At 33.3% G+C, this 118,576-nt stretch overlaps 1 protein-coding gene across 1 annotated transcript; it reads left to right on the top strand.

The window, feature by feature from the left end:
• The first annotated feature begins 8,468 nt into the window (after positions 1 to 8,468).
• Positions 8,469 to 105,009, top strand: LOC123249161 (solute carrier organic anion transporter family member 1B3-like). The gene is made up of 14 exons (XM_044678149.1): positions 8,469 to 8,585; positions 28,214 to 28,355; positions 29,241 to 29,373; positions 40,934 to 41,052; positions 41,307 to 41,453; positions 54,395 to 54,493; positions 66,820 to 67,065; positions 69,160 to 69,324; positions 77,656 to 77,851; positions 80,449 to 80,614; positions 91,396 to 91,580; positions 94,839 to 94,903; positions 100,416 to 100,533; positions 104,459 to 105,009. Exons 1-14 carry the CDS (start codon positions 8,469 to 8,471, stop codon positions 104,667 to 104,669), a joined length of 2,109 nt encoding a protein of 702 aa, XP_044534084.1. The 3' UTR covers positions 104,670 to 105,009.
• Positions 105,010 to 118,576: the final 13,567 nt, after the last annotated feature.

The following is a 118,576-nucleotide window of genomic DNA, read 5'->3' as shown; positions in this document are numbered from 1 at the left end:
ACTCCTGATCTTATTGGGAAGGCTTCTAATTTATCCCCATTGCATATAATGCTTGTTGATGGTTTTAGGTATATACTGTTTATTATTTTTAGGAAAGGTCCTTCTATTCCGATACTTTCCAGGGTTTTCAATAGGAATGGATGCTGTATTTTGTCAAAGGCTTTTTCAGCATCTATTGAGATAATCATGTGATTTTTGTTTGTTAGATTGTTGATATGGTCAATTATGTGGATGGTTTTCCTAATGTTGAACCAACCTTGCATTCCTGGTATAAATCCCACCTGATCATGGTGGATGATCTTTTTAATTACTTGCTGGAGTCTCTTTGCTAGTATTCTATTTAAGATTTTTGCATCTATATTCATTAGGGAGATTGGTCTGTAGTTTTCTTTCTCTGTTTTTGATCTCCCTGGCTTTGGAATCAGTACCATATTTGTGTCATAAAAAGGAATTTGGTAGGACCCCTTCTTTGCTTATTATATCAAATAATTTGTATAGTTTTGGGTTTGTTGCTCTTTGAATGTCTGATAGAATTCACTTGTTAATCCATGAGGCCCTGGCGATTTTTTCTTAGGGAGTTCTTTGATGGCTTGTTCAATTTCTTTTTCTGATATGGGATTTAGGTATTCTATTTCTTCTGCTGTTAATCTAGGCAGTTTGTATTTTTGTAAATATTCATCCATATCTCCTAGATTGCTATATTTATTGCCATATAATTGGGCACAATAGTTGTTAATGATTGCCTTAATTTCCTCTTCATTAGAGGTGAGGTCTCCCTTTTCATCTTTGATACTGTCAGTTTGGTTTTCTTCTTTCCTTTTTTATTAGATTGACCAGTACTTTGTCTATTTTATCTGTTTTTTCAAAATACCAGCTTCTAGTCTTATTTATTAAATTAATAGTTCTTTTACTTTTGATTTTATTAATTTCTCCCTCGATTTTTAGTATTTCTAAATTAGTTTTCATCTGGGGATTTTTAATTTGCTCGCTTTCTAATTTTTTACGTTGCATGCCCAATTCATTAACCTCTGCCCTCCCTAATTTGTTAATATATGCACTCAAGGATATAAATTTCTCCCTGAGTACTGCCTTGGCTACAACCCACACAGTTTGGTAGGATGTCTCATCATTGTCATTTTCTTCAGTGAAATTGTTGATTGTTTCTATGATTTCTTCTTTGACTAGCTGGTTTTGGAGAATCATATTATTTAATTTCCAATTAGTTTTTGATTTGCCTGTCTAGGTGCCCTTACTAATTATTATTTTTATTGCATTATGATCTGAGAAGGTTATGTTTATTATTTCTGCTCTTTGGCATTAGTTTTCAATGTTTCTATGCCCTATTACATGGTCAGTCTTTGTGAATGTACCATGTGCAGCTGAAAAGAAGGTATATTCTTTTTGTCCCTATTTATTTTTCTCCACATATCAATTAAATCTAATTTTTATAGGACTTTATTCACCTCTCTTATCTCTTTCTTATTTATTTTTTGGTTTGATTTATCTTGATCTGAAAGAGGAATATTTAGATCTCCCACTAGTATGGTTTTATTGTCTATTTCCTTCTTGAGCTCTGCCAGTTTCTCCTTTATGAATTTGGATGCTATGCCACTTGGCGAATACATATTGAGCACTGTTATTTCCTCATTGTCTATACTGTCTTTAATTATGATGTAATGACCTTCCCTATCTTTTTTAATTATATCTGTTTTTACTTTGGCTTTGTCAGAAATCATAATAGCCACTCCTGCATTCTTTTTCTCATTTGAAGCCCAAAAAATTTTCTCAAGCTCTTTACCTTAAACTGGTGTATGTCCTACCCGCCTCATATGTGTTTCTTGTAGACAACATATGGTAGGATTTTGGTTTCTAATCCACTCTGCTATTTGCTTCTGTTTTATGTGGGAGTTCATCCCATTCACATACAGAGTTATAATTATCAGTTGTGTAATCGCCAACATTTTGGTATCCTCTCCTAGTTCTTCTCCTTCTTCTTAAACTATTTCCTTTTAAACCAGTGCTTTGTTTTAAGCCAGTAACCCTTGTCCCCTTCCTTCATTAACTTCCCTTTCTACCCCCTCCCTTATCATTCCCCACTTTTTATTTTTAAGGCCTAATGTATTCCCTCCCTTCTTCTCCCCCTCTCTTTTTTGACCTCCCCACTCCCCCGAATCTTGTTTTTGAAAGCCAAATTTTCTATTGATTTCTGGTTTTTTTATAAGCAATGCTTGAAAGTACTCTCATTAAATATCAATTTTTTTCCTGAAGATTATACTCGGTTTTGCTGAGTGACATCCTTTGTTGCATTACTAGCTCTTTTGACTTTATAAAATTATATTCCTGGTCCTTTGCTCCCTATAAGTAGTAGTTGTTAAATCTTGGATGATGCTGGCTATGACAGTATTTGAATGATTTCTTTCTACCAGCTTGAAGTATTTTCTCTTTAATCTGGGGCCTCCAGAATTTGGCTAATATTCCTGAGAATTTTCGTTTTAGGAGGTGAGTGATAGATTGTTTCACCTTCTATTTTACCCTCTGGTCTTAGGGCATTGGGGCACTTTTTCTTTATAATTTCTTGAAATAATATCTAGGAACTTTCTTTGTTCATGACTGTCAAGCAGTCCAATAATGCTTATATTATCTCTCTGATCTATATTCCAGGCCAATTGTTTTTCTAGTAAGATATTTCACGTTTTCTTCAATTTTTCCATTCTTTTGCACTTTTTTTGTTTATTGGTACCATTAGCTTCCATAATCAGAATTTTAATTTTTAATCCATTATTTTCTTCAGTGACCTTTTAAAGCTATTTTTTCCATTTTTCCAATTCTACTTTTTAAGGAGTTATTTGGTCAACTCTATTTTGGTGTTATTTCTTTCAGAATTTTTACAACTCTTTTTAACAAGATATTCACTGCTTTATCATCATTTTCTTATATCATTCCCACTGATTTTCTCATATTTTTTTCTCTACTACTTTTATTTGATTTTAAAAATACTTTTTAGGTCCTCCAAGAATTCTTGGGGAGCTTTTTTCAATTCAAACTTTTCCTTGAAGGCCTTACTTGAGAGATCTGTTTTTTTTCATCACTTTGTTCCTTTGTCTCTTCTTTCCTGTATGACTAATCCTTGAGACAAAAACTTTTAGTAGATCTTTTGATTTACTAATATATCTACTAGAACACTAAGGTCCTTGATAGATTGTTATGTTGTTCCCAATGATTTTCACTATCCTCCTTTCAATGTCCTCCAAAGCTCTGCCCTAGGCTGTCATTTTTTTTCTCTCTCTGCTTTATTACTTGGTAACCTCTCCAGGTCCTATGTTTTCAATTATCATCTCCATACAGATAATTTCCAAATCCCTTTATTCAGTCCTCTCTTCAGTCTCTCTCTAGAACTCTCATCCTATGTGACCAATTGTATTTTGGAAATTCAATCTCAAATCTCAAACAGGGAGTCCTGAAAGCATCCCAAATTCAAGATTTTGAAAACAGAATGTATTATCACAAACTTTCTTTCCTCTGTATTTCCCTTTCATTATCAAAGATACCATCATATTTCTAGTCACCCAATTTTGAAATCTCAGTGTCATCCTTCAGTTCTTTCTCTCATTCAACCCACATATTCAACCAATTGCCCATTCTAATGACTTTTTTCTATACCTCTCCCATACAACCCCTTTTCTCTTTCTATGTAGGCATAATCCTAGTGTAATTCTTTATCACATTTCAGCCAGACTATGCCAGTAACCTTCTTTTCCCTCTCTCCACCTAAAGTTTCTTCTAACTCTACTCAGGTATGAAAAATCTTATTAAATTTTCTAAAGAGTAGATCTGACTATGTCACCGACATTGTTCAATAATCTGCTTTGGCTCCCTTTTGCCTCCAGTATTTTATTTTAATACCTTTGTTTTAAAATTTAAAGCTGAATACCACCTGCCTTCTTCATGAATTTCTATTCTTTTTTAACATACATTTTAATACTTATTTTATTTTATTTTTAATTTAATTAATTTAGAAGATTTTCCCATGGTTACATAAATGATGTTCTTTCCCTCCTTCCCCTTTCTGGAGCTAACAAGCAATTCCACTGGGTTTTACATGTATCATTGTTCAAAACCTATTTCCACATTATTAATATTTGCAGTTGAGTAATCAGTTAATCACCACATCCCTGATCATATCCACATGTAATCAATCACGTGTTATTCTTCTGTGTTTCTACTCTCATAGTTCTTTCTCTGGATGTGGATAGCTATTCTTCTTATAAGTTTCTCAGAATTATCCTGGGTCATTGCATTGCGGCTTGTAGAGAAATCCATTACATTCAATTGTGTTGCATTATATCAATCTCTGTGTACCATGTCCTTCAGTGTGGATGCAGCCAGGTCCTGTGTTATCTTAACTGTGGCTCCATGACATCTGAATGGTTTCTTTTTAACCATTGTCATTTGGAGATTTAATGCACAAGGTTATCTGTGGATTCTTTCAATCTCTACTTTACCCTCTTGTTCAAGAATATCAGGGAAGTTTTCTCGGATAATTTCCTATAGAATGATGTCCAGGTTTTTTCTTTTATTATGATTTTCTGGTATTCCAATAATTCTTAAATTGTCTCTTCTGGATCTATTTTCCAGGTCTATTGCTTTATCAATGAGGTGTTTTATATTTTTCTCAATTTTTTTTTCATTCTTTTGACTTTGTTTTATTCACTGTTGCTACCTTGTAAAGTCATTTGCTTCTAGTTGTTGGATTCTAGTTTTCTTTTTTAAACCCTTACCTTCCATCTTGGAGTCAATACTATGGCAAAAGAGTGGTAAGGGCTAAGCAATGGGGGTTAAGTAACTTGCCCAGGATCACACAACTGGGAAGTGTCTGAGGCCAGATTTGAACTTAGGACCTCCTGTCTCTGGGCCTGACTCTCAATCCACTGAGCTACCCAGCTGCCCCCTGGATTCTAAATTTTAAGGACTGAATTTCATCCCTGACTTTTTGGTCATCCCTTTCCTTTTGTTCTGTTTTTCTTTGTATGTCATCTTTCACTTTCTTTGCCTCATTTTCAAGCTAATCAATTCAACCTTTCAAGACACTATTTTCTTGTTTTGGTTCATGTGTCTCTGTTTCCAGATGACATATTTTGCTTTTTAAGATCTTTTCCCAATTTTATTCATCTTGTCTTAATTGTTTTTTGAATTGTGTTTTAAGTTCTTCTAAAGCCTGTGTCCAATTCTCTGTAGTTCTTGAGTTTTTGCTTGTTGTTTCTTGGTCCTTCTCTGTTCCATTTGTTCTTTGTTCATTATCTGAAAAGAAGTTGTTGATTATAATTTCTTTTTTCTTTTTCTATTGTTTACTCATATATTTTTCTTTCTTTCTCCTCCATCATTGACTGTATTCTTGCTCCTCTGTTTATTTGTTCATTATCTGAAAAGAAGTTGTTGATTATAATTTCTTTTTTCTTTTTCTATTGTTTACTCATATATTTTTCCTTCTTTCTCCTCCATCATTGGCTGTATTCGTGCTCCTCTGTTTGTTTGGGATTTTATGTCCTGAAGGGGCTTCTCTGCTCTGCTGATTAACTAGATTAGGCTGATGGATCTGACCTATTGTGTCAGTGAGTCCTGAGGCCAGATCTTCCCCAGTTTCCAGCAGAAGCTGAAGGTAAATATTCCTAGTCATCCAGATTCTTACCTCTGGTCTCAACACAGTAGGTGGGGGGAGGGATGTTGGAGATTGAATTTTGCTGCCCTCTGGAGACTTCTTATCTACATTATTGATAAACTATTTAAGATTAAGCAGGTTGAGCTGATCTGCAGATCTGGATATGCCCTGAGGCCAATACTTCCAGAGGCAGAGACCCAAGACTGAGGAGTGGTGGTTGAAGGCTGTGGCCTGGCTACCCCACTCCCTGTGGTCAGAGCCCTGAGCTTTGAGTAGTGGTGGTAGCAAAGCACTCCTTACAGGCTGGAACCCTTGCCTGGAGATCCCACCAACCTCTGGAGTCTCAGCTCAGTAGGTGGGGGAAGGATTCTGGGACCATCTTTCTTTCTTTTGCTTATACCAGAGAATTCAATGTTCTCTATATATCTCTTAAGCTCAATTGATCACAAGGGTTCCCTGTCTCTGTCCTGTCATTGTATTTGGTTTTCTGTCCCCCTCAAAGCACTTTGTTTTTGATTGGTGTGGAAGGGTTTTCACAGAGGACTTGACTTTTGCTGCTTCTAAGCTGCCATCTTGACCTACCCCCTTTTCTAGTCTTCTGATATTCTATCAGTTTCAAGTACCTTATGTTCTAGCCAAAGTGTCCTAATTACTTTATGTTTCATACAACACTACATTTCTCACCTGTGTCTTTACACTGTCCATCTTTAGGCCCAGAATTCATTCTTTTTGTACCTTATGCTCTTAAGAAATTGGGCCTTCCTTTAGGACTAAACTCAAGAATATTTCTTCTAGGAAGCTGTTTCTGGTCCTCCAGTTACTTATATTATCTCTTCTCTTATGGGGTGAAACTGATGCCAACACCTTGTTAGCTCAATTCAATGTTGAAACAAACTGATCATTCCCAAGTCATTCAACAGTTAACAAAAGGAATTTAACATTGGCTTTCAAGTAAAGATATTGAAGATAGAGAAACATCTATCTCAGAAAAGGTACCTCATAATTGCCTCCAAAACTAAACATTTGTGCACCAATAGTATAGGGCATTATGGTTGACTCCTACTATCTCAGAAAATCCACCAAATGGGTCAATCTATTACATGTGGGTAGGAATTTTTGAGTACCCTTAAGTGATTAGGAACAACATCAGTATAGCCAAAGGTCACAAGTGAAGATAAATCAAGTGAAACACACCTTGAATCTTTTCTTGTCCCTATTCCTATAAAATCAAATGCTAGTTTTGTTTTTTAGGAAAAATCTAGATAAATTCATTTCAGATCTGTGAAGAATCTTTGTAGATATTGTTCTTCTCACAGCTTCCAGGGTTCCTGAGAAGTTAAAAATTTTACTGACTTGATGTCTGGGGAGGGCTTCAGAGGGAAAGAGGAAGAATATTTGATTGAGGCTTTAAAGAGTAAGTAAGAATTGAAGAAAAATGAGCCTGTAGCAGGGGAACTAGGTAGCTCATTGGATGGAGTGACAGCCCTGGAGTTCGGGAGAACTAGCTTCAAATATATCTTCATATAATTCCTTGTTGTTTGACCCTTGGCAAGTCACTTAACCTTGTTTGCCTAGCCCTTGGCCTTCTGTCTTAGAGTTGTTACTAAGATAGAAATTAAGGGTTTTAAACAGTGTGAATGTATGTAGGTTGTGGCAGCATTATAGGCAACAAAGATAAAGATCCATATGATCACCATTACTACATTCAGTAAAATCTGCTGAAAGGTGGACATTTTTAGAAAATCAAGGGCATCAAGGTAACTAAAATGGATTAACATTTATTTGAACTTGAATTTGGGTTCATTATAGAGAAGACTTCTATGCACAGTCTTCCTTTCAGGAATGCTAATAGTGTCCTCCATTTTTTCTAATTATGCAAATGTTTCCCAATGAAAAGTGACCAATTGAACTTTTACCTCCCACATGAAGTCTACTTCATCCCACAGTTATTTCCCTCTTCTCTAAATTCCTCTAAGAATCATAGTTTTCATTATACAACTGAGCAAAACTATTATACATTGTTGTTCTATTCTTCTGTTGTTTCTTTTGGATGAATATTGTCTTTTCATCTGCATTATGTTCATTTTCATCTGAATAACCACAATTACTCAAGGGAAAGCACATTATTGATTACCTACTGATATCTACTGATGAATCCAAGAGCTAAAAGTCAATGTTGTTTATTAACTATTCAGCATTGGGCATAAATAAAACCCTGAATTTGTCACTAAGAAAATTATATTTTATATGGAAGTTAAATTAGGTGTAAGATATTTAATCTAAATTCATCATTTATCAGAAGAGGAAACCAGAGATCCAAAGAAATCAAGTACTATTGTTTTTGGTATAAGATCATACAGAGTAACGTATCTGGGACTAGAGCCCAATGTTCTTTTTCCAGGGTTCTTTCTCCATATTATAAGGCACCACAAAAGAACTTGAAAAGGTACTGAATATGCAGCAGGCTTTCCAGAAATTTTTGATACTTGATTACTGTGGAGATAACTACAGCAAAGAATAGCATGGAAAAATGTTCTGGGCTTCATTCCAACTCATTTATTAAGACTCTCTATGTGATCTACTCAAGCCACATTGTCCTAGTTCTTCATTTATAAAATAAAAGAGTTTAATTGGATAATGTCAAACATACTACCTTCTGCTCATATTTGTTATTCCTTTTATACAGAGCAATATTGTATAGAAAAATTGTATATGGAAACAATTTGGATTTGGGGAAATTAGTTATTTCATTTCACACCTTAAAACTAAACATTTGATCTTCTCTCCTCAGATATAAATTCAAGACAAGATAATGGAGACAAAGAAAGATATTTTAGATTCCAGAAAGGTCTCACATCAATATTCAACCAACCAAACAAATGTGGAGTCTTCAGGCAAGAAGAAAACTAAGTGCAGTAATGGCTTTAAGGTTCAATGAGATATATTTTTTCAACATGTTACCTTTTAAAATTGTTATTGTAATTTCAGTCCTGTCCTGCTCATTAGGATATCTCTCAAGTTTTTCTTGACAAAACCCTGTAGTGGTTAGCAATTTCCTTCTCCATTTAATATTACAGATGAGGAAGCTGAGGCAGAGTTAAGTAACTTGCCCAGGGTCACATAGTTAATAAATGTCAGAGGTTGGATATATACTTATGAAGATGTCTGCTTGACTCCTGGCCTGGCATTCTATCTGCTATTCAACTGATAAAATCTGTAAATTTAGATGAAAGAAAATAACATTTTCTCCAATAATATTTTATTATATTTTCTACAATTTTATGTAGAATATTTATGTACAATTTTTACCATTTATTTCCTGGCATTTTAAAATCAAAGTTCTCTCCTTCCCCTTCTGAAATAGTAATCAATTTGACATAAGCTATACATATGCTATCATCTTATACACATTTTCATATTTGTCATATGTAAAAATACTAATATCACACATACAAGAAAAAAATTCATGAAGAAATTAAAGTGAAAAATGGCATACTTCATTTTGCATACAGACACCATTAGTTCTTTCTCTAGGTAGATAGGATTTTTCCAGCATGAGCCACTATATTCCTGATAATAGCTAATTCATTCATAGTTGAATATGCAGGCTTGCAGTTACTTTGTACAATATTTTTCTGGTTCTGATCATTTCACTCTGCATCAGTTCATATAAATATTTCTATGTTTTTCAAGTTGTCCTATTCATCATTTCTAGTGGCACGGTTAGTATTCCATTACAATCATATATCATGATTCGTCCAACTATTCCCCAATTAAGAATAATCCCTTCAGTTTATAATTTTTGTTACCCAAAAGAGAATTGCTGTAAATATATTTGTACAAATAAGTCCTTTTCCCCTTTTTTGTATCTGTGGGATTCAGAGCTAGTAGTGATGCTGAGTCAAAAGTTGTTCACATTTTTGTAGCCCTTTGGGTATGCTTCCAAATTGCTATAGATAATTGTTGGGTCACTTCATAATTCTACCAAAGTGTATGAGTGCTCCAACTTTTTCACATTCCATCCAGCCTTTGTCATTTTCCTTTTCAGTAATATTAGCCAATATGATAGGTGTTAGATAATACCTCAGAATTGTTTAAATTTACATTTCTCTGATTCCTAGCAATTTGAAGCATTTTTATATGACTAAAAATAGAAAATGACTAAAAAATTTGATTTCTTCCTCTGAGAATTACCTATTTATATTTTTATGCCATTTGTTAATTGGGTTATGAATTGTATTCTTATAATTTTTAATAAGCTCCTTATATATTTGAGAAATGAGGCCTTAATCAGAGACACAATAAAAATATTTCCCCAAATTTTTATTTCCTTTATAGTCTAGGTTGCATTGGTTTTGTTTGTGCAAAATATTTTAAATTTAATTTAATCAAAATTATCTTTTTTTTTACATCTACTAATTCTCACTATCTCTTGTTTTGTCATAAATTCTTCCTTTATCCATAAATTGGACAGGTAAACTATTATATGCTCACCTAACTTGCTTATGATATTGTGGAAATCTCTTAATCGTCTCTGATAATCTGATAAGGACAGTTTAGTTGATAAGGAAATAAGGACAGAACAAGGGAGTTGTCTTTTACCTCATGCTTCTAGCTCTGGCTCCAGGAGGACAGAGTTTATTATATATGTTTCAAGACTCATTTCACACAAAAGAACCCCTCCCCCCCCCGAAACTTTGCAGATGCGTGGAAGTTACAACACAAAACATTGGCTTCAGAATAGACCAAGGCCAAGGCTGAATTTTGACTAGGTTCTTATCAGAAAGCCAAGTTGGGGAGTATCTTGGCCTTGGCTATAACAGGCAGCAGCATTCCTTGCTGTGTTAAAAGTGTTAACCCTTTAAATTCAGGTTTGATAGGAACTTAAAGCTTTTCAATAAGGTCACAGTACTTTTCAACAAGAAATCACAAGGATCACAAAAGGGGTCAAAAGAGGAGTCTCAGATTTTTATCTATTCTCTTATTGGCTTCCCACATGATATCTTTTATTTCTAAATTATACATCCATTTTGACATTATCTTGTTATACGGTGTGAGATACTTAGTTCCTGCTAAATTTTCAGTTTCCCCAGCAGTTTTTGTCAAACAGGGAGTTACTGTAGCCATTTACCATTGTGTATTGTGTACCTAATTTATTAATCTATTTATCAATTTTCTATTTCCTAGTCAGGACTAGAATGCTCTGACAACTACTTTATAATACAGTTTGCAATATGTTGGGACTAGGTCTCCTTCCTTCATGTTATTTTCATTAATTTCTTTGATAGTCTTGACTTTTTGTTCTTCCACATGAATATTGGGTTTTTTTCCCCCTAGTGCTTTGAAATAAAATTTTTGTTAGAGCACTGAATAGGTATATTAATTTAGGTAGAATTGTCACTTTAAATAGTGGTTCAGCCTACCCATGAGCAATTAATATTTTCCCAACTACTTAGATATGATGTCATTTATGTAAGAATATACTGAAATTATGTTCGTATAGTTCTTGGATTTGTTTTGGGAGGTAGTCTGTCAGGTAGTTTATATTGTCTGAGATTATCTTTTTTCCAATTTTTAAAATTTTTTTTAGTTACATGCAGAAAAAATTTTTGACAACTATTTTCTGATGTTTTGAGATTTTCTCTCTCCTTTCTCTCCTCCTCTCTGTAAGGCAGTGAAATTTTTATATAGGTTATATCCATACTTTTATATAATATATTTCCATATTGCATGTGCCATGACAGAATACACATAACACACATACAATAGAAATCACATGAAGGAAATATAGTGGAAGATGGCATGTTTAATCTGCACTGAGATTTCAACAATTACTTCTTTGGTTGTGGATAGTATTTTCATCACAAGTCCTTTGAAGAATTGCTTTTCCAATAATGGTTTAGTCCTTCATGGTTGATCGTTATTACTTCTATTACTGTATAGGTTATTCTCCTGGTTCTGTTCACTTCACTTTGCACTAGTTCATCTAAAATTTTCTATTTTTTTTCTGAACTCATTCTGTTCATCATTTCTAATGTCACAATAGTATTCCATTACATATATTTTAACTCATTCATCCATTCACCAAGTGATTCTCCTTTAGTTTCCAATTCTTTACCACAACAAAAATAGCTGCTAAAATATTTTGGGACATGTAGTTCCTTTCCCTTATCTCTGACCACTTTGGGAAATAAATTCAGTAGTGCTATTGTTGGATCAAATGATATTCATAGCTTTGTGGCCCTTTGAGACTGGTTTCATATTCCTTTCTAAAATGGTTGAATCAGTTCCACCAATGGTATTTTTGTACCCCAGTTCTTGTACAACCACTCCAATATTTATCATTTTCCTTTTTTGTCATTGGTTGTTTCTCCAAGATTCTTTAAGAACAGCATCACATAATTTGTACTGGTTTTTAGTTTCCAAGTAATTTTTAATTTTTTTTCCTGCAGCCCTTTGTTAAGTCTGATGTTATAACATTATGGACTGAAAAGAATGCATTTAATATTTCTGATTTCTGCATTTTCTTGTGATTGTTTTATATGCTATTCTCTGATCAATGTTTATGACAGTGTCATGTATTGATGAGAAAAGGTTATATTCCTTTCTATTCCCACTCATTTTTCTCCAGATGACTATCAAATTTAACTTTTCTAAAATTCTGTTAATTATATATATATTATGTTTGTATATATTTACATTATATATATGCATATATATTTATCAGAGAGTTTATATAAATAGGGAGTATATATAAACATATTTATTGTATTATATTTATATATATATTGAATATTGATGTTACTTCATTGTCTATGGCAACTTGTTTCAAGATATAATTTCCTGATGGAGCACAGATGGAGGAGTAACTAGAACAGCAGCTCTGTGTCACCATGAGAATCCTCTCCAACCAAGATAAAAATATCTCCACAAAATAAATATAGGTGTGAAAGAACCATAAGGAGATAGAGTGAAACAATTTTCAAGAAAAGAAAAAACCCAAAAGGTAGGCAGACAACATCTGGAGCACTGGTGTGAGAGGAGAACAGAGCCAGCAAGAGGCTGTAGCAAGGAGTGAATAACAAGCCAAGAGCAAACTGCATCCCCCAACACACCACACATCTGCTGTATCATGTTCTGAACTTAAGCTCAAACTAACATTCAGATCCTGAGATCCTGCCTGGGCAAATAGAGGTCCAAGTCAATCCACCCACCTTGAAATTCAAACTTGTGGAGAAGTCTGGAATCGTAGCCCAGGTGTTGGGCAGTTACCTGCTTAGAATGTAGAATGAACCAAACCTGGTAGGAGCCTGGCAGGTCCCAAGGGCAGTTTAGGCTCGGGTATAAAAGCCAGGATTTTGAACTGACAAAGATCTCAGACTTGAGATTGGTTTGGAAAGGGTGGTTTTGGGTAGGTTTTAGGTGAGCTTGTTCAACCAGCAACCAGCAACCAATTTCAAACTACTTCATCAATCCCTGATCCTGAATTTACTATCAAGAGGAAACATCAACACTTTAATCAGCAGAGTAACCTTGATTTAGGTTGGGCCTGTCTGGCCCAACTAGACAGGCATCTATCAAACCTGATTAATATTATTCCAATGATTACCAATATTGCCTTAATTAGTTAAGGACTTCCTGTTCCCTTCTTCCAAGTCATTACCCTGCTTTCCCTTCCCTAAGCCTGTTAGTAATAAATCTTCATAAACTTACATCAAACTTGGTTTCATCAAGAATCCTAAGGCAATAGTGAGTCATATCCTTGGGATAATTGGAGGGAAGAGGGTTATTACATCTTAGAGAAGCAGGGTTTAATTTGCAGTCAATCTAAACATTATGCTATAGTACAGAGGTTTAGTTAGACATAGATAACTGTACAATTCTAATTATAGATTCTTTGCCTGGCAGTAGCTCTGGGATACTGTTATACCTGGAGTTTAGGTTTAGTAGATTCATCATATTTAATAACATCTACAGCAGTGGGTGATCCTTTGAGATTCACTAATTATAACTTAGGATTTACTCTATCTTACCCTGATCCAGATCTTACTATCATCAGTTTTATTAACACAGGGCAATCTGGGTTAAAGGGGGCTGGTCCATGTGGGCCCAAAGAGAAGCCAGGAGTCCCAGACTGGGCTTGGAATGATAACATAATCCACAGTTTAGGGTGAGGACACAGTTCTAAGATGGAGCCCCCCACCCCAGATCTCTTTGCCTAAAACTAAGGGTGGAGCTCTATGACAGGGAAATCAAAGGTTTGGATCAAGTACACAATGAGAACAAAAACTTGAACCTAATCCTGGGGCTAGAATTTGATCAGCCTCTGAACTAATCAAATTCAGATTGAGACTAAAACCTTACACCCAACCCTGAGGAAAGCCTTTAAACTATCAACATCTCAAGGGTCAATTGAATCAGCAGAGAGAGAGAACTCGGAGCTTTTAACCCTCAGACCATCTGGTAAAATAGTAACAATCCAGAAAATAAAATGAGAATAATATCAACAAAGTTTAAAGGGGTACCACAACTTCCCAGAAAACAGAGCCTACCAATGATTAGATAAGAAAATGAGCAAATAACAAAAAAAAGCACCTAACTCTAAGGAATTTTTATGGAGACAAAGAGCAAGGTACAGAAACAGAAGGAGACAGTGAAAGCAAAAGAAACAACCACAAAGTCCAAAAGAAAAATATGGAGTGGACACAGCGTACAGAAGAGCTCAAAAAAGACTTCAAAAACAATTAAAAGAGGCAGAGGAAAAGTTGAGAAGAGAAATGAAAGTGATACAAAAAGAAATGGGCCAATAGAAAAAGGAGAATCAAAAACTGAAAAAGGAAAATCAGGCCGTACAAATCAGAATTGACCATCTAGAAACTAATGATTTTATGAGAAATCAAGAAATAATAAAGCAGAATCAAAGAAATGAAAAAAACAGAGGAAAACATGAAATATCTCATTGAAAAACCAACTGACCTAGAAAATAGATCTAGAAGAAATAATTTGAGAAGTCTTGGACTCCCTGAATGTCATGATCAAGAGAAAACCTTGGAGATCTTATTATAAGGAAATTATGAAAAGTAACTGCCCACAGTTCCACAAGCAAAAAAATAAAACAGAAATTGAAAGAATTCACAGATCACCTCCAGAAAGAAACCCTCAAATGGCAACTTCCAGGACTGTAATAGGTAAATTCAAGAATCAGCAAGCTAAGGAGAAAATACTTAAAGTAGCCAGAAAGAAACCATTCAAATACCATGGAGCTACAATCAGAATCACACATAACCTAGCAATCTATATTAAAGGATCAAAAGCCATGGACTATGCTATCCAGGAAGGCAAAATATTTGGGTTTGTAATCCAGAGTTACCTATCCAGCAAAACTGAGTTTTTTCTTTCAGGGAGAAAAATGAGCATTCAATAATATAGAAGATTTCTAAGCATTCCTGAGGAATAAGCCAAACCTAAACAAAAAAACAAACAAACAAAAAATTGAAGTCCAAACATGAGACACTAGAGAAATCCAGAAAGATAAATAAGAAAGAAAATTTAAGGAATTAATTAAGGTAAAATGTTTCTATGTCTACATGGAAAAAGGATTTCTGTAATTCTCAAAAATTACGCTAAGTAGTAAAAAAAATAGAAGGGATTTACTCAGAAAGAGGGTAGAAAAGTAGGCTTATGATGATATAATAAATGTGATGCTATATGATGATATGATATATATGTAAATGTGATGATATGGAAAAATATGTATGTATGATATGATATATATACATAAGAATGACATGTAAAAAATCACTCAATGGCTGAAAGAGAGGGTTGCATTGAAAGAAAAGGAAAGGGAGAGATAGAATGGGGTAAATTATATAGCAGAAAGAGGTATGTAAAATAATTACAGAGTGGGGAGGATAAGGGTGGTGATGGACAATGTTTAACTTTACTCTCATTGTAACTGACTCAGAGAGGGAAAAACGAGTATACTCGGGGGGGGGGGGGGTATAGATTTCAATCATCATGCAGAGAAGTAGAAGGAGAAAAAGAAAAGGGCAGTGGGTGGTAATTGAAGGAAGGCAGAAGTGGTGGAGTGACAAAAAGCAAAATACTGGTGCAGAGGAAGAGAGTGAAAGGGAATACAGCAGGATCTAAAGAGGATAATACTATGGAGGGCAATATACAGTTAGTAATTAGAACACTAAATGTGAATGTGATGAACTCATGCATGAAATGGAAGCAGATAGCAGAGTGGATAAAAAAAACAGAATCCTGGAGCATAATTTATTATGTCATTTAAGTAAAAAAAGCAGGAGTAGCAATCATGATACCAGACAAAGCTAAAGTAGAAATTGATATGATTAAAAGATATAAGGAAGGAAATTACATTCTGTTAAAGTGTACTATAAAAAATGAAGTAATATCATTTCTAAACACTGATGCATCTAATTGTATAGCATCAAGATTTCCAGAAGAAAAATTAAAGGAGCTCAAAAAGGAAATAGATAGTAGGACTATAGTAGTGGGAGATACCAACCATCCCCTTTCTGAACTAGATAAATCAAACTGAAAAATAAATAAAAAAGAAGTAAGGAAAGTGAGTGAAATGCTAGAAAAATTAGTTAATAGATATCTGGAGAAAAATGAACTGGGATAAAAAGGGAATATACTTTCTTCTTAGCAATAGCTCATATATATACAAAGATCAGCCATGAACAAGGGCATAGAAATATTGCAAAAAATGCAGAAAAGTAGAAATAATAAATGCAACTTTCATAGATCATAACATGATAAAAATTATAATTAACAAGGGTACATGGAAAGGCAAATGTAAAATTAATTAGAAACTAAATAATCCAATTCTTCAAAACTAGTGTGTCAAAAAAGAAATCATAGAAACATCTATGGACATCATTAAAGAGAATGTCAACAAGGAGACAACATATCAAAACCTATGGGATACAGCCAAAGCAGTTCTCAGAGGATATTTTATATCTCTGAGTGCTTATAGCAACAAAACCGAGAGGGAGGATATAAATGAATTGGACATGAACTTAAAAAATTAGAAGAAATTTAAAATCCCCAGACAAAAACTAAATTGAAAATCCTAAAAATCAAAAGAGAAATTAATAAAATTGTAAGTAAAAGAACTATTGAACTAATAAATAAGACTAGGAACAGGTACTTTGAAAAATATAAATGAAATAAATAAAGTTAATCTAATAAAAAAAGAAATAAGGGAATCAAATTAACATTATCAAAGATACAAAGGGTGATCTCACCTCTAACACAGATGAAATTAAAGTAATTATTAAGAACTATTTTACCCAATTATATGGCAATAAATATGATGGTCTAGGTGAAATGGGTGAATATTAACAAAAATATAAACTGCCTTGATTAACAGAAGAGGAAATAGAATACATAATACTTATATAATTCCATCTCCAAAAAAAAAAAAGAAATTGAACAATCCATCAAGGAACTTCCTAAGCAAAAATCCCCAGGACCAGATGGATTCACTAGTGATTTCTATCAAACATTTAAAGAACAACTGATCTGAACACTATACAAATTATTTGACAAAGTAAGCAAAGAAATAGTTTTACCATATTCTTTTTATGACACAAATATGGTATTGATTCCAAAGCCAGGAGGACCAAAAATAGAGAGAGAACTAAGACCAATCTCCTTAATGAACATAGATCCAAAAATCTTAAATAAAATTCTAGCAAAAAGACTCTAGCAAGTGATCATGAGGATTATTCTTTATGATCAGGTGGGATTTATACGAGGAATGCAAGGATGGCTTAATATTAGGAAAACCATCTACATAATTGACTATATCAATAATCAAACCAACAGAGATCACAAGATTATCTCAATAGATGCAGAAAAAGCCTTTGACAAAATACAGCAACCATTCCTATTGAAAAAACAAAAAAGTATAGGAATACAAAGGCCATTCCTCAAAATAAAAAACAGAACAGATTAAAAACCATCAGCAAATATCATCTGCCATGGGGACAAGTTAAAAGCCTTCCCAATATGATCAGGAATGAAGAAACATACCCAATATTGATTCTATTCTTTAATATTGTACTAGAAATGATAGTAATAGAAATGATAGAGAAGAAAAAGAAATCAAAGGGAGTAAAGTGGCAACGAGGAAACTAAACTATCACTCTTTGCAGATGATATAATGATATACTTAAAGAATCCTGGAAAATCAACCAAAACACTAGTGGAAATAATCAACAACTTTAGCAAAGTTGCAGAGTACAAGACAAACCCACATAAACCATTAGCATTTCTGTATATTTCCACAATATTCAGCTACAGGAATTAGAAAGAGAAGCTCCATTGAAAATCACTCTAGCAAAAATAAAATAGGAATCTATCTGCCAAGAAAAACACAGGAATTATATGAACACAACTACAACACACTTTTCACACAATTAAAACTAGATCTAAATAATTGGAAAAACATTAATTGCTCATGGGTAGGATGACCTAATATAATAAAAATGACAATCCTACCCAAATTTACCTACTTATTCAGTATCATGCCGATCAAATTACCAAAAAACTTTTTTATAGAATTAGAAAAAATTATAACAAAGTTCATCTGGAAGAACAAAAGATCAAGAATATCAAGAGAATAATGAAAAAAATTAAAGGATGTGAGCCTAGTAGTACCAGATCTTACTGTTTTGATGACCACTGCTTTATAGTAAAGTATTGCTTTATCAAGAAGAAAAAAAAATTTAAAAAGAAATGTCATTTCCTTCCTTATCAATTTTTATTAGCTTACTTTTCATTTTTTCTCTGTTTGAGATCATAACTGCTACCCCTGTTTTTTTAACTTTAGCTGAAACATAATGGATTCTGAACCAGTCCTTTACCTTTACTCTCTGTGTGTCTCCTTGCCTTAAATGTTTCTTATAGGCAGCATATTGTTAGATCCTGGCTTTTAATCCACTCTAGTATCCTCTTCCCTTTTATGTGTGAGTTCATCCCATTCACATTTATAGTTACCTTAAGAATCTAAGGTACCTAAAGTATCTCATATCATAGTTATCTTACCTATCCTAATCAACACTTTCTCAGGAAGGGCTGTAATTAGTTTAACTCTATTGAATTCCTTGAGTTTTCTCTTTTTTTGTTTACTTTTTTCCATTCCTCTTGAGTGTTGAATTTGATCATTAAATTTTCTTTTCAGCTCTGATCATTTTGATAAGAATGCTTGGAAGTCCTCTATTTCACTTAATGTATGTTTCTTCCTTTGGTATATCATGCCCAATTTCACTGATTAGGCGTTCCCCCATTTGTTCAAGAATATCAGGGTATTTCTCAATGAAAATTTCTTGCTGTATAGGTTGTTTGGTTTTATTTTATTTTAATCATGGCTTTGAGCCATGATGGCAGAATAGAGAATGCTTTACTTCCATCCAAAAGCACCTTCAAACAACCAGAAAAATTATTCAAAACAAATTTTGTAATGGCAGAACCAACAAAAGGCATATTGAAGCAGTGTTTCAGCCAAAGAAAATGTAGAGGGACCCCAGGAAGGACCCATATTGCTGGCATAAGGGAAAATAATGGTAAAACTAGAAGTGTGACAAACATCCCAGGACATTCTGATGGGCATAAGGAGTATCACATGTTGAGGAATATCAAGAGTGCTCTGGTTCAAGCACACATTGGAAACCCTCAATGAAAGGAGTGATATGGAAATTTTGACACCTGGAGGAGCTGGCAACTGAGGACTGGAATCCAGATAAATTCAGTATATTAAGCACCTGGAATAATGCATGGTTAATATTCCTTCCACATCTTGAGTGAAACTGAAGTTTATTAAATAGGCAAGATCTTTAAAAAAAAACCTGTCCCCAATGAATACAACACAAAGAAAAATCCTCACTATGGAAAACTATTTGAGTCACATGGAAGACCAAAATGCAAGTTTAGAAGAGGCCAGCAATACTAAATTTTGTTGTGTTTTCTCTTCATTATAATTCTTCTTTAATGAAATTATTTATTGTTTCTATGCTTTGTTCTTTGACATACTCATTCTTTAGAATTATATTATTTAGTTTCTAATTAATGTATAATATTTCTTTCTGTTGCCATTATCTAATGTATTTTTGCCTTGTTATCTGTAATGGATATAGTTAATATTTCTACCTATCTGCATTTGATTATGAAGTTTTTATATTCTAAAACATAGTTAATTTTTGTTTAAGTGCCATAAACCACTAAGAAAAACTATATTCCTTTCTATTCCTATTTAATTTCCTTCAAAGGTCTATCATATCTAGCTTTTCTAAAATTTTATTCATGTACTTAACTTTTTTCTTGCTCATTTTTTCTTTAAATATATTTATCTCTGAAAGGGGTGAGTCGTGGTCCCTCAATGCTTATAATTTTCCTGTCTATTTTCTCCTGTAGTTAGTCCATTTATCTTCTTTAAAAATTTGGATAGGGTTTCCAGATCAAGATGGCAGGAGAGCAAAAAGCATCTGCTTGACCTCTCCTAACTCACACATATAGGACTCCTCAAGAAGACATAAAAACAAATCCAGACAAACAAAGGGACCCCACAACAGGGCGCAGCATTGAAGGTACATGGAATCGGGGCATTTCCATGCTATAAAGAGGTGAAACAGCTCTCACTAAAATGCGAGCTGAGCAACCCCCCCCACACACACACACACACATACCACCTACAATGCCAAAGCCAGCTCAAAAGAGTCAGAGCAAATTTGGGGCACCCATTAAGTCCTTGGCAGCCACTGATGTCACCAGGCCCTGCTCCTGAGAGCAGCAAGACTTAAGACCCCAAGAGGCTAAAGAACACTTGGACTTTGAACACAGACCTTAAGTACTGGTGCGCACACTGATCATGAGCTCAGGCGCAGATGTGGATCCTTAGAGCAGGCAGATCTTGGGTGGGGACCCAGTGCAGACGGGAGCACAACTGTGGAAGCAGTGCCCTGAGACTGTTAAAGGAGCTTTGGGCAGAGGAACAAGCAAGGGGACCATCAGGAGGCTTGACCCTGAGAGCAACTAGACCTGAGACATCAGGAGTATAAAAAGCACAGACAGACCCTGGATGTGAGGATAAAACTGAGAGGGCTCTGGGCTAAAAATGGCAAGTCAGATTCAGAAACCTCAGAAGAGAAAGATCAGCAAGATGAAATCTTTAACACTCGACAACTTTTACACAGAGAAAAACCAGACAACAGAGCAAACAGCAGAAGAGAACAAACAAATAATCATATCCAAACCTTCCCAAAACAATGACCACTAGTCACGAGCTCTTGAAGAATTCAAATCTGAGATGATGAAAAAGATGGAAGAGATCTGGCAAGAAAATAACAGTTTAAAAGGCAGATTTTCACAATTGGAAAAGTAAAACCAGTCTCTAAAAGCTAGAATTGGGCAACTCGAAAAAGATGCTCCCAAATCAAAAGAATTGATAAGCAAATTGGAGACCAAAAACAAATAGCTGGAAAACAGGATAGACCAAATAGAAAAGGAAAATCAAAACATTATAGCAGAAAACCAGTATCTAAAGACAAGAATTGGGTAATTAGAAGCCAATGATCTCTCAAGACAGCAAGAACAAATAAAACAAAGTGAAAAGACTGAAAAATAGAAGGAAACATGAAATATCTCAATGAGCAAATACACAAATGATAATTATAACTCTGAATGTGAATAGGGTGAACTCACCCATAAAATGGAATCAAATAGCAGAGTGGATTAGAAACCAAAATCCTACCATATGTTGTCTACAAGAAACACATATGAGGCAGGTGGACATACACAAGTTTAAGGTAAAGGGCTTGAGCAAAATCTTTTGGGATTTGAATGAGAAAAAGAAAGCAGCAGTGGAGATCATGACAAAGCCAAAGTAAAATTACATATGATTAAAAAAGACAGGGAAAGTAATTACAACCTGATAAAAGGCAGTAAAGACAATGAGGAAATAACAGTGCTCAATATTTATGCACCAAATGGCATAGCATTCAGATTCGTAAAGGAGAAACTGGCAGAGCTCAAGAAGGAAATAGATAGTAAAACCATAATAGTGGGAGATCTAAATATTACTCTTTCAGATCTAGATAAATCAAACCAAAAATAAATAAGAAAGAGGTAAGAGAGGTGAATGAAGTCCTAGAAAAATTAGATTTAATTGATATGTGGGGAAAAATAAATAGGGACAAAAAAGAATACACCTTCTTTTCAGCTGCACATGGTACATTCACAAAGATTGACCATGTAATAGGGCATAGAAATATTGTAAACAAATGCAAAAGGGCAGAAATAATGAATGCAACCTTCTCAGATCACAATGCAATAAAAATAATAATTAGTAAGGGCACCTGGACAGGCAAATCAAAAACTAATTAGAAATTAAATAATATGATTCTCCAAAACCAGCTAGTCAAAGAAGAAATCATAGAAACAATGGACAATTTCATTGAAGAGAATGACAATGATGAGACATCCTACCAAACACTGTGGGATGCAGTCAAGGCAGTATTCAGGGGGAAATTTATATGCTTGAGTGCATATATTAACAAATTAGGGAGGGCAGAAATTAATGAATTGAGCATGCAACTTAAAAAACTAGAAAGTGAGCAAATTAAAAATCCCCAAATGAAAACTAAATTAGAAATACTAAAAATCAAGGGAGAAATTAATAAAATGGAAAGTAAAAGAACTATTGAATTAATAAATAAGACTAGAAGCTGATATTTGAAAAACAGATAAAATAGACAAATACTGGTCAATCTAATAAAAAAAAGGAAAGAAGAAAACCAAATTGACAGTATCAAAGATGAAAAGGGAGACCTCACCTCTAATGAAGGGGAAATTAAGGCAATCATTAAAAACTATTTTGCCCAATTATATGGCAATAAATATAGCAATCTAGGAGATATGGATGAATAATTACAAAAATATAAATTGCCTAGATTGACAGCAGAAGAAATAAAATACCTAAATAATCCCATATCAGAAAAAGAAATTGAACAAGCCATCAAAGAACTCCCTAAGAAAAAATTGCCAGGGCCTGATGGATTCACAAGTGAATTCTATCAAACATTCAAAGAGCAACAAACCCAATACTATACAAATGATTTGCTATAATAAGCAAAGAAGGAGTCCTACCAAATTCCTTTTATGACACAAATATGGTAGTGATTCTAAAGCGAGGTAGATCAAAAATAGAGAAAGAAAACTACAGACCAATCTGTATATAGATGCAAAAATAGAATACTAGCAAAGAGACTCCAGCAAGTGATCAAGAGAGTTATCCATCATGATCAGGTGGGATTTATACCAGGAATGCAAGGATGGTTCAGCATTAGAAAAACCATCCACATAATTGACCATATCAACAATCTAACAAACAAAAATCACATGATTATCTCGATAGATGCTGAAAAAGCCTTTGACAAAATACAGCACCCATTCCTATTGAAAACACTGGAAAGTATAGGACTAGAAGGACCCTTCCTTAAAATAATAAACATTATATACCTAAAACCATAAACAAGCATCATATGCAATGGGGATAAATTAGAAGCCTTCCCAATGAGATCAGGTGTGAAACAAGGATTCCCATTATCACTTCTATTATTTAACATACTACTAGAAACACTAGCAGTAGCAATTAGAGAAGAAAAAGAAATTGAAGGTATCAAAATAGGCAATGAGGAGACTAAGCTATCACCCTTTGCAGATGATATGATGGTCTACTTAAAAAATCCTTGAGAATCAACTAAGAAGCTTGTAGAAATAATTAACATCTTTAGCAAAGTTGCAGGATACAAAATAAATGCACATAAATCATCAGCATTTCTATATATTTCCAACACATCACAGCAACAAGAGGTAGAAAGAGAAACATCATTTAAAATCACCCTACACAATATAAAATACTTAGGAATCTATCTACCAAAACAAACACAGGAATTATATGAAAACAACTACAAAACACTTTCCAAACAAACATTTCTCCCTCTGTTGGATTATACTCAGTTTCTCCAAGAATATGATTTTTTCTTGTAATTCTCACTCCTTTGCCTTCAAGAATATTATATTCCAAGAACTCCAGTTCTTCAATGTCAAAGCTGCTAAAACCTATGAAATTCTTATTGTGGCTCCATGATATTTAAATTATTTAATTCTGGTTGCTTGCAGTGTTTTTTCCTTGGTCTGGGAGCTTTAGAATTTGATGAATATTCATGGGAGGTTTCATTCAGGGATCCCTTTCAGGAGGTGATTGATCAATTATTACAGTTTCAATTTTTCCTCTTGTTCAAGAATATCAGAATAGTTTTCCTTGTAATTTCTTTTAGTACAACATCTGGCCTTTTTTTGGCCATGTATTTTATATCTATCTATAATTCTTAAATCATATCTCCTGGTTTGCTTTTTTAGGTTATCTATTTTTTTAATGAGATATTTCAAATTTTCTTGTTTTTCATTATTTTAAATTTGTTTGTTTTTTAATGTCTCATGGAGTCATGAACTTCCATTTGTTAAATTCTAATTTAAAAATTATTTTCTTTAGTGAAACTTTGTACCTCTTTTTTCATTTGTCAAATTCTATTTTTTAAAGAAATTCTCCCTCTCCATTGGATTTCTGTGCCTCTTTTACTATTTAGTGCATTCTGCTTTTAAAGATGTCATTTTCTTTAATGTTTTTATGCCCCCTTCACCAAGGTGTTTATTCTTTCTTACATCATTTTCATCCCTTGTACCTATTTTTCCTCTATCTCTCTTATTGTATTTTTAATTTATTTGTTCATTTTCCAGTTTTTTTCTTGCCTTTTATTTTTATTTTTAAGTTGTGCTCTATTCCCAATGTGGAAAAATATTTTCTTAACTGAAATTGATTTTCTAGTTGCATATTTTAAAAAAGTTACAAAATCAAGAGAAAAAAGTATTGAAATAAAATAAATCAAAGGAAGCTCAAAAGCAGAGGATTTTTATATTAGCATGCATATGAATTTACATGTTTTAAACAAATTAGAAATAATATGGAGTTTATGTATTCACACATAATTTTATGCATTAGTTTATTTAGATGTTTCTTATTGTTTTGTGGTGGATACTAAGAATATAATAAGGAAAATTGAAAAAAGAAAAAAAAGCCATAAATTTGCTACATATGGGGGGGGGAAATACATCAAGGTCAGAGAGATTTACAGGTAAATTAAAAATTTTTTTTCTCAGCAATTAATCTCAATATCATATAAGCTATTTGAAAGTATATACAAATTTTTTTATGTTCTTCTAGGGCCTGAAAATAATTCCCATTTTTGTTTGAGTTTTTGCAATGTATTTGCTTTGATCTCATTGAATTCTTCTGAGTTTTTGCCATGCTTTCTGTCTCTATAATAATTTTCTATGGTTAGGAATTTTTTTAATTTATATACAAAGAAGAAGTTTCACCCATTTCCTTCTATTATACAAATATATTTAGATCACTAAACTATGGAGAGCAAAAACAGAGAAAATATACTCTAGGCCAATTTCCCTAATGAATATTCATGCAAAACGTTTGAATACAATGCTAACAAAGAGATTACAAATATTTCACAAAGATCATACACTGTTTCCAGGTGGAATTTGGAGCAGGAGTGCAGGGCTAATTTAATATGGGAAAAGCTTAAGCATAATTAACCATATCAGTAACAAAAATAGAAAAAAAATCATATGATTATGTCAATAGCTAAAAAATTCATATGATTATGTTAATAAATGGTAGAAGAGTATTTAGACAAAATATAATGCTCATTCTTATTAAAACATGAGATAGCAAAGGTTTAAGTAGATCTTTTCTTAAAGTAAGTAGTATCTATCTAAATATAGTAGTAAACATTATTTGTAACAGGAAATGGCTTTGCAATAAGATCATGGGAAATAAGGATATCCTTTAATACCACTTTATTCAACATTGTACTATAATTCCTAGCTATATCAGTGATAAAAAACAAAAAGAAATTATAGGAATAAAAATAGGTTGTAAAAAGAGAAAACTATCACTCTTTGCAGATAATATGATGGTGCACTTAGCCAATTCAGAAGAATTAACTAAAAAAATAGTTGAAACAATTTGCAACTTCAGCAAAGTATAGGATATAAAATAAACCCATATAAATCTTCAGAATTTCTATATATTGCTAACAAAACTCAGCAGCAAAAGATAAAAAGGGATATTTTATTTAAAAATAACTGCAGTTGGGGCAGCTGGGTAGCTCAGTGGATTGAGAGCCAGGCCTAGAGACGGGAGGTCCTGGGTTCAAATCTGGCCTCAGACACTTTCCCAGCTGTGTGACCCTGGGCAAGTCACTTGACCTCCATTGCCTACCCTTACCACTCTTCCACCAAGGAACTAATACACAAAAGTTAAGGGTTTAAAAATATATTAAAAAAAAAATTAAAAAAAAAATAACTGCAGTCAATATAAAATACTGGAGAGGCTACTTGAGAAGACATAATGAAGGACTATAGGAACAAAAGTGAAAAAAAAACAAAACTTTTCTCACAAAAATAGATCTAAACAATTTATGAAAAATATTAATTGCTCATGGATAGGCTAAACCAAAATAATCAAAATAATAATTCTACCTGAATTAATTTACATATTAAGTGTCATGCCAATCAAACTACAAAAGAATTATTTTATAGACATAGAGAAACAGTAATAACAATTCATCTGTAAGAAAGAAAGGCCAAGAATATTAAAGAAATCAGTTAAATAAAATCTGAAAAATTTGGCCTAGCAGTATCATATTTTCACATACATTACAAAGTGATAAAACCAAAGCAAAGAAATAGAGTGGTGGATTAATGAAACAGTTTAGGTATAGATTACAAATAATACATGATCATAGTAATCTGATGTTTGATAAATCCAAAGATCCAAGCTTTGGGGGCACAATTTAATATCTGACAAAAATTGTTGGGAAAACTGGAAAGCATTTTAGCAAAAACTAGACTTAGATCAGTGATGGGCCACCTTTTGAGCTTGGTGTGTTAAAATTCACCAAAAAACTGAGCATAACTCCGGTGGTATGTCACTTTGAGAAAAATCCATAATTTCATGATATTTATAGTTTAAATAACAAAAATGTATAATTTTAATATATAACTGTATTTAATAAACTAAAATAAGTAAATCATTATAAATAGAATTGTCATCTATAGAGCACAGAGTGTCTACACTACACTATAATAAATGTTTCATCCTCGACATGCGGCCTCGTACTTCTCTGCATGTGTCCGTGTGTCATTGAAAATGGCTGTGTCAGTGCTGACACGTGTGTCATAAGTTTGCCATCATCAGCTTAGATCAACATCTTACACTATATATTAAGATAAGGTCAAAATAGGTACATGATTTAAACATAAATGGTGTTATCATAAGCCAATCAAAAAACCAAGGGAAAATGTACTTTTCAAAACTATAGATAAGGGAAAAGCTTATGACAAAATGAGAGAGAGGGGATCATGAAAAGTAAGATGGATAATTTTGATCACATGAAATCAAAATTTTTACACATAAAAACCAATGAAGCTAAAAATAGAAAAAAAAGCAAAAAACTGAAAAAAATTCATGAGTTTCTCTGATTAAAGTCTCATTTTTCAAATTTATATGGAACTGAATCGAATTCATAAGAGTCATTTCCCAAGTGATAAATGGTCAAGAGATACAAAGGTTTTTAGACAAATCAAAATTATCAGTATCACATAACAAAATGTTCATAATCACTATTGATTAGAGAAACAAATTAAAACAACTCTCAGGTTCCATCTCATACCTATAAGTTTAACTAATATGACAGAAAAAGCAAATGATAAATGCTAGAACATATGGGTAAACATAGGAACAGTGATGCACTGTCAGCAGAGTTGTTATGGTAAGAGAATAATATTTTGCTATAAAATGATGATCAGGATGGTTTCAGAAAAACCTGGAAAGGCATTTTAACTAATGGAAAATCAGTGAGAACAAGGAAGTCATTGTATACAGTAATAACAATATTGTAATGATGATCAATTGTAAATGATAGCAATGATCCAAGACAATTCCAAAGGACTCATTATGAAAAATGATCTCCATCTCCAAAAAAAAATTGATGAACTCAGTGAAGATCAAAGCATACTACTTTCACTTTTTTCTTAATTTTTTGATATCTAGCTAAAAATGCAGAATTATCTAGTATATGACTACACATGTATAAGTGATATCACATTGCTCACTTTCTCAGTGTGTTGGGGAGGGACTCTAGGGAAAGAAAGAATGTGGAAATTAAAATTTTAGAAAAGGAATGTTAAAATAATTACATTATATATTTAAAAATTAAAGAAAATGAGAATGGTAAATGTAGTATGTTTGAATGAATACTTTTTCATAATAAAAAGGAATGTCATATTTTGAGAGAAGTAAAAGTATCTTAGGCTAGTGTATGCAAATACAGAAACTTTTCTGACTTTTATCTAAACATATTTTTCCTTTCTATTTCATCTCTTACACAGATGTTTATGGCTGCCCTTGCATTCAGCTTTATTTTGAAAGTATTAGCAACGATTTTCATGAAAAGTTCTATCACTCAGATAGAAAGAAGATTTGGCCTAACAACATCTAAAGCTGGGTTAATTGATGGAAGTTTTGAAATAGGTAATTTTTATTTAATTAAAATTAGTAAGTGATATTAGTGCTCAAAAAGAGAAAGAGCTTTGTATGTCTGTACTTCAACAATTTATTTATTTTCTTATTTTAAATTGCTTTCTTGACACTTTTTTTTCTTTCTCTCTCTCTTGGTTGCCATCCTTTCTTCTATTCTTTCTATAGCTTGCTATATGTGAAGAAACAACAATGGCCTCTTAATCAGATTAAATTGAAATATCTCAGAAAGTCTAATTTTTACTCTGCAGATATTTTCTAAACATTAAATAGACTCACAGCAACAAATCATCCCATTTTGGCATAAAAAACAACCCTGCATCATCCTCTGTCTTTGGTGCCTCTTATCCTGGATGTTATCTCATCACAATTTGACCAGGTGATGGTCAAACTATGGATAGTCTTTAGATGTGATCTAGATTTTGTCTTTGAATTTCTTGCTAACTTTAATAAGGTGGACTATTTGCCCACCTTAAATAAAATATATCTTGTTTTCTCATCTTTTTCATGAAATTTTATTGATGTTCTTTTCTTCATATTCTCTAAACACTACTGAAACTTTAATACTCCACTTAAGTTTTACCTCTTCCATGAATCTTTTCTTTGATTGTTCTTTTCCTTATTCAAACTCTTCTTATGCAACCTTATTTTTACTTAGTCTGTATAAAATAATTATATATTTGTTATGTTTCATCCCTGTAAGTTTTGTGTCTTTAGATCAGAAGATACTTGAAGACAGAAATAATAGTTAAAGTATTTTATGTTTCATTTATTCTCCTTTAGGGCCTACCAAAGTTATACTTCTACATTTCTATGTATTCAGGTCATGCTGTACTTTGTGAATTGTGTTATATTGAAATACAATTGTCTTTCTTCCAGGGAATTCACTGTTGATTACATTGATAAGTCATTATGGAGCCAAATCTCACATACCAAGAGTAATTGGAACTGGATGTATCGTTATGGGAATTGGAAGTATTTTAATTGCAATACCTCATTTTTTCATGGGATAGTAAGTATTAAGCAAATTTAATAATAATTGCTTGCTAATACAGGTTTAGTATTCTAAAATTTTTAGACTTACTGAAAAGGATTTTCTATTTCAGAATACTCAGACTTAGCCTTGCCTTTTCCAGACAAATGACCATAGACAATGCTACAAATCATTCCAAAGATTGAAGGTGCCTAATTTACAAATTGTCTCATATATTAACTAAAATTCACATTCTCATAATGTGCAGAATTGGGGAAGTTATCTAGGAACTGCTGTCAGAGTCCTTTGGTCCTATTCTACATATAAATCTTAGACAAGTTTCATATCTCTACAGTAAAGGCCAGCAGATCACAACATATTGCTAAAATTTTTGAGATGATATGGACATATTAATTTTAAAGATTTACTGACAACTTTGAAATGATTTGGATGTGATAATGAACTAACAACAAAGTGGTATAAAAAGTATTTAATCTGCTCCTCCACAAAAAAAAATAATTTATAAGCACTCTTCCATCTCCAACAGGTCTAGTCTGCCTAGTGCTCCCAACATCAATAAATCCACAGCTTTGTAATTGACACTTCTGCCTTTCCCTCTCACCATCCTCTTACTTTCTTTCTTTACCACTCCATCTTCTGTCCCAACACCATCTACCTTTATACTCCTTTAGTTGCTTGTCTCTGTACTTTCTGTGTTATTTGTCCTTACAACTTTTATGGTCATTAAAATGTGATTGTAGCTCCATTTCATACTGGCAGGCATGGTCTAATGGACATTTTGAGTTTGAGATACCTGGGGATAGTTTGAAATGTCCAATAAGTAGCTGACAATGGAGAAAGAATGGTATACAAATCAGTGAGTCATCAATATGAAGATAATCAAACCTATCAAAGGGACATTGACACTCTTATCTATAGCAAATTTTAGAGATTATCACACCTCTCTGAAGGTTACTTCATCTAGTAATGAACTAATCTCATATTATAACCTAAAATAATCAAAGAGTAAGTACTAGGATTTCCTTACAAATTACCAAAATATCTCTGTGACCATGATATTTACTAAATAAAGTGAAGAAATTGGACACTAAATAATAAAACCCCAAAGAATGAATGGTTCAAAGAAAAAATCATAAGCAGATTTAATAATTCCAATAAGGAGAATAACAACGAGGGGGAAAAACCTTCAAATTTTGTAGGATGCAGTGAAAGCAGCACTAAGGAGAAAATTTGTTTCTCCAAACACATGTATTGGGCATGCAACTAAAAAATACCTAGAAAAAGAATACATTAAAAATCCCTTTTAAAAATAAAAATGGGAATCCTGGAAACAAAATGATTAATAAAATTGAAAATAAAAAAAATGAATTAACACTTAAAACTAGGAGCTAGTTTTATTTTTAGAAAACAATCAAAATGGATAAATTATTGGTTAATTTAGTTTTTAAAAAGAATAAAGCAAATTACTAGTATAAAAATGAAAAAGGGTAATGCAAAATTAGTGAATATGAAATTAAAACAATCAATTGGAGTTATTTTGGCCAATTGTATGTAAGCAAAAATGACAATGTAAGTAAAACAGATTAATATTTACAAAATATAGATTGCTCACTTTAATAGACTACTTAAATAGCTCAGACTTAGAAAAAAGAAATGGAAAAAAGTGAACTCCCTAAGAAAAAAATCTACAAGACCAGATGGATTTAGAAGTATATTCTACTGAATATTTAGGGAACAATTAATCAAAATACTAGATAAACAGTTTGAAAAATAGGCAAAATGGAAATCTTACCAGCTTTTTTGTGTGTGTGATGCAAATAAGTTCACAATACCTAAACCAGAGAGAGCAAAAACAAAGAAACTGTAGATCAATTTCCCTAAGGAATATTAACATAAAATTTTAAAATAAATGCTGTCAAGATTACAACAATACATGGAAAGAGTATGCATTGTGACCCAATAGGATCTATACCAAGAATGCAGGCCAATTCAGTATTAGAAAACTTAGAAGCTTTAATTGACTTTATTAGTAACAAAAATAAGATATTATATTATATCAAGAGGCAGAAAAAATTTTTAATAAAATATAACACCCTCTCCTATTACAAGTATTAGAAATCAAGAGAATAAACAAAGCCTTTCTTAAAATGATGTGTTGTCTGTCTAAAACCAAAATCAATCTTTATATGCAACAGGGTTAAATTTAAAGTTCTTTTAATAAGATTCAGAGGTGAAGAAAGGATGCCCATCATTATGACTATTATTCAATATCATACTAGAAATGCTAGTTGTAACATTAACAAGAAAAGAAAATTAAAGGAATAATATAGGCAATGAGAAAACAAAGTTATCACTTTTTGAAGATTATGTACTTAAAGAACCTTAGAGAAGCAACTAAAATACTAACTGAAAAAATCATCAACGTTAGCAAAACTGCAGGATATAAAATAAACCCATCTAAATCATCAGGTATTTTCATATACTAAAAACAAAACCTAGCAGCAAAAGATAGAGAAATTTTTACATTTAAAGTAACTATGGGCAATATAAAATAAGTCTACCTTGTTGTAGGCAAATTTATAAATTAAGATTTTAGACATTTAGTGTAAGATAGCAGCCAGGCTTGTCAGGTAAGGTTGGAAAGTTTGAATCATGGAATAGTGAGAAGGAAGTCTTTCCTGTGTGGTACTGAGGCAGTTAGATGCTGGTTTTAACTCTCTCTAGTGGAAAGCCCAGGAAAGTAGATTTGTCTCTTACAAGAAAGATCTATCTTGTGGAAGTTCAGGTTTGAGCAGTGAATTTGGCTCTGGATGGTGGACATCCAGACTGGTTCAGCTCCCGGTTTTCATGTCTGTGGATTTTACTTGCTGTAGACCTGTGTTTCTGAAAAACCTTAGATCATTGCTGGAGCTGAGGAGGACCCAGTTGTGAGACATCCATTTTCCCTTCTAGCCGTCAAAGCTGGACCTGACAGCCTGTGTTAGCACAGAGTAGAGTTTGACCCACCTTTCCAGTTCCTTTAGTCTGTCCTTAGATACCTACTTTTTAATGTGACCTTTCCCTATATCTCCAACCCTAAAACTCATTATTAAAATGGTTTTGTTTACTTCCTGTGTCTTCCTCTACCCCAAAGAAAGAGCCCACTATTAGGTATCTTCCAAAACCTGAGTTTCCCTGGCTAGGCTAGTGACCAATAAACTGTCAACTGTTATTGCCAACCTGAGTGTGTACTTTGCCCATTACCCATTTCCCACATCCTTTATGAAGGTTATCTTGTGTGTCCTATTACTACTGGCTTTTTGGGAGCAGTCCCTTTTGTATTTAACACACTTGTGTGTACTTGTTATTCCCATTTACCTATTTCAACCTGGGAAAATTAATCCAGAATTATATGAACACAATTACAAAATATTATTCACAGAAATATTCATCTAAATAATTGGAGAAAATATTAATTTCTCACTGGCAGGCTGAGCCAGTATGATAAAATGACAATTAAATGTAATTTAAATTATTTATTCAACGTCATTTCATTCAAACTACAAAATAAGCAATTTAAAGAGGTGTGTGTGGGGGGAAACAACAAAATTATACTAGAAAAACAAAAGGTAAAAAATATCAAGGGAATCAATGAAAAGGAAATGTGAAAGAAGGTGGCTTAGCAGTACTGAATTTCAAACTGTATCACAAAGGAGTAATTATCAGCTAGGAAATGGAAGGATAGCCCAGTTGAATAGACTAGATCACAATACATTGTAGTAAAAAAAAACCATAGTAATCTAGGGTTCAATAAACCCCCAAGTCCAAGTTTTCTAAGAATTCACCATTTGGCAAAAATAACTGGGAAAACTAGAAAACAATTTGGGTAGAAACCAGACATAGACAAAATCTCATAGCACATTTGAAAATAAAGTAAAAATAGATGAATGATTTAGACATAAAGAATGATATTATACCTATGTTAACATAGCAAGGAAAATGTATCTGTCATCTCTATGGATCAGAGAATATTTTATGATTTGAAAAGGCAGTAAAATATGAATTTTCATTACATAAAAAAGCTTTTAGACTAAATAACTTATGTGACAAAAATTAAAAGAAAAACAGGAATGTGGACAAAAATTTACAACAAATTTCTCTGATAAAGACATCATTTCTTAAATACATAGGGAACTCTGACAATGTTATGAAAGTAAGAGCTGTTCCTCATTTGATAAATGGTCAAAGGATATGAGCAGGCAATTTATAGAAAAAGAAATCAAAGCTTTCAATATTCACATGAAAAATTGTGTTAAATTAGTGCAAATTAAGAAGGGAAGATAACAACTCTGACATTTCACTTAATATATTTTAGATTGGTTAAAATAACAGAAAAGGAAAAAGACAAATGCAGCAGAGGATTTGGAAAAAATGAGACCTGTTCACTTTTGGGAGAGTTTTAAACTAGTTTGATCAATCTGGAAAGCAAAATGATATTATACACAAAGGGGTACAAAGCTGTGCTTACTTTGGCCAAGGAACACCATTGCTAGTTCTCTATACCAAAGAGATCAAAGAAAGAGGGAAATTACTTGTTTGTAGAAAAATACTGATAACAGCTCTTTTTGTTATTACAAAGAATTTTAAATTGAGGGGATACCTATCTATTATATAATGGATGAGCCAGCTGTGATATAGGATTGTAATGGAATACTGTTATGCCATGAGAAAATATGAGCACATTGATTTTAGAAAGACCTGAAAAGACTGATATGATCTATTAAAAGGAAAAAGAACTGGGCAAAGATCTGAGCAAAACTGCCTTTGTTGTGAGAGCTGTAGATCAAAAATCTGGGATTTAATGAACTCCTTTATGGTCTGTGACCTGAATTCTAGAGGCCACAAATATGTATAACATAAGCACAGGTAGTGATGATTTGAGCAGGTTTAAAGCCAACCCTTCTCAGTTAAAGGAGCCACTGTGGGGACTTCCCCTTTTGAATACCAGATGGTCACTAATCCTTTGCATGAGCTCTCTATACCTTCCTTGCCCTGTGACACATTCGGAAAGTTCAGGGTCAAAAGTGCACAGAAAATTAAAATAAATCACCTCAATTAGCAAAATATGGATCCTAAAAATCAAAACTAAGATGAATTATGCAGCATAAATAAAATACAATTTGACCACTATTTTGCTCAACTATATGCTAATAAAATTGACAGTCTGAATGAAATAGATGAATATTTACAGAAATACTAAGATTTCCACATTAATAATGTGAAAAGGGAAATATAATACTTAAATAATCATATCTTAGAAAAAAGAAATTGAACAAGACAAATGAACTCTCAAAGGAGAAAAAAACTCAAGACTAAATGAATTTACATGTGAATTCTACTAAACATTTAAGGAGCATTTAATTCCAGTGTTATATAAACTGTTTGAAGAGGGACAAAGAAGTGATCATTTTACCCTTTGGATAGAAGAGTTTAAGTAAAATGATGCCCAAAGAGAGATTGAAAAAGTTTAGTGATAAATGAGAGCAAAGGGAATGAAGACATTGAATACAGACAATTTATTCTAGGATTTAATTGAGAAAAGGAAGAGAAATAGGAGTAAGGCTCGAAGGGATGTTGGGATTTTTTTGTATATGTATTTATTTTAAAATGAGTGAGATATGGGTATGTTTGAAGATAATGTAAAAGAATCTAGGAGAGGGGCAAAGTGAATATTGGCTAAAGCAGGGATGATTGACATACTATAAGTTTAGTATCATTCTTTATGTTCTATAATATGTGATAGTGCTTAAACAAAATATAGTCACCTTATTCATATAGAAAAATATATACATGTACATATGTTTACAATATATATGTCTTATTTTCAGTGAAATTTTTGTTCAAAATTTATATTACATTCAAAAGAATGGATGAGGATAAGTTGGGTAGGTAGTAAGTGCTCTGCTTAACATAAAAGATAATAAAAGGAAGACAAGCAATTTAATCTTGTTCGGGAGACAAAACCCTATCCATCGTTGATGTAACTAAGAACTAAATGATATCAGATGTTCTAGAATCATACATACAAACCATAAAAATTGGCTAGAGACATGTGTATGCCTCTACTTCTTTGCTATTTCACCTCCTCCTTTAGGTCTGATTTGGGGAATCAAAGTCAAATATGAATGGTAGATGAGAAGAATTGGTAAGTTTTGTAAGAGAGATATTTTTATACATATATTTAAATATATACAGTTTCAAGCTGCTATTGTCTCACTTCCCCATTCCTCAATTATTTTGCATATATTTTGTATATATTTATGTAATAATAATAACAATAACATAGTGCTTATTATGTGCCAGGCACTATACTAAATCCTTCATATTTATTATTTCAATTGGTTCTCATAATTCTGGTAGGGAGATGCTATTATTATCCCCATCTTATAGATAAGGAAACTGAGGCAAACAGATGTTAAATGATTTGCCCTGGGTCACACAGCTAATAAATTAGACTGAATTTGAACTCAGATCTTTCTGACTCCAGATTCAATAGAGTATGCACTGTTCAACCTGGCTGGCCCATCATGTATAGATGTTGCCTCTACTAAAAGAATATTAGACTCTTAGACAGGGATAATTTTCTCATCCCTTTAACTGCATTTTATGGCTCCTTTGGCTTTACCTGTCGGTATTACTTAGAAAAGACCATATTGAATTCCAGGCTAAAAGGGCCACAGAGTAGAAGCAAGGGGCTTTCTCTCTTCACTACATACCAATATAAAATATCTGAAAAGGACAAAAATCAAAATCAGATGAGTAAAGGGGCTCTTACATATAGTGCAGCCTTGAAGGTAGGCAAGGTTTGGGCATTTCCATGCTATAAGGGGGTAAAATTACTCCTACTAAAGTGTGAGCAAATCACCCTTTCCCCCACTCCCCCAAGGGCAGGACTAGGAGAGGAAATCAAAATGATGGGGAACACACAGGTGGTAACCATAACTCTGAATGTGAATGGGATGGACCCACCCATAAAATGGAAGCAAATAGCAGAGTGGATTAGAAACCCAAATCCTACCATATGTTAACTACAAGAAACATACATGAGGTAGGTGGACACACACAGGGTAAAGGTAAGAGGCTGGAGCAAAATCTATTGGGCATCAACTGAGAAAAAGAAGTCAGGAGTCAGAATCATGATATCTGAAAAAAACAAAGTAAAAATAGATCTGATTAAAAGAGACAGGGAAGGTAATTGCAACCTGATAAAAAGCAGTATAGACAATGAGGAAAAAGCAGTATTCAACAGGTATGCACAAAATGGCATAGCATCCAAAATTTTAAAGAAGAAATTACTGGAGCTTAAGGAAGAATAGTGAAACTATACTAGTGGAAGACCTGAACCTTTCTCTATCAGATCTAGATAAATCAAACCAAAAAATAAATAAGAAAGAGGTAAGAGATATGAATTAAATCCTAGAAAAATTAGAGTTAATAGATATATGGAGAAAAATAAATAGTGACAAAAAGGAATATACCTTCTTTTCAACAGCACATGGTATATTCACAAAGATTAACCATGTACTAGGGCATAAAAACATGGAAAACAAATGCAAAAAAGAAGAAATAATAAATGCAACCTTTTCAGATCATAATGTAATAAAAATAATAATTAATAAGGGTACATGGAGAGGCAAATCAATACTCAATTGGAAATTAAATAATATGATTCTCCAAAATTGGTTGGTTAAATAACAAATCATAGAAACAATTAATAATATCATTAAAAAGAATGAAAATGAAGAGACATCATATCAAAAGCTATGGGATGCAGCCAAAGCAGTACTCAGTGGGAAATTTATATCCCTGGGTGCATATATTAACAAATCAGACAGGAAAGAAATAAATGAATTGGGTATGCAAATTAAAAAACAAAAAAGAGAACAATTTAAAAATCCCAAGATAAAAACTAAATTAAAAATCCTAAAAATTAAAGGAGAAATTAATAAAATTGAAAGTGAAAGAACTATTAAATTAATAAATAAGACTAGAAGCTGGTACTTTAAAAAACAAATAAAATAGTTAAAGGACTGGTTAATCTAATGAAAAAAGGAAAGAAGAAAACCAAATTAATAGTATCAAAGATGAAAAGGGAGATCTCACCTCTAATGAAAAGGAAATTAAGGTAATTATTAAGAAATATTTTGCCCAGTTATATGGCAATAAATATGGCAATCTAGATCATATGGATGATTTTTTACAAAAATATTAATTGCCTAGAATAACAGAAGAAGAACTAGAATGTTTAAATAATCCCATATCAGATGAAGAAATTGAACAAGCCATCAAAGAACTCCCTAAGGAAAATTCCCAAGGGCCAGATGGATTCACAAGTGAATTGTATGAAACTTTTAAACAACTAATCCCAATACTATACAAACTATTTGACAAAATAAGCAAAAGAAGAAGTTCTATCAAATTCCCTTTATGACACAAATATGGTACTGATTCCAAAACCAGGAAGATCAAAAACAGAGAAAGAAAACTACAGACAAATCTTAATGACTATAGATGCAAAAATCTTAAATAGATGACTGGCAAAAAGACTCCAGCAAGTGATCATGAGTATTATTCACAGTGATCAGGTGGGATCTATATCAGGAATGCAAGAATGGTTTAATATTAGGAAAACCATCCACATAATTGATTATATCAACAACCAAACCAAAAGAAATCACATAATTATCTCAATATATGCAGAAAAATCCTTTGACAAAATTCAACACTCATTCCCATTTAAAACACTAGAAAGTATAAGAATAGAAGGACCTTTCCTAAAAATAATAAACAGTATATATTTAAAACCATCAGCAAGCATCATCTGCAATGGGGATAAATTAGAAACCTTCCCAATAAAATCAGAAGTGAAACAACATTATCACCTCTATTGTTTAATATTGTACTATAAACACTAGCAGTAGCAATCAGAGAAGAAAAAGAAATTGAAGATATTAAAATAGGCAATGAGGAGATTAAACTATCACTCTTTGCAAATGATATGATGGTCTACTTAAAGAATCTTAAAGAATCAACTAAAAAGCTAGTGGAAATTATAAAAACTTTAACAAAGTTGCGGGATACAAAATAAACCCTCATTAAACTATCAGAATTTCTATATATTTCCAACACATCTCAGCAACAAGAGTTAGAAAGAGAAATTCCATTTAAAATCACCCTAGATAATATAAAATATTTAGGAATCTATTTGCTAAATGTAAGCTTAAAATAATATGCAAAAACTCAAAATATTAAATTTTATAAGATTTATTAATAATCACTAGAAGTAAAGGAACAAAAAGGTAATTATTTAACAAAATAAGATGATGTGCCCAAGCTAATCTCCCTGCTCAAAAATTCCCCCTGCCAATATCTGACAGGATGGAAAAAGAGGAAGGGAGTTGGAAAAAGGGAGAATTTATATCCTGCCTATGTCAGTACATAGGGATAGGAAGAAAGTGGGGTGCTAGGAAGTGGAGTTAAAGGGTACATGATTTCTAATTACAGACAAGACAGACACAGGAACTACATGAACACAACTATAAAACTCTTTCCACACAATTAAAACTAGACCTAAACAATTGGAAAAACATTAATTGCTCATGGGTAGGATGAGCTATTATAATAAAAATGACAATCCTACCCAAATTAATGTATTTATTCAGTGCCATACCTAGAATTATAACAAAGTTCATTTGGAAGAACAAAAGATCAAGAATATAAAGGAAAATAATGGAAAAAAAAGTGAAGAATGGTGGTCTAGCAGTATCAGATCTTAAACTACCCTATAAAGGGTCATCAAAACAATATGGTACTGGCTAAAAGAGGCAGAAGAGAGGAATAGTGGAATAGACTTGGCATAAATAACCTCAGCAAGATAGTGTACATTAAACCCAAATATCCCTGCTTTGGGGACAAAAATCCACTATTTGACAAAAACTGCTTGGAAAATTATAAAACAGTATGGGAGAGATTAGGTTTAGATCAATATCTCACAGCCTACACCAAGATAAATTCGGAATGGGTGAATGACTTAAATATAAAGAAGGAAACTATAAATAAATTAGGTGAACATAGAATCATTTACCTGTCAGATCTATGGGAAAGAAAAGATTTTAAGACCAAGCAGATAGAGAATATTATAAAATGTAAAATTAATAATTTTGATTACATTAAATTAAAAATGTTTTGTACAAACGAAACCAATGCAACCATAATTAGAAGGGAAGCAGTAAATTGAGAAAAAATATAACAAAAACCTCTCACAAAGGTCTAATAACTCAAATTTATAAGGAGGTAAATCAATTGTAGAAAAAATTAAGCCATTCCCCAATTGATAAATGGGCAAGGGACATGAATAGGAAATTTTCAGATAAAGAAATCAAAACTATCAATAAACTCATGAAAAAGTGTTCTAAATCTCTTATAATCAGAGTAATGAAAATCAAAACACCTCTTAAGTACCACCTCACACCTAGAAGATTGGCTAATATGACAGCAAAGGAAAGAAATAAACGTTGGAGGGGATGTGGCAAAACTGGAATATGAATGCATTGCTGGTGGAGTTGTGAATTGATTCAACCCTTCTGGAAGGCAATTTGGAACTATGCTCAAAGGGCTTCAAAAGACTGTCTGCCCTTTGATCCATTCATACCACTGCTGGGTCTATACCCAAAGACATAATAAGGAAAAAGACTTGTACTAAAATATTTATAGCTGCACTCTTTGTGGTGGCAAAACATTGGAAAATGAGAGGATGCCCTTTGATTGGGTAATGGCTGAACAAACTGTGGTATCTGTTGAAAATGGAATAGTATTGTGCTAAAAGGAATAATGAACTGGAGGAATTCCATGTGAACTGGAACAACTTCTAGGAATTGATTCAGAGTGAAAGGATCAGAACCAGGAGAATCTTATACACAGAGATGGATACAGTGTGGCACAATCAAATATAATAAACTTCTCTACTACCAGCAATGCAATGATCCAGGACAATTCTGAGGGACTTATGAGAAAGAACGCTATCAACATTCAGAGAAAGAACTATGGAAATAGAAACAGAAGATAAACAACTGCTTGATCACATGATTCAATGGGGATATGATTGGGGATGTAGACTCTAAAGGATCTGCCCAGTGCAAATATTAATAATATGGAAATAGGTCTTGATCAATGACATATGTAATATCCAGTGGAATTGCTTGTTGGATATGGGAGGGATGTGGGAGAGGGAGAAGGAAAGAACATGATTCATGTAACCATGAAAAAAATACTCCAAACTAATTAATTAAATAAATAAAATTATAAAAAATTTTAAAAAGGCAAAGACCATATTGTTATTCTTGAAAGGGATTCTCTGTCCAACATTACCCACTAACTCTACAAAGAAATGAATAAGAAATCAGAGTTAAATCCAATTGATAAATTAATGTATTGGGAAGAAAATAGTGCAATATGAAATTGATATGCAATAGGACAGTACATAAATTTATTATTACCTCATTTTATTAATAATTTTAATATTCCAAATATGTTATCCTAGTTATAGGTATGATACATCATTAAATGTCAAGACACTTAACTCAACAGTAAGCTACATTCCTTGCAAAACTGATCAATATTCAGCTGGAAATATGACATCACAAATAATATTAGAATCAGGTAAGTATCAGTGTTCATATATTGAGAATTATTTTTTAATGTAAAAAACTTGTTTAAGAAAATGGTTTCATAATAGAAGAATTTTATTTCTTCCAAGGTAAAAGGATTAATGAACTGGAAAACAAATTTGTTGGATACCACTAAAAAAGGTCAAATTAAAGAGATAATAAATATTATATATTTGAGTAAAACAATGTCATAGCTTCATAATTAAGTAAATTCTACCAAAAAACACAAACTTTTTGTTTTCAAAGGTTGCAAAAATGAATCTAGTTCACCAATGTGGATTTATGTAATGATGGGGAACATCCTACGTGGTATTGGGGAAACTCCACTTCAACCCCTGGGAATAACATATATTGATAATTTTGCTAATGAAGGACATGCTTCTTTTTACATAGGTAATGTACCTTTGTGATCCTCAGGCACTTTTTTTTAATTTAACCCATTGTTTTTTTCCAGGAACAAATAATAAAATTGTCCTATCAGAAACCTTTACTGTGATTAGTTCACCTCAGTTTTAAAAATATCATTTATTTATTTTAACTTCTTTTATTCAATTTTGAGGTCAAATTTTCACCCTCCCTTTTGTCCCACCCCTACCCACTGAGAAGACATGCAATATCATATCAGTTATAAATGTGGAAGCATTCAGAACATTGTCATATTAGCCATATCACAAAAAAAGCAAGAAAAATAGTGAGAAAACTATACTTTGGTTTACACTCAGAGTCCAGAAATTCTTTCTTTGGAGGTGGAAAGCATTTTTCATCATAACTCCTTTGGAATTTTCTTGGATCATTGTATTGATCAGAGTAGATACACCTTTCATAGTTAATCATCCTTACAATATTGCTGTTACTGCATATAATGATCTAATTTTGCTAACTTCATTTGATGTCAGTTCATATAGGTATTCTGATATTTTTCTTTTCCCCCTGAAACCAATTCCTTCATCATTTCTCAGAGCACAATAATAGTCCATCTCAATTACCTGCCACAACTTTTTCAGCCATTTCCTGATTGGTGGTCATCCCATCAATTTTCAATTCTTTGCCACTAGAAAATAAGTTGCAATAAATATTTTTGTACACAAAGGTCCTTTTCCTTTTTCTTTGATCTCTTTGAAGTATAGACTTAGTAATGGTATTTCTGGGTGCATTCATAAGGGGAATACTTATGTTTGCAACTCCTGAATTTAGATTTACATTACACAGTATAATAAATACACTTACACTGAGCTAGGAGAATTAGTAGATTTGTTAAGAGAAATACAAGATGAGTGATAGAAATATAGAGATACATAAGAATCCAACAATCCAATACATCACCAAATCAAGAAGAACCTAAATCTGGTTTGTCTAGCTGGGGAGTCCCTTCACTTCAGCTCCAGATGTCTGTTTTGGTCCTGAGTAGAGCATCCTCTCCACAACCATAGTTCCAAATTATTCTTCTTTTCCATCATCTATTCTGGCATTTGTATTTCTGATAGTTTAGAGGTGGTTTCCCAGAATAGATTTAATTTATATTTCTTTAATATCTAATCATTATGAACATTTTTCTTGTGATTATAGTTTTTTCTTCTAAAAATAACTCTTCATATCTCTTGACAACTTATCAATTAGGGAATAGCTCTTACTTTTATAAATTTTACTGTTTCCTCTATATTTCATAAAAGATATTTGTCAGAGAAATTGTAATTTTTATATTGCTTCATTGTCTACAGTTGTTATTCATTTAGTCATATCTGATTCCTTATCACACCACTTGGGGTTTTCTTAGCAAACAGTGGTTCGTTATTTCCTTTTCCATTTCCTTTTACAGATGAAATGCAAGGGGTTAACTTACTTGATCAGAATCACACAGTTTGTAAGTGTCTGAAGCCAGAACTGAACTCAGGAAGTTGAATCTTCCTTGCTTCAGGTCTGACATTCTATCAGTATTCCACCTAGCTGCCCACAGTTATCTATGGTACTCTTTATCAAAATGTAGGTTCCCTGATTTTCTCTTTTAATTAGGTTTGATTTTGCTTTTGCTTTGTGTAAGATTGTGATTGCTATGACTGCCTTTTTTTACTTCAGTTGAAGTATAATAGGTGTGCTTTTATCTCCTTATTTTAACTCCTGTGGGTCTTTCTGCTTCAGTTATATTTCTTGAATTCAAAATATTGTTGGAATAAACTTTGTAATCCATTCTGCTGTTTTCATTTCATTAGTGAGCTCACAATTATGATTACTACCTGTGCATTTCCCTCCATACTATTTTCTGCTATTTTACTTTCTCTCTTTTGTTATCCTATCCCTCCTCTAAAGTCTGTTTTGCTTTTGACCACTATCTTCCTTAATTTTTCCTCATTTTTATCATTTCTGCTCTTTCATCTCCTTGCCTTCATATTTACTAGTTGGATAAGAGATTTCTATAAAGAACTGAGTGTGTGTGTAGACAGATAGATAGAAAGATAGAAAAATAGATAGATAGATAGATAGAAAGACAGACAGGCAGACAGACAGACAGACAGACAGACAGACAGACAGACAGACAGACAGACAGATAGATAGATAGATAGAGCTATATTTTTCTTCCTTCTTTCAACCATTTCCAGTAAGAGTGAGGTTCAAAAATAGCCTGTCATTAAACCTCCATTTTCATTCTGGAAGCTGTTCATTGTGCATCTTTTATATGAGATAACATTCCTCAGTGTACCTTCTTCCCTCTTCCAGTGTATCCCCTCTTTCTCACCCCTTCTTTTTTTTTTAGATCATCCCAATATAAATGATTCACAACAATACTCTCTGGCTATGTAGAGTGCTTCTAATTGCAATATAGAGAATTTAACGCCTATACAATCCATAGAAATCAATTGTTTTATCTTCACATATAGGAATATTAAAATTTAACTGTATTGAGTCTCATGTTGTCTTTTTCATGTTTTACTTTTTATACTTCTCCTGAGTCTTGTGATTTAATATCAAATTTTCTATTCAGTTCTGCTCTTTTTTTTTAATCAAGAATGCCTTGGAATGTTCTGTTCATTAAATATATATTTTCCTCCTAAAAAATTATACTCAGTTTTGTTGGGTATACTATTCTCAGCTCTAATCTTAGTTCCTTTGCTTTCCAGAATATATTATTAGCCCTACACTTCTCTATGGTAAAAGTTGCTAAATCTTGCATGATTCTGCTTGTGCATCAATGATATCTGAGTTGCTTCTGTCTGGCTGCTTGTAATAATTTCTCCTTAACCTGAATACTTTGAAATTTGGCTTTAATATTTCTGGGAATTCCATTCTGGGAATTCTTTTAGAAGGTGGTCAGTAGATTCTTTCAATTTCTATATTCCCCTCTAGAGCTATTTTCCTGGATTATTTCTTAAAGTATAATGTCTAAGCTATTTTTTTGATCATGATATTTAGGTAGTTTAATAATTCTTAAATTATCTTTCCTCAACTTATTTTCTAGGGTAGTTGTTTTTCTAATGAGATATTTACTTTTTTTGTCATTCTTTTGACATTGTTTTACTATTTATTTTTTAATGTCTCATGGCATAATTAGTTTCCCATTGTTCAATACTAATTTTAAAATATTTATTTTCTTCAGTGAACTTTTGTAACTCTTCTTGCATTTGACCCATTTTTTAAAAGTTCTTTTCCTTAGGGATTTTTTCTGCCTTTTATCATTAAAATGATTTTATATTTTAAGATATTCCTTTCTTATGGCTCTTTTAAACCAAGCCATTAATTCTCTTTTCATAATTTTATTGCATCACTTTTATTTCCTCTCTCAATTTTCCTCAGTCATTCATATATTCCTTTAAATCTGCTAGGAATTCTTGTCAGACAAATGCTATTTCTCTAGAAACTTCAATTGTAGGAATTTTCTCATTGAATCTTCTGAGTTGTTTTTTTATTTCCTGAAATTGTGGTAGCCTTTTATGGTCAAGGTCTTTTTTGTTGTTAACTTGCTCATTTTTGCAATCTATATCTTGACCTTGAACTTTATGTCAAAGTTAGACTCTGTTTATCTTGGTGTTGAGAGACACCATTCCAAGTTCCTTGGCTTTTTCATGTTGCTGTTTCCAGAGCTAGGCTTGGGAGAATGCAAGTTTTGGGTGCATCAAATGTGGTATGATCTGGAGAGAGGAGAGATCACTGCTTTACTGGTCTGTACTCTGTCTTTATTCAACAATGGCCCTGATTCCCTAAAACCTCAAATTCCAAAGTTCTCTTATGCCTGGAAATGTGATTAGGTCTCCTATTTTCCTTCAGCAACAAGTCCTACCTATCCTCTCTGACCAGGGTCCTTAATTCCTTGCAGCCAACCATAAGCACTCCTCTCTGCCCAGGAACTGAAACCCACAATTGCATATAGGCAATAGGGTTGTCAATAAACTCTTATTGTACTCATTACCATGAAAGGGTTTCCTGTAATCTTTTTTTTCTGATCCATTATCCAAACTCTTAGCATCCCTGGGCTGAGAATTCGAAGCTCCTGCAAGCTTTCTCCAAAGCCTGCTGCTAGTGCTGCCATTATGTGCATATTAGGCCAGATTCCACCCCAAAATCACAAACCTCTCCTGCTGACTTACTGAGTTCTCTTAGGCTGGAAAAATATCTCATCTTTATCTTTTGTTCAGTGTAGAACTCCAGTATTTTACTTTTTTCAGGTATTATTTTGAAGTTATTTAGAGGGGAAAGTTGAGAGTTTGGCTTGGTTACTACTTCTAATCTGCCATCTTGGCTTTGCCTCCACCCATCCTCAGTTCACCTTCAAAAAATATAGCTTTCTCTCTTATCCTGATCTGACACCTAGGTACTTAAAGACTTTATTATAAAGCAAGTAAAATGAAAAATGAAAGTTACAGAAATGTTAACTACCAATTTTGGTCCTTTATGCACCATTAGAAAAAGGATTGTTCTTTTGTCATTCCTCATCATCTTCCTCCATGAATAATTGTATTGATTTTTATCTGGGATTCTCAAACACAACCCTATATGGGCTGGATGTTAAATATAGTCCTAGGTGTTTAAGTAATGCAATTTCAATTTGATAAGGCTGCTAACATCTCACTTTGGGTATGAGAACACCAAGAATGAAGGAGTTGATTTTTTAAATTCTGTAACTATAGCCCAGGGAGTTCGAACTTGCTATGGGAAGTTTATTAAATTGGAGCTGAGATATTGTTTGGTAGATTCCCTAATCTTAAGAAAATCTTAATAATATAAATTAAATTTTAAAATGTTCAAGCATATATTTCCCCCCTGAGAAAAAGGTGTCCAACATTTACCAGTACACTCCTTTATTACTCTCAAAACATTTTTTCCACCAAGTAGGAGTCCAGTAGTAGGCTGGAAGAATGAAGTCATCAGACTGGAGGCCTGGTGACTACATAAAACAAAAACAGTGAAAATAATGATAATGATAATAAGCATTTAAATAACTCCTCATGATTTGCAAATTACCTATTTCCTAATGTAAGTCTCACAACACCACTGGCAGCAAACTTCCTGACCATATTTCTAATAGTCATCTACCAACAACTTCTTTCTTGAGTTGTTGGTGTCAGAGTTGCAGGCATCTCTCCATTAATCTTGATCCTGATTAGAGTAAATCCCATAACTAATTTGTCAACAGGTGCCTCTACCCAAAGAGAACAAATTACCTTTAATATTTACTTTTGTAAATAAGCACTTAAATTCTTCAGTATTTAAAACTTACTTTGCAGATGACATGCTGGTATACCTAGAGAATCCAAGAATATCAACATAAAAGTAGTATTTGATAGTAGAAACAATCAATAATTTTAGCAAAGTTGCAGGGTACAAAATAAACCCGCATAAACCATCAGGGTTCTTATGTGTTTTCAACAGAAGCCTAAACCAAGAATAACAAAGAGAAACTCCACTTAAAATCACTCTAGACAAGATAAAATACCTGAAATCTATTTACCAATACAAATTCAGGAATTATACTAACATAACTACAAAACAATCATCACACAAATAAAACTAGATATAAACAATTGGAAAAACATCAATTGCTCATGGGTAGAATGAGCTAATATAATAAAAATGTCAATCTTTTTTTTTAAGAGCTTGACATTAAACATTTATTTATTTAACATTTAATTATATTTATTTTTTAGAAAAGTTAACATGGTTACATGATTCATGCTCTTACTTTTCCCTTCACCCCCCTCCAGGCAATTTCTCCCCCCCCCCCACTCCGAATAGCTGAAGCGCATTTCCACTGGTTTTAACATGTGCCATTGATGAAGACCTATTTCCATATTATTGATAGTTGCACTGGGGTGGTCCTTAGAGTCTACATCCCCAATCATGTCTGCCTCAACCCATGCGTTCAAGCAGTTGCTTTTCTTCTGTGTTTCCACTCCTGCAGTTCTTCCTCTGAATGTGGGTAGCTTTCTTTTCCATAAATCCCTCAGAATTGTCCTGGGTCATTGAATTGCTGCCAGTACAGAAGACCATTACATTCGATTTTTATCACAGTGTATTGGTCTCTGTGTACAATGTTTTCTGGCTCTACTCCTTTCGCTCTGCATCAATTCCTGGAGGTCTGTCCATTTCACATGGAATTCTTCCAGTTTATTATTCCTTTGAGCGCAATAGTATTCCATCACCAGCATATACCACAATTTGTTCAGCCAATTCCCAATTGAAGGACATACCCTCATTTTCCAGTTTTTTGCCACCATGAAAAGCATGACAATAAATATTTTTGTTTGTCTGTTTATCTATGATCTCTTCATGGTAAAAACCCAACAATGGTATGGCTGGATCAAAGGGTAGGCATTCTTTTATAGCCCTTTGAGCATAGTTCCAAATTGCCAGCCAGAATGGTTGGATCAGTTCACAATTCCACCAGCAATGCATTAATGTCCCAATTTTGCCACATCCCCTCCAACATTCATTACTCTTCCCTTCTGTCATTTTAGCCAATCTCCTAGGCATGAGGTGATACCTCAGAGCTGTTTAGATTTACATTTCTCTATTATTAGAGATTTAGAACACTTTCTCATGTGCTTATTGATACTTTTGATTTCTTTATCTGAAAATTGCCTATTCATGTCCCTTGCTCATTTATTATTTGGGGAATAGCTTGATTTTTTTATACAATTGATTTAACTCCTTATATATTTGAGTTATTAGACCCCTGTCAGAGTTTTTTGTTATAAAGATTTTTTCCCAATCTTTTGTTTCCTTTCTAATTTTGGTTGCATTGTTTTTGTTTGTACAAAAGCTTTTTAATTTAATGTAAACAAAACCATTTATTTTACATTTTGTAATTTTCTCTAACTCTTGCTTGGTTTTAAAAATCTTTCCTTTCCCAGAGATCTGACAGGTATACTATTCTGTGTTCACTTAACTTATTTATACTTCCCTTCTTTATAGTCAAGTCATTCACCCATTCTGAATTTATCTTTCTATAGGGTGTGAGATGTTGATCTAAACCTAATCTCTCTCATATTGTTTTCCAAATTTCCCAGCAGTTTGTGTCAAATAGTAGATTTTTGTCCCAAAAGTTGGGCTCTTTGGGTTTATCATACACTTTCTTGCTGATGTCACTTACCCCAAGTCTATTCCACTGATCCTCCCTTCTGTCTCTTAGCCAGTACCATACCATTTTTATAACTGCTGCTTTATAGTATAGCTAGGCCACCTTCCTTCACATTTTTTTCATTATTTCCCTTGATATTCTTGATCTTTTGTTATTCCAAATGAACTTTGTTATAACTTTTTTCTAATTCAGTAAAAAAGTTTTTTTGGTAGTTTGATAGGTATGGCACTAAATAGGTAAATTAATTTGGGTAGAATGGTCATTTTTATTATGTTAGCTTGTCCTACCCATGAGCAGTCAATGTTTTTCCAATTGTTTAGATCTAGTTTTAATTATTTGGAAAGTATTTTGTAGTGGTTTTTTTTTCTTTTTAAACCCTTGTACTTCGGTGTATTGTCTCACAGGTGGAAGATTAGTAAGGGTGGGCAATGGGGGTCAAGTGACTTGCCCAGGGTCACACAGCTGGGAAGTGGCTGAGGCCGGGTTTGAACCTAGGACCTCCTGTCTTTAGGCCTGACTCTCACTCCACTGAGCTACCCAGCTGCCCTATAGTTGTTTTCGTATAATTCCTGTGTTTGTTTTGGTAGATAGATTCCTAAGTATTTTATATTGTCTAAGGTGATTTTAAATGGTGTTTCTCTTTCTACCTCTTGCTGCTCTGATGTGTTGGAAATATATAGAAATGCTGATGATTTATGTGCATTTATTTTGTATCCTGCAACTTTGCTAAAGTTGTTGATTATTTCTACAAGCTTTTTAGTTGATTCTCTAGGATTTTTTAAGTAGACCATCATATCATCTGCAAAGAGTGATAGCTTAGTCTCCTCATTGCCCATTTTGATACCTTCAATTACTTTTTCTTCTCTAATTGCTACTGCTAGTGTTTCTAGTACTATGTTGAATAATAGAGGTGATAATGGCCATCCTTGTTTCAATCCTGATCTTATTGGGAAGGCTTCTAATTCATCCCCATTGCATATGATGCTTGTTGATGGTTTTAGGTATATGCTATTTATTATTTTTAGGAAAGGTCCTTCTATTCCTATACTTTCCATGTTTTTCAATAGGATGGGTGCTGTATTTTGTCAAAGGCTTTTTCAGCATCTATTGAGATAATCATGTGAATTTTGTTAGATTGTTGATATGGTCAATTATGTGGATGGTTTTCCTAATGTTGAACCATCCTTGCATTCCTGGTATAAATCCCACCTGATCATGGTGGATGATCTTCTTAATTACTTGCTGGAGTCTCTTTGCTAATATTCTATTTAAGATTTTTGCATCTATGTTCATTAGGGAGATTGGTCTGTAGTTTTCTTTCTCTGTTTTTGGTCTACCTGGCTTTGGAATCAGTACCATATTTGTGTCATAAAAGGAATTTGGTAGGACTCCTTCTTTGCTTATCATGTCAAATAATTTGTATAGTATTGGGATTAGTTGTTCTTTGAATATTTGATAGAATTCACTTGTGATTCCATCAGTCCCTGACAATTTTTCCTTAGGGAGTTCTTTGATGGCTTGTTCAATTTCTTTTTCCGATATGGGATTATTTAGGTATTCTAATTCTTCTGCTGTTAATCTAGGCAGTTTGTATTTTTGTAAATATTCATCCATATCTCCTAGATTGCTATATTTATTGCCATATAATTGGACAACATAGTTGTTAATGATTGCTCTAATTTCCCCTTCATTAGAGGTGAGGTCTTCCTTTTCATCTTTGATACTGTCAATTTGGTTTTCTTCTTTTCTTCTTTTTTATTAGATTGACCAGTACTTTGTCTATTTTATCTGTTTTTTTTTCAAAATACCAGCTTCTAGTTTTATTTATTAATTCAATAGTTCTTTTACTTTGGTTTTTATTAATTTCTCTCTTCATTTTTAGTATTTCTAATTTAATTTTTATCTGGGGAGTTTTAATTTGCTCGCTTTCTAGTTTTTTAAAGTTGCATGCCCAATTCATTAATTTCTGCCCTCCCTAATTTGTTAATATATGCACTCAAGGATATAAATTTCTCCCTGAGTACTGTCCTGGCTGCATCCCACAGAGTTTAGTAGGATGTCTCATCATTGTCATTCTCTTCAATGAAATTGATAATTGTTTCTATGATTTCTTCTTTGACTAGCTGGTTTTGGAGAATCATATTATTTAATTTCCAATTAGTTTTTGATTTGCCTGTCCAGGTGCCCTTACTAATTATTATTTTATTGCATTATGATCTGAGAAGGTTACATTTATTATTTCTGCTCTTTTGCATTTGTTTGCAATGTTTCTATGCTCTATTACATGGTCAATCTTCATGAATGTACCATGTGCAGCTGAAAAGAAGGTGTATTCCTTTTTGTCCCTACTTGTTTTTCTCCACATATCTATTAAATCTAATTTTTCTAGGACTTCATTCACCTCTATTATCTCTTTCTTATTTATTTTTTGGTTTGATTTATCTAGATCTGAAAGAGGAATATTTAGATCTCCCACTAGTATGGTTTTACTATCTTTTTCCTTCTTGAGCTCTGCTAGTTTTTCCTTTATGAATTTGGATGCTATGCCATTTGCTACATACATATTGAGCACTGTTATTTCCTCATTGTCTATATTGCCTTTTATCAGGATGTAATTACCTTCCCTTTCTTTTTAAATCATATATATTTTACTTTGGCTTTGTCAGAAATCATGATCACCACTCCTGCCTTCTTTTTCTCATTGAAAGCCGAAAAGATTTTGTTCAAGCCCTTAACCTTAAACCTGGGTATGTCTACCCACCTCATATGTGTTTCTTGTAAACAACATATGGTAGGATTTTAGTTTCTAATCCACTCTTCTATTTGCTTCTGTTTTATGGGCGAGTTCATCCCATTTACATTCAAAATTATAATTATCAGTTGTGTATTCACTGATATTTTGGTATTCTCTCTTAGTTCTACCCCTTCTTCTTACACTATTTCCTTTTAAACCAGTGGCTTGCTTTAAGCCATTAATCCTTGTCCCCTCCCTTGATTTACTTCCCTTTCTACCCCCTCCCTCATTATTCCCCTCTTTTTATTTTTAAGGCCTAATGAATTCCCTCCCTCTTCTTCTCCCCTCCCTTTTTTGACCTCCCACTCCCCTGCTCCCCTTGGTTTATCCCTTCTGACTTTCTCAGTAGGGCTAGATAGAGTTTTATATCCCAATGGATATAGCTACTCTTCCCTCTCAGGGTTAATTACATTGAGGGTAAGGTTTAAATATTACCTCTTAATGCTCTCTTCCTCTCCTTCTTATAATAGTATTCATCCCCTCTCCTTCCCATGCCCTCTTTGTGTGTAATAGAATATCCTATTTTTCCTATTCATTCAAGTTTCTCTTGGTGTCCTCTACTAATCACCCCCCTCTTTCCCACACCAATATCATCTTAGACCATTTAGTACTCTAATCTCTCCCTATGAATAATTCTTCTAATTACTATAATAGTGAATACTATTATATTGAATAGAGTTCACTACAGAGAATTATACATAACATTTCTCCATATAGGAATAAAGATAATTAGATCTTATTGAAGCCCTTAAAGAGGCAAATTTTAAAAATAAGAGTTTTCTTTCTTTCCCTTCTGTTTCTTATTTACCTTTTCATGTTTCTCTTGATTTTTGTGATAGAATATCGAACTTTCCATTTAGTCCTGGTCTTTTCTGTGCAAATACTTGGAAATCTTGTTGAATGCCCAAACTTTCCCCTGGAAGTATATAGTCAATTTTGATGGATAGGTAATCCTTGGTTGTAGACCCAGTTCTCTTGCCTTTCTGAATATCATATTCCAAGCCTTGTGATCTTGTAGTGTGGAGGCTGCCAGATCCTGTGTGATCCTTTTTGGTGCTCCTTGATATTTGAATTGTCTCTTTCTGGCTTCTTGTAAAATTTTTTTCTTTTCCTTGGAAGCTCTTGAATTTGGCTATTATATTCCCAGGGTTTGTCTTTTCAGGGTCTAGTGTAGAGGGTGACCTGTGGATCCTTTCAATGTCTATATTGCCCTCTTGTTGTAGAACTTCAGGGCAGTTTTGCTGAATCATTTCTTTTAATATGGAGTCCTAATTCCTATTAATTTCTGGTTTTTCAGGAAGACCAATGATTCTCAAATTGTCTCTTCTAGACCTGTTTTCTTGATCTGTCAATTTCTCATTGCGATATTTCATGTTTCCTTCTATTTTATCAGTCTTTTGATTTTTGTTTTATTTGTTTTTGTTGTCTTGAGAGATCATTAGCTTCTACTTGCCCAATTCTTGTCTTTAGAGACTGGTTTTCTGCTAAAATCTTTTGATTTTCCTTTTTGATTTGGTCTATCTTGTTTTCCAGCTATTTGATTTTGGTCTCCGATTTGCTTGTCAATTCTTTTGATTTGGGTGCATATTTTTCTAATTGCCCAATTCTAGCCTTTAGAGACTGGTTTTCCTTTTCAATCTGGTCATTTCTGGTCTTCAATTTGCTTGCCTCAGTTTCCACTTGTGAAATTCTGCCTTTTAAACTGTTATTTTCTTGCCTGATCTCTTCCATCTTTCTTATAATCTCAGATTTGAACTCTTCAAGACCCTGTCATCAGTTTTCATTTTTTGGGGAAGGTTTGGATATTGTTACTTGTTTGCTCTTCTCTGCTGTTTGCTCTGTTCTCTGGATTTTTTCTGTGCAAAAGTTGTTGAGTGTTAAAGATTTCTTCTTGATCTTTCTCTTCTGGGGTTCCTGTTGATGGCTTGCCATTGTGAGCCATGTGCCCTTTCAGCTTTATCCTCATGCCCAGGGTCTGTTCTGTACTCTTAGTCTCCTGAGGTCTCAGGTCTAGTTGTTCTCAGGGTCAACCCTCCTGGCAGTCCCCTTGCTTGTTCTTCTTCCTGAAGCTCCTTTAACAGTCTCAGGGCACTGCTTCCACAGTCATGCACCCCTCTGCGCTGGGTCCCCACTCAAGGTCTGTGCCTGTGCTCAGGGTCTGTGTTCAAAGTCAGCGCATTCCTTAAAAGCCTCTTGGGGTCTTAAGTTTTTGTGCTCTCAGGAACAGACCCTGGTGAGCTGCCAATGACTTAATGGGTGACCCAAACTTGCTCTAACTCTTTTGCACTGACTTTGGCACTGTAGGTTGTCTTTGGGGGAGAGGGTTGCTCAGTTCGCGTTTTAGTGAGAACTGTTTCACCCCTTTATAGCATGGAATTGCCCTGATTCCATGTACTTTGTACTTTCAATTCTGTACCCTGTTGTGGGGTCCCTTTGTTCATCTTGATTTGTTTTTTATGTCTTCTTAAGGAGTCCTATGTGCGTGGGTTAGGAGAGGTCAATCAGCTGCTTTTTACTCTGCCACCATCTTCACACAGAAGCCAAAATGACAGTCTTATCTAAATTAATTTACTTATTCACTGCTATACCTCTTAAACTATCAAAATACTTTTTTATAGAATCAGTATCTAAAAGTCATGTGGTCAAAGATCATAAGGTAAATATCAGTACCTCATGATTTAAATGTCTTTTCAATATTCTTTTCCCTGCCTTATTATTATCCAATTTTTATATCATTAACCATAGAGTAAATAAAATCAACTAATAAAGTTTATGGTGTAGGATTATATTAGAATATGTAATAGTAATCATTATTTTAAATCCATATTCCATAAATGTATTATTTTATTGAAAAAGAATTCTTTGAAAAACCTATTTATTCTATAAATGATTACAATGTTGTATTAATGAAAAATGTTATATTGAAGGCAAAGAAGAAATATTTCTTTTAATTATTGAATTCTTATATTTCAGGTATTTTGCAATCATTATCAGCTTTGGGCCCAATACTAGGATCTCTACTAGGAGCTTTATGTGCAAGACTATATGTGGACATTGGATATGTAGACCTAAGTAAGTACAAAGAAGTCAATTCAATATTAAGATAATTTTATTCTTTGCTTATCATTCTTCCAAAGAATTCAGTTCTAATTTTAACTTAAATTTTGTCATATTGCACTTTTAGATGAAATCATACTTTTACTTTTTCTATTTTGTAAACCCAGAAACCATGGAGAATAGTAAATAAATTTTAGGCTCTCTGTATATAACTTTAAACCAATTGAAACTAAAACATTCAAATTATCATTTTTATATGATGTCAAATGACTAATTTGGGTAACTTTCCCACATGTAACTTGCCAGAATTTGTGGGAATAAATGGTTCTATTAGAAAATTTCAATATGAAAGTAAAAATCATTTCTGCCTTTTTCTGAAATTATCCTGCTCATAATTTCTTATAATATGTTATATTACTCCATTACCATCATATATGACAATTTGTTCAGCCATTCCCCAATTGGTGGATATCCCCAAATTTTCCAATTATTTGCCGTCACAAAAAGAGCTGATATAAATATTTTTTAATAAATAGACTCTTTCCTCGTTTTTAAAAAAAATATCTGTTTCTGATAGAGACCTAGTAGTGGTTTTGCTGGGTCGAAGGCTATGTTCAGTTTTGTAGTGTTTTGGGCATAATTTCAAATTGCCCTCCAGAATAATTAGTTTAATCCTCCACCAACAATGTATTATTGCCCTGAGTTTTTTCACAACCCCTCCAACATTTATCACCTTTCTTTATTGTCACATCAGTCAATCTTCTAGGTATGAGGTGGTACCTTAGAGTTGTTTTAATTCACATTTTTCTAATCAAGAGGGATTTAGAACATTTTTTCTCATGAAAATTTATAGCTTTGATTTCTTCATCTAAAAACTGTACTTATCCTTTGACTATTTGTTGATTGTGGAATCATTTGTATTCTTGTAAATTTGATTTAGTTCTTTATGTATTTGAAGAATAAGACCTTTATCAGAGAAATTTGTTACAAAATTTGTTTACTAGTTTGTTGTTTTCCTTCTAATCTTGGTTGCATAGGTTTTGTTTGTACAAAAATTTAAAATTTAATATAATTAAAATTATTCATTTTATATATTATAATGTTCTCTCTTTTGTTTGGTCAAAAATTCTTTCATTCTCCATAGATCTGACAGATAAACTATTCTATGTTGCCCTAATTTACTTATATCACCATTTATGTCTTAATCATCTACCCATTTTGACCTTATCTTGGTATAAGTCATGAGACTGATCAATACCTAATTTTTGATATACTATTTCCAATTTTCTCAGCAGTCTTTGTCAAATAGTGAGTTCTTACCTCAAAATCTGGGGTCTTTGGGTTTATCAAACACTAGATTGCTGATAAATTTACCCCACACTGTTTCAATGATCCACCCTTTTATTTCTCAGCTAGTACCAAATGGTTTTGATAATTACTGCTTTATACCACATATTTTTCATTAGTTACCTTGATATTCTTGATCTTTTGTTCTTCAATCTGAATTTTCTTTCTATTTCTATAAAAGTTTTTTGGTAGTTTGATAGGTATGGCACTGAATAAGTAAATTAATTTGGGGAAGATTGTAATTTTTATTATATTAGCTCAGCCTATCCATGAGCAATTCATGTTTTTCCAATTGTTTAGATCTAAATTTATTTGTGTGAAGAGGGTTTGTAACTGTGCTGATATAATTTCTGTCTATCTTAGTAAATAGATTCCCAAGTATTTCATGTGATTTATAGTGATTTAAAATGGAATTTCTCTTCTAATTCTTGCTGCTGGGCTTTTTTGGAAATATCCCAAAATGCTGATGATTTTTGTCCATTTGTTTTGTATCCTGAAAATTTCCTGAATTTATTAATTATTTCAACTAATTTTAGTTGATTTTCTAGGATCCTCGAAATATACCATCATGTCATCTGCAAAGAATGATAGTTTAGTTTCCTTACTGCCTAATTTAACTCCTTCAATTTTCTTCTCTTATTGTTAAAGCTAATATTTCTATATAATACTAAATAATAGTGGTAAGAATGAACTTCACTTGCTTCACTCATGACTCATGATCTCTTTGGGAAGGCTTCTAACCTATCCTCAGTGCAGAAAATACTTGCCGATAGTTTCAGATAAGTTACTTATTATTTTAAAGAAAGGCCCTTTTATTTCTATACTTTCTAGTGTTTTTAATACAATAGGTGTATTTTGTTGGAGGCTTATTGATATGGTGAATTATGATGATTGTTTTCCTAATATCAAATCAGGCTTGCAATCCTGGTATAAATCTCACCTGGTCATAGTGAATAATCCTTGTGATATATTGCTGTAGTCTCTTTACTTGTATTTTATTTAAGATTTTTGAATCAATATTCCTTAAGAAAATTGGTATGTACAATTGACTTAGCACCTTATAAATTTGAGAAATGAGACCTTTGTCAGATGTTTTTATTATACATTTTCCCCCAATTTGTTGTTTCTCTTTTAATTTTGGTCGCATTGGTTTTGTTACTACAGACATTTTTTTTTTAATTTGATATAATTAAAATTATTCATTTTACATTTTGTAGTGTTCTCTATCTCCTGCTTGATCTTAAATTCCTTCCTTTCCCATAGATCTGGCATGTATACTATTCTATGTTCACTTAATTTGTTTATGATTTTCCTCTTTATTTATTTATTTTTTTATATTTTTAAACCCTTTAACTTCTGTGTATTAGTTCCTTGGTGGAAGAGTGGTAAGGGTAGGCAATGGGGGTCAAGTGACTTGCCCAAGGTCACACAGCTGGGAAGTGTCTGAGGCCGGATTTGAACCTAGGACCTCCTGTCTCTAGGCCTGGCTCTCAATCCACTGAGCTACCCAGCTGCCCCCATTTTCCTCTTTATTTTTAAGTCATTTACCCATTCTGAGTTAATCTTGGAATAGGGTGAAACATGTTGATCTATGTCTAATTTCTCTCATACTATTTTCCAATTCTCTCAGCAGTTTTTGTCAAATAGTGGGTCCTTGTCCCAAAAGCTGGGATCTTTGGATTTATTAAAAACTACCTTGCTACTGTCATTTTCCCCAAGTCTATTACATTGATCCACCCTTCTTTCTCTAAGCCAGTACCAAATAGTTTTGATGATCACTGCTTTTTAGTATAATTTGAGATCTGGTAAAGCGAGGCCTCCGTCCTTCATATTTTTTTTTATTATTTCCCTTGATTTTCTTGATCTTTTGTTCTTCCAAATGAACTTTTTAATAATTTTTACTAATTCTATTTAAGAAGTGTTTTGGTAGTTTTATAGGTATAGTAGTGAATAAGTAAATTAATTTAGATAGGATTGTCATTTTTATTATATTAACTCATCCTACCCATGAGTAACTGATGTTTTTCTAATTATTTACATTGGGTTTTACTTGTGTGAAGAGCATTTTGTAGTTATGTTCATATAATTCCTAAATTTGTCTTGGTAAATAGATTTCAGGTATTTTATCTTGTCTAGAGTAATTTTAAATGGAGTTTCTCTTTCTTACTCTTGCTTGTTAGGTGTTATTTGAAACATATAGGAACACTTATGATTTATGTTTGTTTATTTTGTACCCTGCAACTTTGCTAAAGTTATTATTTCTACTAGTTTTTTAGTTGATATTCTTGGATTCTCTAGGTATACTATCATGTCATCTGCAAAGAGTTTAGTTTCCTCATTGCCTACTTTGATCCCTTTAATTTATTTTTCTTCTCTAATTGCTACTGCTGGCATTTCTAGTACAATATTAAATAGTGGTGATAAATAGGCATCCCTACTTCACTTCTGATCTTATTGGGAAGGGATCTAACTTATCCCCATTGCAGATGATACTTGCTGATGGATTTTTAAAAAAAATTTATTTTGAATATTTTCCCATAGCTACATATTTTATGTTCTTTCCCTCTCCCCCAAATTGCTGATTGTTTTAAATAAATACTGTTTATTATTTTGAGGAAAGTCCATTTTATTACTATATTTTTAGCATTTTCAATATGAATAGGTATATTTTGTATATTTAGCCTTTTAACTAGTATTTTATTTAATATTTTTGCATTTTTGCTCTATAGTTTTCTTCCTCTGTTTTTTGGTCTTCCTGGTTTGGGAATCAGTACCCTATTTTTACCATAAAAAGAATTTGGTAAGACGCCTTTGCCTATTTTGTCAAATTGTAGAGTACTGGGATTAATTAACCTTTAAAAGTTTGATAGAATTCAGTTGTGAATCCATCTGGCCATTGTGATTTTTTCTTAGGGAGTTCTTGAGTTATTTCATCCTGGTCCCATTTTCTTATTAGAAATTAATATTACACTTGTTTACTTTCTTTGTCTGATATGGAATTATTTAAGTATTCTATTTCCTCTTCTGTTAATCTAGGCAATTTCTATTTTTGTAAATATTCATCTATTTCACCTAGATTTCTGTATTTATTGCCATATAAATGGGCAAAATACTTCTTAATTACCTTAATTTCCTCTTCATTAGAGGTGAGATCACCCTTTTCATTTGTGATATTATTAATTTGGATCTCTGCATTCTTTTTCTTAATTAGATTAACCAGTACTTTATCTATTATATTTGTTTTTTTCTCTCAAAATACCAGCTTCGTCTTATTTATTAGTTCAATAGTTGTTTTACTTTCGATTTTCTTTATTTCTCCATTGATTTTTAGGATTTCTAATTTGGTCTTTATCTGTAATGATTAAAAATGATAAAGGCTGATATAATGAGGGAAATTAGTATTTTAATAAAAGCCATTGCTGATAGAGATAAATCAACCATGTGCCTGTAAAAAATTCAAATTCCCACCTCTGCCATTTTCTTCCATATCTTCCTTATTCCTCTCTGTCCCCTGGGAGCCCACTCAGGTAGCAAAAAGAGTGTATCTCCCGTATGCCCTCTGAATTTAAGCTGCGCTATACATTGGTTCCCGTTTGGGGAAAGTCCCCACGTGTCCACAGGAAGTTTGTAAGATACTTTTAAATGCATTTCCCTGAATTCCAAACACACATTTCCCCCTGATCAGACAAAAAAAAAAGGGTTGGCCCTTTTTCTTCTCTGGATCTGTAAATCCAGTCAACTTCTAAATTTCAGGAATTTGGGGGATAAAAGAAATGGGTAAAACTAGCCGCATGGACAAAAAGCCAATTTGGGGGCAGTCCACTATTGGCATAAGAGTGTACATTCAAAACAAATGCATTCAACTCATTCAAATCACCATAGTTCAAATCAACTGCATCCGAAGTTTGAATTTGATTTTTATGGTCCAGTGAAGGGTCTTCAGGCATCTTCATGGTGCCTTCACCAAACAGGTCCAATGTCTGGATTCTGGGGAGATGGCAAAATCCTTATCCTGAAATTAATCTCAAAAGAATTTAAACTTTACATTATAGATTATAAAACATACGTTTCCTCCTAAGAATTATACATTTTCCCCTGAAATTACTCCTAAAAGATTTAAATATACATATATTTTTACATTATCGATTTTTAAAAAACTTAACACACATCCCCCTGAGGAAAATTCTAAACAACACATTTCTCCCCTGAAAAGGGTACCTCAGGTCAGCTAAGGATGCATGGCTGAGTCATGGGGTTGTATGAAATCAATTGGCAAAAGAAATAATAAAAAATAAAAAGAATAAATTTCAAATAAAAGGAGAAATAAAATTAACTTGTGAAAGCACATGAGAAAGTGTTCCAAATCTCTAATAATTAGAGAAATGCAAATCAAAACAACTCTGAGGTATCACCTCACACCTAGCAGATTGGCTAAAATGAAAGAAGGGGAGAGTAATGAATGTTGGAGGGGATGTGGAAAAATTGGGACATTAATGCATTGCTGGTGGAGCTGTGAACTGACCCAGCCATTCTGGCTGGCAATTTGGAACCATGCTCAAAGGGCTATAAAAGACTGCCTGCCCTTTGATCCAGCCATACCATTGCTGGGTTTGTACCCCAAAGAGATCATAGATAAACAGACTTGTACGAAAATATTTATAGCTGGGCTTTTTGTGGTGGCAACAAATTGGAAAAGGAGGGTATGTCCTTCAATTGGGGAATGGCTGAACAAACTGTGGTATATGAGGATGGAATAATATTGTGCTAAAAGGAATAATAAACTGGAGGAGTTCCAGGCGAACTGGAGAGACCTCCAGGAACTGATGCAGAGCAAAAGGAGCAGAGCCAGAAGAACATTGTACACAGAGACTGATATACTGTGGTAAAATTGAATGTAATGGACCTCTGTACCAGCAGCAATACAATGACCCAGGACAATTCTGAGGGATTTATGGTAAAGAATGCTACCCACATTCAGAGGAAGGACTGCAGGAGAAGAAACATATAAGAAAAACAACTGCTTGAACGCATGGGTCAGGGTGGACATGATTGAGGGTGTGGACTCAAAACTGCCACACCAATGCAACTACCAACAATTTGGAAATTGGTCTTGATCAAGGACACATGACAAAACTAGTGGAAATGTGCATCGGCCATGGGTGGGGGGAGTGCGGGGGGGTGAAGGGGAAAGGAGGAGCATAAATCATGTAACCATGTTAAAAATGAATATTAATAAATGTTTGAAAATAAATTAACTTGTGAATGAAATGTAAGATGTGCAAAAAATATAGGGAAAATAAACTTATAACAGGCCTTTGAATCAAGGCCCAATTAAAGTGATTTAAGCAATTTGCAAATACCCATTCATGGCCAGTTCTACAGAAAATTGCCATTCTCTCTCTATATAAGAGAAATAAGGGGAACATCTCTCTCTCTCTGATCTGATTTGCCTTCAACTTCTCAGGGAATGAGCCAATAATAGCCAATCTTAGGTGCTTTACTAGGAATCTAAGTTAAAGGGGACCCTCATCCTCTAAAATGTTAGAAAAGACTGGAACTCAAAAAAAAAAAAAAAAACTCAAACCCCAGTTTCAAGCCCTTCAGTATTGGCATAGAGTTCCTGCAATCCATGAAGATTTTCAGTTATGTCTCCATGACCTTGTGGCTCTTGTTAGCACTTCTCCTGGAATCAGACAGAGAGGCATTAAATCACAGTTCCATGGTATTTACCAATTATTGACAGGTAACCATAGTCTCAGGCTCTTCAGGTATGCATCATTATAGCAAATATATATTTGCATTAAGCTTATGTCACTGTAAAATAAAAAAAGGATGAATAATGGTTATATATGTACTTCCAGTACAAGATGAGAAAAAATCAATTGCTCTAAATAAAAAATTTTAAAGAACAAATATTGCATTGCATATGTAAGGAAGAATAATAAAATGTCAAAAAAATAAATAGCTTAGAACTAGTGAAGGGTTTACAAAAATAGCAGATTCACAATGCACATTCAAATAGACTACCATAATTTCTAATAACACATTTTAAAACAATAAAAAATGATGTTTAAAATCATATACTTGTTATAAATTTTTAAATCTTGGCTAAGATATTTTCTCAACAAACTCTGTTACTGCCTCCATAGCAAAATCTTATATTAAAAAAACCTGCTGGTCTAAATTATCCTCAGGAATTCTAGATCCTTCTGATAGAAAAGAAGTCTAAGACATAGAGATTGACACAAGTATACAGGAGCTCTCTTAGCTTCCTGTTTAAAAAAAAATCCTGGGTAGGAAATTTTCATGCTTCTTCTACCCATTTAAGGCAACAATTTTTTATAATAAAATATATAAAAGCTTATCCTTTAAGACAACAATTCTTTAAAATAAATACATTAAAATCTTATCACATTTAACCAGAAACTCATTGGATCACAGGGAATGTAGTCTCAAAGTCCCCACAGGAAAGTGTCCCACACAAAGTGTCCACAGGAAATTTTTAAGATACTTTTAAATGGCACTTCCCTGAATTCCAAACACACATATCTGAGAGTTTTTTTCAATTAAGTATATTTATTTACTTAATTAAGACTTCTATGGGGTTTGGTGTAGATGTTTTACCAGGGCTTAATGAATTTGCCTGGCCCCCTAGAAGTTCCCTCTGGACACAGTTCCTGTCTGGGAGACAGTAATGGTGGACAGCTTCAGGTTTGACTTAACTGAAGCTTATTAGAACTTTCTCCCCGAATCTCCCCTTTCACCTTCTATTATCCCAGGTATCTTTCAAAGAAATCTTATCTGACTGTGTAGTATCTCAACAGGATGGTTTATTAACACAGGATCAAGGAAGGGTTAGGAGAGTGGGGCTAGGAATTCTATTCAAACACAAAGGAGGTATGGGGTCTCTTTGACCTAAGCCAAAACAAAGGCTTTGGCTTGACAATGTTCTTTTCCCTTTCTCTATTCTGCCTGCTAACCTAATCTAATGGCAAGTAGCAATGTCTTTCTTTTGTTGGCATGGAGAGGATTGATTGTCTTCAGGCTGGCTCAAGGTACTTTCAGGGCCAAAACCCCTCTAGCCAAGGCAGAGTGTTCAACCAGCCTCTTTTAGTTGTTATCCAGGGGAAAACAGGTATGATCTCAGATGTTCAAGGCACAAGGTAAAGTTTGGGGACCAGGGATTCAAGGATTTGAATCCTGAGGAGAAGTAATTTTCCTCCATTCACCACCGAGTCCAAGGACGAATTCCCTCTCAGTTCTCCCAGAACCTCTTGCTGTTTCTTCTAACTGCCTCTCTTGTCACTCAGCTCTCTCTCTTTGCAACATTCCAAAAATCCTTCTCTGTGCAAGGTTTTTCCTACAGCTATCTTTCCATTCTAAATCTAAATTATAAATTTTATAAAAAGTAATCAATTAAAACTGGATTTCTTTCTTCAGCTCTGATGTAACTCAAGCTGTCAGAAATTTTCACAGACACCACCACTCAGCTGCTGCTCTCCTGCCACCTATTGGTGAAACAGAGGAACTACAACACAACTCTGTCTGCTAGGATGTTTTCAAGAACTAAATGCACCAGATTTTCTCCAACTCACAGAGCAAGCTTCTTAAACAACTTTCCTTATTCAGGACAGTTCAAAGAGTGATTCTTGGCCCAACTGCCTTTCCCAAGCCCTTGGAAAAGTTCTTTTCCCATCATCCTTTTAAGATTCCACTCTGACTTCAAGAAATCCAGCTCACACAAATGTAGCTCTCCATCCACCTATTACCTAATTTAGCCATAATCTTTTATTGCTTACTTAATTAACAAATACTTGTTACACTTCCCTCCCAATGTGATTCATTGAAAAAAACATCATTTTTTCTCAAATGAATCGAATGCACCCAATTAATCTATTCTAAAGTTACTCTAAGCCAGTGATGGGCAAACTTTTTAAAGAGGGGGCCAAAGGAAAAGAAATACTCATCTCTTAGTCTGTTTCTAAGGTAGCTCTTCCGAAATTTCATTGTATTGTATACTATTCATTGTATTTGTCAGATTAGGAAGAATATCCCGGGGCCAGATAGACCATTTTAGAGGTCCTTATCTGGACCACAGGCCATAGTTTACCTGTCATTGCTCTGAGCTATTCTTCACCTAAACTGAACTAAACTATTCTAAAGACAGAAAAGAGACAGAAGAAAGAAAGGAAAATTCTGCATCACATACAATTACAAAATCCAAATGCAAAAAGTAGCAACAACAAAATAACCCTTTGTAACCTGCACTAGTGCAGAAAACAAAATTCTATCTAAAGGTAACACTTTAAAATTTAACCTACAAATACTATGGAAATAGAAACAAAGCAAATTTTCCTATTCTAATACAAAAACAATTTCTGCCTAAGGATAAAACATTCCTAATCATCTTACAAAACTATAGAAAGAAAAATTCCAAACTTTACCAAACTCTTTACAGAACAAAATCCTATCTAAAAAGACTAATTCAAACGCAACTCACAACACTATACAAACAAAAAAACTTTGCAATAAACTTATTTTTCAATAATTTACATATCTATACATTTATATATTTACATTATATTTATATGCCTTATTGTAGTTACCTATTAGGAAGATTTTTTTTAAAAATCCTCCCCTCTGTGGTGGATAAAAAAAATAAAAAATTCCTTTGAATTATCTTTCATACAGTTATGCATTGAGTATTACATGTGTTATCTAGTTAAAACTTTTAATTTATTTGACATGCTGTGTATTAATTATAGTAATAACTATTCCTAAACCCTAAGGTTTAATACTTACCAACTTACCATATTTCTCCTGATACAGTGTCTTTAGAAACTCTGCTTGCAAAAGTTTTTGTGGCCAGTCTCTCTTGTTGATTGTAGCAATGTCTATGCAATGTTTATGTAATGTGTTCTTACAAACAGGTCGTTGTCCTTTTGAAATCTTGTCTGTAGCCAGTTGATTGTCTGTCTTCGGTTGTCATTGTGTTAGCCTTGTTGCAGTTGTGTTGATCTTTTTCTCCTTTATCTTGATTACCTTCTTCTCCTGAAGAAACTTCAGCTGTAGTCAAGTACTTCTCCTGTTGATATCTTCTTCACCTGAAAGCAATGTATTAATGCAATTTTTTCAGCTATCTTTATGGCAGTAGATTTTGTTAGTAAAAACATCATATGGCCCTTGCTAGGCAGGTTCAGTGGCACTAGTCCTATTAAAATTTTTAATGTATATGACACCCCCTAGATTTATGTTATGTAAAGTGAAATCAATTTGTCCAGCTTGAACAATTATCCCCAGCTCTTATAACTCCTTGATTCTTGTTTGCAATATGGACAAGAGAGTTACCAAGTACTGTCAGCTGGACCCAATTCCAGCAAAAGTTCCTTTGTAATCTCTTTCTGGTTAGTTATCTAACTCCCTTGCCATTTTTCTTGGCTAAGAGTTCCTGATACTACTGATTTCTGCTGTGTTCTATGCTGCTTCTAAGTCCCACCTCTGTTGCTGGTGCTGCCTGAAATTATATGCACTCTGGGTTGGCCCCTTCACTAGGATGACAGACCTCTCTTTTAATGACATCTTAAGTTGTTTTAGGTGGGAAAATATCTTACTCTGACTTATAATTAATTGCCCATCACTAACAAAATTTGATTTGAAGAGTTATTTTAAAGTTATTTGGTTGAGAACATATAGTAAGAGTTCATCTGGATTGTTGCCTTTACTCTTCCATCTTGGCTCCACTCTTCCAAGTTACAACACTAATCCTGAAAACCACTCTGCACATTGTAAATAGTACCTCAATATGTGATTTTTATTTAACTAAATAAAGTAGTTTAAGATTAGGTTTTAAAGGCCCATTTCATTTCTACTAATGTACATTTCTATGATTTTGTTTAGGATTTAAACTCCTCCGACAGTTCTTAGGGATCAAGAGTTTGAATCACAAACTCTTGAAAACAGGGTCTAGGCCTTATTATGTAAATGGAAATTAGCTCACCCCCATTCATAAACTCTAGCCACCAGAGATAATGTCCCTTAGTGGGGAGGGGAGACATATGACAATAAGTAACAAATCAAGAACAAGGGACTGCCCTTTGGGCAGTCTAAAACAGTATTGAGGCTGCCATTTGTCCACTTGAATTAGAGGTGGACCCAGGAAGTGACGAAAGCTGCTATCTTTCAAATATGATGGTAAATTCCTGTTGAGGCAGTTGGGACTTTGAACTTGGTGTGGAAGGATCTCTGGTGAGACCTCAGGCGGCTTCCCTCTGAATTTTCATGTGAGTAAGTTAGGCTGATTTCCCTTTGCCTCTCTTGGCATTCCAGAATCTCTACCCTTAAGGAGGCTTCTTGCCTTTCTAATTGTCAAGGCCTTGCAGCTAGTAGCCTTCTTTAATTAACCTCTAAATCCTCATCCAGGCTGGACCTCTGGTCCAGCCAGAGCTTCTCTCTCTCTCTCTCTATTTCCCTACCTTCAACCTTCCTATTTGTAAATAAACTACCATAGAAGCCATCCTGACTTGGGTCTATTTTAATTATGGAATCAAGCTGATCTGATTGATTCCTGGTGACCACACATTAGATATATATCTATATAATATCTAAATTCCCCTCTTACATTATTTCATCTTCAGACTCCCAGATCTGATAATTCATTATTTTATTATAGCACCTTGTACATAGCAGGCATAAATGTTTGTTGTGTTATGTTGTATTGAACTGATTATCAGGAATTGATATGATGCATTATTTTCTCATATGGTTTTGAAATATTGAAATTTTATTACTAATATTTTCTTTTACCTCTTTGTTCTTTTCATATTTCTCATTAATCTCTTGTTTATTTATTATTTTTCTTGTGTAAATGAGTTTTCTCATTGCCTAAAAATCAATGGAGTAATTTATACTTAAGTGAAAAAATGGTAGTGATTCCTGTAATGCTATTTGCATTGTGAAATTCATTTCTGAATTGATTCAATTTTTTTTTATTATAGGCACTATAACAATAAAGCCAAACGATTCCCGTTGGGTTGGTGCTTGGTGGCTTGGCTTTATCATAACAGGTACTCTTATGATTTTTTCTGGAGTACCATTCTTTTTCATTCCTAAGAGCCAGAAGAAACCAAGAACTGGAAGTAAAGTTCCAGAATCTGTGGATATACCAGATATCAATGACAGAAGTAGCCAACAGCTGAATTTTAAACATCTTGAGCAAGCAAAGAATCATCGAGGTTTATCAGGTGAATATATCAGAAATCAATCTAATTGTTAATTGTCTATACAAACTGAGGATAGCAAAAGAAAATCATAAAATATAATTCATCTTGAATCAGTAATTTTGTTTTTCCTGTGAAATTGAGCTAGACAATGGAAGGGAGGAAAGAGTGAAAATTCAGTTACTAATGGCAGGGGAATAAAAATATATTGTCACATTAAGTGTGTAATCAACAAATAAATGAATGACAAAATGGAATCATAAAATAGGAATTAAAAGATAATTTTGTATAGCCTTTTCATTTTATAAATGACAAAACTTACATCCAAAAGATTGTAATTATTTCTCCAGACACATGAAATTATTGGCAAAACCAGAACTAGAAACCAAGTCTTCTGATTCCAGGACAATGCAAAATTCAAAGAAGCTTTGTCTCATAGTTTGTAGCTTGCCTTAAATGCTGACAATAGTTTTGCCCTGTGTCCCTTCCTCTGATCAGAAATATGCACATTTTTATGGAAATTTGTTAAGGAAGTTACATTTTACTATTCATAAAGAATAGTTTTATTTAAGGCATAAAGCATATTTTCTATTTAATGTATCATTAAATTTAGATTAAAAAAAGACCTTAGTGATCCTACTCCATAATTTTTCATATTAGGAAACTGAAGACCCAATAAGTATACCTAAGGTCACATAAATTATATATATATATATAATTAGATTCACACCCAGGACCTCTAACATCAGATTCGGGGATAAAGTTAACATTATTCTTAGTTGCAATCTTGTTAAAATTTAACAGCAATATGGTTCAAATCTAACTTAATAAGTCTTATTATTTGACTTTTACTGTATCTTATAAAATGAAACATTCCTAATTGAGTAAAATTCAAACTTTTTGATTGGGATTCAAAATCCTCTAAAGCTAGTACTCCCTAGGTCTCTAACTTTACCTCAAATTATTTACCAATACCTTACTAACACTTCTTGCACTGTGCTGGGCAAAGCTGTACTTTTACCTCTAGCTTCTCTCTATACCTGTAAAATCCTCCTTTCCCCCCTCTAAATTAATTTCAATTAATTTTCCTGACCAAAGGAATTAAGCACATCTGGATATATTTATTTTATATACTTAATTATTGCTCTTTCCCCTTCTATTCTTCAAATACCAATACCTTTAAAAAATCAGTTCCCACATCCCTAATCTTGTTCCAATTATAATCATTGTATGGATTTCTATCCTCCCACTTGCCCTCTTCCTTCATTACTCTCTCCTTGCACACTTGACAACTATATTCCTTGACAAGGATGTTGTGCTACACTTAGCATATAAAAGGACCAAAAGCATCTGGCTCTGTTAATATTAGGGAAATAGTGATCACATCAAAATAAATAGTTGTATTATGAGTATAATTAGGCTTCAGGTGTATTTCTAGTGATGCAGAAATGGAATAAAGAATATCAGCAAGGAAATGCACACACCGAAAATAAGGTCACTGGTCATGTGGTAAGTTCAATGAATTACACATGAAAAGCAAATATGCGTCATTAGAATCCATAAAACAGAAAGTCAGAGGAAAGCCAGCAGGGCATTTGGTAGATAATCTATGGAGAAGCTATAGAAAAACATGGCTAAATGCTCACAGATTAAGAAAGCCTTCCAGAAAAGATGGCTTATCAACATTGATAAAATCACAGATCCATTGGAATATTAAAGTAGTGTAACTACCAATACATTGAAACTATTCAGTGACTAAGAAGAGACAGAAAGATCCAAATAGACAACATTGTGTAGTAAAAAGAGCAATGGGGTGAGAGTTTGGAGAAGGAGATTTTTAAAGCCATTGTGATATGTCAAAAGAGTGGCCTTTGATCATTTACATTATCTCTCTGGGCCTCAATTTTGTCCTTTGTTTACAGTTATTATTATATTATACAGTTATTAGCTGTTTATTAAATAGTTTGATGTTAACTTTTACCAGTCTATGACTTTATGACCAAAAATTAAATCAAAAAGCCTAATACATAACTGCCCATAAAACAAGAAAAAAAACTTTATTTCCTGAATAAGTTTAATTACATTTTCTTATAAAGGATTGTATCTTTTTTTTTCTAGGTTATTTGCATGCCTTGAAGTGTATTCTTAGTAACAGGTTGTACCTCATCTTCTTAATTTCATCTACATTGGCATTTACTGGTTCGATTGGGACTATAACATATCAACCAAAATATTTAGAACAGCAATATGGAGAGTCAATTTCTAAATATAACTTAATATTTGGTGAGTCTCAGTATTTAACTTTTACTGTATTGGGCACAATGAGCCATTCCTGACTAAAATTTACACATTTTCTATTGGTGTTCAAGATCTGACTTTACCTTATACTATTTCCCAACAAAAAAATTAAGTTCAAGCCAGAATGAATTATTCTCTTCTTAATAAAAAATGCCTTGGGCAAATCTACACATTTACCTTCAGATCTTCTCTATTCCTATAATATCCTCCTTGATTTCCAACTTACACTTTAGAGTCCATTTCAAGACTTGCAAGAAATTTTATCTCCCTGATCAATAATGACCTCCCAGATACAACCTTACATAGTGCTTTGCTTCATACCTCTCTAATTCATTTAAAATATATTGTGAAATATAGCTGTCTATATCTGTACCTTGTTCCGATAGTAGATGCCAAGCTTCATGAAAGCAGAGGCTAAGATTTGTTAAATGTCTCATTTCCTAGCCTTTGCCTTTTCACAAAGCAGGTGCTTAATAAATGTTTCTTGATGTAATGAACTACAAAATAATTCAGCCTTCCATCTTTTGTAATTACTCTTACAATCATCCCTCTTTACTCTCTAATATATCCCAATCTATTGATTTCTTCCCTAGAGTATAAGAGATACAACTGAAACTCACACATTTTACAAACAAACTAGGCCTAATTAGACCATACCAGACCTTCAAGATATACTATCCTCCATCTTTCATCCTTTTCATAAACTAACTTCCAAAACAAGCTATCTATTCTCCTTACGACCATGTGTACTTCTTTCACTTTTTTCCTCATTTCTATGTAATCTGATTTCTGATCTCATCAGCCAACTAAATCTAGCCTCTCTAAAATTACCAATGAATCCTTCATGGTCCAATCTGATGATTTTTTTTCTTAGTCTTTATCCTTCTCATTCTCTCAGTAGTATGTGGAACTGTTGAACAACCTCATCATATAAATACTTTCCTGACTTTGCAGGCCTCAAAGTTTTGGATTCTCCTTTTACCTATGCAACTACTTTTTTAATCTCCTATTCTGGATCATCATTTATATCTATCCCCTATTTTGGCATAACCAAAGTTCTCTTGGGCACCGTTCTCTTATCTCTCCAATCTTCTATTAAGTGATTTTACCAGCTTCCCCAAGTTTAACTGTTATCTCTTTGCAGATGACTTTTGGCCCTACATATCTAGACTGAGTCTCTCTTCTGAGCACCATTTGTATTTTGAGATCTTCCAGTTGGAATATTCTAAACTCGCTGTGGGACAAGCACCTGAAACAAAATGAGAACCAATTTATCTTTACTCCCAAAGTTCTCTAATAAACTACTCTCTATTTCTTTTAAGAACACCATCACCATCATTCAAGTTCAGTCTTGGCATTATCCTTGACTCCATACTTTCCTTTACTCCACATATCCAATTAAATGTCAAAATGTCTCATTTCTATTCCCACAATATCCCTTCTGTCTGTCTCTTTATCTTTTATTCTCATGATTGCCACACTCTCATGACTTCGAAGGTGGTTTAATTCAGTAGTCTCTTAATTGCCTCACTGTTTCAAATATCTCTCCACTCTAATCCTGCCTTTACATCAGCATTTTCTGGTAGGGCAAAAATGACCAGCTTACTCTCCTATTCAAAATAGAAGTCAGAGAATTCCTTTTATTCTAGGATCATATAAACTTCTTGGTTTAGTTTTAAAAGTCCTTCATACCCTGGCCCCAATTTTTTTTCAGTCTCCTCACACATTACTTTGTTTCCCCACACTCTATGATCCAGAAAAAGTGGACTTCTTTCTTTCTTTATGTTGGTCTTTCCCCACCTTGGAATGCATTTTTGCCTTACTTTCACCCCTAGGAATCTGTTGTTTCCATCAAACTCAGTTGAAATGTCAAGTCTTACATAAAATCTGTTATGATCCTTTTCACTACTAGTCCCTAAGATAAAAAAATGAAACAAAAAATGTTTATTTTACATATATTTTATATAGGTTTAATTTGTTTGTGTTGTTTCCTCTTATAGAATATAAACTTTTTAGTATAGGATCACTGATATTTATCTATCTATCCTCCATAACTAACACACTACCTGGCATTAAGTTGGAACTTAACAAATATGTTTTAATCATTTAATTTGGTTTTAAACCAATACACATTTTTCCATAAGTAATACATACAGCCGTGAAAAGCTTTAGGTAAATCAAATATTTTTATTCTACTAATTGATATATTTTTATGAGGAAATGTTAACAAAATTTTTTGCAAAGTAACACTCTAAATTTTGTTTTAAAAGCAATCACCCTGTATACATTAACAATGAAAAGTTTTGAAAAATTGTATTGTAGCACCCTACTTATATTCTGTCTCTCTTTCTCTGTGTCTCCCTTCGACTCTGTCTGTGTCTCTCTCATACACACATACAAACAGCCATATACACACATTAAGAAAGCTATTTAAGCAGTTCTTTTAAGGATTACGCTTGTTCTTTAAAATAGCATTCTTTCCAATCTGCCCTAAGAACATTTTCATTAATATGTTCAATTATGCTTATAATTTCAGATATATCGATGGGATTTGAAGGAGTATCTATAAATCATAAAGCATTGATAAAATGAGAGATGAAACCAATAAACCAGTTTTCCTTTTCTTCTGTGTCCTAAAGATAGTGTTAGCATTCAGATTAAACTTGTGGTATGACCATTTCCCCAATACCCTATTCAGTGTTCCAATAATTTGTTTTCTTTGAGCATTCTCTTTATCATCTGTCCTTTTTTTGTTGCAGATGAGATATACAAACAAAACATTAGACTCAGCTCTTGAAAATGCTTTGACCTAAAAAGTGCTTTTTAAAAAATTTAGTGTTTATATTATGTATTAAAATAAAAATATTCCTCTATCCATTAAAAAGTACTGCTGACAATCATACCTATCAGCACACATATATACTTAATAACCAATTTATTATATGCTAGGGGCATTGTCCCAGGGTAAAAAAGAAAATCAATGTCCCCTAAGTGACATTTTGAGAAATGGTGGAAAGGAGAAGGTAGGATGGATTTAGTTGGATTTTATACAGAGCAAAGGGAAAATGAAAGATTTATATCAAAGATCCTATAGCAGGAGAGGAAGGTGTACAGCAGGTAAAGTAATAATTGGATCAGCAAATATTAGAGAATTTAAATTATAATTTGTGGACAGTTAGAACAAGAACTAACTAAATAGCACCAGATCTTACACTACAGGTCTTGGGTAAAGTAAAGAGACGTAATAGAGCTGAGACAGATATTCTTCTATCTTTAACTGGAGCTAAATTTTTGAAGTCTCAACTAAATTCAAAAGGCTTCAGCTATTTATATGACTTTGTGTGAGACAGATTGGTGGAAATGCTTTAATTTTCTAATGGCATTCCCTGTTTTTTCATTGTAGAACATATGACATGTATCTTGACCATCCCATTTCTTTGTGTGCTTTAATATGTAAATTTCCTGATAAGCAATAGAATAATTATGAATATTATATAACATAAGATTTTCTACATTTCTTTGACCCAGTTCATTATTGACTACTAATCTTTAGTGTCTCGGTCAGATAGTAGTACATTTAAAAATATTTCATTTTGTACGCATTGTTTAAATATAATTCATGTTCCTATTCAGCTATTTCCCTATATCAACAGGAATACCAAAGTAGTTGAAATAAAACTCAGAGATCATAAGATATCTCAACACTAATTATAACAATCACATGTTCAAATAACATTCACAAATTTAGTTATAGAAATCTTCCTATTCCCCTCTGGTCTCAATAAGATCTAAAGCTCTCTTAAGTTGTTCTAAAATATTCTTCAAAATTCTAGTTTTTTAACCAGTCCTACATAGCTAACAAAGATGAGGACTTTCTATTCTCCCAATTTGGGTGAAAATAACAAATTTTATACCTGCGGTTCTGGGAAATCAAAACTCTCCATATTTCTCTCTATTTGAATTTCATGTCCACACTATCATTGCAAATGCTTTCCAATTTCCTTTAATTTTATATCTCTTTCCTCCTATGTACATTGAAAGGCCTGTAAATTTCTAACTTTCATCTTTCTCTACATGATTCAACACTACACTTTCCTTACTTTCTTATTTCTCAATCATATATCAAACCTAATCTCCAAACTATTTTCCTGTATTCTGCCAAAATTATCTTTTGCAAAGGAGTACCATAGCAATTAAGCTAAGACTTGAACTCATTCCCTACAGATTAAAATCGAAACTCTTAGAGATGAAAGGAATGGTTATAATTTTGTGCAGATACTGTTCTCAAATGGAAAATTACCAGTTTCCAATTTGAATAAAAATCGCTACTACTTTACGATATTTCCTTCTCCAAAAAAAAAACAAACACTAGGTTATTTTGGCATTTTCAAATCCCATTCTCATTTGTATAGTAAACACATTTCCATTTGATTAATTTCTACAAAGGATAAATCTTCCTCTTAACTCATTTTAATCTATTTATCTATATAACTATCTATTTATATAGTTGGTTTTTCCTTCCTGTTACAATCTTCATCTGTCTAGAAAGTGTGTGTGTGGGGGGGAATTCCCCAGACTATTCTGCTGATTCTTGAAATTTATTTTTCAATAAGTAGCTAAAGGAACAATAGAAATCTATGTTTTGTAGATCATCATCAGAATTGGAATAACCACTGAAAATCAGAGCTAATGAAATTTCTGTAATTCCATTAACTTAAGTAAACACAAGATTTTAATTTCAAAAGATCACACTGGGATTAAGAATGCTGTGTTTCAAATAATTCTCCAATTTATAAATTTTAGTTTTTTTCAGAGATCTACCAGACCAGAGCACTTTTATCAGTAGTAGATTTAACCAAGAATAATTTAATTTTTTGTTTTCTGTTTAGCCAGGAGTCAACCAGAAGGATTTCTTATGAAGGAGTAGTCTGACCAGATTCCATAATGGAAGTAAATGTAAATAGAAATAATCAGAACAGAAGAATTACCATAGTAACTTATGGAATCTATTAAAAATGATAGTTAACTACAAAATTTTGTCAGTTTCAAACTAAACCAGAAACATCTTCCATTTTTATGTCCATAGTTCAGCAATTTGACAATGAACCATCAGACAGCAGCCTGAGAATTCCCTCCAAAAGTGATGTCTGATTCACCATTGCAGATTTTAGGTCTTTGTCAGATTTGTATTTTTTAACCAGGCCTGATAAGACCATAAGAGATTTCAAAGCTGATTACCAACTACTCAAATCAGAGTTTTCTGTCATTTTTTACTGGACTAGACTAGGGCTGCCTATGAATGTAAAGAAAGAGGGTAGCCAAACAGCACAGTAAGGACAAATAACAGACAAACCAGTCTCACTTATTTGCCTCTGGCACAAGATAAAGACAAATAGATAATACAGGGAATTTAGTGCAAATAAAACTAATCTGTCTCTATTATATTCAGCAAATAAACTAGTTGGGGGTGGGGTTCTCAGAAATTTTATCTTGTGTGTGCTGGAAAGTTTCCTTGTTGAATCTGTCCAGCCTATAACCATTGAATAATTCATTTTCATGACTGTCATTTTGGTATAAAAATATTCAGGGATTCATTGATAGGTATTTCTGCCAATTATACTTATCAAAATGCATAAACATTTAATATTATAAACCAAGATCATAGTCCAATAATATAAAAAAAAAAGGATTGTGTGGAAATTTACAAAAATCTCATATAGGACAAAGCAGGATGGATTTAGTTGTTATTTTACAGAGGGAAAAGGGGAAGGTAAAGATTTATACATTAAATGTCTAATAGCAGAAGGGGAAGATCAAATCTAATAAGTATATACTAGGGGGTTTTGAATGAATTTGTAGATGGACAAAGCAAGAACTAACCTTGTAGTACCAGGTATCAGAGTATCTATTTATCCCTCACTAGAATTTAAGCTATGTGTTGGTAGAGATTATTTCTCTTTTTTATTTACATATCCATTAGCAGCATAAGACTGGAGCATACTAAAAGTTTAATAAATGTTTTCAGTTGATCCATTGATTATGATTGTGATCATATAATGCAAAATAGTTAGAGACCTTTATCTTATGTTATATATGTATCTATTTCAGTAATAATGCTGGTATCTCCTTCCCATTAAAATTTTATCTTCATTATATTTGTTGTCATAACACATTAAAACATTTTTAAAAGATATTTAAGCTCCTTGAGAGACGGGATTGTCTTTCTTATATATGTATTACCACATAATTATATGGTAAGGACTTAAGTGTCTAGTGTTAACTCAGTTAATTTATGTCTTATCTGAGGAATAATTTTGCACTGGAGTCTTTTTGAGGGTAGATAACATGAGTTTAAAGTGAAATGTAAAAGGATCTGGGGGCTTGAGCATATGAAACAGCCCAACAAAATTTCAGTAGCAGTAAGAAATATTACTATTCCCACAGTAAATCTTTTTCACTCGGGAAATAAATAGGTTAGAAAGGTGTGCCTGCCATCATATATGAAAAGATAATTCTCTTTCCTGGGTGGAAAAATAAGACTGAAGGTTCACATAACTTTTCAGATAATATAAAAATATATTAGTAAGTGAAAGATTTCAATTAGAAACATCTTTACTTTAATTACAAAATTCATTTAGAGGAATAAAAGATCAATCATATCAAAGGAATCAATTTTTAAATTTAAGAAAGGGGCTCTACAAGTATAAGATTTTAAATTATATTGTTAAGTAGTAATTATCAGAACTATCTGATACTGGCTAAGAAATAGAAATGTAAACCAGTGGAAGAAAACCAGATATATAACAAACTGCCATAAATTTTATAGTTATCTGGTTTGTGACAAAACCATAGATCCGGGATGTTAGGATAATGAATCATGGTTTGTTAAAAATTGCTGGGATGACTAGAAACTAGTTTGACAGAAACTAGGAATAAACCAATATCTTATACCATTCACTAAGATCAAAATGGATACATGATCTAGAAATAAAAAGAATATACCATAAGTAAATTAGAAGTACAGGGAACACATTACCTACCAGATTTATGTATAGGAGAGGAATTTGAGTCAATAAGAGATGGAAAGATGGAGAGCATTGAAGAAAGAAATGAAAAATCTATAATTTTGAACATATTAAATTGAAAAGTTTATGTATAAATAAAATAAATGCTTCTAAAATTAGAAAGAAAGAAGAAAATTAGGGGGAAAAATCTTCATAGATAGCCCATCAGATAGAGGCTTCATATCTCAAATACAGAATGAACTTTGTCAAATTTATAAAAACAAGAGCCAATTGATAAATGAACAAAAGATATAAAAAGACAATTTTGTGATGAAGGAATCAAAGCCTATATAGGTGTATGAAAAATGCTTCAAATAACTAACAACTAGAGAAATGCAAACCCAAACAATTCTGAGATATAACTTCACACCCATCAGACTGGTTAAAATGGCAAAAGGGGTAAAGTGACACATACTGGAGGACATGTAGAAAAACAGGAGTACTAATGTATTGTTGGTATGAACTGTGAACTGATCTAAGTTTTTTGGAAAGCTATTTGAAATTACCAACCTGAGAGTTATAAATCCATCTATATCCTTAGACCCAGCAATGTTTCACAAGAATATCAGGGAAAGAGGAAAAGAACCTATATCTTCCCAAAAGTTAATAGAAGCTCTCTTTCTGGTGACAAAGAATTGGAAACTAAGGGAATCCTCACCAATTGGGAAATGACTGAACAAATTGTGATATATGATTGTGATGAAATGCTATTGCACCATAAGAAATGATGAACAGGCTGGTTAAAAAAAAAACAACCTAGAAAGAATTATATGAGATAATGAGTAGAAACAGAATATTACACACAGCCACAGAAGTAATACTGGAAGAATAAACTGAAAATGTTATCTCCAAAAAATAAACTAATAGATAAAACATGAAGGACTTACTTTATATGAACATTTTGACCTCCCTGATGTTTTACTGTGTGATGCAGGGAGTGTAGAGAGGGACTTCCACATTAGTATAAAGTATCTATTATGTAAATATGAAGAAAAGGAAGCTAAACATCTAGGAGATCTGTGATTTCATTTGTGTAATAACTTCATTTTCTTTATGTATGGAAATACTTATTTTGTTTTGTTTGTAAATATTTGGAGTAAAAATAATTAAATTAAAAATAAAAAAGTGCAGGATCCCAGAACATGAGTAGACAAGACTGGAAAAAAAAAGAAAACACTTGTATTTACCAACATATCCCAGAGGGCTGTGGTTGCAAACTTTCAACTATTTTTTCCTCTTTTTCCTTTTATAGGATTAGTGATAATTCCTTTGACTGGTATATCAGTTTTTCTGGGAGGATATATTCCTAGAAAATGGAAATTAGACGTAATTGGAATTGCCAAAGTGCTCTTTATTTCCCAATTTTGTGGTTACATTTCAGAATTATTGATTTTGTCATTAAACTGTGGAAACAGACCAATAGTTGGACTAACAGTAACCTACAATGGGTATGTGTTTATTATTTGTCAACAATATAACAGTGTGAGCTTTTTGTTGCAAAAATTATGTATAATAATCATGGGGAAGATATTTGTTTTCTGCAATGATCATTTAAAATTAATATTTTAAAAAGAACCTTTGTTTAAACATTCAATTAGAGAAATGGATGAGAATTTGAACAGGCATTCCTTGTATTAATTTCCTTTCCAGAATCCATTTTAGTAATAATCACTGTAGCATTTTAAGTAATGTGTATATATACATATATATACATATGCATACATACATACATATATATGGATTACAGGGCTGTTAGGTGGCCTAGTAGATGGAGTGCCTGATATGAAGTCAGGAAGATTTATCTTCATGAGTTTTATGAGTCCAAATCTGTCCTCAGACCCTTATTAGCTATGTGACCCTGAGAAAGTCATTTAACCTCTTTTACATCCATTTCCTCATCTTTAAAATAAGATGGAGAAGGAAATGGCAGATGACTCAAGTATCTTTGCCAAGGAAAACCTAAATAGATTCCAAAGTAAGAAATGAGTGACAATAAATATAGGTGTATTACACAACCTCACTCAGTCCATTCTGATGTTTAACAACTTTCATCATAAGGATAACCTTCATTTGAGCCAACTTCTTTTATTTTGCTTGCTAATAGGATTTTTTTAACTAGAAGAGATAATAATAATGCATACTTAATTATTATAAAACACCTTAAGGTTTGCATATCACTTTTACATGTTTCATTTATTATATTCACACAACTTTGTGAGTCATTTCTATTATTCTGCCCATTTCAAGGAAGAAACTGACATTCAGAGTTTAAATGATTAACCAGGGTCATACAGCTAGTACATATCTGAAGCAGGATTTAAAATCAAGTGATTTATACATGATGTTCCAAAAGTCTTGGTGCAATTTTAAGCTAGTAAGATTGTTTGTTTTTTACAAGTTTTGAATAGTAAATAAAAAGTCATTAAAACTTAAAACAGCATGAAAACTTGTGGGATATCCTGTACTTTTATTGTATAAACATTTTAAAATATTTTAAGATTACATATTTATATCCTCTTCTATAAGCAAAAAATGTTTTTGGAAGTGGTTGTAATATTCTTGTTTCTGCCTCATCAGAGGCCAACTTGCTGCCAGTCTTTTTCTGATTCCTAGGAATCTCCATATCAAAAATGGCAGAATTAAAAATGACCTTCTGCTGCCTCTCTGGCCTCCCCTAGAACTCTGCCATGGGTTAGTCTGCCCAAAAGAAACTGAAAATTGAAGTCCAAGTGAAGGTTTTTAATAAAATCATAAAAGTGGAATGATGTCTCAATGGAAAATAAGGGCTTCCTGGGTTTTTTTTTTACTGGGCCATGAATAAGATAAAAAGTAAGAAACAATTTCATTAAATTGACAGCCATATTAACTTTTAAACATACTACCTCAACATTTACTTGATTTTTTTATAATTTCTGGCCACTTTTACCTCCCACCATTGATCATCAGCTAGACTTCATTGTTATAAATATTCCTTTGGGCCTTATGCTTATAGTCAAGACAACTTTTTTTTTCAAGGGATTGTAAATTGTAGTTTGATTGCAGAAGTGGTCTGGGTGGGGGGTGGGATTCTCATAAGATATTTCATTTTCTTTTTGCAACTTAGAAAATAATATCAATATCACCATTTTAGGGTGCATTAATTGGGCATGATATGATTCCACTGAGTAGAACCAAGAGAATGGACTCATTCATATCTATTCCATGTTGTTTACAAAAAATGCCCCCTTCCAAATACCTTGAATTTTCAAGATTTATGTACTACATCAAGGTAATATGGAGTTCTGGAACTGAGGTCATGAAGACTTCATTTAAAATCTAGTATGGAAAACGAATTCAATATATGATCTGGAAAAATTACTTAATTTCCTTCATCTATAAAATAAAGATAATATTAACACCTACTTCCCACAGTGGTTGTAAGGGTAAAATGAAACAATATTCATAAAGCACTTGGCAAATCCTAAAGCCTCACATAAATGCTGCTAGAAATGATTAGGAAAGAAAGAATCAAACATTGATTAAGCTCCTATAATGTGCTAGATACTATACTGAACATTTCATTATAATAATGATATCTATTAGATAATGATATCACATTTGAATATGTGGTACATTATCATTCTACTTTGAATACTATGTAATAAATAAATATATGTGTATATATATTCATCCATATATTTAATATTTGTAGAATTTCTGATCTAGGAAGATGAGAAAAATGAGACCCAGAGAGGGGAACTGAATTGTCCAGAGTGACATAGCTAATTACAATAGAATGGAAATCTAAACCTAAGCCCATTACTACTATACTCTCTTCTGTGAAAATTATGTCTTTTCAAAAATTCTCAACTATTTCCCTTGATTACCTTCAATTTATATTTGTTGACTGTGATGGGGCCCAGTATTTTAAATATAGAATTAAATGTATATTTTAGAATTTTACCTTTGCAATATATTTATCCTCTTTGTTTTCTGCAAGTGTCTATGATATAACTTTCCTTTATCCTTCCCTTATAAATGAGAAATGTCTACATTGTGATTACAGAGATGACCCAGGCATATATCCTCAAAACATCCCATTTCCTTTCTGCAACTCAGACTGTAATTGTGATGCCAATCTATGGGATCCTGTTTGTGGGGACAATGGACTCACTTATATAACACCATGTTTAGCTGGATGTAAATCTTCAGTAGGCCACGGAAAGGACTTGGTATGTATGGTGATTGTTCTCTCTTCTACAGCAGCAGCATCAATGATTTCATTGAGCACCAAATGTTCAAGTCAGCAAACATTTGTTTGGTTCAGAAAAATGCTCAAACACAAGAAAAGTGCAATTTGGTATTAATTTGCTTGTAGTTGTTAAATACAGGGACATCATTAGATAAAGTGCTACCTGGAAAAAAATATATGGACACAGGCTGACAATCAATATCTAAATTCTTAACTCTGAGGTCACCTATTTCATATCTCTTGGACTTTTATATATATATATATATATATATATATATGTATGTATGTATTTCATTATGGCATTTAAGGCAATGCGCATGTCAAAAGAGACCTTCTAGAAAATAGAATGCCAGTAAAAAAGGAATTAACTGCTGATTTATACCTGCAAAATTGCTATGTAATTACAAAAGGTAAGCAGAAATCCTAATGCAGAAAGCCATTGTTTCTAAGGAAATTCCTAAACAAAGGAATTCTTTGGGGATAGGATAAAGAATGCATATAGTTAAATCACAACTTTCAAAATAATTGATCTTTTGAATATTCTATTCAATTCCTTATGAGTATTTTCCTAAACCTATTTGTACAGGCAAAGTACAAATGGATCTTTATTCATTTAACAGAGTTATAGAACTTAAATATTTTAATGACGCCAGTCAGAACCTACCATTTGACCATAGCTATTCAATCCAAAAGCAAAAGAAAACTTCTTTCTAGGATTTCACAAAACAAAAAGCAAAAGAAAACTTCTTTCTAGGATTTCACAAAACAACACCAGAGGCAGCAAGCAAACAAATCTGTATAAAGATAAATAGGAAATGGGAGGAAGAGGGACTAGAACTGGAAAAGATTTCCTGTAGAATTTGGGATTTTAATTGGAATTTTTAAAAAGTCAAAGAGGACCATAGGTGGGCATGAAATACAAGAATACTACAAGCATGAGAGATAGACAAAGAAAGATGATTCAGAGCAGAGATCAAGTGCTGTAATCCATATACACCAAAGCAAATCTGTGAACTACTAATGAAATTCAGCAAAAATTTTCCAGTGATGTCAGCAATTGCCTTTTTGTCCTAGACCTAGTCCTTGGTCTTCCTAGCTTTGGTTTACATATGCAATCCCAAGGTAATCCACACCAGGTTGATTGTTTGAAATAAGGCAGAAAAGTCTGTTATGTTTGATTGTACCACAGTGTATCAGTCTCTGTATACAATGAGACTGATACACTGTGGAACAATTGAACATAACGGACTTCTCTACCAGCAGCAATGCAAGAATCTAGAACAAGGCAGAGGGACATATGAGAAAGAAAACTAACCACATTCAGAGGAATAACTGTGGGAGGAGAAACACAGAAGAAAAACAACTGCTTGAACACATGGGCTGATGGGGATATTATTGGGGATGAAGACACTAAACGATAACTCTAGTCCAACTATCAATAATATGGAATTAGGTCTTAATCAATGATACATGTAAAACCCAATGGAATTGTGTATTGGCTAAGGGGTGTTAGGGGGTTTGGGGGAGAGGGAAAAGAACATGAAACATGTAACTATTGGGGAAATATTCAAAATTAAAAAAAATAGAAAAAAAAGGCAGAAAATAAATAGTTTCTGCCATGGAACCACAATTTGACTGTAATACTTGAGTACTAGTTCCCATTTAATTAGATCTCTGATTTCCTAAACCTTAGATTTTACTTTCCTAGAAATATAGTAGTCTGTCTCACTTGGGTTGTTTTCCTGTATGCTATTTCTTAGTTACAACAAAGACAGTATGGGACAGTGGAAATATTGGCTTGTATGTCAAGAGATCTAATATCTAATTCCTGTCCAGCTACTAAGTGGATACTGAACAATTAATCAGACTATCAATCAATATTTTTTAAAAACTTACTATTTGACTGGCCATGTGCTAAATTCTAGGGGCAGAAAAAGAAGTCAAAGGCAATCTCTGATGTCAAGGAACTCACAATATAATAGCAGAGATAACAACAACAACAAAAATGTACTAAGAATGCACAGAAAAAATAGAGAATGTTCTTAAAAGGAGGCACTAAAATTAAGAGAGTTTGGGGAAAGACTTCCTATAGCATAGAGGATTCAGTTGGGATATGAAATAAGACCAGGAAATCAGTATGGGGAGATGAGGAGGAAGAGACTTTCCAGGCATAGGCAACAGTCAGAGAAAATGCCCACAGTTAAGATATATAGTATCTTATTTAAGAAACATTAAGGACTTCCAGTTAAGATGGCGGCAGAGTGAGGAGCAGCTGCTCGATCTCTCCTAACCGAAGCATATAGGAAGGGGACATAAAAACAAATCCAGACAAACGAAGGAACCCCACAATGGGGCGCGGCATTGAAGGTACACGGAACTGGGGCATTTCCACACTGTGAAGGGGTGAAACAGCTCTCACTAAAACACAAGAGGAAGAAGTCCCTTCACCACCCCCCACAACATGCACAGCTCCAAGGCCAACGCACAAGAGTGAAAGTGGGATTGGAGGAACCAGTGAGTCACTGGCAGCTCCAGGGCTTGTACCTGAGAGCTGCAGGACATAGGACCCCTAGTAGCTAAAGAACGCGCATGGACTTTCCCAAGCATCTGTGCGGGTGGGGACGGTGCCCTAGGCGCAGACAAAGATCTCGAGTGCACAGACTTTCCCAAGCGTCTGCGCAAGTGAAGACATTGCCCAGGCGAGGACAAAGATCTCAATCGCACGGACTTTCCCAAGCGTCTGCGTGGGTGAAGGCAATGCCCTAAACGAGGACAAAGATCTCGAGCGCAGGCTTGGACCTCGAGTGGGGACCTGGTGCAGATGGGAGTGCGGCTGTGGAAGCAGCCCTTGAGACTGCTGAAGGAGCCTCGGGCAGAGGGGCAGACCGGGGACGCCCCGGAGGCTTGACCCCGAGGACAAGGAGACCAGAGCCCTTGGGAGCTTAGAAAGTGCAGCCAGACCCTGAGTGTGAAGACAAAGCTGAAAAGGGGTGGGGCTAACAATGGCAAGCCGAGAACCCCAGAAGAAAAAGATTATCAAGAAAAGCTCTGGAACACGACAATTTTTACCCAGAGAAAATCCAGACAACAGAGGAGGACAAACAAGTATCCAAACCTTACCAAAACAATGAAAACTGGTCACAAACTATTGAAGAGTTCAAAAATGAGATGTTGAGGAAGATGGAAGAGATCTGGCAAGAAAATAACAGTTTAAAAGGCAGAATTTCACAATTGGAAAGTGAGGCAAGTCAACTGAAGAACAGAAATGACCAGATTGAAAAGGAAAACCAAAAGATTATAACCGAAAACCAGTCCCTAAAGGCTAGAATTGAGCAATTAGAAGCCAATGATCTCTCAAGACAACAAGAACAAATAAAACAAAGTAAAAAGACTTATAAAATAGAAGGAAACATGAAATATCTCAATGAGAAAGTGACAGACCAAGAAAACCGGTCTAGAAGAGACAATTTGAGAATCATTGGTCTTCCAGAAAAAGCAGAAATTAATAGAAACTTGGACTCCATACTTAAAGAAATTATTCAGGAAAATTGCCCTGAAGTCCTACAACAAGAGGGCAATATAGACATTGAAATGATCCATAGATCACCCTCTACACTGGACCCAGAAAAGTCAACACCCAGGAATATAATAGCCAAATTCAAGAGCTTTCAAGTAAAAGAAAAAAATCTTACAAGAAGCCAGAAAGAGACAATTCAAATATCAAGGAGCACCAATCAGGATCACACAGGATCTGGTAACCTCCACTCTAAAAGACCGCAAGGCTTGGAATAAGATATTCAGAAAGGCAAGAGAGCTGGGGCTTTACCCACGGATCAACTACCCATCAAAACTGACTATATACTTCCAGGGGAAAGTATGGGCATTCAACAAAATTGAAGATTTCCAAGTTTTTGCACAAAAGAGACCAGGACTAAATGGAAAGTTTGATATCCAACCACAAAAATCAAGAGAAACATGAAAAGGTAAATAAGAAACAGAGGGGAAAGAAAGAAAACTCATCATTTTTTAAATTTGACTCTTTAAGGGCTTAAATAAGATCTAATTATCTGTATTACTATGAGGAGAAAAGCTATGTATAATTCTCTGTAGTGAACTCTATTCACTATTATAATATTCACTATTATAGCAACCAGAAGAATAATTCATAGGGAGAGGACAGGATACTAAATGGTCTAAGATGACATAGGGGGTGGGAAAGGGGGGGGGAGTAGTAGGGGACACCAAGAGAAATCTGAGTAAATAAGAAAAATAGAACATTCTATTACACACAAAGAGGACATGAGAAGGGGAGGGGATAAATACTATTATAAGAAGGAGAGGAAGAGAGCATTAAGAGGTAATAATCAAACCTTACTCTCAGTGTAATTAACCCGGAGAGGGAAGAGTAGCTTTATTATCCATTGAGATAAAAAACTCTATCTAACCCTACTGAGAAAGGCAGAAGGGATAAACCAAAGGGAGGGGAGAAGAAGGGGGAGGGAATTCAATAGGCCTTTAAAAACAAAAAGAGGGGAATAACAAGGGAGGGGGCAGAAAGGGAAGTCAAACAAGGGAGGGGTTAAGGGATACTGGCTCAAAGAAAACCACTGGTTTAAAAGAAAATAATTTAAGAAGAAGAGGTAGAAGTAGGGGAGGATACAAAAATGTCAGTGAATGCACAACTGATAATTATAACTTTGAATGTGAATGGCTCATAAAATGGAAGCAAATAGCAGAGTGGATCAGAAATCAAAATCCTACCATATGTTGTCTACAAGAAACACATATGAGGCAGGTAGACATACCCAGATTTAAGGTAAAGGGCGTGAGCAAAATCTTTTGGGCTTTCAATGAGAAAAAGAAGGCAGGAGTGGCTATGTTGATTTCTGACAAAGCCAAAGTAAAAATAGATATGATTAAAAAAGACAGGGAAGGACATTACATCCTGATTAAGGGCAGTATACACAATGAGGAAATAACACTGCTCAATATATATGCACCAAGTGGTATAGCATCCAAATTCAAAGAAGAGAAACTGGCAGAGCTCAAAAAGGAAATAGATAGTAAAACCATAATAGTGGGAGATCTAAATATCCCTCTTTCAGATCTAGATAAATCAAACCAAAAAATAAATAAGAAAGAGGTAAGAGAGGTGAATGAACTCCTAGAAAAATTAGATTTAATTGATATGTGGAGAAAAATAAATAGGGACAAAAAGGAATACACCTTCTTTTCAGCTGCACATGGTACATTCACAAAGATTGACCATGTAATAGGGCATAGAATCATTGCAAACAAATGCAAAAGAGCAGATATAATAAATGTAACCTTCTGAGATCATAATGCAATAAAAATAATAATTAGTAAGGGCACCTGGACAGGAAAATCAAAAAACAATTGGAAATTAAACAATATGATTCTCCAAAACCAATTTGTCATAGAAGAAATCATAGAAACAATCAACAATTTCATTGAAGAGAATGACAATGATGAGACATCCTACCAAACTCTGTGGGATGCAGCCAAGGCAGTACTCAGGGGGAAATTTATATCCTTGAGTGCATATATAAACAAATTAAGAAAGTCAGAGATTAATGAATTGGGTATGCAACTCAAAAAATTAGAAAGCGAGCAAATTAAAAATCCACTGATGAAAACTAAATTACAAATACTAAAAATTAAGGTAGAAAGTAATAAAATTGAAAGTAAAAGAACTATTGAATTAATAAATAAGACTAGAAGCTGGTATTTTTAAAAAACAGATAAAATAGACAAAGTACTGGTCAATCTAATAAGAAAAAGGAAAGAAGAAAACCAAATTGACAGTATTAAAGATGAAAAGGGAGACACCTCTAATGAAGGGGAAATTAAGGCAATCATTAACAACTATTTTGCCCAATCATATGGCAATAAATATAGCAATCTAGGAGATATGGATGAATATTTACAAAAATATAAATTGCCTAGATTAACAGCAGAAGAAATAGAATACCTACATAATCCCATATCAGAAATAGAAATTGAACTAGCTATCAAAGAACTCCCTAAGAAAAAATCACCAGGACCTGATGGATTCACAAGTGAATTCTATCAGACATTCAAAGAGCAGCTGATCCCAATACTATACAAATTATTTGATATGATAAGCAAAGAAGGAGTCCTACCAAATTCCTTTTATGACACAAATATGGTACTGATTCCAAAGCCAGGTAGACCAAAAACAGAGAAAGAAAACTATAGACCAATCTCCCTAATGAACATAGATGCAAAAATTTTAAATAGAATATTAGCAAAGAGACTCCAGCAAGTAATTAAGAAGATCATCCACCATCATCAGGTGGGATTTATATCAGGAATGCAAGGATGGTTCAACATTAGGAAAATCATCCACATAATTGACCATATCAACAGTCTAACAAACAAAAATCACATGATTATCTCAATAGATGCTGAAAAAGCCTTTGACAAAATTCAGCACCCATTCCCTATTGAAAACATTGAAAAGTATAGGAATAGAAGGACCTTTCCTAAAAATAATAAACAGTATATATCTAAAACCATCAACAAGCATTATATGCAATGGGGATAAATTAGAAGCCTTCCCAATAAGATCAGGAGTGAAACAAGGATGCCCTTTATCACCTCTATTATTCAACATAGTACTAGAAACACTAGCACTAGCAATTAGAGAAGAAAAAGAAATTGAAGGTATCAAAATAGGCAAGGAGGAGACTAAGCTATCACTCTGCAGATGATATGATGGTATACTTAAAAAATCCTAGAGAATCAACCAAGAAGCTGGTAGAAATAATCAACATCTTTAGCAAAGTTGCAGGATACAAAATAAATACACATAAATCATAAGCATTTCTATATATTTCCAACACATTAGGGCAGCAAGAGGTAGAAAGAGAAACACCATTTAAAATCACCCTAGACCATATAATATACTTAGGAATCTATCTACCAAAACAAACACAGCAATTATATGAAAACAACTACAAAACACTTTCCAAACAAATAAAACTGGATCTAAACAATTGGAAAACCATTGATTGCTCATGGGTAGGATGAGCTAACATAATAAAAATGACCATTCTACCCAAATTAATTTATCTATTTAGCACCAGACCTATCAAACTACCAAAAAACTTCTTTACTGAATTAGGAAAAACTATAACAAACTTCATATGGAATAACAAAAGATCAAGAATATCAAGGGAAATAATGGGAAAAATGCGAAGGAAGGGGGCCTAGCAGTACCAGATATTAAACTGTACTATAAAGCAGCAGTCATTAAAACAATATGGTACTGGCTAATAGATAGAAGGGAGGATCAGTGGAATAGACTTGGGGTTAATGTCATCAGCAAGACAGTATATGATAAACCCAAAGAGCCCAACTTTTGGGACATGAATCCACTATTTGACAAAAACTGCTGGGAAATTTGGAAAACAATATGGGAGAGATTAGGCTTAGATCAACATCTCACACCCTACACCAAGATAAATTCAGAATGGATGAATGACTTAAATATAAAGAGGGAAACTATAAATAAGTTAAGTGAACACAAAACAGTATACCTGTCAGATCTCTGGGAAAGGAAAGATTTTAAAACCTAGCAAGAGTTAGAGAAAATTACAAAATGTAAATTAAATGGTTTTGATTTTATTAAGCTAAAAAGTTTTTGTACAAACAAAAACAATGTAGTCAAAATCAGAAGGGAAACAACAAATTGGGAAAAAATCTTTATAACAAACAACTCTGACAGGGGGTCTAATTACTCAAATATACAAGGAGTTAAATCAATTGTATAAAAAAATCAAGCCATTCCCCAATTGATAAATGGGCAAGAGACATGAATAGGCAATTTTCAGGTAAAGAAATCAAAAGTATCAATAAGCACATGAGAAAGTGTTCTAAATCTCTAATAATTAGAGAAATGCAAATCAAAACAACTCTGAGGTACCACCTCACATCTAGCAGATTGGCTAAAATGAAAGAAGGGGAGAATAATGAATGCTGGAGGGGATGTGGCAAAATTGGGACATTAATGCATTGCTGGTGAGTTGTGAACTGATCCAACCATTCTGGCTGGCAATTTGGAACTATGCTCAAAGGGCTATAAAAGAATGCCTGCCCTTTTATCCAGCCATACCATTGTTGGGTTTGTACCCCAAAGAGATCATAGATAAACAGACTTGTACAAAAATATTTATAGTTGTGCTTTTTGTGGTGGCAAAGAACTGGAAAAGGAGGGTATGTCCTTCAATTGGGAAATGGCTGAACAAATTGTGGTATATGCTGGTGATGGAATACTATTGTGCTCAAAGGAATAATGAACTGGAGGAATTCCGTGTGAACTGGAAAGACCTCCAGGAACTGATGCAGAGTGAAAGGAGCAGAGCCAGAAGAACATTGTACACAGAGACTGATATACTATGGTAAAATTCAAATACAATGGACTACTGTACTAGCAGAAAGCAATGACACAGGACAGCTCTGAGGGATTTATGGTAAAGAACGCTACCCACATTCAGAGGAAGAACTACAGGAGAGGAAACATATAAGAAAAACAAATGCCTGAACTCATGGGCTGAGGAGGACATGATTGGGGGTGTGGACTCGAAACTACCACACTAATGCAAATATCAACAATTTGGAAATAGGTCTTGAACAAGGACACATGTTAAAACCAGTGGAAATGGGCTTCAGCTATGGGTGGGGAGACAGCGAGGGGTGAAGGGGAAAGTAGGAGCTTAAATCATGTAACCATGTTAAAAATGAATATTAATAAATGATTTTAAAAAAAGAAACATTAAGGAGGTAAATGCCATTATATTAAAGAGTATGAAGTGAGGAGTAAGATGTAAGAAGACTGGAAAGGTGGGGGTGGATGGGGCTAGGTTATAAAGATCTTTAAACGGAGACCCAGTGCAATTTATTGAGTGTAAATGGATGGAAATAAAATGGTTTGAGATTGGAGAAAGGATTAGAGTGGCAAAAAACTCGAGGTAGGTAGACCCGTCAGCAGTCTATTGTGATTGGTTAAAGCATGAAGTGATGATGTCCTGAACCGTGTATCTTTACTTTACAGCATCTGGATTTCTTTTCTAAAAAATTAGTGTGTTGGGACTACAATGATGTCAAAAATCCATTGCAATTCTAAAATTTCATTGTTCTATGAATTTAAGAAGCTGTTAGAACCTGGTTAATTAGCTTACCTCCTAGTTGTAGCCCCTGCTTGGTATCCTAGTTTTAGTACGTTCTTGACCCAGACAAATAATAGACATTCAATTTTCAAACATTTATGAGCATTTATGATGTTCCAGGCACTGTATTTGATATTGGAATACAAATACAAAAGCGAAACACATTCCTGTCCCCCCCCCAATTTCATTCTATCAGGGAAGACAAATGTATACTTTGTTTCTGAACCAGAAGCCATGACTTCAAAGACTTAACCTTGTAACTCCCTTCTTTGCCCCCCCCCCAGTTCCTGACCAGCAGTCATTGTTTTCATTAGTAGTTGACTCTGTTGCCCTCTACATCTAGGTCTGGCTTTAGCTAGGCTTTAATTCTCTCCCTGGCTGTCTTTTAAACAACAGGTGCTTTGTTGCTAAGTATATTTCCTCCCTACCTGCTATCTTCCTGCCAAATATGTATCCCCTTCCATTTCTAGCAATCTGAATATAATCAAATAAATTCCTTATAGTTCCACGAAATGGTGTATCAATCTATTCCAGTATGGTTCTATTTAAATCCTGTTATTTTCCCAAATACTTCTGCCCTACCACCACTAGCATATATGTGTTGTGAACTCCTTGAGTTCAGAGATGGTTTTCCATTTTTTAATTTATCCCAGTTCTAGCATAGTATTTGTTACATTGTTCAAATTGTTCAAAACATAGTTTCTATTCATCATAATCATAGAAGTATACACAAAATAACAATATAATGGAAAGCATTTTGGAATAGTAGGTTATGAAAGACACAAATGCAAAATATATTTTCTCACTTGCATATATAATCAAAACATAAACCCACAATGTGTATACATACATATGTTCATATATGTATCTGTGTATGCACACAAATGCTTGATCCACAAATCTTGAACCATGATCACAACTACTTGAACAATGAATGCAGAATAACTCATTAATGTTCCTAAATAATAGTGAGTAGTGGTGAATAGATGATTAATGGATGAATAATGATGCAATTGAGTTTGGTGAGGCTACAATAGAGTATGTTAGTTTAAAATGATCAGCTCATTATTTTTCCTTTTGCATTTTAGGCATGCTATGTTGTTTTATTTTTTAACATGACAAATACAAAAATAATCATTTCCTTTAAGTATGTTTCACTTATAAATTCTGTTATAAGGAAACCAATTTACCTTTTATCTAAGTCAAAGCAGTAGTTGGAAAAGCTCTGAATTTGGAGTTGCAGGATCTGAACTTAAATTATTACTGCTACTTATTATTGCTTTAATTCTGATCAACTCTTTGGCTTTCAGTTTCCTTCTCTATTAAATAAGAAGTTTGTATTAAATGACCTCTACATGCTAAAACTATAGCCAAATTAAACATAAATCTTTAATAATAAACTAAAGTAAATTAAACAGATAAAAATAAAGTATTTTAAAATTATCTAATAGTTTAGTTGATTAATGTTTCATCCTTTACAAAGACTTTTTTGTAACATTTATTTTGCTTTGTAAATTGTATTCTACCATTTTGAAAATTTTACTTTTAGGTATTTCATAACTGTAGCTGTGTTGAAATTAACAATTTCCAGTCACAAAACACCTCGGCCTATTTGGGAGAATGTTCAAGGACAGCTGATTGTTCAAGAAAGTTTATTTATTATATGGCAGTGCAATCTTTGGCATACTTTTTCTATTCATTGGGATATACTCCTGGAACTATGCTGATTTTTAAGTAAGTAATATGAAAATTATAGTTGTATATGAGTCACAATGATTCTGTCTTTTGTTAAGAATCAAACAGACAAAAAAGTTACATTGAAGTTATTTAATTTCATAAAAATAAGGAAATGCCAAAATTACAAGATTGTGATTCCTGTGAGTCATATGCTGTTGTTTTGTACATAAAATTACTTCTTTTTGTTTTCTGTTTTAAAAAATTAATGTTTTTCAGATTATGGTAAATATCTACTCTAACAGCAACAGAAGCTTGTGTAATTTCTTATTTTAAAAAATACTGATATCTTTGTTATGTCACTTCCATGACATATCATGGTATTCCCTTTCAAGAAATGAAATGACCAAACATAAAGTCTCCTCATAAGCTTGAGGTATTTACTTCATAATATTTCAAGAAGAAGATAGTGAAAGTATTGAACATGGAGAATGCCAGATAAGATCACTCAGAATAAAACTGAGCATATCTTATCAGAAAGGAAAGGGCTGGTTGCTGATTCAGGAATTTCTCAAATATTAGCTTAACGAGGAATTGGGGATATGTGCTCTGAAGAAAAGAAAATACAATAACAATTATATAATTAATCTTCTAGTATTAGAAAATCTATAAAATAGATAATAGACTGAACTTCTTATATCTCACAATACAGAGCTAGAAGCCTGAGGCAAAAGTGGCAAACAGGTTGTTCATCCCTTATTTTGAAGAGGACCAATGGCATCATGGGGTCATGACTTCATTTATGCATGACTCAAGTAAAGCAGAATTACACAAAGTCTTTGGCTTCACTTTCTCTTCCAGAGTCCTAGAAGTCCAGAGGCAAGATAAAAAGTTAGGAAGGCTGGCAATGGTCTCAGAAACAATGGATGACCTTGGCTTATCTTACTACTAAGCATTCTACAATACTTGCTATACTCACCTTTATGGCTGTTGGAACAAATTGTTCTCATCTGCCCATTCCAAAGGAGTAAAGAAATTGTCAAATGCTGCAGAGAAGTCAAAGAGATCAAGTAAGATTATTATTAAGAAGATGGCATTAAATTTGCCAATTAAAGTATTACTTCTAGCTTTAAGGAGACCAGCTCAAGTTGCTAGAGCTTCTTGGAATCTGGAAAGTGGTCTGAAAAAGTTTAAGTTTAAGCCAATACTGCACATTATGTACCAAGTTCTAAATGGACATATTAAAAATATAAAAGATAACACCATAAACTAGTTAAAAGAGCAGAAAAACAGTTTTGTATTTATGAATGGATAAAGAATTTGTGACAAAGCATGGATAGAGAAACACACCAAAAAGATAAAATGAATTTTAATTACATAAACATGAAAAATGTACTCAAATAAAACCAAGATCCTCATGGCAATCTTGTGAAAGATTCTAAAGATATATTCAATGCCTGCTAATGGCATGAGCACTTCGGTATTTCTTTATTTCATGAATTGAAATATGCTTCATATATCCTTTCTATTATTTTCCAAAAAGTTAGAGCCCTCTGAGCTTCTTATAAAACAGACAATTCATGTCCCAGTCAAAATCTCACTGGCGGAGTCATCTACCTTTCTGGGCTTTGCAGTTGAGGTACTACATTGATGGTGCAGAAGAGAAAAATCAATATATTGAAAGATAGGGAAACCAAACCAAAAGAAAAAAGATTGAAATAAATAGTGATATTTAGCAAGAGAAAATATAATTAAGAATTTTCATTTAGAATATAGGTTAGGCTTATTTTATGTTGTTTCCAAGGGCAAAAAAATAGATCGAAATTATATAGAAATAGAATTATTTCAATTTAAAACAATTTCCCAATAGTTACAAATGAGCTAAATTGGAGAGTTTCCCCTGTTATAAGTAAAATATTACTGAAACTGGTTTTGGGATAAGAATATCAATTTAGTGATCAGGCTAACATATAACCAACAAATTGGTAGATCAGTGAATCTCCCTTGATGACCAAAGGCCCCCTGAAGTCTTTTAGGCAGATATATGAATAGTTTAAGAACCCATTATTCAGTTTCTCACTAGAGTACCCCAACGTATCTTTGGGTGGTGAATATTTAGTGAGGAGATAATTCATTAAGACTCTCAAACCCTCCTGAAGCCCATAAAATAGGATCATATAGGAACAGCCTTCGTGAATTAACTAGGTTTCATCAGAAGGAAATATTCTTAAGAGTTTCTAAAATGAGAGGTGATCCAAAAGACACAAAAACAAAACATTTGGAGTGTCTCTAATCCAGCACCTTGACACAGGAATAACACAGTATATAAAAATAAATTCTCATCCACTGACAATAATGAAGCATTTAACTACAGGTTATATTGTTATACACAGTGGACATTGAAGGATAGTTTCTTTTAGAGAAGTTTGTAACAAAGAAAAGATCGAAACAATACAGAAATTTCCTCAACCAAAAGAAAAATTTGGTCTTTGAGGGTAGAAAAGAAAGAAAGGCAAAACTTTTTTTTGAGTTTATTTTCAAATTTCAGTTCTCAAATGAGGAATTTTTATTTCTTCATTTTCAAAACTTTAAAGAGAAAGATAAAATCCCATTGTAAAGCAAACATTTTTATATAGGATATTAATTAAATCAGATATTTCTAAAAAAAGCAGAGTGGGAAATAAATAATAAGAAATAACAACAACAAATAAGCTAAGTAAAATCATTACGAAATTATTTTTAAATTGGTAAAATAGAAAAGGTGGCACAAAATTCCACTGAAGGAAAAAAAAAACTATTTAAAACATACTATTGGCCATTCATTTATTGGGAAATTCAGAGCCAAGATTGTGGAGTAATCAAGGATGTCTGAACCCCTCTGAAAACCCCCTCCAACCAAAATTAAAATAAAGTTTTAAAATGAATATTAGGGTGACAGAACTAGGGAAAAGAAGGAAGAAATGAAGGAAAGAGGCTATTTTCCTGTGGAAGACAACTTGGAAAGTAGGGAGAGAAGGTCTCTTTCACTGGGATCAAAAGAGAGTCTATATTCAAACCTTTACAATTTATTAATATTCACCAGCTTCATGCTACATACATTAATATCACTTTCAATTTCCTATAAAAGTAGACATTTAATCCTTGTGGAAGACAACTTTTCACTCATTACCTACATTTATTAACATGATTGGGTCATTTAAAAGCATTATATGTTCAGAAGGTGTGCAAGTATCACAAGTGTATCAAGAGTACTAAAAACTGTATGTTACAGAATGTGATAATCTGGAGATGTCTTATTGTTCTTTGTCTTTATTTCAGGAATGTTGAGCCTGAGCTGAAATCCCTTGCAATAGGTTTTTATGTATTAATCTTGCGAACAATAGGTATGAGTTTTTTTGCATTGTAAACTTATCTCAAAAATGTGTATATTAAGTTAAATGCAACGAATATTTACTAAGTGGGACAGGGAAATGGAGGTAATTCGTCTTTAAATGATAGACTTTTTCTTTTAAGAGTAAACCAAATAATGAGGGGAGGTGAATAGGTTTACATAAATATAATGCAAAACACAATATAATAGGGGCAATGAATGGATCTAAAGTGTCCTATGAAACTCTAAGGCGCAAATTACTGGTTTTAACTGGGCAAATCAATAAGACCTACATGAAGGAAATGGATTCTGAGTTTGGCATTGAGGAATGATTTCAATGTTCTAAAGAACTGAGATTGAAACCCAAGGTTAGATGATAGCCTACTTCACACATAGTTGTGTGAGAGTGCAAGCAGGATTAAAAAACAGCTAGAGGAAAAGAGGGAATGCCTTCCAGGCATGGTGAAAACCTGCTTAAAGGTAAGAAATTGGGAGAAGTATGATTTTTAAAAAAAGGAAGGATAGAAGGTTAGTTTGGTTGAACTAAAGAGATTGTGATAAAGAGTAATATGTAATAAAACTAGAAAAACAGTTTGAAGAAATGTTATTAGAAAGACTCACTAAAGTTTTTTTGAGCAGGAGAATGATGTGCTCAGATGAGAATTCTGAGGTCTTTCAAGATTTTCTTTTTCCTTTATCTAGTTTTGGTAATTTTTATAAATTTTTCTTCTGGTTCTGCTTTTCTTGTTCTGCACCAATTCAGAAAAGTCTATCTAACATTCCTTGAATTTTTCACATTCATAATTTCTTTTAACACAGTTATCTTCCATTACATGTATTTATTATAAACATATAGATCTCCCAGAGAAAGAAATTTCCTCTGCCACTTGAATTTAGTCCCTTCTTTACAACTTATAAAGTGGACTGCAGGAAACCATCAAAGCCATGACATTTAGCACAGCTCGTTACCAGCTCTGACAATCCAACACAACAGGTTGTCAGGAGGATGGAGATTCCATACTCAGTTTACCCTATGTGACTCTTTTTACAAGTGACATTCACTTGCATTGAAACTATTGCAATCAGTATCCTTATTCAGTCCCACGGAGACACAGAAAAACAGTACAGGTTCATGGCAAAAACAACCACAGTCACAGACTATCCACTATCCCAAAATAAACCCCTAAAAACCCCTATAGTACAGAAAACTTCCCCTAGAATCAGCCCAGCAAAGAACCAGCTGTTAGTGAGTTAATGCAAGTTTCTAAATTCCCCAGCAAGAAAGTACCTGGCCTGGGTTTGTTCCCAAACTCCCACAGACAAAGGAAACAGTGAAACACAAGGAAAACAGGGGAATGACAAATTAGCACAGAATCGCCCTTCCAGAACTGTATTCTTATTGACCCTATAGCAGAAAGAACAGCAAACATACTTCTTTTAAAAAATAGTGAAAAATGAAAGAATATGATGGGAGCAAAATTTGGACCAGACTGATATTATCGTATCTTATTTGATGTAAACAACTACCATAACTATCTTCTTGATTAATGATAGGTATGAATAACATAAAGTAAGAATATGTATGATTTAATTAGTTAAAATATAATCAACTATTATGCTTAACTAGGAAATGATGTTCTTGTACCTTACGGATGGCTGAAAATAATAAAGTTCCAACTAAGCCATTCCATAATGAATAATTCTTGACAAACTTGCTTCTTTGTTTAACCACAATAGGATAATTGGTAAATGCCAGGCATATGATATTTCAAAAGTTAATATGTGATTTTGAATGTAAGGGAAAATCAAAACCTGTATGAGATCATAAAGAAAAAAAAGGGTATAAAAATAAAAATCAGCAGATGGCAAGAGAGAACAACCTCTGCAATTCCACTTGCATTCTGGCTCGTTTTCATTTCATTTTCACAACGCCATCCCACCTCCAGAGACCCCCCCCCCCCCCCAAGCGAAGAGTGGGCTCTTCGGATACCTGCCTGAATAATTCCTGGTATGCCACATTGCTAGAAAGATTGATTTAACTAAGTGAGGGTCCATGGTTCAAGTCCCTGTTCATGCGCCAGTTTTTTGGTTGACTATATTAAAAGGTGGTAGCCAGAGGATTGAACAATTATCAATCCTCAATTAAGAATAATCTCAAGTCGAAATTGACTTTTATGGAAGTTTATTTACAATTGAGAAGAGAGAGAGGAAATAAGGAAATAAGAATCTAACACAGTAGGTAAATTACTATGATCCTCTAATTAATCCAGGTAGATCTAATTAACCCTCAGCAGAGAGTCAGAGGGCCAGAGGCACAGAGGCGAATGAAGCAAAGCTTCATTCATAGAGTCTCTATTAAAGGGAAGTTCCTTAAGAGAAGTTCAGAAAGATTCAGTCTATAAACTTACCACATGGACTTCTAAAGAAGATATTGAAAGAAATCTCACCAAGTTCTCAGCGTTCTAGCCAGCACTCCTCCACGAACCAGGAAACCTTGAAGACTGACTCAACTCTCTCCTTTTAAAGGGGTCACTTATGCGTCACTTCCTGTGCCTCCCTCCTAGTTTGAGTGTCCAATCACAATAGAAGCTTCTCATAGGACTGGCTAGGGGGCAGTAAGTTGATTCTGATCCGTCACCCACTCTAGCACACATGGATTATGGACCTCCCAAAATTGGAGGTGCTCTCACCTTTGGTGATTAAATCTAAAGATGGGCAGTGTAGACTTAATCTAATTATCACATGTGATAAAGGAGAAGAGATGAAATCTTTTATATTCCCTTATTTATTGCCCCCATTAGCTTTCTAGCTATGATCTGCAACTTCCTGTACAAGAATTTGTAGTTTAGGTTTAAGGTACAGAGTATGGGCTGTAGTAGCATAAGAATTAATTAGTTAATTAGATTAATTAAAGAACAGGGCTGCTTAGAAGAAGGATTTCCAGTTTAGGGCAAGAGCTTTGAAGGTTCACCTTAAGAGAGAGAAGAATCTTCTAGGGGGTTCCTTAAGAAGAATTCCCAGAAACCCCTAGGAAAGGACTGTTGAGGATAGTGGATTCACTTTTGGGAATTTCCTCTCAGCAATAAGTGGGTCAGAAGTTTCCTCTTTCAAACTTTGAATATTAGGTGATAGATATCTTTGTAAAACATCTATATATATGATGAAGACTAGGGAGTACTTGGAGCTGTTCTCTATAGGAGCTCCAGGTGGTGGCCGAGAGCAGTATCTATGAAAACTGATAGGCAGGTGGATTTCTGACTTGAGAGTTTATATGTTTATATATAAAAAAATGTATATATACATATATGCATATACATATAAGCTATAAAGTTTATGTATTTATTTTAAGGCGATAAAAAAGGCTTATAAATTAGAATAGATTTAGTAAATTAGATTATTATCTTTAGATAGTTAGTATAGTCAAGTTAGGCTTGATTTTCATCAAGCAAAAAAAAGTCCTGTGAGGGACAGAGGGGTTTGGGGGTTTCAGTTAGAAATCTTAGTTTTAGGGTAATATATCTCCTATCAATTTCTATTTCCGTGTTCTTTCCTTGATATTCTTATAGTTATTAATAAATAGGTTTTGTAGTAATTTGTCTCTAACCAGTTTCATCTACCTCTAGAACCAGCTAGGCCATAATAGCTTTAGTGGAATCTATAATTGATATCAACTGACAATCAACTGGCCCTAATCAATTCAAGATCCAATTTAACCATAGCAGTGGTTAGGACAAATAATCTCTCTTGTTTTTTTCTTAGTAAGACTACAGCTATTGTGCTATATTTGGGGAAAACCACTTAAGAAAATTATAGATGAAATATAATGAATCTATGCAGAAACAATGAGAATTGAACATGATAATAAAGATATGGCCTTACTAAGAGAGAGTATGAAAAAGTTATGAGCCTCTATTATTCTTTTTTAATTATATATTTTATATTCCCAATTGCATGTAAAAACAAATTTTAAGTCACTTAGCTCCAGTTGCCTGTCCCTTATTACTCTTCTGTTTTGGGACCAATATTAAGTATTGATTCTAAGATAGAAATTAAGGGTTTTAGGGAGGAAAAGTGATTATTTAGATTCTTTGTGCCTATGTAATTCCTTTAATTACTTCTTATTGCTATAATTAGCATTTCTAATATGATGTTCAATAATAGTTGTGATAATGAGCATCTTTGATTCTCTTTGTTTTTAATGGAAAGGTTTCTAGTTTATCCTTTTTTAAAGATGATACTGATGGTTTTAGATAGATATCATTATAAGGCAAGCTCCATTTATTCCGATGCTTTCTATTGTGTGAATGGGTGTTGTATTTTGAGGAAAAATATTCTGTATCTATTGATAAAATCCTGAGATTTATCTTGGATTTGTTTTTGTTATGGTCAATAGTTTTCCTAATATTGAAATAGTCCTCCATTCCTGACATAAATCTCACCATATCAGAGAGAATTATCCTTGGGATGTAATATTGTAAGTTTGTATCTATGTTCACAAAGGGAATAGAATTTTCTTTCTCTGCTTCTGTTCTTTCTAATTTAGATATTAACATCATATTTATGTCATAAAAGAAATTTTATAGGATTCCCTCTTTGCCTTTTCTTCCAAATAACATATATAGAGAGAATTAATTGTTCTTATAATATTTGGTTAAATTCATTTTTGAACCCATCTAGCTCTATAAATTAGATTGCCAGATTTCTTTTTCATTGGTGATGAATTTACACTTTTCATTGTTGATACTCAAATGAAAATTCGTAGAAAAAATAAAGAGGAAGACTAAATTACTAGTTTACCCAATTGTATGTCAATAGATCTGACAATCTAAATGAAATGCATGAATATTTAAAAATATATAGCATCCAGATTAATAGAAGAGGAATTAGAATGCTTAAATAGGAGGCAGCTGGGTGGCTCAGTGGTTTGAGAGCCAGGCCTAGAGAAGGGAGGTCCTGGGTTCAAATTTGGCCTCAGACCCTTCCTACCTGTTTGACCCTGGGTAAGTCACTTAACCCCCATTGCCTAGCCCTTGCCACTCTTCTGCCTAGGAGCCAATATACAGTATTGACTCCAAGACGAAAGGTAAGGATTTAAAAAAAAGAATGCTTAAATAACCATATTTCAGAAAATGAAATTGAACAAGCCACAAATGAACTCTCTAAAAATAAGATTCACTAATAAATATCTATATTTCAAATCATTTATTTTGAAGCATTGTTTTAAGGTGTGTGAGAGGGGATTTTCAGAGAAATTTAGGCTTCCATGCCTTTACTCTGCAATCTTGACTCTGCCTCCAGTTTCAATTTAAATTATGACCCTGGGATCCATGAAAGTTTTCAATGTTTTTATCATTATTATTTCAAGTAAATATTTTCCTTTGCAATCTTATGCATTTTATTTTATTCTTTAAAAAAATATTTTTGAAGCTATCTATAAGCTTCACTAGGCTGCTAAGGGATTTGTGACTGAAGAAAGGGCTAAGAATCTCTGCTTTTGTTTAACATCTGGTCATTTGATGTTGCAGGTGGAATGCTGACCCCTATTTATTTTGGAGCAATAATAGATTCAGCATGTCTGAAATGGGCCACTAATACTTGTGGAGATCAAGGAGCTTGTAGAGTATATCACTCTGTATCACTTAGGTAAGCTGATATAAAATGATTTCCCAAATTGATTTTCTCCCATAAAATACAGACATTCCAAAAAAAATGTAATAGCATAATCTTGTAATACTGAACATCAATACTCGTTGATTTTCTTTTATTTTGAAGAATTGATCATTACACATTTCATTTTACCTTGCTTCATGTCCAGGAATCCTGGACAAAAGGATAAAGGTGATGGCAATAGAGATCTCTATTCTCACATTCATTTCTTAGAGTTATTTTATCATGGTAGACACAAAGGTGAATATCTTTACTTTTTCTAACCTACAAAGAAATAACATGTTCTAATAACTATAAATTACATTTATAATATATTAAGTACTTTCTTATTATATACACGCTCTCATAAAAAAATCACTAGGAATCAAAAATATGAATTTCAGTCATAATCAATAAAAGGTACTTGAACAAGTACTTAACCTCACCAGTCTGTTTTCTCATCTGTGAAATTAAATATAGTATCTCTACTACATGCCTCAGGAGACTGTAAATCAACTCAATTTAATCCAACAAACATTTCATAATTATCTAATATTCTCAATACACTGTACTAAGTTATAGAGATAAAATGAAATGGAAAATGAAAAACAATCTTTCATTTATAGTACTTATAGACCAAGAGTAGAGGGTGAGACTGATGCAGAAATACTAATAATAAAATTAAGAAAATGAAAATGTGCATGGAAGTAAAATAGTCATGTGGATATATGGTTCAATTTTAGTTGCAGGGAATGAGTCGGCATCATTAAAGAAAGACAACTGGACTTAAGCCTTGGCAGAATTGAAGAATTTTAGTGAGTAGAGGTCAGGGACACAGACATTAGGGATGGTAACTGGATTAGGAATGTATTAGGTGGATTTCTTTGAATTGAGTTAATATGGTAGTGTAGAGAAGGACTCAGCCAAGTTCTCTAAATGTTCCTTTCCAACAAATTTCAAAATAATGCATCAAATTAAATTATTTAGAGATAGGAACAAGAAATCAAGGTAAAACATTCCTCAAGCTCAAGACATTTTAGGAGATGAGAAAGAGAGATTTATGACATGGGAGAGAAGGCTGGCCAAGAGGCCACATGGAGGAAATATGAATGGTGGGATTAGATAGAGTTGACAGAAACAGCAGCAGTTTGGGGAGCTCCCAAGAGATATATAACCATGTTGAAATGGCAGAAAAGAGATCTTTTCATTATGAAGGATCAGAGACCTTTGAGGAGCAATATCAATTTTAAGCACAAGGGATCAGGGACCCTGAGGAATAGTATCAATTCTGGATCAAAATGGAGGAGGGGATTTGAAGAGTAATATTGAATGCAATCACAAGGGGTCTGGCATCCTTTAGTTTCAACTAAATTCCTACCTCCTTGAAGAAGGATTCCTTGACTACACCTTAATGTTATTGCTTTTCCTCTAAAATTACCTATAATTTATTCTACTTAGATCTTTGCATGAAATTATTTGCCTGGTCCCTTCCCCTTTAGACTGTGGCCTTCTGTATTTTATAGCATATCCTTAGCACTTAACAAAATGCCTAGCATAATTAAAAACTGAATAAAAACTTGTTGATGACTTCACCAGAATTTCATTTTTGAAAATATCTCATTTATATTTGACTTAATACCACAGCTAGCCATGGGAATCTAGCTATGTTTTCTTAAAATATTTTCATTCTATTCAATAAACCTAAAGGGTGTGCCATATTGTTATACCACATCCAATTTTACCTTTATCACAAGTCTCAGAAGAAATGTTTTCTTTAAAGATTTAACTTATTTCCATGATGGCAACCATTTTCTCCCTTTTGGTCAAAAGAATAGGCCCAGCCTCTTATTACATTTTTAAAAAAAGCCCTTACTTTATACCTTAAAAGTGATATTAAATATTGGTTCTGAGGCAGAAATGTAGTTAGGTATAGACAACTGTTAAGTGACATGCCCAGAGTGTCTGAGGCCAGACTTGAATCCAAGTCCTCCCACCTCCAGGTCTGGCTCTCTATCCACTTAGCTACTTGCCTGCTTCCAGTTTTCTGACTTCTGAAGATTTTCTGAACATTATTAAGGTAAATTTAAAAAAAAATTCCCCCCCCGTAGACTTTTAGACAGACTACAGGATGAGATATTTAAAGCTTGACCTTGAAGATCACCTAGTGTAATTCTATTTCAAAGGAAAAGAAAATGAAATCAAGAGATATGAAATGTACAGTAACATAGATCATAGGTAGCAGAGTCCAGATCTGAAACCAAGTTCTGTGACTTTAAATCTTTGACTCTTTTTCCTCCACCAAAGCTTGGAAATATGAAATCCTCTGCCCATTTACTAATTCTTGCCTTTATCACCACATGCTTATTTTTTACATTTTTCTTTTTTCCATAGTGGTTTGTAGCATATTTACAACAGGATATTGTTTTTATTTCTCCCTCAAATAACCTTTACACAAGATTTCATACCCATAGTTTATACTTTTTAATCCATAAGGATATCTTTTTAATAAATGGTGATTCTCTACTGTGTTACAGATCTGATGTGTTGCTTCTGAATCAGTTGTACCTTCATGTATAAATTACCCATGAACTTTAACCTTGAACATCTCGATGATATTAATGTTACTCTTGTACATGACAAAAAAAAGTCCGAAAACCAATTTGGGAGACTCTTTTGTTTGTTTTGGCTAATACATCCAAATAGAAGAATTGACAAAATGTATTTATTAAGCTATAAAACATACTGGAACTGATTCTCTTCCAAGCACACTCTTTGCAATATTCCAGAAGAGGGATTAATATTAAAAAGGTTAAAACAAAATGGAACTACTTGAATGAACAACAATTAGTATTAAGATGTATGTGTAGCCAGTATGGCAGAGATGGAACGTGGTTATAGAATTAGAAAGATGGATCTAAAACCAACTTCAGTCACTTAATAACTATGGGACACTGTAAGAGTTTATTAGAAATGGAAAGTGCAATAAGATTTTGGTCATACCCTATATAAATGTTAGCAAATATTGTCACATGTATTTCCAGATTCACAGTCCTCACTATGAGGAGTCTCATAACAAAACTTCCCTATATTTCCCATCACTATTAGCCAAAGAAAATAAAAAGGAAGAAGTATATTGTGGATTTTTAATTTTAATTTTCTACCCTTTCTTCATTGTTTTTCATTCTCTTTGGGGAAAAAAAGGATGTCAAGTAATTTGAGAACAAATCTTAAATTTCTTTCAATTTTCTGGTCTCATTTCTTCTGTGAAACATAAAGACAAACCCCCAAGTGATCTTTCCCTCTCTATTTCTAACACAAATTCTTTATTTTTGGTTCTTTTTCTTTCTTTTTTGGGGGGAGGGGTGAAACCCTCTCCAATTTCTACCAATAACTACCCCCATTCTCCTCAATTCATTGTGTCTAAGGAACAGCCATTTATTCTTTTTAGTCACTCATATGACAGTAAGACATGAAAGGGAGAAAAAATTTCATGAACAAAAATACTTTCTTGATTAAGAAAACTATTTTACCATATTTATTATACATTCCTTTGAGACTTTTTCTAGACTAAATGAAATAACTAAATTCTTCTAGGAGCTATTTCTTCTGACAGCATATCAGTTTATGGAAATAATATATTTGTTCAGAAAATACATATTTGTATTATGCATGTTATATTCATAGAAAAATATATATTCTAACTAAGATCAGAAATCCATAAATTTATTTTAAAATACTTTTCATGATATGTTTACTAGAGTATGTGGTATTTATATTCTAAGGGGAAAGAATGTGTTTCTAATTGTTTATATCATATGTATACTTGCATTATTTTTATAGTTCACAATTCATTGTAAATCCCAAAGCAGTATATAAATTGAAACATATTATTCAAAGTTTACAACTTTTGTATTTTTTACAGAAACAAATTCACTGGCTTCATTTTAGGAATTAAAGTGCCAGTATTCATCTTATTTATCTTTTTATTCATTAATATGAAGAAAAAATATGAAGAAAACACTGGAATTTCTAAAAACGGAAGAAGAAATATGGATGACTTAAACATTAAAGAATCTTTAAACAATGAACAGTTGGGACCTTTTGCTATTTCAGACAATGAAACATATTTGTAAAAAACGTACGTTACTTGTTCACAACCAAGTCTTTTGTATCCTTCTTGAGATCCAGAAGAATCAGAATCCACAATAGAAGTTATGATCAGATCTTTGACTCAGTTAACCTCCTCCTTTTGAACAGAAGTTCAGGAGTAATGTTGTTCCTTTTTCCTGAGATTTCTGACGTGTTTACTTCATAGAGTATTAATTAAAAATGTCAAGCTGACAGTGACAAAAACCTAAATGAAAAGATGATGAAACATATCTTGTTTTCAGTATAGCCCTTTGATTGTAATGAAGATATATAGTGCATCTTCCATCTATCAATAAAGGTAATTTATGAGATTAATAAATAACTGGAGGCTAAGGATCTGCTCTGTTTATTATTTCATTTAATTAATCAAATAGATAAAAATTCTGGGCATAGTTCAAGTGAGAGGAAAAACCAATATTATATATTGTGACAGGAATAACCAGTATTATATATTGGTAGTAGTTGATTTCCCTGAATAAAAAGAAAATGCTTCTGTTCTTTCTTGTGATAAACAACTACCCATCAGCCAATGTGAGTTAAACCATTCAGAAAAAGGTGGCTAGGCACTGAAAGAGATGTGATAATGAGAATAAATATTTTCTGGGTGGGGAAGGAATTTCCTTTTATTATACAAAGAAGGGAAGAAGTGTTTTTCAAAACTTATCAATGAATTTCCTGTTCTCTGAAATCAGATATTCTTATCAGAAGATACTCACTTAATTTGTGCATTCTACACCAATAGTTTACTTGTTTCCATCTGAAATCCAAACTCTAAATGCCTAACTCTCTTATATAGAGAGTATAATAGTATAATATAAAGGATCTTTTTTCATTCATTTAAAGATAAGTGTGAATGAGACACTGACTCATTGTAAGTTTCCTGGAGGCAACTAGGTGGTTCCTTGGATTGAGAGGCATACCAGAGATGAGAGGAGATCTTGGATTCAAATATTATTGCAGACACGTCCTAGCTTTTGACACTGGAGAAGTCACTAAACCCCTATTGCCTAGCCCATAATCCTCTTCTGCTTGGAACTAATACACAGTATTGACTCTAAGATATAAGGAAAGCATTTTTCAAAATGGATGTAAGCTTCCTGACGACAAGTATTATTTAATTTTTTGCCTATATAGCACCACAAACTATGTCTGAAACATCAAAGGCACTTAATAAATGCTTATTAATTAATTATTGGCACTTCTTATAATCAGGTTTTGATGTGAATGGTCAAAGAGCATGAGAAGATTTGACACTTGAGGAAAGTCAAAGTTGAGACAAAATGTAATAGCAAAAGTATGATGGATAATAAAAAATGAGAATGTTATATTAACCTTCAACTATTTTATATTGTAGCTAAAATTGTTTGAGAGGCGTTGTGGATGTAGTAGTTTGATGACCCAAAGTCAGGAAGACTTGGGTTTGATTTCTTCCTCAGTTAATTTACTGATTTATCATCACATAAATTTATCATCTATACAGTCATTGATAAGTCCCTTAATTTTCCAAAGCTTCAATTCTCGCATCTGTAAAAAAGAAGTGATTTGACCTTTAAGGCAAATTACAGACCTAAATCTATTGTTCTAGTAAAGATTGATGTTTAGAGAGCTCCTTAAAGTTAAAAAATAAGTTATCAACATTTTCTTATTTGAGGTTCATAGAAATTCCCAGAAGGTACATGCTCCTAGTGTTATAATCATTTCCTTTTTGCAGATGTGAAAATTTAGGTTCAGAGCAGTCAAAGTGAAACTCATGATCACAAATCTAGGAGGTAATTCAAACCTAGATTGACCTGATTTCAGGTGCAGAATTTGGGATTGAGAAATAAATTTCACAGATATAAGATAGGAAATGGATTGTTAGATATCATTTCAACTGAAAATAATATGAAAATTGAGTTTAGCCCCATCAGCAAGGATTTATTAAGTGCCTATGTACAAAAACATATAGTCAATATTATTAAATGCCTACTATGTGCTAGAACTGACTGAAGCTTTGGGGATACAAATAAGAAAGGAAAAATAGTCCCTGCCTTCAAGTAGTTTACAATGAATGAGGGAAGATAATACACAAAAAAATGTAGTGGTAGCCAGTAGTTAGCTGCTATGGAGACATTATATTCGTGGAGTTGAAACCAAGCAAAGAAACTAATGGGAAATAAAGAATTTAACTCTTCAGAGAACTATATTGCTTCCCTCTCCATGCCTTCAATCAAAGGAGTGAAACCACAGAGAGGGAAGTGAAGTGTAAAAAGCTTGGGAAAGAAGGAAAGGACAGGGTTACAAATAGCTTTAAATAACAAAGGAGTTTATATCTGATCTTGGAAGTAGTATTGAACCGGTGACCCAGGTAAATGACAGAATGAGACTTATATTTTAGAAAAATTACATTGGTAGTTTGAATGCATTTTGGATTAGATTAGAGATTGTGTCAAGGACATTAGTCAGAAGTCTATGGTAATCGTTCAACTGAAAGGCAATGAGAACTTGATCTAAGCTAGAGGTTCTATGTGAGGAGAGAAGGGGACATCTGTAAGTATAAAGGAGAAGGTAGGTAGAAAGCATTTTTATGTAGCATCTATTATGTGCCAAGTACTAAGCCAAGCACTTTACAAGTATTGCATTGATCTTCAAAACTCTGTGAGAGGTAGGTACTATTTTATCTTCAGCTTACAGATGAGGAACTGAGCTAAAGAACAATTAAAGGTAAGTGACTCACTGAGGGCCACAGAACTGGCAAGTTTCTGAGTCCAAATTTGGCCTTGGATCTTCTTAATTCCAGGCCCAGCATTCTATCTGCTACTCCACCAACATCCTCTATACAAATGAAACTGTGAAATATACACTTGAAGCAAAACAAGGTACCCAAATTCCCAGGAAATAAATAATAAAGACAAGACTAGGCATGTGATGAGCAACTTACCTTTCTTTACCCTAATTTATGCTATCTCAAATTCATTTCCTGCTAAACTGGAGAAAATCTTAGAATTCTGTAAAACAGTTAGAACCCTAAACTAGGAACTTCTTTGTAACAAAAGCTAGAATTTATCTTAATTTCTTCTTTTACTCTTATTAGTATAACTAGCCTATTTTGTACAATATTGAATTGTAGGGGTGATAATTGGCATTCTTTCTATAATACTGATCTCCTTGGGATGTTTCTAGCTCATCCTCATTACAAATAATGCTTGCTCATGGTTTTAGATAAATGCTAATTATCATTTTAAGGAATGTTTCATTTATTCATATGTTCTCTAGTGTTTTAAATGGAAATGGGTTTTGTATTTTGTCAAAAGTTTTTTTGGGGAGGGACAGCTGGCTCAGTGGATTGAGAGATGGGAGGTCCTAGGTTCAAATCTGGCCTCAGACATTTCCTAGCTGTGTGATCCTGGGCAAGTCACTTAACCCACATTGCCTAGTCCTTACCACTCTTCTGCCTTAGAATAAATACACAGTGTTGATTCTAAGATGGAAGGTTAGGGTTTGTAAAAAAGGGATTTTTTCTGCATCTGTTGAGATAATCATATGGTTTCTTTTGACTTTGTTATTGATATGGTCAATTATGCTGATAGGTTTCCTAATACATTCCTGGTATAAAACCCACTTCTCTATTATATAATACCTGTCATATACTCCTATAATCTTGTTGGTTAATTATTTAAAATATTTGAATCAATATTCATCAAAGATATTGGTCTATAGTTTTCTTCCTCTATTATTTTCTCTACCTCATTTAGTTATTGGCATCATAGTCATGACATCAAAGGAATTTAGTGGAATTCTTTCTTTGGTTATTTTTCCAAATAGTTTGCATAGCATTGGAATTAATTTTTCTTTAAATATTTGGTAGAATTCACTTGTGAAATCTATTTCTAAAGTTTTTACCCATAGGGAATTCATTGATGCCTTGTTAAATTCCTTATTTTATTTATTTATTTGTTTGTTTATTTAATTTAGAATACTTTTCTATAGTTATATGATTCATGTTCTTTCCCTCCCATCTCCCCCCTCCTTCTGGAGCCATTGAGCAATTCCACTGGATTTTACATGTATCATTGTTCAAAACCTATTTCCATAGTATTACTATTTGCAATAGAATGATCATTTAAAGTCAACATCCCCAATCATATCCAATCAAATGATGTGATCAATCATATGTTTTTCTGCTGTGTTTCTACTCCCACAGTTCTTTCTCTGGATGTGGATAGCATTCTTTCTCATAAGACCCTCAGAATTATCCTGGATCAGTGCATTATTGCTAGTAGAGAAGTCCATTATGTTCAATTATGCCACAGTGTATCAGTCTCTGTGTACAACATTCCCCTGGTTCTGCTCTTTTTGCTCTGCATCAATTCCTGGAGGTCTTTCTAGTTCACATGGAATTCCTCCAGTTCATTATTCCTTTCAGCACAATAGTATTCCATCACCATCTCACCATCAGATACCACAATTTGTTCAGTCATTTCCCAATCAATAGACACCCCATTTTCCAATTTTTTGCCACCATAAAGAGTGCACTTATAAATATTTTGGTACAAGTCTTTTTCATTATTATCTCTTTGGGGTACAAACCCAGTAGTGGTATGACTAGATCAAATCAATGCCAATTTTTAATGAGTTATTTTCTTCAGAGAATGTTTGCATCTCCTTTTTTCAAGTGGTTGACTACTCAGAATTTCCTTGCATTACTTTTATTTTTCCCCTTATTTTCCTCTACCTATCCTATTTGGTTTTTAAGGTCTTTTAAAGCTCTTCCAAAAACTATTTGGGGATTTATAAGAATTTGATCTTTTGCTTTGACATTTTAGAAATAGACATTTTGACTTTACTGTCCTCTGAACTTAAACACTGGTTTTCTCTGTCTCCATAGTGTAGTAGTAATATAGTTTAGAAAGATAGAATTTGGGGGCATAGATAGAGGAAGAGAGGTCAGCCTTATCTTGGTCAAGGGGGAAGCAAGCTTTTATGAGCCAGAAAATTTAGGGGTTGGTATAAAGTTTATTAGATTAAGGCACTTTCCTACCTGATTTTTTCCTTTTACTCTCCCTTTTTTGAAAGGTTCTTTATATTACAAACAACAGTTTTACATATAGTTAGAGTGAGCAGGATTCTTTCTTCTGCTTGGACTTAGCCACCTCCACTTAGGAGTTTATCACAACCTCCATCAACTGTTGGTCAATACCAATAGTTATCAATATCTGGGTCAATATATTTCCCATAAATAACAATAGTAATATTTATGATTGGGTTCTTTCTCTTTTGCTTACTCACTTAAAAAATAGGAGCCAATAGGCCCAGGGCATAGGTGATGATATTTCAGGTTTCAGGATTTTCTTCTGTTATTTTATGAACCTTAATTAGTTCTTCCCATTTCCATAATCCAGAGACAAGTGTGGTCCTTTTCCCCCACCTTGTTTCACACCCCAGTTTGCAATATATCTTAGATGGCTGCAGTTAGGGCCCCAATAGTTCTGTCCCAGCAAGTAGACAGTTTTACTTCCTGTGGGCCCCAGGTGTCTGAAAACACCAGTTTAGCTCCCTACCCTGGAAGCACAGGGGTTTCCATTGCCTTGGGGGTGAGTACAGCCAGCAAGAAACTTTGCCTCTCAGCAACCTGAGCACCAGGGTCCATTATCTCCTCACTCTATTCCTGAAGTTGTGCCTGAGAGTAGTTTTCAGTCAGCATGCCTGGACCCCGCAAAGTCTTCCCCTGGTCAGCTGCCTAATCTAGGGTGGTGGGTGTGTGGGAATCCCTAGAGCTGAGGCTGTCTCCAACACAGATGCTCCCAGGGTTCATTGTTTTTTTACTTCAAGAGATTTTCTCAGGGGTATATGTGCTTGGATCAAGTGAGACTATGGCTGAGGATGTCAAAGACCTTCTTCCTGAATTGTCATTGGCTGGTCTTCTTGACTCCTTTCTCTTATATATTTCTGCTACTTTAGAGTATACTCTGAGTTGCTAATTTTTATTGTTTGTGGAGGGAACTGGGGAACTGGAGGACAAGGTAATTTCGTCCCTTATTCCACCATCTTCCCACAATCCCCACAGCAATTTTCTTTGGTGATTTATTGGAGTTTGGTGTCAGGGCTTTTGGTCAATACATTCAGGAAACTTGATGATTCTTCATTTTTTTTAGTCTTATCCTATTTTTAAAGTCAATTGTTTTCTAAATTTCATCTTAGATTTTTTTCTATTTTTCATTTCTTCAATTTTATTTTAATATTACTTGATGTCTCTTAGAACCACTAACTTTTATTTGATCAATAATAATTTTCACAATGTTATTTTCTTGGGAAAGGCTTTTTTTCCAAACCTGTTATTTCTTTCTTCATATCTATTTCACAGCTCTCAATTCTCTTCCCATTTTTCCTTCTATATTCTGGTCTTTATCTCTTTTAAGAATTCTGGAATTGTCAAGCTGTATTTTTTATGGCTTTGCTTGTATGTGTTTTTGAGTTATCTTTTCTTCTGAATTTTTGTCTTGAGCTTCCCTTTATCCATAATAGCTCTTTATGAACCTTCTTATAGCATCTGACACCTATTGGAGTTTTAATAAATGTTACATTCTTTCCTCCCTTTTTTGTTCATTGTTCCTGTTTACTTCTTGATTTTTGGACTTTATGCTAGGGCTGGGCTCCACAAACTTATGGGAGAATGTCTGACCTTCTAGAGTCTTCTTTTACCTTTCTTCTACTTTCACAATTCATACTGAGGATGAGCAAAACAAATCTTTGAACAATGTGTTCCAGGGAAAACTTTGATCACTGAAATCTGCAAATTCTACAATTTAGTTCTGTTGACTTGACCCTATTGGATTGATTGATCCCAAGCCAAGGAAGTGTTGTGGGGAAAATGTTAGGTTAACTCTTACAAATATAATAAAAAGTGGATTTTTGCTCATATATCATTAAGTATATAACCTATGAGTAGGGGAAACCAGTGTACAAATCCTCCTGTAATTATAAATATAGCTCCTATAGATAAAACATAATGGAAATGGGTTACTACATAGTATATATCATGAAAGACAATAAATAGTTATGAATTAGCTAGAACAATGCCTATTAAACCTCCAATTGTAAAAAGAGGAAAATGAAGCCCAGGACCCATAAAACTGCAGGGGATCATTTAATATTACTTCCATGTAGTGTAGTCAATCAACTTAATACTTTAACTCTTAGAGGAATAACAATAATTACATTTACTGAAGTAAAGCAAGCATGCATGATAAAACCTAAGAATCCAATTGATATCATAGCTCAGACTATTTCCATGTAACCAAAGGGTTCTTTTTTTACCTGAATAATATGTAACAATATGTGAAATAATTCAGAATCCTTGAAGAATCAGAATATATATTTCTGGAAGGCCAAAGAATCATAATAGGTGTTGAAGTGAAGTTGGATTTCCTCTTCCAATTGGATCAAAGAAAGTAGTATTTAAATTATGGTCTGTAAGGAGTATAATAATTCCCATGTCTAAAACTGGTAAAGATAGCAATAGGAAAACTGCTATTATTATTACTGACCAAATGAATATAGGGGTTTGAGATTGCTGATAGTTGTATATTAATAATTGTTTTAATTAAGTTAATAGCCCTGAAAGTGAAGTGAAAAAATTGCTAAATCAACTGAGGCACCAGCATGGACAAGGTTTCCTGCTAATGGTGGATATACTGTTCAACCTATTCCAGTCCCTGCTTCAACTGTGGAAGATGCTAGGAGAAGAAATGAAGGTGGAAGTCAGAAACTTATATTATTTATTCATAGGAATGCTATATCTGGGGCTCCATTGATTAGAGGTATAAGTCAGTTTCCAAAGCCTCCAATTATAATAGGTATGACTATAAAGAAAATTAATATGAATGCATGAGCTGTAATGATTACATTGTAAATTTGATCATCACCAATTAGAGTGCAAGGTTGGCTGAGTTTAGCTCAAATAAGCAGGCTTAGGGTAGTCCCCACTATGCCTGCTCAAGTGCCAAAAAAAAGATATAATACACCAATATCTTTGTGATTAGTTGAAAATAGTCAACGGTTAATGAACATAGGTAAAATGGCTGAGGTAAGCATTACACTGCAAATTCAAAGACAGAGAATAGCAATCTTCTTTTACCAAATAAATTGGAGCCAAATGATTAAGAGCTTAGCTGTTAATTAAGTTGTAATGGGATAAATACAGGCCAATTTAGTATTTGAGAATAAAATATGGAAGCCCTAGGGCTCTCCTGCCTTTCTTTTTCTCTAAAAAAGTGGTAGAGACTTATGAGTTTTGGCAAAGCCTAGGTGGTTTACCTGCTTAAGTGTTTCAAGGCCTTTGGTCTGTTTCAATCCTAAACCTTTGGGTTGACTTTTAAGTAAAATTATACATTGAATTGCAAATTCAAAGAAGTGGTTTAAATAGTACTACCAAGGTCTTAAAATATTTTAAGAACTTAGCTTAATTAAAGTATTCAATTTGCTTTGGAATGATGCTATATAGAGGCTTGTAATTCTTAGGATAGGATAATGAATGGGTGTTAGTGGTAGGAGGAGGGATGAAATAATGGTTTGTTTTGGGATAGGTGATATTTTTATTGAAAAGAAAACAGTGTAATTTTAAATTTTTGATTGAAGGGAATATAGTTAGGATTGATGAGTAAATAATCTGTAAGTAGAAGAATAGATTTAGTAGGGCAGATAAGGCTAGGATTGTTGCTGTAAAAAGCGTTATTGTAAACAATAAGTTCTTGTAGAATTAGTCATTTTGGCATAAAGCCTGTGAATGGTGGTAGTCCTTCTAGGGATAATAGGGTTAGTAAAATAAACATTGTTATGGACCAGACTTATTTCATATGTTTGCTAAGGAGTTTACTTTGGTTATTGATGAGTAATTAAGTGTTAGGAATGAAGTAAGTAGAGCAATAAAATAAATTACTAAGTTAAATAAGGTTAATGTAAGGTAAATTAAGATAATAACAGCTATTCATTTTATATGGTGTTATAAAATAAAGAAGAAGGTATCTTTATTGTTACTACTAGGCTAGTTATTATAGTTGTTATTAATCTGGGAAGCTGTGCTTTGGTTTCTCTTGAGAGAGAGAGAGAGAGAGAGAGAGAGAGAGAGAGAGAGAGAGAGAGAGAGAGAGAGAGAGAGAGAATCGCTTTCTTTGTAACTTACAACTTTAGAAAATTTCCTGGGTCAGTAAGAAGTTAAGTGACGTTTTGTCACAGAGCCAGTATATGTTGGGGGCAAGATTCAAACTCAGCTATTCCTAACTCCAATGTTTGTGCTTTACATACATAAGTAGAACAGAATTGATACCTCTGCTTTTTAAAAACCTACTTATGTATGAAGACATCACAGAAATGCTGTCTAAACATAGGTTAGGATAGGACGTAGACAGGATGGGAACCACACATGTTTCTAGTCATTTCATTTTAGATATATGTAAACCAAGGCACAAAGAGGCTAAGCTACTCGCATCTCATAATAAAATAAATAGCAAAGTGGTAATTATTTTTTCTTTGTTTTTATTAACTTAATTTAAAAAATTTTTAAGCATTCATTTTTTATTTTGAATTCCAAATTCACTACCTTCCTTCAATCCCTTCTCCATCTCTTTGAGAAGGCAAACAATATAATATCCATTATAAATGTGAAGTTATGCAAAACATTTCTGTTAGCCATGCTTCAAAAAACATCGAGAAAATTAAAGTGAAAACGTTTCAGTTATTAGTTCTCTTTCTCTCTTGGTAAATAGCATTTTCATCAGGAGTCCAATAAAATTGTCTTGGATGCTTGTATTAATTAGAGTAAATCTTTCATAGCTGAATATTGTTCCATTGTTTTTACTGTTTATAATGCTCTCATTCTGCTTGCTTTCCTTTGTATCAATTCATGTAAGGTTTCCTATTTTTTGTCTGAAACTATCCCCCTCATCATTTCATACTGCACGAAGGATTCCACCAAAATTATATACCACAACTTTTTCACCTATTCCCAAACTAACAGGCATCCCTCAATTTCGAATTTTTTGGTACCTCAGAAAAAAGTTGTCAAAAATATTTTTGCACATACAAATATTTTTCTTTGAGTCTCTTTGGGATACAGATCTAGTAGTGCTATTTTTGGGTTAAAGGGCATACACATTTCATAGCCCTTTAGCATAGATCCAATTTGTTCTCTAGAATTGATAAACCATTTCAAAACTCCACCTGCAGTACATTATATCCCTATTTTTTCAATGAACAATCCAACATTTGTAATTTTCCTTTTCTTTAAATTAACCAATCTGATACATGTGAGGTGGCAGCTCAGAGTTGTCTTAATTTGCATTTATTGAATTATTAGTGATTTAGAGATTTATTCATGACTAGAAATAGCATTGATTTTTTCTTCTAAAAACCACCTGTTAATATCTTTTGATCATTTATTGGCTGAAGAATGTCTCTTAACCTTGTAGATTTCACTGAGTTCCCTACATATTTGAGAAATGAGACCTTTATCAGAGAAACATGTTTTAAATTTTCCCCTCAATTTCCTGTTTTCCTTCTAATTGTAGCTTCATTTGTTTGGTTTGTGCAAAACTTTGAAATTAATTTAATCAAAATTATCCATTTTGGTCTCATAGTACTCTATATCCCTTATTTGCCCATAAACTTTTCCCTTATTCTCAGATTGGACAGGTAAATATTTCCATTCTCATCTAATTTGCTCTTGATATTTTGTCCTTATATTGGTATGCAGTATGCAATAAATGGTTTATTCCTAATTTCTGCCAGATAGAGTGAGGATTCTTACCCAAGTAAGTCATTTGGTTCTACATCTAATGATCTTTCCAATATACTAGAATACACTTGAGTTAGTTAGGTAGTATAATGGATAGAATGCTAGGCCTGGAATTAGGAAGTCTCATCTTCCTGAATTTAAATCTGGCCTCAAACACTGTCTGTGTGATCCTGGGCAAGCCACTTAACCCTGTTGGCTTCATCTGCAAAATGAGCTGGAGAAGAAAATGGAAAATTCTAATATCTTTGTCAAAGAAACCTCAAATGGAGTCACAAAGAGTCAGATGCAACTTTAAACGACTGAACAACAAAATTCCATGATGCCTCCATTCACAAATAACCTCTCCTTTCTTTGAGTTCTCTTAGAACTCCATCCACAAATCTCTCTTCAGTTATAGAAATATTTTTCTCCTGTACTTTAGGCTTCTCTTTTTTTTATGCAGACCTGAGATTTCATTGGTTTATGGAACACAGGGAGGAAAATCCCTCTACAACAGCACATCAGAAACTGTTTCAAAACAGCATTTTGAAGTGTTTCCTGAGGGGGTGGGGCTGGAGGTAGTTAAAGTGAGTATCTAACATTAATATCACAAATATATGAAATTCTAGCAGCAAGAGATAGAAAGAGAAATTCCATGTAAAATCACTCTAGACAATATAAAATATTTAGAAATCTACTTGCCAAGACAAATACAGGGATTCTATGAACACAATTACAAAATATTTTTCAAACAAATAAAGTTAGGTCTAAACAACTGGAAAAATATTAATTGCTCATGAGTATGCTAAGCTAATACAATAAAAGTGACAATCCTATGTAAGTCAATTTACTTATTCAGTACCATAGCAATCAAACTACCAAACAATTATTTCATAGAACTAGAAAAAATAATTACAAAATTCATCTGAGAGGATAAAAGATCAAAAATATAAATGGAACCAATAAACAAAAAATTGTGATGCATGGTGGCCTAGCCGTAGCAGATATCAAACTGTAATATAAAGTAATAATCATCAATGGTCCTGACTAAGAAATAGATGGGTGACCAACGGAATAGATTAGGGGTAAATGCTGTTAGCAATCTAGTCTTTGGTAAATCCAAAGATCCCAGCTTTTGGAATAAGAACTCACTATTTTACAGAAACTTCTGGAAAAAGTTGAAAATAGTATGGCAGAAAAAAGTATAGACCAATACCTCACATCCTATACTGTTATAAGGAGTTTTCTTAATCTCACTCTGTCTCTTTAAGAGTAGAATTCCTATGTTAGAGAGATTTACTTTAATCTCAAACTGACTCTTTAAGAGCAGAATTTATAATTTGTGTTTGACAGTTGGCTTTTTCTTCTCAAAACTTTGAGGGAGTTGGAATCTGTGTCTGTCTCTGTGACAAAGTTTCACTATTTACATTTGAGGAAGAAGAACTACTTTAAGGAAATGTTAGTGTTAATGTTCATTGATTAGTTTAGATAGATAGGGACATATTTCCAGAAAGGAGTAGTATAGTTGAGATAGACCTGCTTTGCCAGGCAAGAAGATCCTGCCAAAGAAGGCAGTTAGATTTAGGGTTTCTTAGAAATTTTAGTATAGGGTTTGGATTTTAGGCATAGTATAAGACTTAAAAGCTATAATCTCAGTTTCCTTACTTCTATTTCCTATCCAAACTTGCCTCAGAATAAACCAAGTGTTTATGTTTTTACTTTTTCCAAACTCCTACTCAAATTTTTTAACTCCTCACAGTACCAACATAAGGTCAAAATGAATATTTGATTTAGACATAAATCGTGATAATGTAAGTAAATTAGGGTAACATAGAATAGTTAACCTGTCAGATTGATGGGAAAAGGAAGAATTTATGAACAAACAGGATAAAGAACCATATCAGATAAAAAATGAATCATTTAGATTATGCTAAATTTAAAAGTTTTTGTACAAAAAAAACCAATGTAGCTAAGACTAGTAGGGAGACAACAAACTGGGAAAAAATTTCATAACAAATATCTCTGACAAAGGTCTCATTTCTCAAATACATAAAAGAAATCAAATTTTAAGAATACAAATTATTCCCCAATTGACAAATGGCAAAAATATATAAATAAGCAGTTTTCAGATGAAGAAATTAAAGCTATCAAGAATCATATAAAAATACCCTAATCACTCTTGATTAGAGAAATATAAATTAAAGCAACTCTGAAGTACCACGTTACACCTATTAGGTTGACCAATATGATAGTAAAGGAAAACAATAATTGTTGGAAGGGATTTTGCAAAATTGGACCACTGATGCACTGTGGGTGGAGTTGTGAACCGATTGATTCATTTTGGAGGGCAATTTGGAACAATGCCCAAAAGGCTATAAAATGTTTTGATCCCATAATACCACAACTATGACTATATACAAAAGAGATAAAAATTAAAGGTGGGAGAAGGACCTACTTGTACAAAACTATTTTTATCAGCCCTTTTTGTGGTGGCAAAGAAATGGAAGTTGAAGAGAAGTTTATAAATTGTAGAATGGCTGAATGAATTATGGTATATATTGATTATGAGATACTATCATGCTGTAAGAAATGAACAGGATGATTTCAGAAAGAGCTAAAAAGACCTACATGAACTAATGCAGAGTGAAATAATCAGAACCAGGAGAACATTATACACAGTAACAGTGATATTGGGGAATAATCAACTGTGAAAGATTTAGCTACTCTCAGTAATACAATGATCCAGGACCCTTCTGAGACCCTTACGCCAAAGAATGTTATCTACCTCCAGAGAAAGAACCATTAGAATTGAAATATAGATCAAAACATGCAATTTTTCACTTCAGTTTATTTGAATTTTTATACTGGTATTTTGTTTTTCTATGATTATTCTCTTACAAAAATTAACAATATGGAAATATTTTTTGCATGATAATATACAAATAACCCAAATTGAATTGCTTGCCAGCTCTGCAAAGGGTGTAGGTTTGGAGGGAGAGTGACAATTTAGATCTTTAGATCATATATCTTCAGAAAATTTATGTGGAAATTTGTTTTTACATGTAAGTGATAAAGAATATCTTTATAAATAAAAAAGTACTTTTAATGGTAGTTCATTATAATGATAATAATCATAATAAT

This window comes from Gracilinanus agilis, chromosome 5, assembly GCF_016433145.1.
Source record: "Gracilinanus agilis isolate LMUSP501 chromosome 5, AgileGrace, whole genome shotgun sequence".
NCBI lineage: Eukaryota > Metazoa > Chordata > Mammalia > Didelphimorphia > Didelphidae > Gracilinanus > Gracilinanus agilis.
The sequence above is the reverse complement of the archived record's forward strand: the minus strand, read 5'-3'. Positions and strand labels throughout refer to the sequence as shown.

Bases quoted from the DNA above. Each gene is read 5' to 3' on its own strand.
- LOC123249161 (XM_044678149.1), top strand. From the start codon at position 8,469: ATGGAGACAAAGAAAGATATTTTAGATTCCAGAAAGGTCTCACATCAA. The intron at 41,053-41,306 runs GTAAGTATCAGT...TTGTTTTCAAAG, and splicing joins ACAAATAATATTAGAATCAG to GTTGCAAAAATGAATCTAGT. The intron at 91,581-94,838 runs GTAAGTAATATG...TCTTTATTTCAG, and splicing joins GGAACTATGCTGATTTTTAA to GAATGTTGAGCCTGAGCTGA.